The 144,179-nt window shown below is 38.9% G+C and overlaps 1 protein-coding gene and 3 non-coding genes across 4 annotated transcripts; 1 reads left to right on the forward strand and 3 right to left on the reverse strand.

Moving 5' to 3' along the window:
- Nucleotides 1-53,063: 53,063 nt before the first annotated feature.
- On the reverse strand, nt 53,064-53,171 carry LOC112713951 (small nucleolar RNA R71). The gene has a single exon (XR_003158911.1). It is a non-coding gene; the product is annotated as a small nucleolar RNA R71 (small nucleolar RNA).
- An 18,683-nt stretch (nt 53,172-71,854) lies between these two features.
- LOC112709070 (dehydrodolichyl diphosphate synthase 6-like) lies at nt 71,855-113,511 on the reverse strand. Its single transcript, XM_025760972.3, has 2 exons — nt 112,863-113,511; nt 71,855-72,004 (listed from the first exon to the last, which is right to left on the reverse strand). Exons 1-2 carry the CDS (start codon nt 113,274-113,276, stop codon nt 71,855-71,857), a joined length of 564 nt encoding a protein of 187 aa, XP_025616757.2. The 5' UTR covers nt 113,277-113,511.
- Nucleotides 113,512-120,321: 6,810 nt separating this feature from the next.
- On the forward strand, nt 120,322-120,429 carry LOC112714103 (small nucleolar RNA R71). Its single transcript, XR_003159058.1, has one exon. It is a non-coding gene; the product is annotated as a small nucleolar RNA R71 (small nucleolar RNA).
- A 9,741-nt stretch (nt 120,430-130,170) lies between these two features.
- LOC112713323 (small nucleolar RNA R71) lies at nt 130,171-130,278 on the reverse strand. The gene has a single exon (XR_003158297.1). It is a non-coding gene; the product is annotated as a small nucleolar RNA R71 (small nucleolar RNA).
- Nucleotides 130,279-144,179: the final 13,901 nt, after the last annotated feature.

A 144,179-nucleotide genomic window follows, 5' to 3' on the forward strand; every position in this document is an offset into this window, starting at 1 on the left:
CAGTTCAGCCAAAGTATGGAAAGATTAGAGTCTTTGTGGTAGAGGCTAGAACCAAGTGCAGCATTCTCTGATCTGGAAGATTCGACCTTGTCTGTGTCGTCTTGAGTATGATCACCAAGGAGAATGAACTGCAGGAGCTTCATCCTCAATCAGAATGGATCTGCACTAACCCTGGGGTTCAGATCTGGAGGAGTATTAGCGATCTCTTAAAAAAGACGTTAATCACATACAGCCTGCCACAAAAGAAATCATTCACAGTTGAAGAAGACAGTAAGACCGGATTGATCTAGAAGAACAAAGCATCTCCATGCCTTAACCATCTTCATATCATTGCATTCACCATCAACTGAGTAACGTTTTATTTATTTTCTTTTTATGTGAATTAAACAAACAACTAACTCTTCTATCCGCTTGATTAAGATCTACAAGATAACCATAGCTTGCTTTAAATCACAATCCTCGTGTGATCGACCCTGACTCACTCAGTGTTACTTGGACGACCCAGTGCACTTGCTGGCTCAATAGTGCGAAGTGTAATTCCACGCTACCATGTTTTTAGCACCATTGTTGAGGATTTTTCGAGTTTGGACAACTGACGGATTATCTTGTTGCTTAGATTAGGTAAATTTCCTTTTCTTTACAGGTTTAGTTTTATTTTATCTGAGTCTTTTATTTTCTTCTTCTTTTTCGAAAAAAATAAAAAATTCAAAAATCTTTTCTTTTCTTTATTTAATCTTTGATTTTAGTTTGAATCTTTTGTTTGTGTTCTTGTTGAATTTTTGAATTTCTTGAGTCCTTTTCTAAAAAGTTTTCAAAAATAGTGTTTTTTGTTTGAGTCTTGTGTCAATCTTTAAGTTTGGTGTCTTCTTATGTCTTTTCTTTTAAAAATTTTGAAATTGGTGTCTTTAGTTTTCAAAATTTTTAAGTTTGGTGTCTTTTACATGTTATTGTTTTCTTTGAATTCTTTGTGTTTTGTTCTTGGTGTTCTTCTTAATCTTCAAAGTTCTCTTGTTTTTAATTTTGTTTTGATCTTAAAATTTTTAAATTTGGTGTCTCTTTGTGTTTTTCTTTAAAATTTTTGCATAGTAGTGTCTTTTGATCTAAAAATTTTAAGTTTCGTGTCTTTTAGTTGTTTTTCTCTTTCTTCATTAAATTAAAAAATATATCTTTACTAATCTTTAATTGCAATTTTAGAAAATCTTACCCATTTGAATTCAAAATTTTTGAAATTGGTGTTTTCTTATTAGTCAAGTCAAGATTTAAATTTTAAAAAATCATATCTTTTTCAAATTTTTATCTTATCTTTTGATCTTTCTTTAAAATTCAAAAATCTTATCTTATCTTATTTTAAATTCAAATTTTAAATTTCAAATTTCAAAATCAAATCTTTTTCGAAAATTAAATTTCAAATCTTTTTCAAATCCTTTTCAAATCTTTTTAAAATTCTTATCTTATCTTTCCTAATTTCAAATTTTAAAATCAAATCTTTTTAAAATCTTTTCAATTTCTATCTTATCTTTTCTAATTTAAATTTTAAATTCAAATCTTCTCTAATCTTCTATCTTATCTTGTTTTCAAATATTTCTTAATTAGTTACTTGTTTTCTCTTTCTTCTTTTTCAAAACTTTCTAACTAATTCTTCTCTCTTCTAATTTTTGAAAATATCTTCTCTAATTCTCTCTCCTCTTTTTCGAAAATCAACAATAAATTTTCAATTTTTTTAATTAATTAACCTTTATTTTTAAATTAAATAAATAAATAAATAAAATAAAAACAAAAATATTTTAATTCTTGTTCCTCTTCTTGCATTCAAATTTTCGAATTCTTCTTCTTCTTATATCTTCATTCTCCATTCTTCTCTTCTTCTTCACATCTCACTGGAAGTCTTTCTTCTTCTTCACATCTCAGACATAGAAGCTTTCTTTCTTTTTTTCTTGTTTTCTTTTTCTTGTTTATGACCAGGAACAGAGATAAAGAGCTTCTCTTTGAACCTGATCCTGAACCTGAGAAAACTCTAAGGAGGTATTTACAACAAGCTAAAGTACAACACTCCGAAAGAAACCTCTCAAAAAATTTTGAATAAGAAGCTGAAGACATGGCAGACAATGCTAATAATGCAGGAGATGCAAGAAAGGTTCTTGGTGACTTCACCATGCCTACCTCTGACTTCTATGGCAGAAATATCTCTATACCTACCATTGGAACTAACAACTTTAAGCTTAAGCATCAGTTAGTTTCTCTTTTACAACAGAATTGCAAGTTTCATATACTTCTACTGGAAGATCCACATCAGTTCCTAACTGAATTCTTGTAAATCTGTGACACTATTAAGATCAATAGAGTGAATCCTAAGGTCTACAGACTTATGCTCTTTTCCTTTGCTGTAAAGAGACAGAGCTAGGATATGGTTGGACTCTCAACCTAAAGAAAGCCTAGACTCTTGGGAGAAGCTGGTCAATACTTTCTTGGCCAAATTCTTTCCTCATCAAAGGATGAGCAAAATTAGAGTGGAAGTTCAAACCTCTAGACAAAAAGAAGGTGAATCCCTCTATGAAGCTTGGAAAAGATACAAGCAACTGATCAGGAGGTGTCCTCCTGACATTCTCTCAGAATGGTCTATTCTAGGAATTTCCTATGATGGTCTGTCTGAGATGTCTAAAATATCATTGGACAGCTCTGCAAGTGAATCACTCCACTTGAAGAAAATGCCTATAGAAGCAAGAGAACTCATTGAGATGGTTACAAACAACCAATTTATGTACACCTCTGAGAGAAACCTTGTGAACAATGGGGTCCCTCAGAAGAAACGAGTTCTTGAAATAGACACTCTGAATGCCATATTGGCTTAGAACAAAATCTTAACCCAACAGGTCAATATGATCTCTCAGCATTTGATTGTAATGCAAGCTGCAGGTGACAGCACTCAAGAAGCTTCTTCTGAAGTAGAAGCTTATGATCCTGAACAACCCACCATGGAAGAGGTGAATTACATGGGAGAACCCTATGGAAACACCTACAATCCCTCATGGAGGAATCATCCTAATCTTTCATGGAAGGATCAACAGAAGCCTCAGCAAGGCTTCAACAATAATCAAGGTGGAAGGAACCAAAACAGGTTCAACAATAGACCACCATTCCAATCTTCTCAGAAACATATGGAGACCCCTAAGCAGAGCCTATCTGACTTAGTCACGCTAGTCTCCAACCTCTCTAAGACCACTCATAGTTTCAATACTGAAATAAGATCCTCCATTAGAAATTTGGAGATACAAGTTGGTCAACTGAATAAAAGAATCACTGAGACTCCTCCTGACACTCTTCCTAGTAACACTAAAGTAAATCCAGGAGAAGAGTGCAAGGCCATCACCACTGAGGATGAGGCCGAATCTGGAGAGATTGGGATGGCATTAAACGCTAGTGAGGAAGTCCTCACTGGGCGTTCAATCCCCCAACTGGCACTAAAGCTGGCGTTGAACGCCAGGAAGGAGGTCCTTCCTAGGCGTTCAACGCCCAACTTGGCATAGGAATTGGCATTGAACGCCAATAATGGTATACCTATTGAGTGTTCAAAACTCACTAAAGAAATTCCTATCCAAGAATTAAAGGAAGCCAAGGCTCATATAGAGGCCATAGAGGTTCCCTTGCATGCACTCTTGTAGTGCATAAGTTCAGATGAACACTTATCCACTGATGAAGATGAGGGCACTAGGGAAGAGCAAGTTGCTCGGTACCTAGGAGCTCTCATGAAGCTGAGTGCCAAGCTGTTGGTTACAAAACCTTTGGAGGAAAAACCTTCAGTGCTTACCAAAGAAATAAATGCTTTGGAACAGCAGAAGCTACCTCAGAAGCTTCCGAATCTTGGATGCTTCCTAATTCCTTGCACCATAGGCTCCATGACCTTTGAGAAGGCTCTGTGTGACCTAAGGTCAAGCATAAACCTCATGCCACTCTTTGTAATGGAGACGTTAGGCATCTTTGAAGTGCAAGCTGTAAATATCTCAATAGAGATGGCAGACAAATTAATGAAGAAAGCATATGGCTTAGTAGAGGATGTCTTGGTGAAGGTTGAACACTTTTACATCCCTACAAACTTCATTATGTTAGATACTGGGGAAGATGAGGATGAATCCATCATCCTTGGAAGACCTTTCCTAGCCACTGCCAATGCTATCATTGATGTAGTTAAGGGAGAACTGATTCTACAACTAGGGGCGGATCACGTCTTGTTCAAGATGCCTGATGACGGATGGTAAGCCCAAAATGCATAAGTTTAGATTTTCACACTAAAAGAGAGTCAATGTTGCAAGCATAGACCAATCCTAACAATCGGTTACCGATCAAATTTGGAAAATTCACAAGATGTGTCACAATTCAAAACCAATTTAAAACCGAGTATTAGATTCTCAGGTCGTCTCCCTAGGAATCACTTGAAGGCAACGAGTGATACAAATTCCGGTTGTAGTGATCAAGGGGTTGTGAATAAAGAAATGAACATATAAAGCAATAAAAGAACATGCAAAATTGTAATGATTGAACTAATAAAGAAATTAAAGAACCGACTATGTAATATGAACAAGTAAAGTATAAAAGAGATTAGCATGGAAATGTATGAAAGGTTGAAAGCATGAAAAGAATTTTGACTTGGAATGAGCTAAGGGTCCTTTCCTTGTTGGAACCACAACTATGACAATTATGATGAATTAATATCACTTGATCAACCCTCACATCGGAAGGTAAGTTAAATGAGCATAAGTGTTCTTAACCCACAAATCCTAAATTGTTTGCTAATTACCTTAGCAACAAATTAGCGTTAGTGGGAATAAGAACAATTAACAATCCAAGAATTAACACTAAATCTTAGACATTCCAACTCTAGAAACCAAATGCTCACTTTTCTGAAGCCAAGAGAAAAAAATTTAGCCTAAAACCATGTTTGACATTTTGTCAAACACTTGGTGGGCAAAAAGCTTGAACATGAGAAAAATGAGAAAATACTTGAAACTAAGAGTAACAATTGATCTCAATCAATAAGAGTAACATAGGAAAGCATAAAACAAGCATCAAACATCAAATCCATCAACAAGAAATTGAAATTGCAATAAATAAGAGAAATTGAACTATAACTTGAATTAGAAGAAAGTGTAATGACAATGTAACTATAAAGAGTAATAACAAGAGAATACTTACAATGAGATTAGTAAAATTCGAGATCAAAAATGGAAATGACACTTAAATGTAAAACCTAATAGAACCCTAGTAGAGATGACGAAAAACTTAGAGAAAACTAAACTAAAAACTTCCTACTACTACTCCTAAAACTATCCTAATGATATCCTATGTTCTATCCTTCAATTTCCCTTCACTATGAGCTATGAGACTGCAGAATTAGGCCTCCAAAGCACTCCAAAATGTGAGTCACATGCTATTTTAATGAAGTCATGTGTGGACACCTGTGCGGATGCACAGGCGTGTGCGTCTGCACACTTTGCGAAAATTCCTTCCTGTGCGTATGCACAAATAGCTGTGTGCACGCACACTATGCGATGCTTGGCTGGACGCGCAACGCGCTCGAATTGATCCACGTGCTCTGCTTGGGCTTCTGTGCGAAGGCACATGAGGCTGTGCGTGCGCACACATCTCTGAACTCATCTCCTTTGATTCTTCATATTTCCTCCACTTTGCATGCCCTTCTTCCATTTTCTCCAACCCATTCCTACCTTGTACACCTTAAATCACTCACAAACAATATTCAAGGCATCAAATGGAAGGCAAATGGAATAAAATAGATCAAATTAGGCACAAAGAGCATATTTTCATAATCAAGCACAATTTAGGAGGAAAGTTCAAAAGCATGCTATTCAAGGGAATAAGTGCAAGTTTATGTGATGAAATCTATTCAATTCTAACCAAAAATCATCATCAAATATGGTTTCATCAATTCCCCCACACTTAAACACTAGCATGTCCTCATGCTAAACACATTCAAAGGAGATAGATGAAAAGGAAAATGACTTATGCTATAAACTACCTAAATGTATGCAACTATCCTAAGGCTAACTGCCAAAATGTAATATGATAAGAGTTGGTAGAAACAAACCACGAAATTCTAATTCATCACAAGAGACCTTTAGGGCCAATTCAAAGAGTTGAATTTGAAATTATCAAAACTATCCATTTGAACAACTTGCAAGAAGATATAATATGAGGTGCAAGAACATAGAATTGAGCGATCGAACTCCTCATCGGATGTGTATCCACTCAATTCACTCAGTGTTTAGGGTTGAATCACTCAATTCTCCTTTTATCATGCTTTTCAAAGATTTGCATATCATCTAACAATCAACTAGTATTTAATGCATGAATAACAAATATCATGAGGTCTTTAGAGGGATCTAATGGGGCTAAGGTTTAGGTAAGATGAAATATGGCTCAGTAGACTTAAAGAATTAGTTCTTTGATTAGCTTGAGTGTCCACCCAATCCTATATCACCTATGTACACATATAATTACTACCCATCTACCCATTTTCTTTTCTTTTTCTATCTCACCTCACCCATGCATTTTCTTTTCAAACATGGCATATACATCCTTTATTTAACTCTTTATTTCATACTTTGTTATGCACAAAAGGTTTTTTTAATTGAACTATGAATGCATATGTCTTCATTAATGAAGCTAGCTCAGATGAAGCTGTAGGAGGTGGGCCGGGGTCTCTTCCTTCTAGTCTTGCCGCTATCCACTCGAAATGCTTTTGCTCCAAATGCTCCTTGCGGTGGATATCTTGTAAGATGTCTTCGAGTAATTCTGGAAGAGGACAGAGAAAAGGTAAAGCAGTTGATGAAGTTGGTAGGCTTGATGGTGGTGTTGTGGGTGTCTTCCTCTCGGAGGGTCTTGTGGTTGTTGATCTCTCTAAATCTCCCCTCAGAATGAACTTGTTGTCCCTAGGAACCTTGAACATGATGTCTCTCGGACGCCACTCTACCCCTGCTACAGTTGCTAAACGCATCACCATCGATGGAAAAGGGATCCTGATGTTCTTCTTCTCAATCAGTTTCCATATCGATGTGCGTAATAAAGGTACAATGGATATACTCCTTCCTTCCATGATAGCCCAAACTAGCAACGCAGTTTTGCATCTTACATGGGTAGCATGGGTGCTGAAAATGATGTAGTCCGTCACAATTTGATGCCATATACAGGCTTCGGCATTCAAATCAGAGTAAGATATGGTTGTGGAAACATAATTTTTCCTTTGCTATACTCCTATGAAGCACCGGGACGGCCAATTCTCTCAAGTATGGGAGTCAAAGACATCCTCCCCTTGAACACACTGCCTTGATTCTTGAATAGTCATCCGTCTCTGGCGGAATGTGGGGGATCTTTAGAATAGCTTCAAGAGCTTGGTTGGAAGTATCCAACCTCTTTCCCCGGAGGAATACCGACTCCGCTTCCCATCTTTGGTAGTTGGCGTAGAATTCTCGCACCATGGTTTCATTGACTTCAATTGGGTCTTGTTCTAAAAACTCCCAATGAAGTGATGCGATCCGTTCATGGATGACTGTTTTGTACTTGGTCGGAGCCTTCAGCGTCCGTTCCCAATGGATTGACCTTTTCTCAATTTTGTGATATTGGAACTCGGCTCTCCGGTTGACGAAGATATCCGGTTTAACACTTGGACCATCCATGAGATAGGTTCCTGATGCGCGGGTTGTCACTACAAGAAAATAGAACATTTGTAACAAAAAATTTGTATTAAATTTAAAATTGTTACAAATTATGGTTTTTTTGTAATAATAAGAAAAATTGTTACAAAACATTTGAATATTTTGTAACAACGTGATTTCTTTTGTTACAAATTATGTTGGCTTTCGTATCGAATTGTTGTTTTGTTGTAAAATATTATAATGTTTTGTAACAAAAGATTATATTGTTACAAAAGTTCAAAACATTTTGTAACAAAACATCTATTTGTTTCAAAAGCTCTAAATATTTTGTAATAAAAAATTAATTTGTCACAAAATACAATATTTTTGTAACAAGTTATTTATTTGTCACAAAATTCAAAGATTTTTTGTAACTAATAAAAAATTTTATTTCAACATATTAAATGTAAGACTTTAAATTTTTGAAAATTAACATAATGAGTTATTTATGATTTATTATATTTACTTAAGATTTTATATTCAAAAATTTAGTTTACTAAAAATATTTAAGTTAATTTAATGATACTTTGAGTTTAAAATTACTTTAAAAATTAAATAATAAGTTATTTATAATTTATTATATTTATTCAAAATGAATTTTTAGATATTTATATATTAAACGAGTTTTTTCTTATTTATAATTTAAAGTTTTAGTAATTAAAAAATATAAAAATTTTATATAATTTATTTTAAATATTTAAGATTTTTAAATTTAATACTTTAAATTTTATGAATAAAAAAATTAATTTGATTATCTCCAATTTTATCTTAATTAGTATTTATTTAAAAATAATTATAAATTAATAATAAAATATTATTTCAAGAATAATTAATTTAATTACTCTAATTCTTAAAATTAGAATATTTATTTAAAAATAATTTAAGAATTTATAGTTAAATAATATCTTTATATACTTATTATTAAATTAAAATTAATTTGCAATTACTATATTACTCTTATTTTTTATTAAAGATATAAGAATTTTTGTAACTAAAAAAATTTATTTTAAAATATTTAAATCTTTAAGATAATTTTATTTTGTTTTAAAAATTTAATTTTTTAAAATATTATTTGTATTAATTAATTATTTTTTATAAAAAATTTAAGATTAAATGATTAATTTTTAAAAATGGTATATATTATTTTATATTTTTTTATAAAACTAATATATAATTTTTACTAATTATAATCCTCACTTTCACTCTTCATTTTACCGCTTGCTGGGTCACCCAACTCCTTCTCTCTCTCTCTCTCTCTCTCTCTCTCTCTCTCTCATACCAAAGATAGAAAGACTCGAACGCGCGATCTCTTAGATGAGTATGAGAAGACTAAACCATTTGAGTTATAACTCATTGGTGGTCACCTTTCTTCTCTTATTTAAAATAAATTTATAACAAATATTATTTTTTATTTTATTACCATTCTAAAATTTAACATATTTTTTACATTTAAATAAATTTTAAAAAACTTTTTTAAAAACAAAATATAGAGTTTTGATTTTTTCTTTCTCTCTACTAAAATCCTAAACCCATCAAAATCCAACACTCATTATTAATCCTGTAAAATTTTTAATTATTAAAAAATAAATAATAAATTATTTTTGATTAATTATAGTTATTCATGATTTTGTTTTCAAAAAATTATTTATCAAAAAGTAATTAAATCAAAGTGATAAAATTAATTATTTAATTAAAATTACCAAATTTTAATTTATCCAAAAATTTCTAATTTTACATTTTTTTTCAAAAACAATCCCTAATTCTCAAATTAAAAATTATAATTCTAATTTTATCCTAACCTTATCCACACCCACTCACTCACTCACTCACTCACCTTAACCCTAAACCCTTCCAGCCGCCACACCGCCTTTCCCCAAATGCACACACACAACACACAAACACACACAGCAAGTGAAAGGGAAGAACAGAGAGGGAAAGAAAGGAAAAGAAAGGGGGAAGCTGAAATCAGAGAGCAAGAGAAGGAGAGGGTGAAGAGGGAGGACGACGCCGGCGGGCATCACTGCCGCCGCGCCGTCGTGTCGCCGTCAAGAAAGGAGGAGACGTTGAGCGAGAGGAAGAGCTCCGCGAGGAAGGAGCGCCGCTGTGCCTCCATTGCCGCCGTCAATTTGCGTTCTGCTGTCGCCGAGGGAAGCCGCCACCGTCGTCGTCTTCATCGTGAGCGGGTCGTTGCCATCTTCCACCGCCGTCGCATCTCCCATCACGGACGACGCTGAGGACGCACAAGAGAGACAGACGCGTGGAGATTGGAAGAGGGAGGAAAAAGGAGGAGGCGCTGTTCACCCTGCTGCGCCAGTCGCCGTTCGTGAAGTCACCGTCGTCGCCGCTGTTAGGGGTTGTGTCACTGAGCCCCTATCACCGAAAAACAGCGCTGCCTCGCCGGGATTCACTACCGGTAAGGGCGTTCTCCCCTCTGATTTTGATTTCCTTTAATTTTTGGGAATATTGTTGTCATTGATTTCCATCAGGAGTTTTGGATAGGAGGGAAGGGCAAGCTCAAGGGAGTTGAGGAGCAGCTAAGATTGCTTAGGAGCTCTGTTGTCATAACCAAAAAATTTTCAGCCACTAACATAACTTGCTTTATAGAAGTATGTAAATTTGTCTTGTTTTGTTTAGATGGATGCATGTGGTAGTGGAATTGAGGTGAGTGGCTTATGAACTTTAGAATGTGACCCTTAATGAGTTTCCAAGATCTGTTAAAAAAAGGGTAGTCAAATTTCTAAGTGTATATAACTCCCAAATCGCAATTGCTTTTCACTTGGAACCAATTTTAGAACTCATGAATTTCATATGCAGTATTGAAGGAATAAGCAAAATTTTCTGGATCTATTTGTTTGTTATCTATAGATTTATTAAGGAACGAAAAGAAAAGGATCTAGATGTTGAGATTGTAGTTGCTTATTGAGTTCTACTTTCTATTAAGAAATTGACCATAAGGGAGATATTTGTGTTTCTTATTAAGTTCTACTTTCTATTGTTAGTTGCATCTCTAATTTCTTTATTCTCTTTTCTTATGCAGCCATACCCATATTTGCATATCCACAACAAGGAATTTCCATCGGGTATATGTCTCTCATAGAATGCTTTAATCCGTGTGTCTATGTATATATGTTCTCTAAGCAACTTCTGCAAAAATCATTTATTGGAATTTGGAATTGTTTAGTTTTGGCAATTGGACTTTGTTAAGCAATTTCTTTAAACGAGTACCATAGGAGGAGCATTCGATTATTGGATTTTGATAAACGAGTGAGGTATTTGGAGGCAGCAGGCAATAGCGTATTTCTTTTGTTAACACTTTAAGGAAAACACTGATGATGGTACTTCCATATTATTTTATGGAACTGTTATCTACAACTAGCACTTGACTATATGATCTTTCTTATTTAATTCATTTGTTTGGTTTAATTTATTGAAATTGAAACATAACAAAACGGGTACCATACTTTGTACTTTTTCTCTCAATACTTTGTATGCAAATTTGTCTTGTTTTGTTTAGATGGATGCATGTGGTAGAAAATGTTGTGTGATCATAACAAACCGTAATTGCTTTTCACTTGGAACCAATTTGAGTAGTTTAGTCTATGAGCCTAGTTGTTCCCTATGAAGTTTCAAGTCATTTGGTTCAATAGATAAAATTGTATGATTTTTGAAATAAGCTTTTTGGGCAAAAATTATATAAAAATTAATAAATTTGTACATTCTTGTTTTAATTGTAGTATGAAGTTAAAAACCCTAGTATTTCACCATATACTTTTAGTTATATGATAATTTTTATATGAATTTACTAAGTGATTGCACTTTCTGGGCTTTTTATTGTGGCACCCTATTGTAGTAGCAACTTGTGAAATTCCTATAAAGTTTCATGTTAACCTCATTGAGTTGGAACCAAATCTGGTGTAAGAATGTGACCCATAGAGCATCCTCACTAGAGTTTGGAACATAAGAAGCACTCTGTGAATTTTTAAAAATTTTGAGAAGTAGGGTTGTACTTTGAAATATTATTGATTTGATTTGAATTTAAGCTTGTGTTTTTTGGTTGGTGAATTTTTCAGGTATGTGGCACTTGTGTGGTACTTATTTGAAGTTTCTCCATGAGAAAGGAGCTGGATGAATATGATGGAGTTTGTAATTCCTTGTTCATACATGATGAAACTTGTATGAACATGATGGTGTGTGGCACTTGTGTGGCACTTATTACATTTTGGAGATTTATAATTCCTTGTTTTTCTTGTCCTATGTATCTACATTAGGGTTCTTCAATGTGTCTTGTTAGTTTGTATTTTAAAGTTTATATGTTGAAGATTTATAAAACAATCTTAGTTAAATAAAAGATATTTGAACTATTTATGTTATTATATATTATATAAATATTGACTTGCTGAATGAATTAGTTAATATATTAATTAAATAAAAAAATATAATTTGGCAAATTATGTGTATAATTTGTATTAAAAAATTATTACAAAATAAATAGTATTTTGTAACTAAAGAAAAAAATGTTACAAAATCAAGTTATATTTTGTAACAAAATTTTATGATAGGAAAAAATATATTGTCACAAAAAATATTTTGAAGATCAAAATTTGTTATCAGTTTTGTAACAACTTTTGGTTTTTTGCATAAAAAAAATTTGTTACAAAATATTACTTTGAATTGTAACAGTTTCATTTTTTGTTACAAAAACTTTTTGTAACGGGACATACTGCAACGGCTCCTCTTTTTGTTACAAAATTCTTTTGTTTCAAAATTTTGATTTTTTGTAACAATTTTTTTTGTTACAAATATTGCTTTTTCTTGTAGTGTGTAGATTGCACAACCGGTAAAGCGATCGGTTTCTTACCCTTCTTTTGCATCCTAAAAAGAAAATAGAGAATATTAAGGTCATAGGACAACATAATTTTAGAATAATGAGGAAGCACTTAATAGGGTCAAGAAAAATTGAATTCTTAGTTGGAAGCCCAAAAATAGTGTGATTCACAAGAATGGCGATGTGTATATTCCAATGGTGTGCGCGGTTGGAACACACACACCAGCCGCACACAACGGCAATCACACTCTCAAGTCAACTCAAAGTTCATAGCCTCACAACTAAGTGCTCAAGTTGCAAATGTAAAACAAAGAAATGCAAGCAACTTCAAGCAAGCACCAAAAGAAGGATATGTCAATTGTTCATCCTCAACATGTGGTACTCACATATACAATGCTCTTAATTGAAGAGTAAAAGATGTTTAATCAAGACATCACCAAAGGTTGAACATTGTAAAGAGGGTACTCAATTTAAATCCCAAGATGAACAATGAAACTTAGATTCCACCAACACAATTCATTTGCAATTAAAATCACCCATTAACAAGTTACACAATTCTTGGAACATAAAGGAGGTTAAACTTAAAGCATATTAATAAGGAAATGCATTGGAAAACAATTTGATCAACATCAAAAGTCACAATTGAAACTGCACAATTCAAACAATATGCCTTAACAGAAGAAAAATTGAAAGCATATGATGGCCAAGTCATATGAATCAAACAAGATGTTCATTGAGGCATTTTATCGAACATGTGGTATGCAGTGTGCAAGTTTATTACAATTAAGCTCAAAGTTGATTCTAATCAACCCAATAATCAAGCAAAATACTTTACAATACAAAGAAACAACAAAGAAAATAAGGAATTTAATCTAAGCAACATAAAAGAAATGAAACAAAATGTAAATATATGAACATAAAAAGAAAGGAGAAACAAAAAACTTAGGTATAGAGGTTGAGAAAATTAAGAAATAGGGAGGAACAATGGCACTCCTTATAGCCATTGCGAAATCACGGCGGTTGGGTTCACTGGAAAGAACACTGGAAGAGAACTCACCGGTGGTGAATAGAGAGAAAAAAGAAGGAAAGAAAGAAAGAAAGAAAAGAGAGGAGAAGTAAGATAAAGAGAGATAGTGGTCACCGGCAGCGGGTTGACGGTGGCGGTGGCCGGTGAAAGGCTGGATAGAAGAGAGAGAGAGAGAGAGAGAGAGAGAGAGAGAGAGAGAAAGAGAGAGAGGATGGGCAGCTATGGAGAAAGGAAGAAAAGAGAGGGCTGCCTCTCAACAGGGCAGACAGCCCTGTTATTGCCCAGAACGCGACCTATGTGGACGCACAGAAACTAAGAACATGGAAGGGTATGTTAAGGCGTATGCGGACGCACAGATGGCAAAAAACACAGTTTTGTACGCACACACAGGTTGGTGCGTACGCATAGATGCCCTGTTTCAGAAATTTATTTTCTCTTCAAAATTAAGGTTTCCAACCTTAGTACAATAACATACCAACCCCAAATCATTAAAACAAGCACAAAATCATAGTCCACAAGCAATTTAACTTATACAACTCAAAAATCATCAAACAACCCTAAGCTAATCAATATATATCACAAGAAAGCAACTAGTTCAAAAAGCTATAAACAAGAGATAGAATGGAGAAATGTCACCATGGTGGGGTGTCTCCCACCGAACACTTTAGTTTAGAGTCCTAAGTTGGACTTGCATGGCTTCATTGGTTACTTCGGCACTTTCCCAAGGAAAAAAATCTCTAACTCCTTGGCTTGCTTTGATTGAGTACGATAAAGCTTCACTCTATGGCCATTAACCTTGAAGTGAACTCCGTTGGTAGGGTGAATCACCTCCACCACCGCATAAGGCTTTACATCTACCACTCTAAACGGCCCATCTCATCTAGATCTCAGTTTACCGGGCATCAATCGCAACCTTGAATTGTACACAAGCACTTCGTCGCCTACCTTGAAGTTCTTCCTCCTAATGTTTTGGTCATGGAATGCCCTAGCTTTTTCCTTGTAAAACTGAGCATTTTCATATGCTTCCAACCTAAGGCATTCTAACTCATCCAATTGGAGCTTACGTTCCATTCCTGCCCCCTTTAGGTCCGGATTGCAATTCTTGACCACCTAATAGGCTCTATACTGGATCTCAACTGGAAGATGGCATGGTTTTCCAAAAACTATGCGAAAGGGACTCATTCCGATTGGGGTCTTATAAGCGGTCCTATAGGCCCATAATGCATCTCTCAATCTAGAACTCCAATCTTTTCGTTGTGGGTTAACCACTTTCTCTAAAATTCTCTTGATCTCCCTATTGGAGACTTTCGCTTGCCCATTGGTTTGGGGGTGATAGGCGGTGGAAACCTTATGAATGACTTCATACCTTTTCATCAATGCCTCGATTTTCTTGTTACAAAAATGGGTTCCTTGGTCGCTCACGATTGCTCGTGGCGACCCAAATCTACAAATAATGTTATTTTTCAAAAATGAAACAACGGTATTAGCGTCGTCACAATGGGTAGGAATTGCTTCCACCCATTTAGAGACATAATCCAATGCTAACAATATGTACATGAACCTGTTGGAATTCGGAAATGGCCCCATAAAGTTCATGCCCCAAACAACAAAAATTTTGCAAAAAATCATTGCTTGTTGAGGCATCTCATCCCTTTGTGAGGTATTTCCAGATTTCTAGCATTGATGACAAGATTTGCAAAATTGGTTGGTATCTCTGAATAAGGTGGGCCACCAGAATCCGTAGTCTAAAACCTTCCTCGCTGTTCGTTGCGGGCCAAAGTGACCTCCACTCTCTAAGGAGTGGAAAAATTGAAGGATAGACTGGAACTCAGACTCCAGCACACACTTTCTAATTACTTGATCCGCCCCACGTCTTTACAAATGTGGATCATCCCAAAGATAGTATTTATCATCAATTCTCAACTTATCTTTTTTGATGTTTTGAAAATTGTGGGGGAAAGACGCGAGCGACCAAGTAATTAGCTATCGGGGCAAACCAAAGGGTGCTCTGAAATATTGCTTGCAAGATTTCTAACGGAAATGAGTCATTCATAGGAGTGGGGTCCGGAGTTAAATGTTCAAGCCGACTCAAATGGTCTACTACTAAATTTTGGGACCCACTCCTATCTTTGATCTCCAAGTCAAATTCTTGCAAAAGTAATATCCACCTAATGAGCCTAGGCTTTGACTTTTTCTTTTTAGCAAATATTTCAAGGCAGCATGGTCCGAATACACGACCACTTTAGAGCCAAGAAAATAAGGTCAAAACTTGTCTAGAGCAAAAACAATGGCTAAAAGCTCTTTTTCGGTGGTGGTGTAATTCGATTGAGCCAAATCCAAAGTCCTAGATCCATATGCTATAGTGTAAAGAGCGTTACCATCACGCTGTGCTAGTGCGGCACCTATGACATGATTCGAGGCATTGCACATGATTTCAAAAGGTCGATTCCAATTTGGGCCTCGCACAATAGGGGCTGTGGTTAGTGCTTCCTTCAACTTGTAAAAAGCCTTTTTGCAATCTTCATCAAAATAAAATTCCACGTCCTTTTGCAGTAGGCGGGAGAGAGGTAAGGCGACTTTGCTAAAATTCTTGATGAATCGGCGATAAAAGCCTTCCAGGCGATCCAACATTTGGTCAATGAACGGCAACGGGTAATGGTCCTTCTGTGTTGCTTGATTCAACCGGCGGTAATCAATGCACACCCGCTAAGTATTCTGGACTCGGGCGGCCACAAGCTCTCTACTCTCCATCTTCACCATTGTTACCTCGGACTTCTTCGATACTACTTGGACCGGGCTTACTCATTCACTATCTGAAATAGGGTAAATAATGTTCGCTTCCAAGAGGCGAGTCACTTCCTTCTTGACTACGTCAAGGATTGTGGGGTTTAGCCATCTTTGCGGTTGTCGGACCGGCTTGGCGCCTTCTTCCAAGAAAATCTTATGGAGGCACACTTGAGGGCTTATCCCACAATGTCGCTTAGGCTCCATCCAATTGCCTTCTTATGCTTCCGGATAACCTCAAGAAGTTGTTGCTCCTATTGATCGGAGAGGTCAGTTGCCACTATCATCGAAAATCTATGTTTCTCATCAAGGAATGCATATTTAAGATGGGGTGGTAGTGGTTTCAAATCTTCCCTTGCTTCTTGGTTGAGGGAAATTGGAGGGGCACTTTCATCTTCTTCGTCCTCAAGGTCTCCCTCTTGTGAACTTTCTTCATCACCTAGACCTTTTTGGAACCCATGGTTGCTACCTTCCTCAAGTTCCTTCTCTTTCCCATCTTCAACAAAATCCTTGCTCCCATCAATAAATTCCTCCTTCGGATGAGTGAATTGAGAATGATCCTCATCAAGTGGCTTACTTCCTTCTGGATCTATAGCATCAATGCTAGATGTTGGAATTGATGGTTGTGACAAGGGTGGAGAAGCTAGGTTACTAGGGGGTAGAGTGAGCAAGTGCTAGCCGTGACAAAGCCTCAGCAAGAGTTGCCATGCAATTCTCTTGCTTTCTTTGAATTCCCTATGCTCTTGGATGAGAGCTTGAAACGTGGGCTTCTTATAAGGGAAGTTAATAGGGATGGGATGGTGGTGAAAACTAGGGTGTCCCATGCGTGGTGGTGGATAAGTGGGTGGGAAGGAAACTTGTGGCGAGAAGGGTGAAGGGGCTTGAGGGTATAATGGTTGTGTCTCATGTTGAGGGTATGGAGCACGAACATGTGGAGGGACAAAATTATACTGAGGCCATATTCCACTAGGTGTGAGAGGTTGATAGACACTAGGATCATGGAGCCCTCGCATCGGTCCTTGTTGTCAAGAATTGATTGCTTGTGACCTTTCCTCAAGTTGACCTCCCATACCTTGTGGTGAGCCAACATTAAAATTGCTTCCCCCTACAACATGATAACAACTAGACTCTAAGCCAAAAGGGTGATAATTCATTATGAATAGAAAGAATAAAACGCAATGATATGAATAAAAGTAGTAAACCAAGAAGTTTATGTATTCTAACTATATCTATTTACCTAGGACTAGACACAAAAAGAGTTAGTGCTATCAATACTAAGATAGAGGCGCCTCCTACCAAAAAGTAGTATCTACAATCAATACCAAGTAGCAAACCAAATTCACACTATTCACATATTTACACAACCAAAATCATAGCTCTCATTGAACTTAAAGTGAATTCCCCGGCAACAACGACAAAAATTTGATGACGGATGGTAAGCCCAATATGCATAGGTTTGGATTTTCACACTAAAAGAGAGTCAATGTTGCAAGCATAGACCAAACCTAACAATCAGTCACCGATCAAATTTGGAAAATTCACAAGATGTGTCACAATTCAAAACCAATTTAAAACCGAGAGTATTAGACTCCCGGGTCGTCTCCCTAGGAATCACTTGAAGGCAACGAGTGATACAAATTCCGGTTGTAGTGATCAAGAGGTTGTGAATGAAGAAATGAACATATAAAGCAATAAAATAACATGCAAAATTGTAATGATAACTAATAAAGAAATTAAAGAACCGACTATGTAATATGAACAAGTAAAGTATAAAAGAGATTAACATGGAAATGTTTGAAAGGTTAAAAGCATGAAAAGAGTCTTGACTTGGAATGAGCTAAGGGTCCTTTCCTTGTTGGAACCACAACTATGACAATTGTGATGAATTAATCTCACTCGATCAATCCTCATATCGGAAGGTAAGTTAAATGAGCATAAGTGTTCTTAACCTACAAATCCTAAATTGCTTGCTAATTACCTTAGCAACAAATTAGCGTTAGTTGGAACAAGAATAATTAACAATCCAAGAATTGACACTAAATGTTGGACATTCCAACTCTAGGAACCCAATTGCTCACTTTTCCCAAGCTAAGAGACAAAAATTTAGCCTAAAACCATGTTTGACATTTTTTCAAACACTTGTTGGGCAAAAAGCTTGAACATGAGAAAAATGAGAAAATACTTGAAACTAAGAGCAACAATTGATCTCAATCAACAAGAGTAACATAGGAAAGCATAAAACAAGCATCAAACATCAAATCCATCAAGAAGAAATTGAAATTGTAATAGAGAAGAGAAATTGAACTATAACTTGAATTAGAAGAAAGAGTAACGACAATGTAACTATAAAGAGTAATAACAAGAGAATACTTACAATGAGATTAGCAAAATCCAAGACCATAAATAAAAATTGCACTTGAATGTAAAACCCTAATAGAACCCTAGTAGAGATGATGAAAAACTTAGAGAAAACTAAACTAAAAACTTCCTACTACTCCTCCTAAAAACTATCCTAAAGATATCCTATGTTCTATCCTTCAATTTCCCTTCAATATGAGCTATGAGACTGTAGAATTGGGCCTCCAAAGCCTCCAAAACGTGAGTCACATGCTGTTTTAATGAAGTCATGCGCGGACACCTGTGCAGAAGGCGTGTGCGTCCGCACACTTTGCGAAAATTCCTTCCTGTGTGTACGCACAAGTAGCTGTGCGAACGCACACTAGGTGATGCTTGGCTGGACGTGCGATGCGCTCGAATTGATCCACACGCTCTGCTTGGGCTTCTGTGTGGATGCACACAAGGCTGTGCGCGTGCACACGTCTCTGAACTCATCTTTTTTATTCTTCATGTTTCCTCCACTTTGCATGCGCTTCTTCCATTTTCTCCAACCCATTCCTACCTTGTACACCTGAAATCATTTACAAACAACTTCAAGGCATCGAATGGAAGTCAAATGGAATAAAATAGATCAAATTGGGCATAAAAGAGCATGTTTTCATAATCAAGCACAATTTGGGAGGAAAGTTCAAAAGCATTCTATTCAAGGGAATAAGTGCAAATTTATGTGATGAAATCCATTCAATTCTAACCAAAAATCATCATCAAATATGGATTCATCAATGCCTTACCCCAACTCTCCCTCTGAGAAAAGAGAGATAACTTTGCAACACTTAGTGTTCCAACCATCTCTTTCAGTGCAGAGGTACTAGGAAGAAAGTACATAAAGGCAGGAGGGACAAGAAAGTCCCCATTAAAGACCTCTCACCTGGCATGAGAGTTGTCTTCACTAAAAAGCCAGTCATACCACATACAGTGAGTCGTGTCCTGTCTCTAGAGAATGTGGAGCTCATTCATGAGAAGATAAGAAGAAAGTTCACTATAAGGGGATAAATTCTGAGCCCAAATCCATCTTCGTAAGGAGCTAACTGTCAAACTAATGACTTTAAGAAGCGCTTGTTGGGAGGCAACCCAATCCTATATAGTTATTTCTATTTCTTTTAATTCCTTAAATTTATTTTCTTTACTTATTTCTTTAGGTTCATGATCATGTGCAGTAATCATAACAGAGACAGAAAGGTTCAGCTATAAAAACAGAACACTCTAGATGGAGTGTCTTGCTGGCATTGAACGCCAACCAGGGAGCACTGGCTGGGGGTTCAATGCCCAAATTGGCAGTCTTGCTGGCGTTCAAAATCCCAACTGGTAGACTTGCTGGCGTTCAACACCCCAACTAGCAGCAAAGCTGGCGTTGAACTCCAGCCAAGAGCATAGTGCTGGGCGTTCAACGCCCATGAAGAAGGGCAGGGAATCTGAATTCCCTAGCCTCTCAAGACCAGTGGGTCCCACAGCACCTTTACCTATCCCACTTCTTCACTCTTCTTTTCACACTTTCCCATACATTCTTCCTTATAAACCCTGGCCCAATCATATCCATATCACTTTCTCAAAACCATTATAACTCCCACCAACCCCCACCCACTTCAAAATGAAATTTTCCTCCCATTTACCCCACCCATGATCAAAACCAACCCTAGCCCACTCCTATAAATACCCCTCATTCTAGCCCTTCATACACACACCTTCCTTACACATCAAAGTCCCCTTGGCCGAATTGCTTTCTTCCTCCTTCTTCTTCTAGTTTCTTCTTCTTCTACTCCATTCTTCTCTTTTATTTATTTTTGCTCAAGGACGAGCAAAGCTCTTAAGTTTGGTGTGAGAAAAGCGTTGCTTTTTGCTTTCCATTACCACTTATGGCACCCAAAGTTGGAGAATCCTCTAGAAAGAGGAAAGGAAAGGCCATAGCCGCCACCTCCGAATCTTGGGAGATGGAGAGATTCATCACCAAAGCCTGCCAAGACCACTTCTATAAAGTAGTGGCAGAGAAGAAGGTGATCCCTGAGGTCCCTTTCAGGCTTAAGAAAAATAAGTATCTGCAAATCCAAAGAGAGATCCGGAGAAGAGGTTGGGAAGTCCTAACCAATCCCATCCAAGTGGTTGGGATTTTAATGGTACAAGAGTTCTATGCTAATGCATAGGTCACGAAAAACCATGACATTAGTGTGAACCCAAATCCCAAGAATTGCAGCATCATGGTCTGAGGGAGAATCTTGGACTTTAGTTTGGAAAGTGTGAGGTTTGCATTCAACTTGCCTTTAATGCAAGGAGACCCATATCCTTACACTAGAAGTCTGGATCAAGTGCTGTCAAACATCTGTGTGGATGGAGAACATTGGAAAAGGGATTCCCAAGGCAAGCCTACTCAACTAAGAAGGCTTGACCTCAAGCCTGTAGCTAGAGGATGGTTGGAATTCATCCAACGCTCTATCATTCCTACTATAAATCGGTTAGAAGTGACCATTGATAGAGCCATCATTATTCATTGCATCATGATTGGGAGTAAAGTGGAAGTACATGAGGTGATACCTCAAGAATTGTACAAGATAGCTGAAAAGCCTTCCACCAAAGCAAGGTTAGCTTTCCCTCATCTTATTTGTCACCTATACAATTCAGCTGGAATTGTCATAGAAGGAGACATCTTCATTGAGGAGGACAAGCCCATCACTAAGAAGAGGATGGAGCAAACTAGACAGCATGCACATGAGCCTGTGCAGCCACCTTAACATGAGATGCTTGAGATGCCTCAAGGGATGTATTTTCCTCCTCAAAGCTATTAGGATCAATGGCATACTTCCGTGGGAGAATTAAGCTCTAACATGAATCAGTTGAGGATGGAACAGCAAGAGCATTCCACCATCCTCAATGAAATAAGAGAAGATCAAAGGGCTATGAGGGAAGAACAACAGAGACAAGGGTGTGACATTGAAGAGATCAAGCACTACATTGGATCCTCAAGAAGGAGTAGTAGCTGCCATCACTAAGGTGGATTCTTTCTCTTAATTCCCTTTTCTTATGTTATTTTTCTATTTTTTATTATATTTTATTGTCTGTTCTCTTATTCTTGTTGCATGATCATCTATGTCTTAAAGTTATAAAATGTTTCATATATCTCTCACCTTACTTAAAAGAAAATTTATTTGAAAAGAATTGAGAGATACATGAATTTCAAGTTTTATAATAAGAATAGTTCAATTATCTTGATGTTGTGGCATTGCTTTTGTTTTCTGAATGTATGAATGAACAGTGCATATTTGAAATTGAAATTAAGAATGTTGGCTCTTGAAAGAATGATAAAAAAGAAAAAGTATTATTGGTAATCTAAAAAATCCAAATAAATTGATTTTTGAATCAAGAAAACGCAGCAAAAAGAAAAAGGAAAAAGAAAAAAGCATGTTGCAATAAAAGAAAAAAAATTATAATGCATGCGAAAAAAAGAGACAAGCAGAAAAAGCCAATAACTCTTTAAACCAAAAGGCAAGAACAAGGATCCAAAGGTCCAAAGAGGGTGCTTAAGAACTCTGGATACCTCTATCTGGGGATTCTAGCAAAGCTGAATCACAATCCAAAAGGGTTCACCCAGTTAAGTGTCTGTGGCATTTATGTATCCAGTGGTAATACTAAAAAATAAAGTGCTTAGGGTCACGGCCAAGACTCTAAAAAGCTGTGTTCAAGAATAAAAAAGAACTAAACTAGGAGAGTCAATAATATCATCTAGATTCTATGTTCCTAAGGAGGCCAACATTTCTGAGTTTCAATGGATAGTAAGAAGCCAAAACTATTCAGAAGCAAAAAGCTACTAAGTCCCGCTCATCTAATTGAAACTGAGCTTCATTGGAGACTCTGAGATTTATTTTATCTTACTCTTCTGTTTATCCTACTTTGTTTTTAGTTTCTAGAGGACAAGCAACAATTTAAATTTAGTGTTGTGATGAGCGAATATTTTATACGCTTTTGCCATCATTTTCACATAGTTTTCAGCATGTTTTGTTTAACTTTTATTAAGTTTTTATAGGTTTTGGTATAAAATTCACATTTTTGGATTCTACTTTGAGTTTGGGTGTTTTTGTGAAATTTCAGGTATTTTCTGACTGAAATTGAGGAGCTGGAGCAAAAGTCTGAGTCACACTTTTGCAATCTGCACAACTAACCAGCAAGTGCACTGGGTCGTACAAGTAATGCCTTACGTGAGTAAGGGTCGAATCCCACGGAGATTGTTGGTTTGAAGCAAGCTATGTTTATTTTATTATTCTTAGTCAGGAGATCAATTATAATTATCAGTTTGAATTACTAAAAAAATAAAAGAGCGTGAAATAATTACTTGTTGTGCAATAATGGAGAATATGTTGGAGTTTTGGAGATGCTTTGTCTTCTGAATTCCTGTAACATAATATTTCTCTCATGCAAAAGTGCAAAGTTCCTTCCATGGAAAGCTCTATGTAGGGTGTCGCCGTTGTCAATGGCTACTTCCCATCCTCTCAGTGAAAATGGTCCAAATGCTCTGTCACAGCACGACTAATCAGCTGTTGGTTCTCGATCATGTCGGAATAGAATCCATTGATTCTTTTGCGTTTGTCATCACGCCCCACACTCGCAAGTTTGAAGCTCGTTACAGTCGTCCAATCCCAGAATCCTACTCGGAATACCACAGACAAGGTTTAGACTTTCCGGATTCTCATGAATGCCGCCATCAATTCTAGCTTATACCACGAAGATTCTAATTAAGGAATCTAAGAGATACTCATTCAATCTAATGTAGAACAGAGGTGGTTGTCAGACACACATTCATGGATTGAGGAAGGTGATGAGTGTCACAGATCACCACCTTCTCCATAGTTAAGCGCGAATGAACATCTTAGATAGGAACACGCATGTTTGAATGGAAAAACAGAAATAATTGCATTAATTCATCGAGACGCTGCAGAGCTCCTCACCCCCAACAATGGAGTTTAGAGACTCATGCCGTCAAAGAGTATAAAATTCAGATCTAAAAAATGTCATGAGATACAAAATAAGTCTCTAAAAGTTGTTTAAATACTAAACTAGTAACCTAGGTTTACAAAAAATGAGTAAACTAAGATAATTGGTGCAGAAATCCACTTCTGGGGCCCACTTGGTGTGTGCTGGGGCTGAGACTTAATCTTCTCACGTGCCTGGGCTATTTCTGGAGTTGAACGCCAGGTTGTAACCTGTTTCTGGCGTTGAACTCCAACTTGCAACCTATTTCTGGCGTTGAACGCCAGACTGCAACATGGAACTGGCGTTAAACGCCAGTTTACATCATCTATCTTCGCGCAAAGTATAGACTATTATATATTTCTGGAAAGCCCTGGATGTCTACTTTCCAACCCAATTAAGATCGAGCCAATTGGACTCTTGTAGCTCCAAAAAATTCATTACGAGTGCAGGGAGGTCAGAATCCAACAACATCAACAATCCTTTTTCAGCCTTAATCTGATTTTTGCTCAGCTCCCTCAATTTCAGTCAGAAAATACCTGAAATTACAAAAAAACACACAAACTCATTGTAAAGTCCAGAAATATGAATTTTTAATAAAAAATAATAAAATTATACTAAAAACTAACTAAAACATACTAAAATCTACATGAAATTACCCCCAAAAAGCGTATAAAATATCTGCTCATCACAACACCAAACTTGAACTGTTGCTTGTCCCCAAGCAACTAGATAAATAAAAGAGGATAAAAAGAAATCAAGAAGCAATAATATCTCAGAGTTTTAAGTGAAGCTCAGATTCTAATTAGATGAGCGGGGCTGGTAGCTTTTTGCTTCCAAACAGTTTTGGCATCTCACTTTATCCTTTGAAATTCAGAATGATTAGCATCCATAGAAACTCAGAATTCAGATAGTATTATTGATTCTCCTAGTTTAGTATGTTGAATCTTGAACACAGCTACTTTATGAGTCTTGGTCGTTGCCCTAAGCACTTTGTTTTCCAGTATTACCACCGGATACATAAATGCCACAGACACATAACTGGGTGAACCTTTTTAGATTGTGACTTAGCTTTGCTATAGTCCCCAATTAGAGGTGTCCAGAGTTCTTAAGCACACTCTTTTGCTTTGGATCACGACTTTAACCACTCAGTCTCAAGCTTTTCACTTGGACCTGCATGCCATAAGCACATGGTTAGGGACAGCTTGATTTAGCCGCTTAGACCTGGATTTATTTCCTTGGGCCCTACTATCCATTGATGCTCAAAGTCTTGGATCCTTTTCACCCTTGCCTTTTGGTTTAAAGGGCTATTGGCATTTTCTACCTCTTTTGCTTTTTTTTTTCGCAAGCCTGTTTTTCACTGCTTTTTCTTGCTTCAAGAATCAATTTCATGATTTTTCAAATCATCAATAACATTTCTCTTGTTCATCATTCTTTCAGGAGCCAACAATTTTAACATTCATAAAATTCAATATAAAAAATATGCACTGTTCAGGCATTCATTCAGAAGACAAAAAGTATTGCCACCACATATAAATACTTAGAATTTTCCTTATTAAGAACTCTAAAAAAATATTGCCTCTTTATTCTAAAAATCTACTATTTTATTCATGTTTGATGATGATGAGAAAAATAAATTATAGCTTAATTGGAGATAAAATCAAAATAGAGATACTAATTGCTACTACTAATATATAACTTCTAAGGTAAATTCATAATAAGAGCAGTTATTACAGAGTTAAGGCAAAGATTAGGACTCAACAACCTGTATTTTGGGAAGTGGATGTTCCTCTAGTCTGTGGGATGCTTGATCCTTCAAGAGATAATTTCTGACGCTTCAGTTCCTTTAAGTCACATCCTTGCTCTTCCTATTCCCTTAGGTGCCATGATCTTGATGAGTTTTAGCTCAGTGATCATGGCAATTCACACCAAACTTAGAGGTTTGCTTGTCCTCAAGCAAAAGAAAGGAAAGGAGAGGAATAGAGGGAGAGGCAATTTCGAAATTCAAAAGATATGATGAGTTGAAAAAGATTTGAAAAAGAGTTGGATTGGATTGGAAAAAGATTTGTGTTTATGAATTACGATACATTTGATATTTTTGAAAAAGGGATTTTAGAAATTAGGATTAAAATTTTTGGAATTTAAGGATGAGAATTTGTAACATGTTTATGTAAGAAATCATGAATTAGAACATAAAAATTAAAAAAAATTGAAGTAAAAACGAATTTACCTCCTCCCCACCATCCTGGCGTTAAACGCCCAAACACTGCATGTTTTGGGCGTTTAACGCCCATGTGCAGCTTCTCCTGGGCGTTCAACGCCCAGCTGTTGCTTCTTTCTGGCGTTGAACGCCAGGAACTCCTTTATCACTGGGCATTTTTCTGAACGCCCAGGATGCTGCAAATCTGGCGTTGAACGCCCAGAAGGTGCTTCTTTCTGGTGTTCAACGCCCAGAAGATGCTCCTTTCTGGCGTTTAACGCCCAGATGGCTATCCTTACTGGCGTTGAACACCCAGTAGGTGCTTCTTTTGGGCGTTCAACACCCAAAATAGCTTTTACTGGCTTTTTCGCACCAGTGAGCTTCCTTTTTTGCTGTTTTATCCTCTGATTCCTTCTGTAACTCTGTGAACTTAAGCAGTTGCTATTTTACTTTGAAGATACTTGAAATATACCTATAAAAATTAATTAATTTAACAATAAGCTTTGTAAATGGCTGGGTTGCCTCCCAGCAAGCGCTTCTTTATTGTCTTTAGCTAGACTATTACTGAGCTATAGTTAAGTCTCAGTTTTGAGCATTCTTGCTCAAAATTGCTTTCAAGATAATGTTTGAATCTTTGTCCATTAACAATGAACTTTTTGTTAGAATCATTATCCTGGAGCTCTACGTATCCATATGGTGACACATTTGTAATCACATATGGTCCTCTCCACTGGGATTTCAATTTTCTGGGGAATAATCTGAGCCTAGAATTAAATAGCAGAACTTTTTGCCCTGGCTCAAAGACTCTGGATGACAATTTCTTATCATGCTATCTTTTTGCTTTGTCTTTGTAAATTTTTGCATTCTCAAAAGCATTGAGTCTAAATTCCTCTAGCTCATTTAACTGGAGCAATAGTTTTTCTCCAGCTAACTTGGCATCAAGGTTTAGGAATCTGGTTGCCCAGTAGGCCTTATGTTCCAGTTCCACTGGCAAGTGACATGCCTTTCCATACACAAGCTGGAATGGAGAGGTCCCTATAGGGGTCTTGAATGCTGTTCTGTATGCCTACAGAGCATCATCCAGGCTTCTTGCCCAATCCCTTCTACGGTTAATCACAGTCCGTTCCAGGATTCTTTTAAGTTCTCTATTAGAGACTTCAGCTTGCCCATTTGTCTGTGGATGATATGGAGTGGCCACCCTGTGGCTAAATCTGTATCAAACCAAAGCAGAGTAAAGTTGTTTATTACGGAAATGAGTGCCCCCATCACTGATTAATACTCTAGGGGTACCAAATCTGCTGAAGATGTGTTTTTAGAGAAATTTTAGCACTGTCTTAGTGTCATTAGTGGGTGTTACAATAGCTTCCACCCATTTGGATACATAATTCACTGCCACCAGAATATAAGTGTTTGAGTATGATGGTGGAAAAGGCCCCATGAAGTCAATACCCCATTCATCAAACAACTCAATCTCTAAGATCCCTTGTTGAGGCATGGCATAACTGTGAGGCAGATTGCCAGATCTTTGGCAACTGTCACAATTAAGTACAAACACTCGGGAATCTTTATAGAGAGTATGCCAGTAGAAGCCGCATTGGAGGACTCTTGTGGTTGTTCGCTCACTTCCAAAATGTCCTCTATACTGTGATCCATGACAGTGCCAGAGGATCTTCTGTGCTTCTTCTTTAGGCACACATCTACGGATTACTTCGTCTGCACATCTCTTGAAGAGATATGGTTTATCCCAAAGATAGTACTTTGCATCTGTGATCAGCTTCTTTGATTGCTGCCTACTGTACTCTTTGGGTATGAATTTCACTACCTTGTAGTTTGCAATGTCTGCAAACCATGGCACTTCCTGGATGGCAAAGAGTTGCTCATCCAAAAAGTTTTCAGAGATCTGTGTAAGAGGGAGGGACACCGCTTCTACTGGTTCTATTTGGGATAGGTGATCTGCTACTTGATTCTCTGTCCCTTTTCTGTCTCTTATTTCAATATCAAACTCTTGCAGAAGCAACACCCATCTTATGAGTCTGGGTTTTGAATCCTGCTTTGTGAGTAGATATTTAAGAGCAGCATGGTCAGTGTACACAATCACTTTTGATCCTACTAAATAGGATCTGAACTTGTCAATGGCGTAAACCACTGCAAGTAGCTTTTTTTCTGTGGTTGTGTAATTCTTCTGTGCGTCATTTAGAACACGACTGGCATAGTAAATGACGTGCAGAAGCTTGTCATGCCTTTGTCCCAACACTGCACCAATGGCATGGTCACTGGCATCACACATCAGTTCAAAAGGTAATGTCCAGTCTGGTGCAGAGATGACTGGTGCTGTGACCAGCTTAGCTTTCAGAGTCTCAAACGCCTGTAGACACTCCTTATCAAAGATAAATGGCGTGTCAGCAGCTAGCAGATTACTTAGAGGTTTGGCAATTTTTGAAAAATCCTTTATAAACCTCCTATAGAATCCTGTATGCCCCAGAAAGCTTCTGACTGCTTTAACATTGGCAGGTGGTGGTAATTTTTCAATTACCTCTACCTTAGCTTAATCTACCTCTATTCCCTTGTTCGAAATTTTGTGCCCAAGGACAATTCCTTCAGTCACATAAAGTGACATTTTTCCCAATTTAAAACTAGGTTAGTCTCTTGGCACCTCTTTAGAACAAGTGCTAGATGGTCAAGACAGGAGCTGAATGAGTCTCCAAATACTGAAAAGTCATCCATGAAGACTTCCAAAAATTTTTCCACCATATCAGAGAAAATAGAGAGCATGCACCTTTGAAAGGTTGCAGGTGCATTGCACAGGCCAAATGACATCCTTCTGTATGCAAATACTCCGAATGGACATGTGAATGTGGTTTTCTCTTATTCTTGGGAATCTACTGCAATTTGATTATAACCTGAATATCCATCCAGGAAGCAGTAGTATTCATGACATGCTAGTCTTTCTAGCATTTGGTCTATGAATGGTAAAGGAAAATGATCCTTTCTGGTAGCTGTATTGAGCCTTCTGTAATCAATACACACACGCCACCCTGTAACTGTTCTTATAGGAACCAGTTCATTTTTTTCATTATAAACCACTGTCATGCCACCTTTCTTAGGGATGACTTGGACAGGGGTTACCCAGGGGCTGTCAGAAATGGGATAAATAATCCCAACCTCTAGTAATTTAGTGACCTCCTTCTGCACCACCTCCTTCATGGCTGGATTTAGCCGCCTTTGTGGTTGAACCACTGGCTTAGCGTCATCCTCCAATAAAATCTTGTGCATGCATCTGGCTGGGCTAATGCCCTTAAGATCACTGATGGATGGTGCACGAAATTGCAATCACACTTTTGCAACTCCGCACAACTAACCAGCAAGTGCACTGGGTCGTCCAAGTAATACCTTGCGTGAGCAAGGGTCGATCCCACGGAGATTGTCGGCTTGAAGCAAGCTATGGTTATCTTGTAAATCTTAGTCAGGATATCAGAAATTATCAGGATTGATTGTGAAAGACAAAAGAACATGAAATGATTACTTGTTTTGCAGTAACGGAGAATAGGTTGAGGTTTTGGAGATGCTCCATCTTCTGAATCTCTGCTTTCCTACTGTCTTCTTCGTCAAACACGCAAGGCTCCTTCCATGGCAAGCTGTATGTAGGGTTTCACCGTTGTCAATGGCTACCTCCCATCCTCTCAGTGAAAATGTTCCTTTGCTCTGTCACAGCATGGCTAATCATCTGTCGGTTCTCGATCAGGCCGGAATAGAATCCAGTGATTCTTTTGCGTCTGTCACTAACGCCCCGCCTTCAGGAGTTTGAAGATCGTCACAGTCATTCAATCATTGAATCCTACTCAGAATACCACAGACAAGGTTTAGACCTTCCGGATTCTCTTGAATGCCGCCATCAGTTCTAGCTTATACCACGAAGATTCCGATTAAAGAATCCAAGAGATAACTACTTAATCTAAGGTAGAACGGAGGTGGTTGTCAGGCACGCGTTCATAGTTGAGAATGATGATGATTGTCACGGATCATCACATTCATCCGGGTTAAGAACAAGTATTATCTTAGAATGAAAGCAAGCATAATTGAATAAGAAACAGTAGTAATTGCATTAATCCATCAAGACACAGCAGAGCTCCTCACCCCCAACCATGGGGTTTAGCGACTCATGCCGTGGAAAGTACACAAGGAAACGTTGTAAAGTGTCATGAGCTCCAGATACAATGTCAAAAGATCCTATTAATAGTAAACTAGTATCCTAGCGTATACAGAAATGAGTAAATGATGTAAAAATCCACTTCCGGGCCCACTTGGTGTGTGCTTGGGTTGAGCAATGAAGCATTTTCGTGTAGAGACCTTTTCTGGAGTTAAATGCCAGTTTTCATGCCAGTTTGGGCGTTTAACTCCAAGTTTTATGCCAGTTCCAGCGTTAAACGCTGGAATTTCTGAGGCTGATTTGCCACGCCGGTTTGGGCAATCAAATCTTGGGAAAAGTATGGACTATCATATATTGCTGGAAAGCCCAGGATGTCTACTTTCCAACGCCGTTGAGAGAGCGCCAATTGGGCTTCTGTAGCTCCAGAAAATTCACTTCGAGTGCAGGGAGGTCAGAATCCAACAGCATCTGCAGTCCTTTTCAGTCTCTGAATCAGATTTTTGCTCAGAACCCTCAATTTTAGCCAGAAAATACCTGAAATCACAGAAAAACACACAAACTCATAGTAAAGTCCAGAAAAGTGAATTTTAACTAAAAACTAATAAAAATATACTAAAAACTAACTAAATCATACTAAAAACATACTAAAAACAATGCCAAAAAGCGTATAAATTATCCGCTCATCACAACACCAAACTTAAATTGTTGCTTGTCCCCAAGCAAATGAAAATCAAAATAGGATAAAAAGAAGAGAATATACTATAGATTCCAAAATATCAAGGAAACATAGCTCCAATTAGATGAGCGGGACTAGTAGCTTTTTGCCTCCGAACAGTTTTGGCATCTCACTCTATCCCTTGAAGTTCAGAATGATTGGCATCTATAAGAACTCAGAACTCAGATAGTGTTATTGATTCTCCTAGTTAAATACAATGATTCTTGAACATAGCCAGTGTATGAGTCTTGGCTGTGGCCCAAAGCACTCTGTCTTCCAGTATTACCACCGGATACATACATGCCACAGACACATAATTGGGTGAACCTTTTCAGATTGTGACCCAGCTTTGCTAGAGTCCCCAATTGGAGGTGTCCAGGGTTCTTAAGCACACTCTTCTTGCCTTGGATCACAACTTTTTTTTCTTTCTTTCTCTCTTTTTTTTTCGAAATTTTTTTTGTATCCACTGCTTTTTCTTGCTTCAATAATCAATCTAATGATTTTTAGATCCTCAATAACAGTTCTCTTTTTCCTCATTCTTTCAAGAGCCAACAATTTTAACATTCTCAAAACAACAAATTCAAAAGACATATGCACTGTTCAAGCATTCATTCAGAAAACAAAAAGTATTGTCACCACATCAAGCTAATTCAACTAGTTTCAAGGATAAATTTCGAAATCCTGTACTTCTTGTTCTTTTGTGATTAAAGCATTTTTCATTTAAGAGAGGTGATGGATTCATAGGACATTCATATCTTTAAGGCATAAAATTTCAATTTCATTAACTATGAATTAAGAACAAGACTCAAAGATAAATATAACATGAGACTAGAAAAAATAAAAATAGAAAACAAAACAAAAGAAAAAGAAAACGCAAAAACATAGGCTCCTAATGATAGAGGTTTTCACAGAGTTAGGACTCAACAACCTTGATTTTGAGAAGTGGATGCTCCCTCAGCTTGAGAGGAGAGCTTTTGGCGTTTCAACTCTTGGAGTTCACGCCCCTGCTTCTCTTGTTCCTTCAGCAATTTGCAGAGCATGCAGTTCTGATTCTGTTGTTCTTCCTTCAGTTGCTCCATAGTCTCTTGCAACTTGGTGATAGATGCTTCTAGGCTGGTCTAGTAGTCAATTCTTGGGAATTCAGGGAGGAATTCCTGCGCCCTCCTCTTGATAGAGTTGTCTTGCATTTGTCCTTCCATTGACTTCTTGGTGATTGGGTGTTCAATGGGTATGAACTCATCTACTCCCATCTTCACCCCAGCCTCTTTACAGAGCAAGGAGATCAAGCTTGGGTAAGCCAATTTGGCTTCAGTGGAATTCTTATTTGCAATTGTGTAGATCTCACAAGCAATCACACTGCTCTCTTGATGGTGACCTCAGAACGGTTGCTAGTGGGCAATATGGAACGCCCAATAAAGTCTAGCCAACCTCTTGCAATTGGTTTGAGGTCTCCCCTCTTGAGTTGGTTTGGGACACCCTTTGAATTGGTTATCCACTTAGTTCCAGGGAGGCATATGTCCTCTAGAACTTGATCCAACCCTTTATCTGCTCTCACCATCCTCCTATTAAAGGATTCAGGATCATCTTGCAGTTGAGGTAGTTTGAAGATTTCTCTTATTTTGTCCAGATGGAAGTACATAACTTTCCCTCTGACCATGGTTCTGTAGGTATGGTAAGCAGTTCCAGTCATTCTCTGCTTATCTGTTAGCCACAAATTAGAGTAGAATTCCTGAACCATGTTCCTTCCAACCTTTATTTCAGGATTGGTCAGAACTTCCCATCCTCTGTTTTGAATTTGCTCTTGGATCCCCGGATATTCATCTTCTTTCAGATCAAATTTAACTTCCGGGATCACTGACCTCAGACCCATTATTTTGTGATAATGGTCTTCATGTTCTTTGGTTAAGAACTTCTCTTGATTCCAAAGATTCTTTGGATTATTCTCTTTCTTTCCTCTTAAATTGGTTTGTTTTCCCTTAGGAGCCATGATCTTGATGAATCTTGGCTTAGTGATCACGGAAAAGCACACCAAACTTAGAGGTTTGCTTGTCCTCAAGCAAAAGAAAGGAAAGAAGAGAGAGAGAGGAAGAGGAAATTCGAATGGTGTGGTGGGAAGAGGGAGCCAAACGTGTATTTATAAGGTGGGGAGGGGAGTTTTCGAAAAAAAAGAAATTTGAAAAGAGATTTGAGAAGATATGGAAAGAAATTGAGAGAAAGGTGAGTTTTTTGAACAAAATTTGGGAATGATTTGAAAGATTTGAAGAATGATTTTAGATAATTGAAAATTTGAAAGTGAATGATGAGAGATTGAAATGTATTTTTGTAGAAAAATATGGGTGAGAAAAGGAAAGTTTGAAAAAATCTGATTTGAAAACAAAATTGTGGTCCCCCCCACCTTACTGGCATTAAACGCCCAGAATGGCACCCATTCTGGCGTTTAACGCCCATTGGATGCCCCTTTTGGGCGTTTAACGCCCAGCTAGGTGCCCTGGCTGGCGTTAAACGCCAGAAATCCTTTATCACTGGGCGTTTTTCTGAACGCCCAGGATGCTGCACACCTGGCGTTAAACGCCCAAAATGGTGCCCATTCTGGCGTTTAACGCCCAAAATGGCACCATTCCTGGCGTTAAACGCCCAGAATAGTACCCATTCTGGCGTTTAACGCCCAAAATGCCCCTTACTGGCGTTTTTTCGCCAGTAAGCTCTTTTTCTCTGCTTTTTGAGCTGAATCCTTCTGTAACTCTGTGAATTCCTTCATTTTTGATACTTGCCTTTGTAAAAACAAAACATATAACCTCCTAATGACTGGGTTGCCTCCCAGCAAGCGCTTCTTTACTGTCTTTAGCTGGACCTTCACTGAGAATCATTCAAGTCTCAGTTTTGAGCATTCCTGCTCAAAATTGCCTTCAAGATAATGCTTGATTCTCTGTCCATTAACAATGAACTTTTTGTCAGAATCAATATCCTGAAGCTCAACATATCCATATGGTGATACTCCTGTAATCACATACGGACCCCTCCACCGGGATTTAAGATTTCTTGGAAACAGTCTGAGCCTAGAGTTGAAGAGCAGGACTTTTTGTCCTGGCTCAAAGACTCTGGTTGACAACTTCTTGTCATGCCATTTCTTTGCCTTTTCCTTATAAATTTTTGCATTTTCAAAGGCATTGAGTCTGAACTCCTCTAGCTCATTTAGCTGGAGCAGTCTTTTTTCACCAGCTAACTGTGCATCCATGTTTAGGAATCTGGTTGCCCAGTAGGCTTTATGTTCCAGTTCCACGGGCAGATGACAGGCCTTCCCATACACCAGTTGATATGGAGAGGTTCCTATAGGAGTCTTGAATGCTGTTCTGTATGTCCACAGAGCATCATCCAAGCTCTTTGCCCAATCCTTTCTTCGGGCCATTACAGTCCGTTCCAGGATTCTTTTTAGTTCTCTGTTAGAGACCTCAGCTTGCCCATTTGTCTGTGGATGATACGGAGTTGCCACTTTGTGGCTAATTCCATATCTAACCATAGTAGAGTATAGCTGTCTATTGCAGAAATGAGTGCCTCCGTCACTGATTAGTACTCTGGGGACACCAAATATGCTGAAGATATGTTTCTGGAGGAATTTCAGCACGGTCTTGGTATCATTAGTGGGTGTAGCAATTGCTTCTACCCACTTAGATACATAGTCCACTGCTACCAGAATGTAAGTGTTTGAGTATGATGGTGGGAATGGCCCCATGAAGTCAATGCCCCATACATCAAACAACTCTATCTCTAATATCCCTTGTTGAGGCATGGCATATCCGTGAGGCAAGTTACCAGCTCTTTGGCAACTGTCACAGTTACGCACAAACTCTCGGGAATCTTTATAGAGAGTAGGCCAGTAGAAGCCACATTAGAGGACTTTAGTGGCTGTTCGCTCACTTCCAAAATGTCCTCCATATTGTGATCCATGGCAATGCCATAGGATCCTTTGTGCTTCTTCTCTGGGTACACATCTGCGGATCACTCCGTCAGCACATCTCTTAAAGAGATATGGTTCATCCCAGAGGTAGTACTTGGCATCTGAAATTAATTTCTTTCTTTGCACGCTACTGTACTCCTTGGGTATGAACCTCACAGCTTTATAATTTGCAATATCTGCAAACCATGGAGCTTCCTGAATGGCAAAGAGTTGCTCATCTGGGAAAGTCTCAGAGATCTCAGTAGAAGGGAGGGACGCCCCAGCTACTGGTTCTATTCGGGACAGATGGTCAGCTACTTGGTTCTCTGTCCCTTTTCTGTCTCTTATTTCTATATCAAACTCTTGCAGAAGCAACACCCATCTTATAAGTCTGGGCTTTGAATCCTGCTTTGTGAGTAAGTATTTAAGAGCAGCATGGTCAGTGTACACAACCACTTTGGATCCCACTAGATAGGATCTAAACTTGTCAATGGCATAGACCACTGCAAGTAACTCTTTTTCTGTGGTTGTGTAATTCTTCTGTGCGTCATTTAGAACACGGCTGGCATAATAAATGACGTGCAGAAGCTTGTTATGCCTCTGTCCCAACACTGCACCAATGGCATGGTCACTGGCATCACACATTAGTTCAAATGGCAATGTCCAATCTGGTGCAGAGATGACTGGTGCTGTGACCAGCTTAGCTTTTAGGGTCTTAAATGCCTGCAGACACTGTGTGTCAAACACAAATGGTGTGTCAGCAGCTAACAGGTTACTCAAAGGTTTTGCAATTTTCGAAAAATCCTTTATAAACCTTCTGTAGAATCCTGCATGCCCTAGAAAGCTTCTGATTGCCTTAACATTGGCAGGTGGTGGTAATTTTTCAATTACCTCTACCTTTGCCTTATCCACCTCTATTCCCCTGCTTGAAATTTTGTGCCCAAGGACAATTCCTTCAGTCACCATAAAGTGACATTTCTCCCAGTTTAAAACCAGGTTAGTCTCTTGGCACCTTTTCAGGACAAGTGCTAGGTGATTAAGACAGGAGCTGAATGAGTCTCCATATACTGAAAAGTCATCCATGAAGACTTCCAGAAATTTCTCTACCATATCTGAGAAGATAGAGAGCATGCACCTTTGAAAGGTTGCAGGTGCATTGCACAGACCAAAAGGCATTCTTCTGTAGGCAAATACGCCAGAAGGGCAAGTAAATGCTGTTTTCTCTTGGTCCTGAGGGTCTACTGCAATCTGGTTGTAGCCTGAATAGCTATCCAAAAAGTAGTAATAATCATGACCAGCTAGTCTTTCTAGCATTTGGTCTATGAATGGTAAAGGAAAATGATCCTTTCTGGTGGCTGTATTGAGCCTTCTATAGTCAATACACATACGCCACCCTGTGACTGTTCTTGTAGGAACCAGTTCATTTTTTTCATTATGAACCACTGTCATGCCTCCCTTTTTGGGGACAACTTGGACAGGGCTCACCCAAGGGCTATCAGAAATAGGATAAATAATCCCAGCCTCTAGTAGTTTAGTGACCTCTTTCTGCACCACTTCCTTCATGGCTGGATTTAGCCTCCTCTGTGGTTGGACCACTGGTTTGGCATTATCCTCCAATAGGATCTTGTGCATGCATCTAGCTGGGCTAATGCCCTTAAGATCACTTATGGACCACCCAAGAGCTGTCTTGTGTGTCCTTAGCACTTGAATCAGTGCTTCCTCTTCCTGTGGATTTAAAGCAGAGCTTATAATCACTGGAAAAGTGTCACCCTCTCCTAGAAATACATACTTCAGGGATGGTGGTAGTGGTTTGAGTTCAGGCTTGGGAGGTTTATCCTCCTCCTGAGGAATTTTCGAAAATTCCTTTGTTTCCTCTGGTTCTTCTTGATCAGGTTGAGCATCTTTGAAGATATCTTCAAGCTCTGATTCTAGACTTTCAGTCATATTGATCTCTTCTACCAGAGAGTCAATAATGTCAGCGCCCATGCAGTCATTTGGTGTGTCTGGATGCTGCATAGCTTTTACAGCATTCAACTTGAACTCATCCTCATTGACTCTTAGGGTTACTTCCCCTTTTTGTACATCAATGAGAGTTCGTCCAGTTGCTAGGAAAGGTCTTCCTAGAATGAGAGTTGCACTCTTGTGCTCCTCCATTTCCAACACCACAAAGTCAGTTGGAAAGGCGAATGGCCCAACCTTGACAATCATATCCTCTATTATGCATGATGGATATTTAATGGAGCCATCAGCAAGTTGGAGGCATATCCGGGTTGGTTTGACCTCTCCAGTCAACCCAAGCTTTCTGATAGTGGATGCAGGTATTAGATTGATGCTTGCTCCAAGATCACATAGGGCTGTCTTGGTGCAAGCACCTTCTAATGTGCATGGTATCATAAAGCTTCCTGGATCTTGAAGCTTTTCTGGTAAGCTCTTTAATATGACTGCACTGCATTCTTCAGTGAGAAAAACTTTTTCAGTTTCCCTCCAATCCTTCTTATGGCTTAAGATCTCTTTCATGAACTTAGCATAAGAAGGTATTTGCTCAAGTGCCTCTGCAAACGGAATCTTTATTTCAAGAGTCCTTAGATAGTTTGCAAAGCGGGCAAATTGCTTATCCTGTTCCGCTTGGCGGAGTTTTTGAGGATAAGGCATCTTGGCTTTATATTCTTCAACCTTAGATGCTGCAAGTTTATTCCTTACAGAAGTGGTTGAAGAAGCCTTTTTAGAGGGATCACTGTCAGCACTCTCATGTGTCTGATCCTCCCTTGGCGTCTGAACGCCAGGATTGGGTGGAAAATGGGCGTTTAACGCCAACTTTTCCCCCTTTTCTGGCGTTTGAACGCCAGAACTGGGCAAGGAATGGGCGTTTAACGCCAGCTTTCCTTCCCTCTCTGGCGTTTGAACGCCAATAACATTCCTCTCTGGGCTCTTACTGTCCTCAGAGGGATTTTGAACAGTGGTTTGGTTATCCCCTGTCAATCGTTCATTGTTTGGCTTTTTGCTACTTTGAGCAGTGTTATTCAGTGTCTTCCCACTCCTTAGTTGAACTGCTTGACATTCCTCTGTTATCTGTTTAGATATTTGCTATTTTGCTTGATTCAACTGCAGTTCTATGTTCTTGTTAGCAACTTTAGTTTCATAGAGCATCTCTTTAAATTCTGCTAACTGTTCTGTCATCCGGAGCAATTGTTGATTAAGCTCAATCATCTGTTCTTGAGGATTAGGATCAGTGACTACTGTCATGACTTCCTCTTTTGGAGAGAACTCATTGCTAGAGTACAAATATTGATTTCTAGCAACAGTGTCTATAAGCTCTTGAGCTTCTTCAATTGTCTTCCTCATGTGGATAGATCCACCAGCTGAGTGGTCTAAAGACATCTGAGCTTTTTCTGTAAGCCCATAGTAGAAGATGTCTAACTGTACCCACTCTGAAAACATTTCAGAGGGGCATTTTCTTAGCATACCTCTATACCTCTCCCAGGCATTATAAAGGGATTCATTATCCTCTTGTTTAAAGCCTTGGATGTCCAGCCTTAGCTGTGTCATCCTCTTTGGAGGGTAAAAGTGATTCAGGAATTTGTCTGATAACTGTTTCCATGTCTTTATGCTTGCTGTAGGTTGGTTATTCAACCACCTTTTAGCTTGATCTTTTATAGCAAATGGAAATAGTAATAATCCGTAGACATCCTGATCCACCTCTTTATCATATACTGTGTCAGCAATCTGTAAGAACTGTGCCAGAAACTCAGTAGGCTCTTCCTGTGGAAGACCGAAATACTGGCAATTTTGCTGCACTATGATAATGAGTTGAGGATTTAACTCAAAGCTGCTTGCTTTGATGGGAGGTGTACAGATGCTACTCCCATATGCAGCTGTAATGGGGTTAGCATATGACCCCAGAGTCCTTCTGGACTGATCAATTCCACTTAGGTCCATAATGGATAAAGGGAAATGATATGGATTGCAAATAGATAAAATATTTTATTTTTTTTTTGAATTAAACGAAAAAAAATAAAATAAAATAAAAGGAAATTAAGATAAAAATTCGAAAATTAAAAAGAAAATAAGATCAAAGCAAATTGAGAACTGAATCAATTAGTTAATTAAAAAGATTTTGAAAAGAGCAATTAAAAAGATATGATTGAAAAATTTTTATGAAAAAGATTTGATTTTTGAAATGAGGAAAGAGAAAAACAACAAAATGACACCAAACTTAAAATTTTTAGAAAATCAAACACTAATTTTCGAAAATTTGTAAGGGAAAAACACAAAATGACACCAAACTTAGAATTTTTAAAGATCAAAAAGAGACTAAGGACATGCAAAATCGAAAAACTAAAAGAAAAGCAAAAGCATGCAATTGACACCAAACTTAAAATATGAAACTAGACTCAACTAAAAGACTCTAAACCAACAAAAACAAAACAGTCCTAATCTAAGCAACAAGATAAGTCGTCAGTTGTCCAAACTCAACAGTCCCCGGCAACGGCGCCAAAAACTTGGTGCACGAAATTGCAATCACACTTTTGCAACTCCGCACAACTAACCAGCAAGTGCACTGGGTCGTCCAAGTAATACCTTGCGTGAGCAAGGGTCGATCCCACGGAGATTGTCGGCTTGAAGCAAGCTATGGTTATCTTGTAAATCTTAGTCAGGATATCAGAAATTATCAGGATTGATTGTGAAAGACAAAAGAACATGAAATGATTACTTGTTTTGCAGTAATGGAGAATAGGTTGAGGTTTTGGAGATGCTCCATCTTCTGAATCTCTGCTTTCCTACTGTCTTCTTCATCAAACACGCAAGGCTCCTTCCATGGCAAGCTGTATGTAGGGTTTCACCGTTGTCAATGGCTACCTCCCATCCTCTCAGTGAAAATGTTCCTATGCTCTATCACAGCATGGCTAATCATCTGTCGGTTCTCGATCAGGCCGGAATAGAATCCAGTGATTCTTTTGCGTCTGTCACTAACGCCCCGCCTTCAGGAGTTTGAAGATCGTCACAGTCATTCAATCATTGAATCCTACTCAGAATACCACAGACAAGGTTTAGACCTTCCGGATTCTCTTGAATGCCGCCATCAGTTCTAGCTTATACCACGAAGATTCCGATTAAAGAATCCAAGAGATAACTACTTAATCTAAGGTAGAACGGAGGTGGTTGTCAGGCACGCGTTCATAGTTAAGAATGATGATGATTGTCACGGATCATCACATTCATCCGGGTTAAGAACAAGTATTATCTTAGAATGAAAGCAAGCATAATTGAATAAGAAACAGTAGTAATTGCATTAATCCATCAAGACACAGCAGAGCTCCTCACCCCCAACCATGGGGTTTAGCGACTCATGCCGTGGAAAGTACACAAGGAAACGTTGTAAAGTGTCATGAGCTCCAGATACAATGTCAAAAGATCCTATTAATAGTAAACTAGTATCCTAGGGTATACAGAAATGAGTAAATGATGTAAAAATCCACTTCCGGGCCCACTTGGTGTGTGCTTGGGTTGAGCAATGAAGCATTTTCGTGTAGAGACCTTTTCTGGAGTTAAACGCCAGTTTTCATGCCAGTTTGGGCGTTTAACTCCAAGTTTTATGCCAGCTCCAGCGTTAAACGCTGGAATTTCTGAGGCTGATTTGCCATGCCGGTTTGGGCCATCAAATCTTGAGCAAAGTATGGACTATCATATATTGCTGGAAAGCCCAGGATGTTTACTTTCCAACGCCGTTGAGAGCGCGCCAATTGGGCTTCTGTAGCTCCAGAAAATCCACTTCGAGTGCAGGGAGGTCAGAATCCAACAGCATCTGCAGTCCTTTTCAGTCTCTGAATCAGATTTTTGCTCAGAACCTTCAATTTCAGCCAGAAAATACCTGAAATCACAGAAAAACACACAAACTCATAGTAAAGTCCAGAAAAGTGAATTTTAACTAAAAACTAATAAAAATATACTAAAAACTAACTAAATCATACTAAAAACATACTAAAAACAATGCCAAAAAGCGTATAAATTATCCGCTCATCAATGGACCACCCAAGAACTGTCTTGTGTGTCTTTAGCACTTGAATTAGTGCTTCCTCTTCCTGTGGCTCTAAGGTAGAGCTTATGATTACAGGAAAGGTATCACCTTCTCCCAGAAATGCATATTTCAGGGATGGTGGTAATGGTTTGAGCTCGGGTTTGGGAGGTTTCTCCTCTTCCTGAGGGATTTACAGAGGTTCTATTATTCTCTCTGATTCCTCCAGATCGGGCTGAACATCTTTAAAGATATCCTCTAGCTCTGATTCGAGACTCTCAGCCATATTGACTTCTTTTACCAGAGAGTCAATAATATCAACACTCATGCAGTCATTTTGGGTGTCTAGATGCTGCATGGCTTTGACAACATTCAACTTGAACTCATCCTCACTGATTCTCAGGGTTACTTCCCCTTTTTGAACATCAATAAGGGTTCGGCCAGTTGCTAGAAAAGGTCTTCCCAGAATGAGAGTTGCACTCTTATGCTCCTTCATTTCCAGCACCACAAAGTCTGTAGGAAAGGCAAATGGCCCAACCTTGACAATCATGTCTTCAATCACGCCTGATGGGTATTTATTGGAGCCATCAGCAAGTTGGAGACATATCCGGGTTGGTTTAACTTCATCAGTCAACCCAAGCTTTTTGATAGTGGCTGCAGGTATTAGGTTAATACTTGCCCCAAGATCACATAGAGCTTGCTTGATACAAGTACCTTCTAATGTGCATGGTATCATAAAGCTTCCCGGATCTTTAAGCTTCTCAGGTAAGCTTTTGAGAATGACTACACTGCATTCTTCAGTGAGGTAAACTTTTTCAGTTTTCCTCCAATCCTTCTTATGACTTAAGATCTCTTTCATGAACTTAGCATAAGAGGGTATTTGCTCAAGTGCCTCTGCAAACGGAATCTTTATTTCAATAATCCTGAGATAGTCTGCAAAGCGGGCAAATTGCTTATCCTGTTTTGCTTGGCGGAGTTTCCGAGGATAAGGCATTTTTGCTTTGTATTCCCCAACCTTAGTTGCTGCAGGTTTATTGCCTACAGATGTAGGTTGGGAAGCCTTTTTAGAAGGGTTATTATCAGTACTAGTATGTGTCTGATCCCCCACTGGCATTTAAATGCCAGGGATGGAAGCTGGAGTGGCGTTAGACGCCATCTCCTTATCTGCTTCTGGCGTCTGAACACCAGAACTGTGCTCCCTTTGGGCGTTCAACGCCAACTCCCTGCTTGTTTCTGGCATTGAACACCAGGACTGAGCATGGTTTGGGCGTTCAACGCCAGCTTTCCACCCATTTTCCGGCGTTTGAGCGCTAGAATTATTCCTCTCTGGGCTCTTACTGTCCTCAGATGGATTTTGGGTAGTTTGCTCATTCCTTGGCTTCCTGCTACCTTGAAGTGAGGTATTTAATGTTTTCCCACTTCTTAATTGAACTGCTTGGCATTCTCTTGTTATTTGTTTTGATAACTGCTGTTCTGTTTGCTTCAATTGCACTTCCATATTCATATTAGCCATTCTTGTTTCTTGTAATATCTCTTTGAATTCGGCTAACTATTTTGTTAGAAAATCCAATTGCTGATTGAGTTCTGTAACTTGATCTGTAGGACTGAGTTCAGCAGTTACTGTTTTAGCCTCTTCGTTGATGGAAGATTCACTGTTTAGGTATAGATGCTGATTTCTGGCAACTGTATCAATAAGCTCTTGAGCTTCTTCTATTGTCTTTCTCATGTTTATAGATCCACCAGCTGAGTGGTCTAGAGAAATCTGAGCTCTTTCTGTAAGCCCATAGTAGAAGATGTCTAGCTGCACCCACCCTGAAAACATTTCAGAGGGGCATTTTCTTAGCATCTCTCTGTATCTCTCCCAAGCATCATAAAGAGATTCATCATCTCCTTGTTTGAAGCCTTGGATGCTCAGCCTTAGCTGTGTCATCCATTTTGGAGGAAAATAGTGATTCAAGAATTTTTCTGACAGCTGTTTTCATGTCTTTATGCTGTCCTTAGGTTGGTTATTTAACCACCTCTTAGCTTGATCTTTTACAGCAAATGGAAATAGTAATAATCTGTAGACATCCTGATCTACTTCCTTATCATGTACTGTGTCAGCAATTTGTAAAAATTGTGCCAGAAACTCTGTAGGTTCTTCCTGTGGAAGACTGGAATCCTGACAACTTTGCTACACCATGATAATGAGCTGAGGATTCAACTCAAAACTACTAACTCCAATGGAGGGTATACATATACTACTCCCATATGAAGCAGTAGTGGGGTTAGCATATGACCCCAAAGTCCTTCTGGATTGTTCATGTCCACTTAGGTCCATGATGGAGAAAGCGAGATGACGTGGATTTATTTTATAAATAAATAAAAAAAATGATTTTCGAAATAAAATAAAATAAAATAAAAACCGAAATAAAAATAAGATAAAATAAGAAAATTAAAATTAAAAAATTAATAAAAATTTGAAAATATTTTATGAAGATTTTCAAAAAAGTGAGGAGAGAGAAAATGGTTAGGATATTTTCGAAAAAGATATAATATATATATATATTTTTTTAAAACTTAAAAGGACAAGATTTGAAAAATTTTGAAATTGAAATCTAAATTTTTCTAAAAAAATTCGAAATAATTGCTAAAAAATAGTTAGAAAAGATATTTTTTAATTTTGAATTTTATAATGAAAGAGAAAAACACACAAAAGACACAAGACTTAAAATTTTTAGATCTAATTATCCTTGTTTTCAAAAATTTTGGAGGGAAAACACCAAGGAACACCAAACTTAAAAATTTTAAGATCAAAACACAAAGAAGACTCAAGAACACTTTGAAGATTCACAAGAACAACAAGAACAAAAGAAAGAACACCAAACTTAAAATTTTTTAGAAAACCTCAATAAAATTTTTGAAAATTATAAAAAGATTAACAAGAAAACACCAAACTTAAAGTTTGGCACAAGAATTAATCAAAGAAAAATTATTTTTGAAAAAGTTTTAAAAAGAAGATACCCAATTGCCAAGAACATAAGCCAACGCTCTAGCCAACCGAGCTATAAATGTAACGTGTTTTAAAGATGTATTATTTTTATAGATAAAAATAAATTTTTTGAAAACTAATGTTTTGAAAAAGCACAAAAAAACAAGAAAAGACACAGAACAAGACAAACCAGAGATCAAACAAGAAAAATTGACAAGAATAATTTGAAGATCAAGGAAAAACAAAGAACACTAATTCAAAAATTTAAAGGAAAATACAAGATATGCAATTGACACCAAACTTAGAACAAGACACTGAACTCACGAAAAAAATTAAAAATTGATAAAGAAAAATAATATTTTTTTTAAAAAAATTTGAAGAGAAAATAAAGGACTCAGATTTGATGACTCTATAGCAACAAAAATAAATTATTCCTAATCTAAGCAACAAAATAAACCTTTAGTTGTTCAAACTCGAACAATCCCCGCCAACGGCGCCAAAAACTTGGTGCACAAAATTGCAATCACACTTTTGCAATCCGCACAACTAACCAGAAAGTGCATTGGGTCGTCCAAGTAATACCTTACGTGAGTAAGGGTCGAATCCCAAGAAGATTGTTGGTTTGAAACAAGCTATGTTTATTTTATTATTCTTAGTCAGGAGATCAATTATAATTATCAGCTTGAATTACTAAAAAAAATAAAAGAGCGTGAAATAATTACTTGTTGTGCAATAATGGAGAATATGTTGGAGTTTTGGAGATGCTTTGTCTTCTGAATTCCTGTAACATAATATTCCTCTCATGCAAAAGTGCAAAGTTCCTTCCATGGCAAGCTCTATGTAAGGTGTCGCCATTGTCAATGGCTACTTCCCATCCTCTCAGTGAAAATGGTCCAAATGCTCTATCACAGCACGGCTAATCAGCTGTTGGTTCTCGATCATGTCGGAATAGAATCCATTGATTCTTTTGCGTTTGTCATCACGCCCCACACTCGCGAATTTGAAGCTCATCACAGTCATCCAATCCCAGAATCCTACTCGGAATACCACAGACAAGGTTTAAACTTTCTGGATTCTCATGAATGCCGCCATCAATTCTAGCTTATACCACGAAGATTCTGATTAAGGAATCTAAGAGATACTCATTCAATCTGATGTAGAATGGAGGTGGTTATCAGACACACATTCATGGATTGAGGAAGGTGATGAGTGTCACAGATCACCACCTTCTCCATAGTTAAGCGCGAATGAACATCTTAGATAGCTACACACATGTTTGAATGGAAAAACAAAAATAATTGCATTAATTCATCGAGACGCTGCAGAGCTCCTCACCCCCAACAATAGAGTTTAGAGACTCATGCCGTCAAAGAGTATAAAATTCAGATCTAAAAATGTCATGAGATACAAAATAAGTCTCTAAAAGTTGTTTAAATACTAAACTAGTAACCTAAGTTTACAAAAAAATGAGTAAACTAAGATAATTGGTGCAGAAATCCACTTCTGGGGCCTACTTGGTGTGTGCTGGGCCTGAGACTTAAGCTTCTCACGTGCCTGGGCTGTTTCTGGAGTTGAACGCCAGGTTGTAACTTGTTTCTGGCATTGAACTCCAACTTGCAACCTGTTTCTGGCGCTGAACGCCAGACTGCAACATGGAACTGGCGTTGAATGCCAGTTTACATCATCTATCTTCGCGCAAAGTATGGACTATTATATATTTCTGGAAAGCCCTAGATGTCTACTTTCCAACCCAATTGCGAGCGCGCCAATTGGACTTTTATAGCTCCAAGAAATCCATTCCGAGTGCAGGGAGGTCAGAATCCAACAGCATCAGCAGTCCTTTTTCAGCCTAAATCGGATTTTTGCTCAGCTCCCTCAATTTCAGTCAGAAAATACCTGAAATTATAGAAAAACACACAAACTCATAGTGAAGTCCAGAAATATGAATTTTGCCTAAAAACGAATAAAATTATACTAAAAACTAACTAAAACATACTAAAATCTACATGAAATTACCCCCCAAAAGCGTATAAAATATCTGCTCATCAGCCAGCCTCCTGCCTATTCTGCGTCCAGCGCCCATAAGAGAAGAGACCAGTGTCCAACGCCCAAGAAGGACCTCTTAGCCAGCATTCAATGCCCTAGAGGCCTCCTAACACATGGATCTCAATCATGCTCGGCGCAAATACTCACCAAGTGTGCCCCAGAAGTGAATTTTAGCCCTGAAAGATTGTTTTACCCTTCTTATGTAATCCTTAGTCATTAGATTAGTATATATAGAACAAGGTTCACACTTGTTCAGGACTTTTATGCCATTTTTTGAATTCCACATTGTATTTTCTATCAGTATGAGTTTCTAAACCTCGTAGGTTGAGGGGAGGAGCTCTGCTGAGTTTTATGGATAAATAAAGTACTACTGTTCTATCTTAACACGTGTTTGATTCTCTATTTTAAGATGTATATCCATCCTTCATAATTATGAATGCATTGAACCGGCACAAGAATATCTCATTCTATAGGGGTTTAGAGTGAGTCTTTCATTGGACAATGATGAACCACCAGCTTCATCATACATCTCCTAGACGGCTAATCCACAACTTCGATGGGGACTTCTCGAGACACCAGTTCAGCCAAAGTATGGAAAGATTAGAGTCTTTATGGTAGAGGCTAGAGCCAGGTGCAGCATTTTCTGATCCAGAAGATTCGACCTTGTCTGTAGTGTCTTGAGTAGGATCACCAAGGAGAATGAACTGCAGGAGCTTCACCCTCAATCAGAATGGATCCGCACTAACCCTGGGGTTCAGATCTGGAGGAGTATTAGTGATGTCTTAAAAAAGGCATTAATCACATACAGCCTACCATAGAAGAAATGATTCGCAATTGAAGAACACAGTAAGACCGGATTGATCCAGAAGAACAAAGCATTTTCAAGCCTTAACCATCTTCATATCATTGCATTCACCATCAACTGAGTAACATTTTATTTATTTTCTTTTTATGCGAATTAAACAAACAACCAACTCTTTTATCTGCCTGATTAAGATCTACAAGATAACCATAGCTTGCTTTAAATCATAATCCTCGTGAGATCGACCCTCACTCACTCAAGTATTACTTGGACGACCCAGTGCACTTGTTGGCTCAATAGTGCGAAGTGTAATTCTGCGCTACCACAATCCTAAGTCGCCGTCTTCTAAACTCATTAACAGAAAATGTCTAATTAAGTTACTTAACACATCCTCACTAGTTTCAAAGCCTAGTCACTATCTAAGAGTCTGAAATAGTAAATAAAGAAGTTTAGAAAGCTAGAGGAACAGTTAAACTTTCAGAAAAACAAGTTTTCAGCAAAATAGGGGTCATGCATACGCATGCCCTCTGTCTACGTACGCATGGGTTGATAAAAATCAGAGTCGCGTATGCAAAACCCTACCCGTGTACACGAGAGTCTCAAAACAGAAAGAAACCTCTGTGTCACATATTACAATTCGCGTATGTATGCCAAAAAAATGCCATTCTCGCGTACGCATGCCAGTGTCTTGTACACGAGAGTACTTGGCAGTGGCCAGTCCTCACGTCGTGTGCACTGTCCACATACGTGCTTCCAAAAATCCTTAAAAATATTATTTGCTGCAGAATTCAAATTTTGGTACCAAACTTCATACGTGCATAACTTTTTTGTCTTAAATCATTTTTCATCCATTCTTTGAACGTCTTATTCCTCTTGGATCCAACTTTCACTTAAATCAAATCTCATCAAAATGAGGGTTCGGAGTACAAGTTATAGCTCATTGAAGTTGGTGTTGTGATGAGCAGATAATTTATACGCTTTTTGGCATTGTTTTTAGGTAGTTTTTAGTATGATTTATTTAGTTTTTAGTATATAATTATTAGTTTTTATGCAAAAATCACATTTCTGGACTTTACTATGAGTTTGTGTGTTTTTCTTTGATTTCAAATATTTTCTACCTAAAATTGAGGGACTTGAGCAAAAATATGATTCAAAGGCTGAAAAAGGACTACAGATGCTGTTGGATTCTGACCTCCCTGCACTCGAAATGTATTTTCTGGAGCTACAGAAGCCCAATTGGCGCGCTCTCAAATGCGTTGGAAAGTAGACATCTTGGGCTTTCCAACAATGTATAATAATAGTCTATGCTTTTCCCGAGATTTGATGGCCCAAACTGGCGTTCCAAGTTAGCATAAAAATTCTGGCATAAAACGCCCAAACTGGCATAAAAGCTGGAGTTAAATGCCCAAACTGGCACCAGAGATGGCGTTTAACTCCAAGAGAAGCCTATGCATGTGAAAGCTTCAATACTCAGCCCAAGCACACACCAAGGGGGCCCCGGAAGTGGATTTCTGCATTATTTACTTATTTTTGTAAACCCTAGGTTACTAGTTCTCTATAAATAGGACCTTTTACTACTGTATTTTCATCTTTTTGATCATCTGTGATCTTTTGATCATCTTTGATCTTGGGATCAGGTCTTTGAACCCTTTTTTGATTATTTCATATTATTTGGGAGGCATGGCCTTGTTCTTATATATTTTCAACGGTGGAGTTTCTACTGTTCCTCATGAATTAATGCAAAGTACTATTGTTCTTCTATTCAATTCAAGCTTATTCTTGTTCTAAGATATTCACTCGTACTTCAACTTGATGGATGTGATGATCCGTGACACTCATCATCATCCTCCATTATGAACGCATGCCTGACAACCACTTCCGTTCTATCTGCGAGAGCTTGAGTGTGTATCTCTTGGCCTCCTGGTTCACGACCCATGGTTGCCTCTCCTAACAATAGAGCTTCCATTCCGTGCAATCAGAGTTTTCGTGGTATAAGCTAGAATCAAATGGGCGGCATTCTTGAGATCTGAAAAGTCTAAACCTAGTCTGTGGTATTCCGAGTAGGATCCGAGATGGGATGACTGTGATGAGTTTCAAACTCACGACTGTGGGGCGCAGTGACAGTGCGTAAAAGGATCAATGGATCTTATTCTGACACGATCGAGAACCGACAGCTGATTAGCCATACGGGAAACCGTAGAGGACCTTTATCACTGAGAGGATGGATGGTAGCCATTGACAACGGTGATCCACCTACATACAGATTGCCATGGAATGGAGTATGAATGATTGGATGAAGGCAATAGGAAAGCAGAGGCTCAGAGGGAACAAAGCATCTTCATACGCTTATCTGAAATTCCCACCAATGAATTGCATAAGTATTTCTATCCTATTTTATGTTTTATTTCATTCTTTTAATTATCAAAACCCCATAACCATTTGAATCCGCCTGATTGAGATTTACAAGATGACCATAGCTTGCTTCAAGCCGACAATCTCCGTGGGATTGACCCTTACTCACGTAAGGTATTACTTGGACGACCCAGTGCACTTGCTGGTCAGCTGCACGAAGTTGTGTATCACGATTTTGTGTACCAAATTTTTGGTGCTGTTGCCGGGGATTGTTCGAGTTTGGACAACTGACGGTTCATCTTGTTGCTTTGATTAGGTATTTTTTCTTTTTATTTTGTTCTTCATAATTTTTAAGAACAAATTCTAGAGTTTCAGATGATGCTTTTGTCATCACAGGAGCTAGTTGATTCCTGATGAGCGGATAATTTGTACGCTTTTTGGCATTGTTTTTAGTATATTTTTAGTATGATCTAGTTAGTTTTTAGTATATTTTCATTAGTTTTTAGTTAAAATTCACTTTTCTGGACTTTACTATGAGTTTGTGTGTTTTTCTGTGATTTCAGGTATTTTCTGGCTGAAATTGAGGGACCTGAGCAAAAATCTGATTCAGAGACTAAAAAGGACTGCAGATGCTGTTGGATTCTGACCTCCCTACACTCGAAGTGAATTTTCTGGAGCTACAGAAACCAATTGGCGCGCTCTCAACGGCGTTGGAAAGTAGACATCCTGGGCTTTCCAGCAATGTATGATAGTCCATACTTTGCCCAAGATTTGATGGCCCAAACCGGCGTTCAAAGTCACCTTCAAGATTTCCAGCGTTAAACGCCGGAACTGGCACCCAAATGGGAGTTAAACGCCCAAACTGGCAGTAAAGCTGGCGTTTAACTCCAAGAAGAGTCTCTACACGAAAATGCTTCATTGCTCAGCCCAAGCACACACCAAGTGGGCCCAGAAGTGGATTTTTATGTCATTTACTCATTTCTGTAAACCTTAGGCTACTAGTTTTCTATAAGTAGGACCTTTTACTATTGTATTAAAAATCTTTTGATCACTTTAGATCTCTAGATCATCTTTGGACGTCTAGTTCTTAGATCATTGGTAGGCTGGCCTCACGGCCATGCCTAGACCTTTTTCTTATGTATTTTCAACGGTGGAGTTTCTACACACCATAGATTAAGGTGTGGAGCTCTGCTGTACCTCGAGTATTAATGCAATTACTATTGTTCTTCTATTCAATTCCACTTGTTCTTGTTCTAAGATATCACTTGTTCTTCAACTTGATGAATGTGATGATCCGTGACACTCATCATCATTCTCACTTATGAACGTGTGACTGACAACCACCTCCGTTCTACCTTCGATTGGGTGAATATCTCTTGGATTCCTGATTGCACGATGCAATCAGGAATCCAAGAGATATTCAGTGCTCGCCTGACAACCGAGCCAACCATTCCGTGAGATCAGAGTCTTCGTGGTATAGGCTAGAACTGATGGCGGCATTCAAGAGAATCCGGAAGGTCTAACCTTGTCTGTGGCATTCTGAGTAGGATTCAATGATTGAATGACTGTGACGTGCTTCAAACTCCTAGCAGGCGGGGCGTTAGTGACAGACGCAAAAGAATCGCTGGATTCTATTCCGGCCTGACCGAGAACCGACAGATGATTAGCCATGCTGTGACAGAGCATAGGAACATTTTCACTGAGAGGATGGGAGGTAGCCACTGACAACGGTGAAACCCTACATAAGCTTGCCATGGAAAGGAGTAAGAAGGATTGGATGAAGACAGTAGGAAAGCAGAGAGACGGAAGGGAAGGCATCTTCATGCGCTTATCTGAAGTTCCTACCAATGAATTACATAAGTATCTCTATCTTTATCTTTATGTTTTTATGCGTTCATCACCATATCCAATTGAGTTTGCCTGACTAAGATTTACAAGATGACCATAGCTTGCTTCATACCAACAATCTCTGTGGGATCGACCCTTACTCGCGTAAGGTTTATTACTTGGACGACCCAGTACACTTGCTGGTTAGTTGTGCGAAGTTGTGTTTATGCCATGGTATTGAACACCAAGTTTTTGGATTCATTACCGGGGATTATTTGAGTTGTGAAAAGTATTGATCACAATTTCGCGCTACCAAGTTTTTGGCGCCGTTGCCGGGGATTGTTGAGTTTGGACAACTGACGGTTCATCTTGTTGCTTAGATTAGGTATTTTTTCTTCAAAGTTCTTAAGAATGAATTCTAGTGTTTCAAGGTGATGTTCTTATCATCACCAAAGCTGATTGATCTTCATCAATTTAGCTCTTGAATGCAATGTTCTGCTGAAGCTTGGCTGACCATGTCTAATTCCTTTAGACTGAAGCTTTAGACTAACATTGCATGATTCCTGGGATTCTCATTAAGAATTTTGATATATTTTTCCACTTAATTTTCGAAAAACACAAAAAAATCAAAAAAATCATAAAATCCAAAAATTTCTTGTTTGAGTCTAGTGTCTCATGTTAAGTTTGGTGTTAACTGCATGCATCCATTCATGTGTTCTTAAGGATCTTCAAATAATTCTTGATGATTTCTTACTCTGATCTTTGAATTCTCTTGACTTGAGTGTTTTTTGTGTCTCATATGCATTCTCATTAGTGTCAGTAGTATACAAACTGCTAAGTTTGGTGTCTTGCATGCATTGTTATTTGATTCTTGTTGCATTTTGATTTATCCTTATTATTAAAAATCCAAAAATATTTGTAATTTGTGTCTTTTCAAGTCAATAATACAGAGAATTGAAGACTCAGAACATTCAGCAGAGGAATTGCACAGAAAAAGCTGGGCGTTCAAAACGCCCAGTGAAGAAGGACAGACTGGCGTTCAAACGCCAGCCAGGGTACCTGGTTGGGCGTTTAACGCCCAAAAGGGTATAGTTTTGGGCGTTAAACGCCAGAATGTCCACCATTCTGGGCATTTAACGCCAGGATGGCTAAAGGGGGAAGATTTTGTTTTCAAATCAAATTTTTTCAAGTTTTCAAAGTTTTTCAAAATCAAATCTTTTTTTTCAAATCAATTTTTCAATCAAATCTTTTTCAAAATCAATTTCTTTCTATTTTCAAAGATACTTACTATCAATTAATGATTTGATTCAACATTTCAAGTATGTTGCCTTTTCTGTTGAGAAAGGTTTAATGTTTGAATCATATCTTTTCTTGTTAGTCAAGTTTTTAATTTTCAAAATCAAATCTTTTTTTTAAATGTTTTTCAAATCATATCTTCTCAATCACATCTTTTTAAAACTAATCATATTTTCTTAACCACATCTTTTTCAAAATAGTTTTCAATCAAATCTTTTTGATTTCTAATTTTAAAATCTTTTTCAAAAATCACTTGATTTCTTTTCCACTTTCATTTTCGAAAATCAAGTATTGTTTTCAAAAATGTTTTCAAAATCTTTTACTTAATTTTCAAAAATTACTTCCCTCCTTCTCACATCCTTCTATTCATGGACTAACACTATCCCTTAATGCAAAATTCGAACTCCATCTTCTTTGATAAGTTCGAATTTTCTACTTCTGTCTTCTACTCTTCTTTTCCTCTGACACTTTAAGGAATCTCTATACTGTGACATAGAGGATTCCACATTTTCTTGTTCTCTTCTCTTTCTTATGAGCAGGAGCAAAGACAAAGGCATTCTTGTTGATGCTGATCCTGAACCTGAAAGGACCTTGAAGAGAAAGCTAAGAGAAGCCAAAGCACAACTCTCTTTAGAGGACCTGACCGAATTCTTCAAAGAAGAAGAACACATGGCAGCTGAAAACAACAATGCCAACAATGCAAGGAAGGTGCTGGGTGACTTTAATGCACCTACTCCCGATTTCTATGGGAGGAGCATCTCTATCCCTGCCATTGGAGCAAACAACTTTGAGCTTAAGCCTCAATTAGTTTCTCTAATGCAACAGAATTGCAAGTTCCATGGACTTCCATTGGAAGATCCTCATCAGTTCTTAACTGAGTTCTTGCAAATCTGTGACACTGTCAAGACTAATGGGGTTGACCCTGAGGTCTACAAACTTATGCTATTCCCTTTTGCTGTAAGAGACAGAGCTAGAACATGGTTGGACTCTCAACCTAAAGAAAGCCTGGACTCTTGGGAAAAGCTAGTCAATGCCTTCTTGGCAAAGTTCTTTCCACCTCAAAAATTGAGTAAGCTTAGAGTGGAAGTCCAAACCTTCAGACAGAAGGAAGGAGAATCCCTCTATGAAGCTTGGGAAAGATACAAACAATTAATCAGAAAGTGTCCTTCTGATATGCTTTCTGAATGGAGCATCATAGGTATTTTCTATGATGGTCTCTCTGAACTATCCAAGATGTCTTTGGATAGCTCTGCAGGAGGATCTCTTCATCTGAAGAAGACGCCTACTGAAGCTCAAGAACTGATTGAAATGGTTGCAAATAACCAATTCATGTACACTTCTGAAAGAAATCCTGTGAACAATGGGACTAGTCAGAAGAAAGAAATTCTTGAGATTGACACTCTGAATGCCATATTGGCTCAGAATAAAATATTGACTCAACAAGTCAATATGATTTCTCAAAGTCTGTTTGGAATGCAAAATGCACCAAGCAGTACTAAGGAGGCTTCATCTGAGGAAGAAGCTTATGATCCTGAGAACCCTTCAATGGAAGAGGTGAATTACATGGGAGAACCCTATGGAAACACCTATAATTCTTCATGGAGAAATCATCCAAATTTTTCATGGAAGGATCAACAGAGACCCCAACAAGGTTTCAACAACAATAATGGTGGAAGAAACAGGTTTAGCAATAGCAAGCCTTTTCCATCATCTTCTCAGCAACAGACAGAGAGTTCTAAGCAGAATAACTCTGACTTAGCAACCATGGTCTCTGATCTGATCAAAACCACTCAAAGTTTCATGACTGAAACAAGATCCTCCATTAGAAATTTGGAGGCACAAGTGGGTCAGCTGAGCAAGAAAATTACTGAACTCCCTCCTAGTACTCTCCCAAGCAATACAGAAGAAAATCCAAAAGGAGAGTGCAAGGCCATCAACATGGCCGAATTTTGGGAGGAAGGAGAGGCAGTGAACGCCACTGAGGAAGGCCTCAATGGGCGTCCACTAGCCTCCAATGAGTTCCCCAATGAGGAATCATGGGAATCTGAGGCTCAAATTGAGACCATAGAGATTCCATTGGACTTACTTCTGCCATTCATGAGCTCTGATGAGTATTCTTCCTCTGAAGAGGATGAGTATGTCACTGAAGAGCAAGTTGCTAAATACCTTGGAGCAATCATGAAGCTGAATGACAAGTTATTTGGAAATGAGACTTGGGAGGATAAATCCCCTTTGCTCACCAAAGAACTGGATGACTTGTCTAGGTAGAAACTGCCTCAAAAGAGACAGGATCCTGAGAAGTTTTCAATACCTTGTACCGTAGGCACCATGACCTTCAAGAAGGCCTTGTGTGACTTAGGGTCAAGTGTAAACCTCATGCCTCTCTCTGTAATAGAGAAGTTAGGAATCTCTGAGGTGCAAGCTGCAAAAATCTCACTAGAGATGGCAGACAATTCAAGAAAACAAGCCCATGGACTTGTAGAGGATGTTCTGATTAAAGTTGAAGACCATTACATCCCTACTGATTTCATAGTCCTAGAGACTGGGAAGTGCATGGATGAATCCATCATCCTTGGCAGACCCTTCCTAGCCACAGCAAAGGCTGTGATTGATGTTGATAGAGGAGAGTTGATCATTCAAGTGAATGAAGAATCCTTGGTGTTTAAGGCCCAAGGATATCCCTCTGTCACCATGGAGAGGAAGCATGAAGAGCTTCTCTCAAATCAGAGCCAAACAGAGCCCCCACAGTCAAACTCTAAGTTTGGTGTTGGGAGGCCACAACCAAACTCTAAGTTTGGTGTTGAACCCCCACATTCAAACTCTAAGTTTGGTGTTGGGAGGTTCCAACATGGCTCTGAGCATTCCTGAGGCTCCATGAGAGTCCTCTGTCAAGCTACTGACATTAAAGAAGCGCTTGTTGGGAGGCAACCCAATGTTTTATAATTAACTATTTTCTTTTGTTATTTTATATTTTTTGTAGGTTGATGATCATGAGAAGTCACAAAATCAATGAAAAAAGCAAAAACAGAATGAAAAACAGGAAGAAAAACAGCACACCCTGGAGGACGCACCTACTGGCGTTTAAACGCCAGTGAGGCTAGCTGTTGGGCGTTTAACGCCCAGTCTGGCACCATTCTGGGCGTTTAACGCCAGAAAGGGGCACCAGACTGGCGTTAAACGCCAGAAAAGGGCAAGAAGCTGGCGTTAAACGCCAGAAATGGGCACCAGCCCGGCGTTTAACGCCAGAATTGGCACAAAACGAGATTTTGCTTGCCATTTGGTGCAGGGATGACTTTTTCTTGACACCTCAGGATCTGTGGACCCCACAGGATCCCCACCTCTTCCCCAAAAACCCTTCACCTATCAAATCCCATCTTTCTCTTCACCACTCACATCCATCCTTCATAAAACCCCACCTACCTCACCATTCAAATTCAAACCACTTTCCCACCCAAACCCACCCTCAAGTGACCGAAACCTACCCTTTTGCCTCTCCTATATAAACCCTCCTTCACTCCTTCATTTTCACACAACATACACACCACTTCTCCCCTTCTTGGCCGAAAACAAAAGCCATTCCCTTTCCCCTCATTTCTTCTTCTTCTACTCTCTTCTTTCTTCTTTTGCTCGAGGACGAGCAAACGTTTTAAGTTTGGTGTGGGAAAAGCATTGCTTTTTGTTTTTCCATAACCATTTATGGCATCCAAGGCCGGAGAAACCTCTAGTAAGAGGAAAGGGAAGGCAAAAGCTTCTACCTCCGAGTCATGGGAGATGGAGAGATTCATCTCAAGGGTGCATCAAGACCACTTCTATGAAGTTGTGGCCTTGAAGAAGGTGATCCCTGAGGTCCCTTTTTCACTCAAAAAGGGTGAATATCCAGAAATCCGACATGAGATCCGAAGAAGAGGTTGGGAAGTTCTTACCAACCCCATTCAACAAGTCGGAATCTTGATGGTTCAAGAGTTCTATGCCAATGCATGGATCACCAAGAACCATGATCAAAGTGTGAACCCGAATCCAAAGAATTATCTTACTATGGTTCGGGGGAAATACTTGGATTTTAGTCCGGAAAGTGTGAGGGTGGCGTTCAACTTGCCTATGATGCAAGGAGATGAACATCCGTACACTAGAAGGGTCAACTTTGAGCAAAGGTTGGACCAAGTCCTCACAATCATATGTGAAGAGGGCGCCCAATGGAAGAGAGATTCAAGAGGGAAGCCGGTTCAATTGAGAAGGCATGACCTCAAACCCGTGGCTAGAGGATGGTTGGAGTTTATCCAACGCTCAATCATTCCCACTAGCAACCGGTCCGAAGTTACCATAGACCGGGCTATCATGATTCATAGCATCATGATTGGAGAAGGAATAGAAGTTCATGAGGTTATAGCCCAAGAACTCTATAAGGTGGCGGACAAGTCCTCTACCTTGGCAAGGTTAGCCTTCCCTCATCTCATTTGTCACCTCTGTTATTCAGTTGGAGTTGACATAGAGGGAGACACCCCTATTGATGAGGACAAGCCCATCACTAAGAAGAGGATGGAGCACACAAGAGACCCCACTCATCATGAGATCCCTGAGATACCTCAAGGGATGCACTTTCCTCCACAAAACTATTGGGAGCAACTAAACACCTCCCTAGGAGAATTGAGTTCCAACATGGGACAACTAAGGGTGGAGCATCAAGAACACTCCATCATCCTCCATGAAATTAGAGAAGATCAAAGAATCATGAGAGAGGAGCAACAAAGACAAGGAAGAGACATTGAGGAGCTCAAGCACTCCATAGGATCTTCAAGAGGAAGAAAGAGCCGCCATCACTAAGGTGGACCCGTTCTTTGATTTCCTTGTTCTTCATTCTTCTGTTTTTCGAATTTTATGCTTATGTTTATCTATGTTTGTGTCTTGTGATCATTAGTGTCTTAGTGTCTATGCCTTAAAGTTATGAATGTCCTATGAATCCATCACCTCTCTTAATAAAAACGTGCTTAATTGAAAAAGAAAAAGAATTGCATGAATTTTGAATTTTATAACAGTTTAATTATTTTGATGTGGTGGCAATATTTTTGTTTTCTGAATGTATGCTTAAACAGTGCATATGTATCTTGAATTTGTGGTTCATGAATGTTGGCTCTTGAAAGAATGATGAAAAAGGAGACATGTTACTGAGGATCTGAAAAATCATTACAATGATTCTTGAAGCAAGAAAAAACAAAAAAAAATCGAAAAAAAAGGGAGAAAAAGAAAAGAAAACGAAAAAAAGAGAGAAAAGAAAGAAATAAAGTTGTGATCCAAGGCAAAAAGAGTGTGCTTAAGAACCCTGGACATCTCTAATTGGGGACTCTAGCAAAGCTGAGTCACAATTTGAAAAGGTTCACCCAATTATGTGTCTGTGGCATGTATGTATCCGGTGGTAATACTGGAAGACAGAGTGCTTTGGGCCACAGCCAAGACTCAATAAGTAGCTATGTTCAAGAATCATCATACTTAACTAGGAGAATCAATAACACTATCTTGATTCTGAGTTCCTAAAGAAGCCAATCATTCTGAATTTCAAAGGATAGAGTGAGATGCCAAAACTATTCAGAGGCAAAAAGCTAAAAGCCCCGCTCATCTAATTAATACTGATCTTCATAGATGTTTTTGGAATTCATTGCATATTCTCTTCTTTTTATCTTATTTGATTTTCAGTTGCTTGAGGACAAGCAACAATTTAAGTTTGGTGTTGTGATGAGCGGATAATTTGTACGCTTTTTGGCATTGTTTTTAGTATGTTTTTAGTATGATCTAGTTAGTTTTTAGTATATTTTCATTAGTTTTTAGTTAAAATTCACTTTTCTGGACTTTACTATGAGTTTGTGTGTTTTTCTGTGATTTCAGGTATTTTCTGTCTGAAATTGAGGGACCTGAGCAAAAATCTGATTCAGAGACTAAAAAGGACTGCAGATGCTGTTGGATTCTGACCTCCCTGCACTCGAAGTGGATTTTCTGGAGCTACAGAAGCCCAATTGGCGCGCTCACAACGGCGTTGGAAAGTAGACATCCTGGGCTTTCCAGCAATATATGATAGTCCATACTTTACCCAAGATTTGATGGCCCAAACCGGCGTTCAAAGTCACCTTCAAGATTTCCAGCGTTAAACGCCGGAACTGGCACCCAAATGGGAGTTAAACGCCCAAACTGGCACTAAAGCTGGCGTTTAACTCCAAGAAGAGTCTCTACACGAAAATGCTTCATTGCTCAGCCCAAGCACACACCAAGTGGGCCCAGAAGTGGATTTTTATGTCATTTACTCATTTCTGTAAACCTTAGGCTACTAGTTTTCTATAAGTAGGACCTTTTACTATTGTATTAAAAATCTTTTGATCACTTTAGATCTCTAGATCATCTTTGGACGTCTAGTTCTTAGATCATTGGGAGGCTGGCCTCACAGCCATGCCTAGACCTTGTTCTTATGTATTTTCAACGGTGGAGTTTCTACACACCATAGATTAAGGTGTGGAGCTCTGCTGTACCTCGAGTATTAATGCAATTACTATTGTTCTTCTATTCAATTCCACTTGTTCTTGTTCTAAGATATCACTTGTTCTTCAACTTGATGAATGTGATGATCTGTGACACTCATCATCATTCTCACTTATGAACGTGTGACTGACAACCACCTCCGTTCTACCTTCGATTGGGTGAATATCTCTTGGATTCCTGATTGCACGATGCATGGTTGATCGCCTGACAACCGAGTGCTCGCCTGACAACCGAGCCAACCATTCCGTGAGATCAGAGTCTTCGTGGTATAGGCTAGAACTGATGGCGGCATTCAAGAGAATCCAGAAGGTCTAACCTTGTCTGTGGTATTCTGAGTAGGATTCAATGATTGAATGACTGTGACGTGCTTCAAACTCCTAGCAGGCGGGGCGTTAGTGACAGACGCAAAAGAATCGCTGGATTCTATTCCGGCCTGACCGAGAACCGACAGATGATTAGCCATGCTGTGACAGAGCATAGGAACATTTTCACTGAGAGGATGGGAGGTAGCCACTGACAACGGTGAAACCCTACATAAGCTTGCCATGGAAAGGAGTAAGAAGGATTGGATGAAGACAGTAGGAAAGCAGAGAGACGGAAGGGAAGGCATCTTCATGCGCTTATCTGAAGTTCCTACCAATGAATTACATAAGTATCTCTATCTTTATCTTTATGTTTTTATGCGTTCATCACCATATCCAATTGAGTTTGCCTGACTAAGATTTACAAGATGACCATAGCTTGCTTCATACCAACAATCTCTGTGGGATCGACCCTTACTCGCGTAAGGTTTATTACTTGGACGACCCAGTACACTTGCTGGTTAGTTGTGCGAAGTTGTGTTTATGCCATGGTATTGAACACCAAGTTTTTGGATTCATTACCGGGGATTATTTGAGTTGTGAAAAGTATTGATCACAATTTCGCGCTACCAATTCCCATCAATTTGGCTATTGTATGTAATGTCCTGCTGAAGCTTGGTTGACCATGTCTAATCTTTTTTTAGACTGAAGCTTTAGACTAACATTGCATGATTCCTGGAATTCTTATTAAAAATAATTTTGAGTTTTTTATTTTCTTTTTCAAAAAAATTTTCGAAAAATTATAAAAAAAAAATTTTGTGTTTCTTGTTTGAGTCTAGAGTCAAATTTTAAGTTTGATGTCAATTACATGTTTTTTTATCTTTCTTGCATTGTTTGAAAACACATGCATGGTGTTCTTCATGATCTTCGAGTTGTTCTTGATGATTTTCTTTGTCTGATCTTTAAATTCTCTTGTTTTGTGTCTTTTGTTGTTTCTCATGTGCATTCTCAATTTGTTAGTGTCTCTAGTATGAAAATTTTTAAGTTTGGTGTCTTGCATATCTTTCTTTTCTTAAAAATTTTTTAAAAATATGTTCTTGATGTTCATCATGATCTTCAAAGTGTTCTTGGTGTTCATCTTGACATTCAAAGTATTCTTGCATGCATTATCTGTTTGATTCTAATTTTTCATGGTTAGTTTCATTTTGTTGTTTTTCTTTCTCCTCATTAAAAATTCAAAAAAATTTTCAAAATTATGTCTTTTCAAGTTAATAATACAGAGAATTGAAGATTCAGAACATACAGCAGAGGAATCACAGAGAAAAAGCTGGGCGTTCAAAACGCCCAGTGAAGAAGGAATTCTGGCGTTTAAACGCCAGCCAGGGTACCTGGCTGGGCGTTTAACGCCCAAAAAGGTAGACAAGTGGGCGTTAAACGCCAGAATGGATACCATTCTGGGCGTTTAACGCCAGAATAGCACCAAGGAGGAAATTTTGTTTTCAAATCATATCTTTTTCAATTTTTCAAGTTTTAAAACTGATTTTCGAAATCTTATCTTTTTCATATCTTCTCATATCAATCATATATCTTTCAAAATCAAATCTTTTTCATTTTTCTTTTATTTTTTTTCAAAAATCCTTGCTAACAATTAATGTTGTGATTCAAAAATTTCAAGTTTGTTACTTTCTTGTTAAGAAAGGTTCAATATTTGAATTTTAGAATCAAATCTTTTAATTTCTTGTTAGTCAAGTCATCAATTTTAAAATCAAATTTTTTTCAAAAATTTGTTTTTCAATCATATCTTTTCAAACATATCTTTTTCAATCAAATCTTTTTCAAATCATATCTTTTTCAACTTTTGATTTCAAAAATCTTTTCTAACTTCTTATCTTTTCAAAATTTGATTTTTCAAATCTTTTCACTAATTCTCATCTTTTTCAAAACCACCTAAATATGTTTCTCTCTCTAATTTTTGAAAATCACTAACCACTTTTTTAAAAATCTAACCAATTATTTTAATTTTTATATTCGAATTTCTTCTCTCTCCTATCTCTTTCTATTTAATCACTAACATTCCTCCTCTCTTAATAATTCAGACCCCCTCCCTCTCTATAAGTTTGATTCTTCTCTCTACCTCATCCTTTTATTCTCCTTTTCCTCTGACACATGAAGGAATCTCTATACTATGACATAGAGGATTCCATACTTTTTTTTTGTTTTCTTCTCTTTCATATGAGTAGGAACAAAGATAAAGGCATTCTTGTTGAAGTTGATCCTGAACCTGAAAGGACTCTTAAGAGGAAGCTAAGAGAAGCTAAAGCATAACTCTCTGGAGAGGACCTGACAGAAATTTTCAAAAAAGAAGAAGACATGGCAGCCAAAAATAACAACAATGCCAACAATGTAAGGAAGGTGCTTGGTGACTTTACTGCACCTACTCCCGACTTCTATGGGAGAAGCATCTCTATTCCTGCCATTGGAGCAAACAACTTTGAGCTTAAGCCTCAATTAGTTTCTATGATGCAACAGAATTGCAAGTTTTATGGACTTCTATTGGAAGATCCTCATCAATTCTTGGCTAAATTTTTGCAAATCTGTGACACTGTTAAGCCCAATGGAGTTGATCCCGAGGTCTACAGACTTATATGCTTTTCGCTTTTGCTGTAAGAGACAGAGCTAGTATATGGTTGAACTCACAACCTAGAGACAGCCTGAACTCTTGGGAAAGGCTAGTCAATGCCTTCTTAGCTAAATTCTTTCCACCTCAAAAGATGAGTAAGCTTAGACTGGAAGTTCAAACCTTCAAATAGAAGGAAGGTGAATCCCTCTATGATGCTTGGGAAAGATACAAGCAGTTGATCAGAAGGTGTCCCTCTGACATGCTTTTAGAATGGAGCATCATAGGTATCTTCTATGATGGTCTGTCTGAGTTATCCAAGATGTCATTGGACCATTCTGCAGGCAGATCTATTCATCTAAAGAAAACTCCTGCAGAAGCTCAGGAACTCATTGAAATGGTTGCAAATAACCAGTTCATGTACACTTCTGAAAGAAATCCTGTGAAGAATGGGACAACTCAGAAGAAAGGAGTTCTTGAGATTGATACTCTGAATGCCATATTGGCTCAGAACAAATTATTGACTCAGCAAGTCAATATAATTTCTCAGAATCTGACCGGATTGCAAGCTGCATCTGGCAGTGCTAAAGAAGCCTCCTTTGAAGGAGAAGCTTATGACCCTGAAAATCCTGCAATGGAAGAGGTGAATTACATGGGAAAACCCTATGGAAACACCTACAATTCTTCATGGAGGAATCACCCAAATTTATCATGGAAGGATCAACAGAAGCCTCAACAAGGCTTCAATAACAATAATGGTGGGAGAAACAGGTTTGGCAATAACAAACATTTCCCATCATCTTCTTAGCAACAGACAGAGAACTCTGAGTAGAATTATTCTGGCTTAGCAACCATAGTCTCTGATCTATCTAAGATCATACTAAGTTTTATGAATGAAACAAGATCCTCCATTAGAAATTTGGAGGCACAAGTGGGTCACTTGAGTAAAAAGGTTACTGAAACTCCTCTTAGCACTCTCCCAAGCAATACAGAAGAAAATCCTAAGAGAGAGTGCAAGGCCATAATAATGACCAACATGGCTGAACCTAGAGAGAGTAAGGAGGATGTGATTCCCAGTAAAAAAAATGTCATGGGATGTCCTCTGAATGAAAAGAAGTTCCCCTTTGAGGAACCAAAGGAATCTGAGGCTCATACAGAAACCATAGAGATTCCATTGAACCTACTTCTACCATTCATGAGCTCTGATGAGTATTCTTCCTCTGAAGAAGATGAAGACATTATTGAAGAGCAAGTTGCTAAGTACCTTGGAGCAATCATGAAGCTGACTGCCAAGTTATTTGGTAATGAGACTTGGGAGGATGAACCTCTATTACTCATTAATGAACTAAACACCTTGGCTCAACTAAAGATACCTCAAAAGAAACCAGACCCTGGAAGGTTTTTAATACCTTGCACCATTGGCACCATGACCTTTGAGAAGGCTTTGTGTGACCTGGGGTCAAGTGTAAATCTCATGCCACTCTCTGTAATGGAGAAACTAGGGATCTTTGAGGTACAAGCTGCAAGAATCTCATTAGAGATGGTAGACAATTCAAGGAAATAGGCTTATGGACTTGTAGAGGATGTCTTAGTAAAGGTTGAAGGCCTTTACATCCCTACTGACTTCATAATCCTGGATACTGGGAAGAATAAGGATGAATCTATCATCCTTGGCAGACCCTTCCAAGCCACAGCAAAAGCTGTGATTGATGTTGACAGAGGAGAGTTGGTCCTTCAAGTGAATGAGGACTACCTTGTGTTTAAGGCTTAAGGATCTCCTTCTGTACACATGGAGAAGAAGCATGAAAAGCTTCTCTCAATACAGATTCAAACAGAACCCCAGCATTCAAACTCTAAGTTTGGTGTTGGGAGGCCCCAACCATGCTCTGAATATCTGTAAAGCTCCATGAGAGCTCACTGTCAAGCTATTGACATTAAAGAAGCACTTATTGGGAGGCAACCCAATTTTTATTTTCCAATTTCCATTGTTATTTTATGTTTTATTTATGTTGGTGATCATGTGGAGTCACAAAAACAACTACAAAAATCAAAGCAAACTCAAAAATAGCATTAAAAATAGCACACCCTGGAGGAGGAGCTTACTGGAGTTTAAACGCCAGTAAGGGTAGCAGAATGGGTGTTAAACGGCTAGTCTGGCACCATTATGGGCGTTTAACGCCAGAAAAGGGCACCAAGTTGGCGTTCAATGCCAGAAAGGGAAGAAAAGCTAGTGTTAAACGCCAGAAATGGGCAGCAACCAGGCGTTTAACACCAGGATTGGCACTAGGAGGGCGTTTACACGCCAAAATGGTGCAAGGATGAGAAATTCTTGACACCTCAGGATCTGTGGACCCCACAGGATCCCCACCTACCTCAACTCACTCTCTTTCTTCTTCACACCTCCCCATACCACACTTCCCCAAATACCCCTCACCAATCACCTCCATCTCTCTTCCCCATCACCTTTTCACCACTCATATCCACCCACTCTTCCCCAAAAACCCCACCTACCCCGCCTTTCAAAATTCAAAAACTTTCCCTCCCAAATCCAACCCTCACACACGAACCCTACCACTCTCTCCACTCCTATATAAACCCTTCATCCCTCCTTTATTTTCACACATCATAAACACTTCTTTCCCCTCTTGGCCGAATCACTCACACCTCTCCATCTCCTCCATTTCTTCTTTTTCTCCGTCCCTTCTCTCTTCTTTTGCTCGAGGACGTGCAAACATTTTAAGTTTAGTGTGGAAAAATTGTTGCTTTTTGTTTTTCCATAACCATTTATGGCACCTAAGGTTGGAGAAACCTCTAGAAAGAGGAAAGGGAAGGCAAAAGCTTCCACCTCTGAGTCATGGAAGATGGAGAGATTCATCTCAAAGGTCCATCAAGACCACTTCTATGAAGTTGTGGCCAAGAAGAATGTGATCCCTGAGGTCACTTTCATGCTCAAAAGGAATGAGTATCCGGAGATCCAACATGAGATCCGAAGAAGAGTTTGGAAAGTTCTCACCAACCCCATTCAACAAGTCAGAATCTTAATGGTTCAAGAATTCTATGCTAACGCATGGATCACCAAGAACCATGATCAAAGTGTGAACCCGAACCCAAAGAATTGGCTCATAATGGTTCGGGGAAAATACTTAGATTTCAGTCTAGAAAATGTAAGGTTGGCATTCAACTTGCCTATGATGCAAGGAGATGCACGCCCCTACACTAGAAGGGTCAACATTGGTCAAAGGTTAGACCAGGTCCTCATGGACATATGTGTGGAAGGAGCTTAGTGGAAAAGAGACTCCAAAGGCAAGTCGGTTCAATTGAGAAGGCATGACCTTAAACCCGTGGCTAGAGGATAGCTAGAGTTCATCCAACGCTCTATTATTCCTACTAGCAACCGGTCTGAAGTAACTATGGATCGGGCTATCATGATACATAGTATCATGATTGGAGAGGAAGTGGAAGTTCATGAGATCATACCTCTAGAACTATACAAGGTTGCTGACAAACCTTCCACTTTGGCAAGGTTAGCCTTCCCTCATCTCATTTGTCACCTATGCAGTTTAGCTGGAATTATCATAGAGGAAGACATCCTCATTGAAGAGGACAAGCCCATAACTAAAAAGAGGATGGAGCAAATAAGAGAGCCCACTCATGGACCTCAACAAGAGCATGAGGAAGTTCCTCATCAAGAAATCCCTGAGATACCTCAAGGGATGCATTTTTCTCCACACAACTATTGGGAGTAACTCAACACCTCTTTGGGAGATTTGAGTTCCAACATGGAGCAACTAAGGATGGAGCACCAAGAGCACTCCATTATTCTCCATGAAATTAGAGAGGATCAAATAGCCATGAGGGAAGAGCAATAAAGGAAAGGAAGAGACATAGAGGATCTCAGGTGTTCCATTGGATCTTCAAGAGGAAGAACTAGCCGCCATCACTGAGGTGGACCCGTTCTTTGATTTCCTTGTTCTTAACTTTCTGTTTTTCGATTTTTATGCTTTATGTGTTATCTATGTTTGTGTCTTCATTACATGATCATTAGTGTCTAGTATCTATGTCTTAAAGCTATGAATAATTCCATGAATTCTTCACCTTTCTTAAATGAAAAATGTGCCTAATTACAAAAGAACAAGAAGTACTTAAATTTCAAATTTTATCTTGAAATTAGTTTAATTATTTTGATGTGGTGGCAATACTTTTTGTTTTCTGAATGAATGCTTGAACAGTGTATATTTTTTATAGTGAAGTTTATGAATGTTAAAATTGTTGGCTCTTAAAAGAATGATGAACAAAAAGAAATGTTATTGATAATCTGAAAAATCATGAAATTGATTCTTGAAGCAAGAAAAAGTAGTGAGTAACAAAGCTTGCAAAAAAATAAAGAAAAAGAAAGAAAAAAAGAAAAAGCAAGCAGAAAAAACCAATAGCCCTTTAAACCAAAAGGCAAGGGTAAAAAGGATCCAAGGCTTTGAGCATCAATGGATAGGAGGGCCCAAAGGAATAAAATCCTGGCCTAAGCGACTAAACCAAGATGTCCCTAACCATGTGCTTGTGTCATGAAGGTCCAAGTGAAAAACTTGAAACTAAGTGGTTAAAGTCGTGATCCAGTTATGTTTCTGGACACCTCTAACTGGGGACTTTAGCAAAGCTGAGTCACAATCTGAAAAGGTTCACCCAGTTATGTGTCTGTGGCATTTATGTATCCGGTGGTAATACTGGAAAACAAAGTGCTTAGGGTCACGGCCAAGACTCATAAAGTAGCTGTGTTAAAGAATCAACGTACTGAACTAGGAGAATCAATAACACTATCTAAAGTTCTGAGTTCCTATAGATGCCAATCATTCTGAATTTCAAAGGATAAAGTGAGATGCCAAAATTGTTCAGAAGCAAAAATCTACTAGCCCCGCTCATCTAATTGGGACTAAGTTTCATTGATATTGTGAGATTCATTGTATATTCTCTTCTTTTTATTCTATTTTGTTTTTAGTTGCTTAGGGACAAGCAACAATTTAAGTTTGATGTTGTGATGAGCGGATAATTTATACGCTTTTTGGCATTGTTTTTAAGTAGTTTTTAGTATGATTTAGTTAGTTTTTAGTATATAATTATTAGTTTTTATGCAAAAATCATATTTCTGGACTTTACTATGAGTTTGTGTGTTTTTCTGTGATTTTAGATATTTTCTGGCTGAAATTGAGGGACCTAAGCAAAAATCTAATTCAGAGGCTGAAAAAGGACTACAAATTCTATTGGATTTTGACCTCCCTGCACTCGAAATGGCTTTTCTGGAGCTACAGAAGCCCAATTGGCGCGCTCTCAATTGCGTTGAAAAGTAGACATCTTGGGCTTTCCATCAATGTACTATTTTTTTCCCGAGATTTGATGGCTCAAACTGGCATTCCAAGTCAGCATAAAAATTCGGGCGTAAAATGCCCAAACTGGCATAAAAGTAGGAGTTAAACGCCCAAACTGGCACCAGAGCTGGCGTTTAACTCCAAGAGAAGCCTATGCACGTGAAAGCTTCAATGCTCAGTCCAAGCACACACCAAGTGGGCCCCAGAATTGGATTTCTGCATCATTTACTTATTTCTGTAAACCCTAGGTTACTACTTCTCTATAAATAGGACCTTTTACTATTGTATTTTCATCTTTTTGATCATTTGTGATCTTTTGATCATCTTTGATTTTGGGATCAGGTCTTTGAACCCTTTTTCAATTGTTTCATGTTATTTGGGAGTTATAGCCGAGCCTAGACCTTATCCTTATGTATTTTCAACGGTGGAGTTTCTACACATCATAAATTAAGGTGTGGAACTCTATGGTTCCTCATGAATTAATGCAAAATACTATTGTTCTTCTATTCAATTCAAGCTTATTCTTGTTCTAAGATATTCACTTGTACTTCAACTTGATGGATGTGATGATCCGTGACACTCATCATCATCCTCCCTTATGAATGTGTGTCTGACAACCACTTCCGTTCTATTTGCGAGAGCTTGAGTGTGTATCTCTTGACCTCCTGGTTCACAACGCATGGTTGCCTCTCCTGACAATAGAGCTTCCATTCTATGCAATCAGAGTCTTCGTGGTATAAGCTAGAATCAAATAGGCGGCATTCTTGAGATCCGAAAAGTCTAAACCTTGTCTGTGGTATTCTGAGTAGGATCTGGGATGGGATGACTGTGACGAGCTTCAAACTCATGACTATGGGGCACAGTGATAGTGCGCAAAAGGATCAATGGATCTTATTCCGACACGATCGAGAACCGACAACTGCTTAGCCATGCGGGAAACCGTAGAGGACCTTTTTCACTGAGAGGATGGATGGTAGCCATTGACAACGGTGATCCACCTACATACAGCTTGCCATGGAAGGGAGTATGAATGATTGGATGAAGGCAATAGGAAAGCAGAGGCTCAGAGGGAACAAAGCATCTTCATACGCTTATTTAAAATTCCCACCAATGAATTGCATAAGTATTTCTATCCTATTTTATGTTTTATTTCATTCTTTTAATTATCAAAACCCTATAACAATTTGAATCCGCTTGACTGAGATTTACAAGATGGCCATAGCTTACTTCAAGCCGACAATCTCCGTGGGATCGACCCTTACTCACGTAAGGTATGACTTGGACGACTCAGTGCACTTGCTGGTCAGCTGCACAAAGTTGTGTATCACGATTTCGTGTACCAGTTAAAAATTGGTTTTTACTAAAAATTGTAAAACTTCTAACTTTCAAAACTCATAATGCCAAAACAAATCAACCATATCCAAAAACACCCCAAAGGCTCATACCAAACATTCCTCATTCATTCAACTACCTAGACCATTTCCTATTCAATAAATTTCTTAGATCCTCACCAACCCCATTATGACCAAAATCATCAACAAGCACTATCAACCATTAAAAATATCTATCATAATCATTATTCCTCCATTCAACATCATCAAAACTAAAAATCAACATCAATTATCATCAACATTAATAACGATCAATACTCATCATAATCATTCTCCAACACATACAATTCATTTAACCTTCATCATAATTCATATATCCCACATTCCAAAACTCCATATCATCATCATCATCACCATCATCATACAACTCATCCTCAAACATAAAATTCACATACAATTAATTGTACACCCAATTATTCAATCCTATCTTAAAGTCTACTAGCCTAAGTTTCACGAAATATTACATATTAACTAAAAAAACTGAAACTATACCTTGGCCAATTTCCACACAAGCACAAAATCACCAAATGAACTCTAAGTAAGTTCCACAAAGCTTCAGCCCCAAAATCTTAATTCCAAGTGCACTAATTCTTCAATTCAACTCCAATCAACAATAATTCAAACTATATCCATACAATATACCAAAATCAATCCTAGAGTTCACAAATATGACAAACCACAAGGGTTAAGAGCATTCTTACCTTATCCACTATAGATTGGGACAAAACCCAATAATAACTCAAGGTTAATTACCACCTAAATAACCAAAATCACAAAAGTCACACAAAATTAAACCCAAAATGCAAAAATGTATAGGGCAGAAAATTGGAGCACGGCTTTCAAGTTGCTATCAACTTTGTTTAGCTAAAATTGATGGACTTGGCAAGAGCTTCGCGTGGCCGTAAATGACACGCAAATCGAAGTACTGTAGCTCAAGATATGATCGAAACAAGATGATGATGAATAGTGCTTGTGTGCTCAAATGCTGAATGAAATGAGCTGAATGCTCATTAATGGTTATATATATATATATATATATATATATATATATATATATATATATATATATATATATATATATATATGTTGGACCAAAACTTTTAGAATTAGCGCCTGATTCTCAATTCTAAATATTTTTCTAAGAATTTTTACAGTTTTATTTTCTCTCATGCAGTATCGGACAGACTTGAGACGGTACTACTAACTAACTTACCGATACGTATAAAAGAAGTATTTTCAATTTTTCAAAGAAAAGTCGATACGGTTTTCAGGTAGAGGCACCTATTATGTATGTATATGTATATATATATATATATATATATATATATATATATATATATATATATATATATATATATTTAAGTGGTCATAATTTCCTTGCTATCAGAAAGGCGCAACCGGAAGCGTGGCATTCTGGTAGCAAGGGTGTTAAACTTTGTGAGACTAATTGATGAAGTTGGATTGTTTCTAGTTATAAACTGTGATTAGTTTCCTTATTATTTGAAAATGATTGATTGTTGGAATTCTTGATTATGTTGATTTTTTTGAGTTGGTGTTATCGTGGTAGTGGTTTAATAAAAGTTTGATGGAAATTATGATTTCTTTTGATTGATGATGTGGTACTAGTTGTTAAACGGAATTGAGTATCAAGAATCTTGTGTTTTAAAAAGTTGTTGATAGGGGATTGGTTAATGGTAGAAATTTAGGAAACCCTTAAGGGTGGTTAAGTCCATTTTTAAGGAGAGATTATGTCCAAATTTTTATAAGAACCCTGCTACCTGCTATTTACTCAAAATTTATTAGAACAGTGGCATAAATTTAAAAATCTATATAAAATAAAATTGTAATTCAAATGTAGTGAAACTTTATTTGAATCAAATTTTAGGATCTCTAGCATAACTATACCAAAATGAAGAGGTTTTTTATTAGAAATTATTTTTTCATGATTTTTTAAAGTCTATTACTACTTGCTGTTTTTTTTAAGAAGTTACCAAACAGAATAGCGAAACTTTGAAAATTTATAAAAAATTTAATTCTTAATACGGATACCCAAAACTAAAACTAAATTGACTCTTAAAATCCCTAGAAAATCTCCATTAAAGAGTTGAGTCGTTACGCTAGTGTTTTGCAACATATATCCACCCCATAAGAAATAAAACAATGTGTCAGATAGTCAACAAGAAGGGTGCGATTTTTCTTGCACTGTACCAGTTCAAGGAATCAAAAAATATAATTTTTTATTTTGTCATGAACCTTAGTTCATCATGGTCTCATGGACATGAAGTTTGCGCGATTCGGTGATCGATTGATATTTTTAGTATAAGAAAGAAATTGGAACATCGGGGACATATTAGAGTAAAAGATGAGGAAAAAGTATACTTAAAATATTAAAAGTAGTTATCCCTTATAGAAAAAAGAGATACAAAGTTAAATGATTCATCTGAGATAAGAGCTAGTCCCAAGATGACTTATGTCCCCAGTCAAAGAAACATATTGGCAGGAGAGAGAAACACCGTCCAAGAAAATGTACGGACTAGACAAAGACCCGAGCTAGTGAAAATGTACTAGCTAGGTAAAGTTGCTAGGTGAGGATACCCACTTTAAAGAAGAGTAGCATTTGACTGATATGAATTTGCCCATATGGTATATCATTTCTCACTAAATGCACATTTGCTATAGCAATATTCTGATTAAAATTTTAGTCTAACTGACACAAAAAAATCTGTGTGGCTTTAGTATCTGACTGACATGGAGGCACCCATGTGATACATGTGCTGACTGATTCAGTGGAGAAATCATATTCGGGATTCGTCCTAAGTAACGTCAGGCTGTGGATAGTTAACCGACGCGTGAGCTCATTGTCTGCACTAGGGACAGCCATGCATCATATTATTTGCACATTTGTATTTGATTGTATGTGTTTATTTTATTTCTTTGTAATTGTGTTTTTGGTCTCATTGCAACATGTTTGTGTGTTGATTTGGGTTTTTTACTTGTATTGTTGGTTTGTGAATGTATTGAGATGATTACGGATTGATGTTGTGATTGAGAATCGACTATGTGGCTGAGAGATGGTTAACATGACTAATTTTGTGGTTAAGATATGTTTAAGTTTATAATTTAAAGAAAGGGGTTAAATTGTTTTTAAGAAAATTTTTAAGGGATTAACAAATTTATTTTTGGAATATAAGATAACTATTTGCATTTATTTTGTATTTTTGTGGCATTCGCATTCTCTACTGAGAATGTGTGGTTTTGTTCTCAACCTAAATTTTCTAAAACATTTTTAGAGATATAGAAGGATAACTGATTAGGGAGCTACAGACAAGTAGAAAATTGGTTTGAATAGTTAATTTTGGGTTTATTGCACTTGCCCCTGATGTTTTCGAATGTATTTAACAGAAGGGTAGGTTTTATTTTTGAGTTCTATTTGAATAATTTTTGTGTATTATTCAAGGTTCGGAAAACCGGACCGGTCATCAAACCGTTCTAACTACTGGTTCACGGGTTTACTGGTCTAACCGGTCTAACCGATGGTTCAACCGAAAAAACTGTTTTAAAATGAAATAATAAATAAATTATAAATAAACATCCTAAAATATAATTATAGTATAATATAAATATTAAATAGTTTTCAAATTTAAAAAAATACATTAAATGTCATCAATCAAATTCATATAATCTTATTAATATACAAACTCAAGTTAAATAGTATAAAAGGAATGGCACCAAAAAATGAGGTAGTTAAGGCTACACAAACTAACAATACTCTCTGTTTGTTGTGGGCAGTGACCTTCATTGCCTTTTTTATGACTTGCATCATCTATCCTTCTTTCTTGCATAAAGAAGACCATAAAAGAGCACAAATCTCATTTGATCAGTACAATTCATGCATTATTTGGTGAATATTATGGTACACTACTTTGAGATGAGTTGTGCTGAATTTCAGGAGAAAAAGGCATCAAGAATGGGAAGAAGACAAACAAGAAGTTGGACGTGTGAAACTGGCGTGCCACTTGGGGGCAAATGCCATAAAAATGCACTGGTGTGGCACGCCAGGAGCTAAGCGTGGCACGCCAGTACTAAATTCCAGAAGGGAGATCTAAGCATGCATATGGGCATGGCACGCTAGTACAAAATTTCAGAGAGAAAGATGGAGGACACAAAAGGGGCATGGCACGCTAGGTTGGGCGTGGCACGCCTGACCCATCAACTACTATGGGCATACCACTTGAGCAAAGGGGCGTGGCATGCCAACTCACTATCTCAAGAAGAACCTCCACTACGGCGTGCCACTTGGTGTCGAAGGTGTGGCATGCCAGCTCCAAAAAGCCACTTGGGCGTGCCACTTGAAGACCCAGGCATGGCACGCCAAGCTTGAAGAGTGCACAAATACATGGGCATGCCACTTGAGCAGCATGGCGTGGCACGCTGGTACAATAATCCAGAGAAGGGACTGAAGGCAATTGAAGACTAGGCGTGCCACTTGAAGTCGAAGGCGTCGCACGCCAACCCCTTAACCTCACTTCGGCGTGCAACTTGAGCAACCAGGTGTGGCACGCCAATGCACAAGATAATACGAGCAAGGACTGGGCGTGCCACTTGGTGTCGAATGTGTGGCACGCCAATCTGAGCATGTCACTTAGGCGTGCCACTTGAAGGTCAAGACGTGGCATGCCAATTACTGGAGCGAGACAAGATCATGGGCGTGGCACGCCAACCTTTAGGCGTGGCACGCTGGTATAAGTTTCTAGAAAGGGTGGAAGATGCCAATTACATGGGGCGTGCCACTTGGTATCGAAGGCGTGGCACGCCATTCACTATTCTGTACTTAGGCGTGCCACTTGAGCAACCAGGCGTGGCACGCCAGTTCATTCAGAGGCCAGAGAAGCATTGGGGCGTGCCACTTGAGTTCATGGCGTGGCACACCAAACAGAGGAACCACTCACTCATAAAGGGGCATGGCGTGCCACGCTAGCGCAGCTTTCCAGAGAAGCTTAGCCAAGCACACAACAAGGGCGTGGCACACCAGACCTTGGGCATGCCACGCTAGTTCAAGTCTCCAGAAGCAAAGGAAAGTGGAAAAAGCAAAGGGCATGCCACTTGAGCTCGAAGGCGTGGCACGCCAACACAAGAATTCCACTATGGCATGCCACTTGAGTTCAAAGGCGTGGCATGCCAAGGTTGACAAAGGGACAAGCGTGCCACTTGAAGGATTGAGCGTGGCACGCCAAGCTATTCTGAAGGGCACGTGACACGCCGGTGAAGCGCCAGCCACACGCCAGTGGTGGACGAAATTGTGATCATCAATGTTGTACTCTTTATTGTTGTATGGAATAATTATAATGGCTCTTTGCTATGTGTGGACACAACTCCGTTTAACTAACCAGCAAGTGTACTGGGTCGTCCAAGTAATAAATCTTACGTGAGTAAGGGTCGATTCCACAGAGATTGTTGGTATGAAGCAAGCTATGGTCATCTTGTAAATCTCAGTCAGGCGGATAGTAATTGATTATGGATTTTTGAAAATTAATAAATAATAAACATAAAATAAAGATAAAGTTACTCATGTAATCCAATGTTGGGGATTTCAGATAGGCGTATGGAGATGCTGTGCTCCTCCTGAATCTCTGCTTTCCTACTGCTTTTATCCAATTTTATCACTCTCTTCTATGGCAAGCTGTATGTAGGGCATCACCGTTGTTAATGGATACATCCCATCCTCTCAGTAAAAAAGGTCCAAATGCTCTGTCACAGCACGGCTAATCATCTGTCGGTTCTCAATCAGGTTGGAGTAGAATCCTTTGATTCTTTTGCGTCTGTCAATAACGCCCAGCCTTCAGAAGTTTGAAGCTCGTCACAGTCATTCAATTCCAGAATCCTACTCAGAATACCACAGACAAGGTTAGACCTTCCGGATTCCCATGAATGCCGCCATCAATTCTAGCTTATACCACGAAGATTCTGTTTAAGGAATCCAAGAGATATGCGCCCAGTCTAGGGTAGAACGGAAGTGGTTGTCAATCACGCGCGTTCATAGGTGAGAATGATGATGAGTGTCACGGATCATCACATTCATCAAGTTGAAGTGCAAAGAATATCTTAGAATAGGAATAATTCGAATTGGATAGAAAATAATAGTAATTGCATTGAAACTTGAGGTACAGCAGAGCTCCAAACCCTTAATCTATGGTGTGTAGAAACTCCACCGTTGAAAATACATAAGTGAAAGGTTTAGGCATGGCCGAATGGCCAGCCCCCCAAAACGTGATCAATAGTCTCCTCAGATGAAGAATAAAATAAAACTGAGACCAAAGATGTCTAATACAATAGTAAATTATCCTATTTATACTAGACTAGCTACTAGGGTTTACATGAGTAAGTAATTGATGCATAAATCCACTTCCGGGGGCCCACTTGGTGTGTGTTTGGGCTGAGCTTGATCTATCCACGAGCTGAGGCTTCTTTTGGAGTTGAACGCCAAGTTGTAACGTGTTTTGGGCGTTCAACTCCGGGTCGTGACGTGTTTCTGGCGTTTTACTCCAGACAGCAACATGGAACTGGTGTTGAGCGCCAGTTTGCGTCATCAATTCCCGAATAAAGTATGGACTATTATATATTGTTGGAAAGCTCTAGATGTCTACTTTCCAACGCCGTTAAGAACGCGCCATTTGGAGTTCTGTAGCTCCAGAAAATCTATTTCAAGTGCAGGGAGGTCAGATTCCAACAGCATCAGCAGTCCTTTGTCAGCCTCCTATCAGAGTTTTGCTCAAGTCCCTCAATTTCAGCCAGAAATTACCTGAAATCATAGAAAAATACACAAACTCATAGTAAAGTCCAGAAATATGAATTTAACATAAAAACTATTGAAAACATCCCTAAAAGTAGCTTGAACTTACTAAAAGCTACCTAAAAACAATGGCAAAAAGCGTATAAATTATCCGCTCATCACAACACCAAACTTAAAATGTTGCTTGTCCCCAAGCAACTGAAAATCAAATAGGATAAAAAAAAGAGAATATACTATAAATTCCAAAATATCAATGAATATTAATTCTAATTAGATGAGCGGGACTTGTAGCTTTTTGCTTCTAAACAGTTTTGGCATCTCACTTTTTCCTTTGAAGTTCAGAATGATTGGCTTCTCTAGGAACTTAGAATTTCGGATGGTGTTATTGATTCACCTAGTTATGTATGTTGATTCTTGAATACAGCTACTTATGAGTCTTGGACGTGGCCCTAAGCACTTTGTTTTCCAGTATTACCACCAGATACATAAATGCCACAGACACATGACTGGGTGAACCTTTTCAGATTGTGACTCAGCTTTGCTAGAGTCCCCAGTTAGAGGTGTCCAGGGCTCTTAAGCACACTCTTTTGCTTTGGATCACGACTTTAACCACTCGGTCTCAAGCTTTTCACTTGGGCCTTCATGACACAAGCACATGGTTAGGGACAGCTTGGTTTAGCCGCTTAGGCCTGGATTTTATTTTCTTGGGCCCTCCTATCCATTGATGCTCAAAGCCTTGGATCCTTTTTACCCTTGCCTTTTGGTTTTAAGGGCTATTGGCTTTTTCTGCTTGCTTTTTCTTTTTCTTTCTATTTTTTTTCGCAAGCTTTTGTTTTTCACTGCTTTTTCTTGCTTCAAGAATCAATTTCATGATATTTCAGATTATCAATAACATTTCTCTTTGTTCATCATTCTTTCAAGAGCCAACAGTTTTAACATTCATAAACAACAAGATCAAAAATATGCACTGTTTAAGCATTCATTCAGAAAATAAAAAGTATTGTCACCACATCAATATACAACAACAACAAAGCCTTGTCCCACTAAGTGGGGTCGGCTACATGAATCAAACGACGCCATTGTGCTCTGTCATGTATCATGTCTACAGAGAGACCGTTTACATGTAGATCTCGTTTGACCACCTCATGGATGGTCTTCTTAGGTCTTCCTCTGCCTTTCGCCCTTTGTCCATCTTCCATCTCATCCACCCTCCTGACTGGATGTTCTATCGGTCTTCTTCTCACATGTCCAAACCACCTGAGACGCGATTCAACCATCTTTTCCACAATAGGTGCTACTCCAATTCTCTCCCTTATATCTTCATTCCTTATTTTATCCAATCGCGTATGACCACTCATCCATCTCAACATCTTCATCTCTGCCACACTCAGCTTATGTTCGTGCTCCCCTTTAGCCGCCCAACACTCCGTACCATACAGCATAGCCGGTCTTATAGCGATGCGATAGAATTTACCTTTAAGTTTTAAAGGCACTTTTTTGTCGCATATAAAACCAGATGCACTCCGCCATTTTGACCAACCTGCTTGGATCCTATGATTTACATCATGTTCAATCTCTCCATTATCCTGTATGATGCACCCAAGATACTTAAAACTTTTAACTTTTCGTAGGGTGTTCTCTCCAATTTTCACCTCTATATTGGAGTTTTCCCTTCTCAGACTGAACTTACATTCCATATATTCCGTCTTGCTACGGCTTATGCGCAGACCATACACTTCTAGAGCTTCTCTCCATAACTCCAACTTCTTATTTAGGTCTTCCCTTGACTCTCCCATAAGGACGATATCATCGGCAAAAAGCATGCACCATGGCACAGGCTCTTGGATGTGCTCTGTGAGTACTTCTAAGACTAATGTGAAAAGGTATGGACTTAAGGATGATCCCTGGTGTAATCCTATACCAATAGGGAATTCCTCTGTCACACCACCTTGAGTCTTCACACTAGTTGTGGCCCCATCATACATGTCTTTAATTGCCCGAATATATGCGATCCTTACTCTCCTCTTTTCTAAAACCTTCCATAAGACCTCCCTTGGTACCCTATCATACGCTTTTTCCAAATCAATAAACACCATGTGTAGATCCCTTTTATTACTACGATACCTCTCCATCATCCTTCTTAATAGGTATATCACTTCAGTGGTAAATCTGCCTGGCATAAATCCAAATTGGTTCTCTGTTACTTGTGTCTCTTTTCTCAACCTCCGTTCTATCACCCTTTCCCATAACTTCATAGTATGACTCATAAGCTTAATCCCTCTATAATTTCCGCAACTTTGTATATCCCCCTTATTCTTGTAGATAGGTACCAAGGTGCTCTTTCTCCACTCATCAAGCATCTTCTTTGACCTTAAAATCTCATTAAAAAGCTTGGTTAACCAGTTGATGCCTTTTCCTCCAAGACCCTTCCAAACCTCAATCGGGATATTATCAGGTCCTACTGCCCTGCCATTTTTCATCTGCTTTAGAGCCTCTTTTACCTCAAAGTCTCGAATCCTTCGATAGTAGTCAAAGTTTTGATCTTCTTCCCTTGTGCATAATCGACCAAGGCTCGGAAGAGTCTTCTGTCCCTCATTAAATAACTCGTAGAAGTAGCTCTTCCACCTTTCATTAATCTTCTCCTTTTGAGCCAACACCTCTCCATCCTTATCCTTTATGCACTTAACCTGATCCAAATCTCTCGTTCTTCTTTCCCGGCTCTTTGCAATTCTATATATACCTTTTTCTCCTTCTTTCGTGCCCAAAGACTGGTAGAGACCTTCATATGCTCTTGTTCTTGCTTCACTTACAGCCACTTTTGTCTCTTTCTTAGCCGCCTTATATTTTTCCCAGTTACCTGCATTGCGGCATAAAGACCACTCTTTAAAGCATTCTCTTTTTATCTTTATCTTTTCTTGTATACTCGCATTCCACCACCAGGACTCCTTGTCTCTTGGTCCTATTCCTTTAGATTCACCAAAACTTTCTTTTGCTGTTCTTCTAATAACTTCTGCCATCTCCCTCCACATCTCTTCCGCGCTTCCATTCCCATCCCACTTTGCCTCTTCTCCTACCCGTCTTAGGAAGCTTCTTTGTTCCTCACCTTTCATCCGCCACCACCTCATCCTTGGGTTCTTCGTATGATGTCTTTTCCTCAACTTTTGCTCAACGCGAAAATCCATGACGAGCACCCTATGTTGTGTTGTCAAACTCTCTCCCGGGATAATTTTACAGTTAATGCAAAATTTCCGGTCGACTCTCCTCAACAAGAAGAAGTCGATTTGAGAGCTTGTCATGCCACTCTTATAGGTTATAAGATGTTCGTCTCTCTTTTTAAAACATGTATTTGCGATGAGAAGATCAAAAGTTGAGGAAAAGTCCAAAATAGTTTTACCCTCGGCATTGATCACCCCGAAACCATGGCCTCCGTGAATACTCCCATATCCAGTCACTTCTCTCCCAACATGGCCATTTAAATCTCCTCCTAAGAAAATCTTATCTCCCAAAGGTATGCCTTGAACCAAACTCTCTAGATCCTCCCAAAACCTTATCTTGTGTTGTTCGTCCGAACCCACTTGCGGTGCATAGGCGCTAATCACATGGAAAGCACCTCCCTCCACTACAAGTTTGATAGAGATGATCCGATCTCCCACCCTCTTGACATCAACTACGTCCTTCTTCCACTGCTTATCCACAATTATTCCAACTCCATTCCTATTCTTCACCTTTCCTGTATACCAAAGTCTGAAACCAGAAGAATCCAACTCCCTAGCCTTTGCACCAACCCATTTCGTTTCTTGTAGGCACATAATGTTAATCTTCCTCCTTGTCATGGTGTCCACCACCTCCATGGACTTTCCTGTTAGAGTGCCTATGTTCCATGTCCCAAATCTCAACCTTTTTTCGCTTCGACCTTTACCTTTTCCTTTGTGAACTAGCTTATTTACCCTTGTCCGTTCACGAAAACGCGAGAACCCTTGCTCATTTAACACTACATCCGGGCACCGATGCAGCGGCTCTTGCTTTGACACCGTACTCGAGCCATACGGCGCGTTACTTCCGGGTAACGACCTAGCTTTAGCGCAATAATGTCTTTGATTCATGTCATGGGGGGTTCGGCTATATTTTTACGTTGGTTGCCGAAGACCTAACACAACCCTCCTCCTTTATCCGGGCTTGGGACCGGCTATGTACCGCAAGTGTAACATAGGCGGAGTTCACCACATCAATATAATTAAACTAAATTCACGGATAAATTCGGAATTCATGTACTTCTTTGTTCTTTTGAATTAAAAATATTTTTCATTTAAGAGAGGTGAAGGATTAATGGAATTATTCATAACTTTAAGACATAGTTACTAAACACTAATGATCATGAAGTAGAGACTCAAACATAGATAAACATATAATATAAAAACCGAAGAGCAGAAAAGTAAGAACAAGGAATGAATCCACCTTAGTGGCATCTTCTTCTTGAAGGACCAACAATGTCCTTAAGCTCTTCTATGTCCCTTCCTCGCCTTTGTTGCTCCTCCCTTATTGCTCTTTGATCTTCTCTTATTTCATGGAGAATGATGGAGTGCTCATGATGTTCCACCCTTAATTGTTCCACATTGTAGCTCAAATCTTCTAGGAAAGTGTTGAGTTGTTCCCAATAGTTGTTGGGAGGAAAGTGCATCCCTTGAGGCATCTCAGGGATTTCTTGATGATGAGCTTCCTCATGCATCTCTTGAGATCCGTGGAGGGTCTCTCTTGCTTGCTCCATCCTCTTCTTGGTGATGGGCTTATCCTCTTCAATGAGGATGTCTCCTTCTATGATAACTCCAGCTGAGTAACATAGATGGCAAATAAGATGAGGAAAAGCTAGCCTTGCCATGGTGGAGGACTTTTCGGCTATTTTGTAGAATTCATGGGAGATGACTTCATGAACTTCTACTTCCTCTCCAATCATGATGCTATGAATCATGATGGCCCGATCCACAGTAACTTCAGATCGGTTGCTAGTGGGGATGATGGAGCGTTGAATGAACTCTAACCACCCTCTAGCCACAGGCTTGAGGTCCAGTCTTCTTAGTTGAACCGGCTTGCCTTTGGAGTCTCTTTTCCATTGAGCTCCTTCCACACATATGTCCATAAGGACTTGGTCCAACCTTTGATTAAAGTTGACCCTTCTAGTGTAGGGGCGTTCATCTCCTTGCATCATGGGAAAATAGAATGCCAACCTCACATTTTCCGGCCTAAAATCTAAGTATTTCCCCCGAACCATTGTGAGATAATTCTTTGGACTTGGATTCACACTTTGATCATGGTTCCTAGTGATCCATGCATTGGCATAGAACTCTTGAACCATTAAGATTCTGACTTGTTGCATGGGGTTGGTTAGGACTTCCCAACCTCTTCTTCGGATTTCATGTCGGATCTCCAGATACTCATTTTTCTTGAGTTTGAAAGGGACCTCAGGGATCACCTTCTTCTTTGCTACAACATCATAGAAGTGGTCTTGATGGCTTTTGGAGATGAATCTTTCCATCTCCCATGACTCGGAGGTGGAAGCTTTTGTCTTCCCTTTTCCTTTTCTAGAGGATTCTCCGGCCTTAGGTGCCATTGATGGTAATGGAAAAACAAAAAGATTATGCTTTGACCACACCAAACTTAAAATATTGCTCGCCCTCGAGCAAGAGAAGAAAGAAGAGAAGAAGAAGAAGAAGAAAATATGTAGGAGAGTGAGGGAAGGTGTTTCGGTCAAGGTGTAGAAGAGGGGGTTTGTGTTGTGTGAAAATGAAGTAGAATGGAAGGGTATATATAGAGAGGGGAGTGGGTGTAGTTTCGGTCATTTAGGGTGGGTTTGGGTGGGAAAGATTTTTGAATTTTGAAGGTGGGTGGGGTTTATGGGGAAGAGTGGATGGATGTGAGTGGTGAAGGGGGTAATTGGGAAGAGAGGTTTGAGGTGATTGGTGAAGGGTTTTTGGGGAAGTGTGTTTATTGGAAACAGAGAATGAATGTTGAGAAGAGGGGAGAATATGTTAGGTAGGGATCTTGTGGGGTCCACAGATCCTGAGATGATCCTGTGGGGTCCACAGATCCTGAGGTGTCAAAGATTTACATCCCTGCACCAATTAGGCATGTAAAATGCCTTTGCACACCATTTTGGCGTTTAAACGCCGAAGTGATGCACACTCTGGGCGTTCAACGCCCATGTGTAGCATGTTTCTGGCGTTGAACGCCAGTTCCATGCTTGTTACTGGCGTTCAGCGCCACCTTTCCTCAAGGCATATTCCTAGCGTTCAAACGCCAGGATGTTGCTTGTTTCTGGCGTTCAGCACCAGAAACATGCTCTGTTCTGGCGTTGAACGCCAGCCGATGCACCTTACTGGCGTTTAAACGCCAGTAAGTCCTTCCTCCAGGGTGTGATTTTTCTTCTACTATTTTTGATTCTGTTTTTAATTTTAGTATTTTTTTTTCACGACTCCACATGATCATGAACCTAATAAAACACAAAATAACAATAAAATAAAATTAAAATTAGATATATAAAAATTGGGTTGCCTCCCAACAAGCGCTTCTTTAGTGTCATTAGCTTGACAGTGGGCTCTCATGGAGCCTCATAGATATTCAGAGCATGATGAGGGCCTCCCAACACCAAACTTAGAGTTTGAATGAGGGGGCTTCTCAACACCAAACTTAGAGTTTGGTTGTGGCCTCCCAACACCAAACTTAGAGTTTGACTGTGGGGGCTCTTTTTGACTCTGTACTGAGAGAAGCTTTTCATGCTTCCTCTCCATGGTTGCAGAGGAAGGTCCTTGAGCTTTAAACACAAGGTAGTTCCCATTCAATTGAAGGACTAATTCTCCTCTGCTAACATCAATCACAGCTTCTGTTGTGGCTAGGAAGGGTCTTCCAAGGATGATGCATTCATCTTCTTCCTTCCTAGTGTCTAAGATTATGAAATCAACAGGGATGTAAAGGCCTTCAACCTTTACTAACACGTCCTCTACTAATCCATAAGCTTGTCTTACTGACTTGTCTGCCAATTGAAGTGATAATAAGACAGGCTGTACCTCAATGATCCCCAGTTTCTCCATTACAGAGAGTGGCATAAGATTTATGCCTGACCCCAGGTCACACAAAGCCTTGTTAAAGGTCATGGTGCCTATGGTACAGGGTATTAAGAATTTACCAGGATCTTGTCTCTTTTGAGGTAGAGTTTTCTGAATCCATATATCTAGTTCACTAATGAGCAAGGGGGATTCACCTTCCCAAGTCTCATTACCAAACAACTTGGCATTCAGCTTCATGATAGCTCCTAGATATTGAGCAACTTGCTCTCCAATTACATCTTCATCCTCTTCTGAGGAGGAATAGTTTTCAGAGCTCATGAATGGCAGAAGGAGATTTAGTGGAATCTCTATGGTCTCTATATGAGCCTCAGATTCCTTTAGGTCCTCAATGGGGAACTTCTTCTTGTTTGAGAGACGTCCCAGGAGGTCTTTCTCACTAGGATTTTCATCCTTCTCCTCCCTTGTGCATTCGGCCATATTGATTACTTCAATGGCCTTGCAATCTCCTTTTGGATTCTCTTCTGTATTGCGTGGGAGAATACTGGGAGGAGTTTCAATGACTTTATTACTCAGCTTGCCCACTTGTGCCTCCAGATTTCTAATAGATGACCTTGTTTCACTCATGAAACTTAAAGTGGCTTTTGACAGATCAGAGACTAAGTTTGCTAAATTAGAGGGGCTCTGTTCAGAATTTTCTGTCTGTTGCTGAAAAGTTGATGGAAAAGGCTTGTTATTACTGAGCCTATTTCTTCCACCATTGTTAAAGCCTTGTTGAGGCTTTTGTTGATCCTTCCATGAGAAATTTGGATGATTTCTCCATGATGAGTTATAGGTGTTTCCATAAGGTTCACCCATGTAATTAACCTCTGCTATTGCAGGGTTCTCAAGATCATAAGCTTCTTCAAAAGCTGCCTCTTTAGTACTGTTGGATGCATTTTGCCATCCATTCAGACTTTGAGAGATCATGTTGACTTGCTGAGTCAACACTTTGTTCTGAGCCAATATGGCATTCAGAGTATCAATTTCAAGAACTCCCTTCCTTTGAGGCGTCCTACTATTCACGAAATTCCTCTCAGAAGAGTACATGAATTGGTTATTTGCAACCATGTCAATAAGTTCTTGAGCCTCTTCAGGCGTTTTCTTTAGGTGAATAGATCCACCTGCAAAATGGTCCAATGACATCTTGGAAAATTCAGATAGACCATAATAGAATATATCTAATATGGTCCATTCTAAAAACATGTCAGAAGGATACTTTTTGGTCATCTGCTTGTATCTTTCCCAAGCTTTATAGAGGGATTCACCATCTTTTTGTTTGAAGGTCTGAACATCCACTCTAAGCTTGCTCAGCTTTTGAGGAGGAAAGAGTTTATCCAAGAAGGCTGTGACCAGCTTATCCCAGGAATCCAGGCTATCTTTAGGTTGTGAGTCCAACCATGTTCTAGCTCTGTCTCTTACAGCAAAATGGAAAAGCATGAGCCTGTAGACTTCAGGATCTACTCCATTTGTCTTAACGGTCTCACAAATCTGCAAGAACTCAGTTAAAAACTGGTAAGGATCTTCAGATGGAAGTCCATAAAACTTGCAGTTCTGTTGCATTAAAGCAACTAGTTGAGGCTTAAGCTCAAAATTGTTGGCTCCAATGGCAGGAATGGAGATGCTTCTTCCATCAAACTTGGACGTTGGTTTAGTGAAGTCACCAAGCATCCTCCTTGCATTATTGTTGTTGGGTTCGGCTGCCATCTCCTTCTCTTGTTCGAAAATTTCAGAAAGGTTGCCTCTGAATTGTTGTAATTTAGCTTCTCTTAGTTTCCTCTTCAGAGTCCTTTCAGGTTCTGGATCAGCTTCAACAAGAGTGTCTTTTTTCCTTGTTCCTGCTCATATAGGGAAGAAGAGAACAAGAAAAGAAAGAGGAATCCTCTATGTCACAGTAAAGAGGATCCTTTGTTGTTAGTAGAAGAAGGAATGGAAGAAGAATGAAGAAGAATGGTTAAGGATAAAGGTAGTGATTTGAGATAAAGAGAGGTGAAGATAAGTGTTAGAAAATAAATAAATAAATAGATAGAAGGAGAGATAGAGAATTTCGAAAATAATTTTGAAAAAGTGGTTAGTGATTTTCGAAAATTAAAGATAAGATATAATTAAAATTAAAATTTAAACAATTAAAAAGAATTTTTTTGAAAAAGAGGGAGGTATTTTCGAAAATTAGAGGGGAAAAGTAGTTAAGTGGTTTTGAAAAAGATAAGAAACAAACAAAAGTCAAATAGTTAGTTGAAAAAGATATTAAAATCAAATTTGAAAAGATCAGAAGATTTAGATAAGATATTTTGAAATCAAATTTTTGAAAAAGATAAAATTTTGAAAAAGATATGATAAAAAGATATGATAAAAAGATAAGATTTTTAAGAAAAAGATATTTTGAAAAAGATTTAATTTTTAAAATTAAAATTGATTAAAAGATAAGATTCTAGAATTTAAAGATTGAACCTTTCTTAACAAGAAAGTAACAAACTTCAAATTTTTGAATCAAAACATTAATTATTGATTATATTTTTGAAAATATGATGTAAAAGATAAGAAAAAGATTTTGAAAAATTTTGAAAAATATATTTTTTTTTGAAAATTTTTGAAAAACAAAGATAAAGTTGAAAAGATATGATTTTTGAAAAAGATTTTGAAAAGATAAGATTTTTAAAATTGAAAATTTGACTTGACTTGTAAGAAACAACTAATTTTAAAAATTTTTGACCAAGTCAACCCAAAATTTCGAAAATTTGGAGAGAAAAAAGAAAAGATATTTTTTTTTATTTTTGAATTTTTAAAGATGAGAGAGAAAAATCAAAAACGTCATTTTTGTGTTTTTCTCTTTTCTTTATGGATCAAAACAAAGAATGCATGCAAGAACACTATGAATGTCAAGATGAACACCAAGAACACTATGAAGATCATGATGAACATCAAGAACATAATTTTGAAAGATTTTTGATGCAAAGAAAACATGCAAGACACCAAACTTAGAAAAATTTAATGCATGGACTCTAACAAACAAAAAAATGCATATGAAAAACAAGAAAAGATACAAAACAAGAAAACATCAAGATCAAACAAGAAGACTTACCAAGAACAACTTGAAGATTATGAAGAACACTATGAATGCATGAATTTTCGAAAAATGCATAATAATTTTTTTAAAAACATGCAATTGACACCAAACTTAAAAGTTGACTCAAGACTTGAACAAGAAACACAAAATATTTTTTATTTTTATGATTTTATGATTTTTTTTTGTATTTTTATTATTTTTTTTCGAAAATTATATTTTAGAAAAACAAAAATAAAGAAAAAATTTTTGAAAGATTTTTGAAAAATTTTTTTGAAAAGAAAATAAAAAGAAAATTACCTAATCTGAGCAACAAGATGAACCGTCAGTTGTCCATACTCGAACAATCCCCGGCAACGGCGCCAAAAACTTGGTGGACGAAAGTGTGATCATCAATGTTGTACTCTTTATTGTTGTATGGAATAATTATAATGGCTCTTTGCTATGTGTGGACACAACTCCGTTCAACTAACCAGCAAGTGTACTGGGTCGTCCAAGTAATAAACCTTACGTGAATAAGGGTCGATTCCACAGAGATTGTTGGTATGAAGCAAGCTATGGTCATCTTGTAAATCTCAGTCAGGCGGATAGTAATTGATTATGGATTTTTGAAAATTAATAAATAATAAACATAAAATAAAGATAAAGTTACTCATGTAATCCAATGTTGGGGATTTCAGATAGGCGTATGGAGATGCTGTGCTCCTCCTGAATCTCTGCTTTCCTACTGCTTTTATCCAATTTTATCACTCCCATCTATGGCAAGCTGTATGTAGGGTATCACCGTTGTCAATGGCTACATCCCATCCTCTCAGTGAAAAAGGTCCAAATGATCTGTCACAGCACGACTAATCATCTGTCGGTTCTCAATCAGGTTGGAGTAGAATCCCTTGATTCTTTTGCATCTGTCACTAACGCCCAGCCTTCAGGAGTTTGAAGCTCGTCACAGTCATTCAATTCCAGAATCCTACTCGGAATACCACAGACAAGGTTAGACCTTCCAGATTCCCATGAATGCCACCATCAATTCTAGCTTATACCACGAAGATTTTGTTTAAGGAATCCAAGAGATATGCGCCCGGTCTAGGGTAGAACGGAAGTGGTTGTCAATCACGCGCGTTCATAGGTGAGAATGATGATGAGTGTCACGGATCATCACATTCATCAAGTTGAAGTGCAACGAATATCTTAGAATAGGAATAATTCGAATTGGATAGAAAATAATAGTAATTGCATTGAAACTTGAGGTACAGCAGAGCTCCACACCCTTAATCTATGGTGTGTAGAAACTCCACCGTTGAAAATACATAAGTGAAAGGTTCAGGCATGGCTGAATGACCAGCCCCCCAAAACGTGATCAATAGTCTCCTCAGATGAAGAATAAAATAAAACTGAGATCAAAGATGTCTAATACAATAGTAAATTATCCTATTTATACTAGACTAGCTACTAGGGTTTACATGAGTAAGTAATTGATGCATAAATCCACTTTCGGGGGCCCACTTGGTGTGTGTTTGGGCTGAGCTTGATCTATCCATGAGCTGAGACTTCTTTTGGAGTTGAACGCCAAATTGTAACGTGTTTTGGGCGTTCAACTCCGGGTCGTGACGTGTTTCTGGCGTTTTACTCCAGACAGCAACATGGAACTGGCGTTGAGCACCAGTTTACATCGTCAATTCCCGAATAAAGTATGAACTATTATATATTCTTGAAAAGCTCTGGATGTCTACTTTCTAACGCTGTTGAGAGCACGACATTTGGAGTTATTTAGCTCCAGAAAATTCATTTCGAGTGCAAGGAGGTTAGATTCCAACAGCATCAGCAGTCCTTTGTCAGCCTCCTATCAGAGTTTTGCTCAAGTCCCTCAATTTCAGCCAGAAATTACCTGAAATCACAGAAAAATACACAAACTCATAGTAAAGTCCAGAAATGTGAATTTAACATAAAAACTAATGAAAACATCCCTAAAAGTAGCTTGAACTTACTAAAAACTACCTAAAAACAATGCCAAAAAGCGTATAAATTGTCTGCACATCAGCCAGCTAAGAAGTCACGCCTATTGAGTGTTTTCTTTCCCTCCAAAATGTAATTTTCCCTTTTTTCACTTTTGTAATTCTTTTAATTTTACTAGGAGTCGTATAAATACCCCCAAGGAATTCTAGATCCACTTTTACAGTCCACTTTTGAGTACTTTTCAAGCTATGAGTAGCTAACTTCCCTCTCATTGAGAGAGGGAGCTCTGTTGTACTTGATGAATTGATAATAGTGAAATTCTTCTTCTCTTCATCTTCTATTTGATTTACTAAAAGGAATTTTGTTCTTAATGCTTAGTGTTCAATTATCTTGGGAAAGAGATTGAATGCAATTAGGTTTCATGGGAACCTTGGGAAAGGAAACATGAAACCATGCTTGAAATCCCTTCTCACACTTGAGTAGAATCTGGGTTTTAGGGATGGGATACGTGACATATAATCCCCCTTCTACCTAGACCTATGAGGGTGTATGGTATAATCATGGACCAAGTATATCTCTCTTCATGAGCAATTAGACCAAGGAATTGGCTATTGATCAAGATCTGAGAGATTGAGTCACCAAGGGATTGGGGCTCCATCAATAATGATTGCCAAGAGGTCAATGAGCTGCATGATTGAAAAGGATATAAGCTAGATTTGATCCAAAGAGGCAACATCTCCCAATCTCAATGAATTTCCCCATTCTTATCTATTCGTTTCCTTACAGCTTAATTTTACATTCAGCAATTCCCTACTCCCATTTACATTCAAGTCATTTATGATTCAGCACTTTACATTCTACAATTTCCATTTCTGCACTTTATTGCTTTTCTTTACATTCTAGTCATTTACATTTGTGCCATTTAAAATTCTGCACTTCACAATCTTATTGATCCCCTTAACTAATTCATCAATCAATTAAAACTACTTGAATTTGCCAATCTCTATGGATACGATCCCATTCCACTATGGGTTATTACTAGGCAATAATTTTGGTGCGCTTGCTGATGAGCGGATATTTTATACGCTTTTTGGGGGTAATTTCATATAGATTTTAGCATATTTTAATTAGTTTTTAATAGAACTTTATTAGTTTTTAAGCAAAAATCATATTTCTAGACTTTACTATGAGTTTGTGTGTTTTTCTGTGATTTCAGGTATTTTCTGGTTGAAATTGAGGGAACTAAGCAAAAATCTGATTTAGGCTAAAAAAGGACTGCTGATGTTGTTGGATTCTGACCTCCCTGCACTCGGAATGGATTTTTTCGAGCTACAGGAGTCCAATTGGCTCGTTCTCAACTGAGTTGAAAATTAGATATCTAGGGCTTTCCAGCAATATATAATAGTCCATACTTTGCGCGAAGATAGATGACGTAAACTGGCGTTCAATGCCAGTTCCATGTTGCAGTCTGGCGTCCAGCGCCAGAAACAGGTTACAAGTTGGAGTTCAACGCCAAAAACATGTTACAACCTGGCGTTCAACTCCAAAAATAGCCCAGGCACGTGAGAAGCTTAAGTCTCAGCCCCAGCACACACCAAGTGGGCCCCAGAAGTGGATTTCTCCACCAATTATCTTAGTTTACTCATTTTCTGTAAACCTAGGTTACTAGTTTAGTATTTAAACAACTTTTAGAGACTTATTTTGCATCTCATGACATTTTTAGATCTGAATTTTATACTCTTTGATGGCATGAGTCTCTAAACTCCATTGTTGGGCGTGAGGAGCTCTGCAGCGTCTCGATGAATTAATGCAATTATTTCTGCTTTCCTTTCAAACATGCGTGTTCCTATCTAAGATGTTCATTCGCGCTTAATTATGAAGAAGGTGATGATCCGTGACACTCATCACCTTCCTCAATCCATGAACGTGTGTCTGACAACCACCTCCGTTCTACATCAAATTGAATGAGTATCTCTTAGATTCCTTAATCAGAATCTTCGTGGTATTAGCTAGATTGATGGCGGCATTCATGAGAATCCGGAAAGTCTAAACCTTGTCTGTGGTATTCTGAGTAAGATTCTGTGATTGGATGACTGTGACAAGCTTCAAACTCGCGAGTGTTGGGCGTGATGACGAACGCAAAAGAATCAATGGATTCTATTCCGACATGATCGAGAACCAACAGATGATTAGCCGTGCTGTGACAGAGCATTTGGACCATTTTCACTAAGAGGATAGGAAGTAGCCATTGACAACGGTGACACCCTACATAGAGCTTGCCATGGAAGGAACTTTGCACTTTTGCATTGAGTTGAATATTACATTACAGGAATTCAGAAGACAAAGCATCTCCAAAACCCCAACATATTCTCCATTTCTGCACAACAAGTAATTATTTCACGCTCTTTTATTTTTTCTAATAATTCAAACTGATAATTATAATTAATATCCTGACTAAGAATAATAAAATAAACATAGCTTGCTTCAAACCAATAATCTCCGTGGGATCGACCCTTACTCACGGAAGGTATTACTTGGACGACCCAGTGCACTTGCTAGTTAGTGGTACGAAGTCATAAGAAATCTTGATTTTGATATTGGGATTACAATTTCGTGCACCAAGTTTTTGACGCCATTTCCGGGGATTATTCGAGTTTGAACAACTAAAGTTTTATTTTGTTGCTTAGATTAGGAATAATTTATTTTTGTTGCTATAGAGTCATTAAATTCTGAGTCCTTTATTTCCTTTTCAAAAATTTTTCAAAAAAATATTATTTTTATTTATCAATTTCTAATTTTTTTCGTGAGTTCAGTGTCTTGTTCTAAGTTTGGTGTCAATTGCATATCTTGTATTTTCCTTTAAATTTTCGAATTAGTGTTCTTTGTTTTTCCTTAATCTTCAAATTGTTCTTGTCAATTTTTCTTGTTTGATCTTTGGTTTGTCTTGTTCTGTGTCTTTTCTTGTTTTTCTTGTGCTTTTTCAAAACATTAGTTTTCAAAAATTTATTTTTATCTATAAAAATAATACATCTTTAAAACACGTTACATTTACTGCCCAATTGGCTTGAGCATTGGTTTATGTTCTTAATGATTGGGCACCGGTTCTTTTAAAAATCTTTTTCAAAATAATTTTTCTTGATTTAATCTTGTGCCAAACCTTAAGTTTGGTGTTTTATTGTTAATCTTTTTATAATTTTCAAAAATTTTAGTGTGGTTTTCTAAAAATTTTAAGTTTGGTGTTCCTTCTCTTGTTCTTGTTGTTCTTGTGAATCTTCAAAGTGTTCTTGAGTCTTTTTTGTGTTTTGATCTTAAAATTTTTAAGTTTGGTGTTTCTTGGTGTTTTTCCTCTAAAATTTTCGAAAACAAGGAGCATTAGATCTAAAAATTTCAAGTCTTGTGTCTTTTGTGTGTTTTTCTCTTTCATCATAAAATTCAAAATTCAAAAAAAAATATCTTTTATAACTATTTTTAAGCCATATTTTCGAATTTTTTTTTATAAAAATTTAGAGTTCAATTTCAAAATTTTTCAAATCTTATCCTTTTAAGATTTAAAAAAATTATTATATCTTTTTCAAAACAAATCTATATCTTTTCCTTCTTAAAATCTTTTCAACCCATAAATATCTTTTTTAAATCTTCACAATATCTTTTTCAAAATAAATTTATCTTTTTCAAATATCTTTTATCTTTTCAATTTTCAATTACATCCTTTTTCTATCATATTTATCTTTTACAAATCATATCTTCTATCTTATCTTTTCTCAAAATTTTCGAAAATATCCTAACCAATTTCTCTCTCCTCAATTTTTTTGAAAATCTTCACAAAACATTTTCAAATTTTTATTTTTATTTCGTTTTTTTATTTTATTTCATTTTATTTTATTTTATTTTATTATTTCGAAAATATTTTTAAAAAAATTAAATAAAATAAATCCACGTCATCTTCTTTACTCCAACATGGACCTAAGTGGAAATGAACAGTCCAGAAGGACTCTGGGGTCATATGCTAACCCCACTACTGCTTCATATGGGAGTGGTATCTGTATACCCTCCATCGGAGTCAGTAGCTTTGAGTTGAATCCTCAGCTCATTATCATGGTGCAGCAAAGTTGCCAGTATTTCGATCTTCCACAAGAAGAACCTACAGAGTTTCTGGCACAATTTTTACAAATTGCTGACACAGTACATGATAAGGAAGTAGATCAGGATGTCTACATATTATTACTGTTTCCATTTGCTGTAAAGGACTAAGCTAAGAGGTGGTTAAATAACCAACCTAAGAACAGCATAAAGACATGGAAACAGCTGTCAGAAAAATTTCTGAATCACTATTTTTCTCCAAAATGGATGACACAGCTAAGGCTAAGCATCCAAGGCTTCAAATAAGGAGATAATGAATCCCTTTATGATGCCTAGGAGAGATACAGAGAGATGCTAAGAAAATGCCCCTTTGAAATGTTTTCAGAGTGGGTGCAATTAAACATCTTCTATTATGGGCTTACAGAGAAAGCTCAGATTTCTCTAGACCACTCAGCTAGTGGATCTATCCACATGAGAAAGACAATTGAAGAAGCTCAAGAGCTCATTGATGCAATTGCCAGGAATCAGCATCTGTACCTAAGCAGTGGACCTTCCATCAACGAAGAGCCTAAAACAGTAACTGCTGAACTCAGTCCTGCAGATTAAGCTGCTAAATTCAATCAGCAATTAGATTTTCTAACAAAACAGTTAGCCGAATTCAAGGAGATACTACAAGAAACAAGAATGGCTAATATGAATATAGAAGCACAGTTGAAGCAAACAGAACAGCAGTTATCAAAACAAATAACAGAAGAATGCCAAGCAGTTCAATTAAGAAGTGGGAAAATATTAAAAACATCACTTCAAGATAGCAGGAAGCCAAAAAATGAGCAAACTACCCAAAATCCCTCTGAGGACATTAAGAGCCCATAGAGGAATAATTCTGGCATTCAAACGCCAGAAATGGGTGGGAAGCTGGCACTGAACGCCAAAACCATGTTCAGTCCTGGCGTTCAACGCCAGAAGCAAGCAAGGAATTGACGTTGAACACCCAAAGGAAGCATAGTTCTGGTGTTCAGATGCCAGAAACAGGTGAGGAGTTGGCGTCTAACGTCACTCTAGCTTCCACCCCTGGCATTCAAATGCCAGTGGGGGATCAGACACATACAAGTGCTGATAATAACCCTTCTAAAAAGGCTTCTCAACCTACATCTGTAGGCAATAAACCTACAGCAACTAAGGTTGAGGAATACAAAGCCAAAATGCCTTATCCTCAGAAACTCCACCAAGCGGAACAAAATAAGCAATTTGCCTACTTTGCAGACTATCTCAGGACTCTTGAAATAAAGATTCCGTTTGCAGAGGCACTTGAGCAAATACCCTCTTATGCTAAGTTCATGAAAGAGATCTTAAGTCATAAGATGGATTAGAGGGAAACCGAAAAAGTTTACCTCACTGAAGAATGCAGTGCAGTCATTCTGAAAAGCTTACCTGAAAAGCTTAAAGATCCCGGAAGCTTTACGATACCATGCACATTAGAGGGTACTTGTACCAAGCAAGCTCCATGTGATCTTAGGGCAAGTATCAACCTAATACCTGCATCTATTATCACAAAGCTTGGTTTGACTGAAGAAGTCAAACCAACCCGGATATGTCTCCAACTTGCTGATGGCTCCATTAAATACCCATCAGGCATGATTGAAGACATGATTGTCAAGGTTGGACCATTTGCCTTTCCTACTGACTTTGTGGTGCTGGAAATGGAGGAGCACAAGAGTGCAACTCTCATTCTAGGAAGACCTTTCCTAGCAACTGGTCGAACCTTTATTGATGTCCAAAAAGGGGAAGTAACCCTGAGAGTCAATGAGGAGGAGTTCAAGTTGAATGTTGTCAAAGCTATGCAGCATCCAGACATCCCAAATGACTGCATGAGTGTTGATATTATTGACTCTCTGGTAAAAGAGGTCAATATGACTGAGAGTCTCGAATCAGAGCTAGAGGATATCTTTAAAGATGTTTAGCGTGATCTGGAGGAATCAGAGAGAATGATAGAACCTCTGAAAATCCCTCAGGAAGAGGAGAAACCTCCTAAACCCGAGCTCAAACCATTACCACCATCCCTGAAATATGCATTTCTGGGAGAAGGTGATACCTTTCCTGTAATCATAAGCTCTACCTTAGAGCCACAGGAAGAGGAAGCACTAATTCAAGTTCTAAGGACACACAAGACAGCTCTTGGGTGGTCCATTAGTGATCTTAAGGGCATTAGCCCAGCCAGATGCATGCACAAGATCCTATTAGAGGGTGACGCCAAGCCAGTGGTTCAACCACAAAGGCGGCTGAATCCAGCCATGAAGGAGGTGGTGCAAAAAGAGGTCACTAACTTACTAGAGGCTGGGATTATTTATCCTATTTCTGATAGTCCCTGGGTAAGCCCTGTCCAAGTCGTCCCTAAGAAAGGTGGCATGACAGTGGTCCATAATGAAAAAAATGAACCAATTCCTACAAGAACAGTTACAGGGTGGCATGTGTGTATTGATTATAGAAGGCTCAATACAGCCACCAGAAAGGATCATTTTCCTTTACCATTCATAGACCAGATGCTAGAAAGACTGGCAGGTCATGACTACTACTGCTTCCTGGATGGATATTCAGGTTATAATCAAATTGCAGTAGATCCACAGGATCAAGAGAAAACAACATTTACATGTCCATCCGGAGTATTTGCATACAGAAGGATGCCATTTGGTTTGTGCAATGCACCTGCAACCTTTCAAAGGTGCATGCTCTCTATTTTGTCTGATATGGTGGAAAATTTTCTGGAAGTCCTCATGGATGACTTTTCAGTATTTGGAGACTCATTCAGCTCCTTTCTTGACCATCTAGCACTTGTTCTAAAGAGGTGCCAAGAGACTAACCTGGTTTTAAACTGGAAAAATGTCACTTTATGGTGACTGAAGGAATTGTCCTTGGGCACAAAATTTCGAACAAGGGAATAGAGGTGGATCAAGCTAAGGTAGAGGTAATTGAAAAATTACCACCACCTGCCAATGTTAAGGCAATCAGAAGCTTTTTGGGGCATGCAGGATTCTATAGGAGGTTTATAAAAGATTTTTCAAAAATTGCCAAACCGCTGAGTAATCTGCTAGCTACTGACATGCCATTTATCTTTGATAATGAGTGTCTGCAAGCATTTGAGACCCTGAAAGCCAAACTGGTCACGGCACCAGTCATCTCTGCACCAGACTGGACATTACCATTTGAATTAATGTGTGATGCCAGTGACCATGCCATTGGTGCAGTGTTGGGACAAAGGCATGACAAGCTTCTACACGTCATTTACTATGCCAGTCGTGTTTTAAATGACGCACAGAAGAACTACACAGCCACAGAAAAAGAATTACTTGCAGTGGTTTACGCCATTGACAAGTTCAGATCCTATTTAGTGGGATCAAAAGTGATTGTGTACACTGATCATGCTGCTCTTAAATATCTACTCACAAAGCAGGATTCAAAACCCAGACTCATCAGATGGGTGTTGCTTCTGCAAGAGTTTGATATAGAAATAAGAGACAGAAAAGGGACAGAAAACCAAGTAGCAGATCACCTGTCCCGAATAGAACCAATAAAAGGGGCATCCCTCCCTCTTACTGAGATCTCTGAAACCTTTCCGGATGAGCAACTCTTTGCCATCCAGGAAGTGCAATGGTTTGCAGATATTGCAAACTACAAGGCAATGAGATTCATACCCAAAGAGTACAGTAAGCAGCAAACAAAGAAATTGATCACGGATGCAAAGTACTATCTTTGGGATGAACCATATCTCTTCAAGAGATGCGCAGATAGAGTAATCCGTAGATATGTGCCTAAAGAAGAAGCACAGAAGATCCTCTGGCACTGCCATGGCTCACAGTATGGAGGACATTTTGGAAGTGAGCGAACAGCCACAAGAGTCCTCCAATGCGGCTTCTACTGGCCTACTCTCTATAAAGATTCCCGAGTGTTTGTACTTAATTGTGACAGTTGCCAAAGATCTGGCAATCTGCCTCACAGTTATGCCATGCCTCAACAAGGGATCTTGGAGATTGAGTTGTTTGATGTATGGGGTATTGACTTCATGGGGCCTTTCCCACCATCATACTCAAACACTTATATTCTGGTGGCAGTGGATTATGTATCCAAATGGGTGGAAGCTATTGCAACACCCACTAATGACACTAAGACAGTGCTAAAATTCTTCCAAAAACACATCTTCAGCAGATTTGGTACCCCTAGAGTATTAATCAGTGATGGGGGCACTCATTTTTGCAATAAACAGTTTTACTCTGCTTTGGTTTGATACGAAGTTAGCCATAGGGTGGCCACTCCATATCATCCACAGACAAATGGGCAAGCTGAAGTCTCTAATAGAGAACCTAAAAGAATCCTGGAACGGACTGTGATTAACCGTAGAAGGGATTGGGCAAGAAGCTTGGATGATGCTCTGTGGGCATACAGAACAGCATTCAAGACCCCTATAGGGACCTCTCTATACCAGCTTGTGTATGGAAATGCATGTCACTTGCCAGTGGAACTGGAACATAAGGCCTATTGGGCAACCAGATTTCTAAACCTTGATGCCAAGTTAGCTGGAGAAAAACGATTGCTCTAGTTAAATGAGTTAGAGGAATTTAGACTCAATGCTTTCGAGAATGCAAAAATTTACAAAGAGAAAGCAAAAAGATGGCATGATAAGAAATTGTCATCCAAAGTCTTTGAGCCAGGGCAGAAAGTTCTGCTATTTAATTCTAGGATCAAATTATTCCCCGGGAAATTGAAGTCCCGGTGGAGAGGACCATATGTGATTACAAGTGTGTCACCATATGGATACGTAGAGCTCCAGGATAATGATTATAACAAAAAGTTCATGGTTAATGGACAAAGAGTCAAACATTATATTGACAGCAATTTTGAGCAAGAATGCTCAAAACTGAGACTTAACTAAAGCTCAGTAATAGTCTAGCTAAAGACAATAAAGAAGCGCTTCCTGGGAGGCAACCCAGCCATTTACAAAGCTTATTTGTTAATTAATTGATTTTTACAGGTATATGTCAAGTATCTTCAAGGTAAAATAGCAACTGCTTAAGTTCACAGAGTTACAGGAGTTAGAGGATAAAACAGCAAAAAAGGAAGCTCACTGGTGCGAAAAAGCCAGTAAAAGCTATTTTGGGCGTTGAACGCCCAAAAGAAGCACCTACTGGGCGTTCAACGCCAGTAAGGATAGCCATCTGGGCGTTAAATGCCAGAAAGGAGCATCTTATGGGCGTTGAACACCAGAAAGAAGCACCTTCTGGGCGTTCAACGCCAGATTTGCAGCGTCCTGGGCGTTCAGAAAAACGCCCAGTGATAAAGGAGTTCCTGGCGTTCAACACCAGAAAGAAGCAACAGCTGGGCGTTGAATGCCCAGGAGAAGCTGCACATGGGCGTTAAATGCCCAAAACATGCAGCGTTTGGGCGTTTAACGCCAGGATGGTGGGGAGGAGGTAAATTCATTTTTACTTCAATTTTTTTTTAATTTTTATGTTCCAATTCATGATTTCTTACATAAACATGTTACAAATTCTCATCCTTAAATTCCAAAAATTTTAATCCTAATTTCTAAAAACTTTTTTTCAAAAATATCAAATGTATCTTAATCCATAAACACAAATCTTTTTCCAATCCAATCCAACTCTTTTTCAAATCTTTTTCAAAACTCATCTATCTTTTTGAATTCGTTTCAAATCCTTTTTAATTTATTCTCATATCTTTTTTTCAACTCATCATATCTTTTGAATTTTGAAATTGCCTCTCCCTCTATTCCTCTCCTTTCCTTTCTTTTGCTTGAGGACAAGCAAACCTCTAAGTTTGGTGTGATTTGCCATGATCACTGAGCTAAAACTCATCAAGATCATGGCACCTAAGGGAACAGGAAGAGCAAGGATGTGACTTGATGGAACTGAAGCGTCAGAAATTATCTCTTGAAGGATCAAGCACCCCACAGACTAGAGGAACACACACTTCCCAAAATAAAGGTTGTTGAGTCCTAATCTTTGCCTTAACTCTGTGATAACTGTTCTTATTATGAATTTACCTTAGAAGTTATATATTAGTAGTAGTAATTAGTATCTCTATTTTGATTTTATCTCCAATTAAGCTATAATTTATTTTTCTCATCATCATCAAACATGAATAAAATAGTAGATTTTTAGAATAAAGAGGCAATATTTTTTCGAGTTCTTAATAAGGAAAATTCTAATTATTTATATGTGGTGGCAATACTTTTTGTCTTCTGAATGAATGCCTGAACAGTGCATATTTTTTATATTGAATTTTATGAATGTTAAAATTGTTGGCTCCTGAAAGAATGATGAACAAGAGAAATGTTATTGATGATCTGAAAAATCATGAAATTGATTCTTGAAGCAAGAAAAAGCAGTGAAAAACAAGCTTGCGAAAGAAAAAAATGAAAAGTCGGTAATTTGAAAAAAAAAAGCAAAAGAGGTAGAAAAAGCCAATAGCCCTTTAAACCAAAAGGCAAGGGTGAAAAGGATCCAAGGCTTTGAGAATCAATGGATAGAAGGGCCCAAGGAAATAAATCCAGGCCTAAGCGGCTAAATCAAGCTGTCCCTAACCATGTGCTTGTGGCATGCAGGTCCAAGTGAAAAGCTTGAGACTGAGTGGTTAAAGTCGTGATCCAAAGTAAAAGAGTGTGCTTAAGAACTCTGGACACCTCTAATTGGGGACTCTAGCAAAGCTAAGTCACAATCTAAAAAGGTTCACCCAGTTATGTGTCTGTGGCATTTATGTATCTTGTGGTAATACTGGAAAACAAAGTGCTTAGGGCCACGACCAAGACTCATAAAGTAGCTGTGTTCAAGAGTCAACATACTAAACTAGGAGAATCAATAATACTATCTGAATTCAGAGTTCCTATGGATGCCAATCATTCTGAATTTCAAAGGATAAAGTGAGATGCCAAAACTGTTTGGAGGCAAAAAGCTACTAGCCCCGCTAATCTAATTAGAATCTGAGCTTCACTTAAAACTCTGAGATATTATTGCTTCTTGATTTCTTTTTATCATATTTTATTTATCTAGTTTCTTGGGGACAAGCAACAGTTTAAGTTTGGTGTTGTGATGAGCGGATATTTTATACGCTTTTTGGGGGTAATTTCATATAGATTTTAGCATGTTTTAATTAGTTTTTAATAGAATTTTATTAGTTTTTAAGCAAAAATCATATTTTCGGACTTTACTATGAGTTTGTATGTCTTTCTGTGATTTCAGGTATTTTCTGGCTGAAATTGAGGGAGTTGAGCAAAAATCTGATTTAGGCTGAAAAAGGACTGCTGATGCTGTTGGATTTTGACCTCCCTGCACTCGGAATGGATTTTTTGGAGCTACAGGAGTCCAATTGGTGCGTTCTTAATTGGGTTGGAAAGTAGACATCCAGGGATTTCCAGCAATATATAATAGTTCATACTTTGCACGAATATAGATGACGTAAATTGGCGTTCAATGCCAGTTCCATGTTGTAGTCTGGCGTCCAGCACCAGAAACAGGTTACAAGTTGGAGTTCAACGCCAAAAACACGTTACAACCTGGCGTTCAACTCCAAAAACAGCCCAGGCACGTGAGAAGCTTAAGTCTCAGCCCCAGCACACACCAAGTGGGCCCCAGAAGTGGATTTCTGCACCAATTATCTTAGTTTACTCATTTTATGTAAACCTATGTTACTAGTTTAGTATTTAAACAACTTTTAGAGACTTATTTTGCATCTCATGACATTTTTAGATCTGAATTTTATACTCTTTGACGGCATGAGTCTCTAAACCCCATTGTTAGGGGTGAGGAGCTCTGCAGCGTCTCGATGAATTAATGCAATTATTTCTGCTTTCCTTTCAAACATGCGTGTTCCTATCTAAGATGTTCATTCGCGCTTAATTATGAAGAAGGTGATGATCCGTGACACTCATCACCTTCCTCAATCCATGAACGTGTGTCTGACAACCACCTCCGTTCTACATCAGATTGAATGAGTATCTCTTAGATTCCTTAATCAGAATCTTCGTGGTATAAGCTAGATTGATGGCGGCATTCATGAGAATCCAGAAAGTCTAAACCTTGTTTGTAGTATTCCGAGTAGGATTCTGTGATTGGATGACTGTGACAAGCTTCAAACTCGCGAGTGTTGGGCGTGATGACAAACGCAAAAGAATCAATGGATTCTATTCCAACATGATCGAGAACCAACAGATGATTAGTCGTGCTGTGACAGAGCATTTGGACCATTTTCACTGAGAGGATGGGAAGTAGCCATTGACAACGGTGACACCCTACATAGAGCTTGCCATGGAAGGAACTTTGCACTTTTGCATTGAGTTGAATATTACATTACAGGAATTCAGAAGACAAAGCATCTCCAAAACCCTAACATATTCTCCATTACTGCACAACAAGTAATTATTTCACGCTCTTTTATTTTTTCTAATAATTCAAACTGATAATTATAATTGATATCCTGACTAAGAATAATAAAATAAACATAGCTTGCTTCAAACCAATAATCTCCATGGGATCGACCCTTACTCACGTAAGGTATTACTTGAACGATCCAATGCACTTGCTGGTTGGTGGTACGAAGTCATAATAAATCTTGATTTTGATATTGGGATTACAATTTCGTGCACCACTTGCGAAAAGAACTAATTCAATAATTTTTGAAAGGGGTAGTGAATTTCGGTCATCAAGTTTTATGGCGCCGTTGCCAGGGATTGGCTTAAATTTGACAGTGATTAAATTGATTGGAGAGTTAGATTAAGCAATTCAATTTCCTTGTTTTTTAATTTCTTTTATTTAGCAATTTTTTTTTATTTTGAGCTCTAGATTCTACCCTCCACAAAGAATCAATAAGCTGAGAGCTGAGGTGCAAACTTTCAGAAAACAAGATGGAGAAACACTCTATGAAGCCTGGAAGAGATTCAAAGATCTGACAAGAAGATGCCCACCAGAAATATTCAATGAGTGGGTACAACTACATATCTTTTATGAGAGACTATCCTATGAAGCAAAGAAGGCAGTGGATCATTCTTCAGGAAGCTCACTCAACAAAAAGAAAACAATTGAAGAGGCTATAGATGTCATTGAGACTGTAGCTGAAAATGAGTATTTCTATGCCTCAGAAAGAACTCAGAAGAAGGGAGTGCTAGAACTCAACTCTGTATATGCTTTGTTAGCTCAGAACAAAGCAATTGCAGCTCAAATAGCAGCCTTAACCAAGAGGATGGAGGCTAACCAAGCCTCAGTCATTCAAGACCAAACTCTTCAATAAGAAGGTAATGCATCAGAATCTGAAGGTGAAGGGAACAAGCTAATTATATGCACAATTCATCCAGAACACCATATGACCCACACTCTAAGACATACAACCCAGGTTGGAAGAACCACCCAAACTTTGGATGGGAAAATCAACAAAACCACAACCAGGACCACAACAAGCCTTATCCATCAAATCAGCATCCCAACCACAACCCCAACCATCAAAAAGGGAACCATAGACCCTACCATAACTCACAAAACATATCATACCATAACAGCCAACCCATACACCACAACCTTAATCAAGATGCACCATCCTCGACTATACAACCATGCAAAATCAAGAGCAATTTTGAGAGGATGGAGGTTGCAATAGCACAACTGTCATCCCAGATTTCAGGGGCAGTCTCCTCCCTCATGGACAGACAAGCACAAACTGACAGAAGGATAGATGCTAATCAAGAGGAATACAGGTCAAATCTGAAAAATTAAGGTGAAGCAATCTCAAAGTTGGAAGCACAAGTGGGGATTTTGTCCAAGCAAATTCCACTTTTCATACACACATTTCCCAACGATACCATGGCTAACCCAAGAGGGGAATGCAAAGCCATAACTCTAAAAAGTGGGAAGGTTGCAGAGGAAGGAACCCCAAGCAAGGATAATCATGAAGAGGTTGTACCAAAACATGGGAATGATGATGAAGGGGAGACTCCAGCTTCACCTCCACCAAAACCAGTTTTGAAGCCTTATGTGCCAAAGGCACCATACCCGCAAAGACTAAGAAAAGATGGGAAGGATGGCCAGTTCTCCAAGTTCCTAGAGATCTTTAAGAGCTCCAAATCAACATACCATTTGCTGAGGCATTAGAACAAATGCCACTCTATGCCAAGTTCTTGAAGGAGCTTATAACCAAAAAGAGGAACTGGGAGGCAAAAGAAACCATAGTATTGATTGAGGAGTGCAGCGCCATCATACAGAAGAAGTTGCCTCAAAAGTTGAAGGACCCAGGGAGTTTTCAAATCCCCTGCATCATAGGGGATATCACTATTGAGAAAGCTTTTTATGATTTGGGAGCTAGTATAAATCTTATGTCCCTGACTATAATGAGAAGGATGAAGATTGAGGAAGCCAAGCCAACAAGAATGGCACTCCAATTGGCTGACAGAACATTTAAGTTTCCACATGGGGTGGTGGAAGACTTGCTAGTGAAAGTGGGAGAGTTTATTTTCCCTACTGATTTTGTTGTGCTGGACATGGAAGAAGAGGCCAACACGTCAATTATCCTAGCAAGACCATTTCTAGCTACTGCTGGAGCCATCATTGATGTGCAGAAAGGGGAACTAGTCTTGAGATTGCATGAAGAGAAAATGGTCTTCAACATCTAAAGCAATGAGTTACCCCAAGGAACCCATAGGAGAATACATGCTGGTAGACACCATGGAGTTCAAGAAGTCATGGGAGAAGAACAATGTGAAGACAACATTGAGCTGCAAGCACCAGATGGAAAACTACCACAAGCAACCATGAGGAACTCAATCATGCCAACTACCACAGACAACAAAGATGTAGAGTCACCAAAACTAGAGCTGAAAGCTTTACCACCCAGCTTGAAATATGCATATCTGAGTGCTAACAACACTTATCCAGTAATCACAAATTCAAGTCTGAGTAAGGAACAAGAAGATGAACTTATCCAAGTGCTGAGACAACACAAGGATGCCATAGAATGGACACTTTCAGATTTAAAGGGGATCAGTCCTCCAATGTGCATGCATAAAATCTTACTTGAAGAGGATGCCAAACCCTCAAGACAGCAACAAAGGAGGCTGAACCCAACTATAAATGAAGTGGTTCAGAAAGAAGTGTTGAAATTGTGGCAAGCAGGGGGTGATCTACCCCATCTCAGACAGCCCTTGGGTAAGCCTGGTGCAAGTAGTTCCTAAGAAGGGAGGGATCACTGTTGTGGAAAATGAGAAGAATGAAATGATACCCACAAGGATGGTGACCGGATGTCGTATGTGCATTGACTACCGAAAACTTAATGAAGCCACCCGGAAGGATCACTTTCCCCTGCCCTTCATGGATCAAATGCTTGAAAGATTGGCAGGACATGAGTATTATTGTTTCCTAGATGGATACTCGGGCTACAACCAAATTGTTGTAGACCTCAAGGATCAGTAAAAAACTTCATTTACTTGTCCATATGGTGTATTTGCTTATAGGAGAATGCCCTTTGGATTGTGCAATGCACCTACAACATTCCAAAGGTGCATGTTCTCCATTTTTTTAGATATGATTGAGAAGTTCATAGAAGTATTTATGGACGACTTTTCTGTGTTTGGGGACTCAAATTCTGATTGCCTATACCATCATTCTCTTGTGCTAAAAAGGTGTCAAGAAACCAACCTTGTTTTAAATTGGGAGAAGTGCCATTTTATGGTAACTGAAGGGGTGGTTCTTGGTCACAAGATTTCAAAAGATGGCATAGAAGTAGACAGAGCAAAAGTGGAAGTAATTGAAAAATTACCTCCACCTTGCAATGTCAAAGCAATCAGAAGCTTTTTGGGACACGCTGGGTTCTATAAGAGGTTTATTAAAGATTTTTCAAAGATTGCAAAACCCCTTAGCAACCTACTTGTCTCAAATACTCCTTTTGTTTTTGATAGAGATTGCATGGTAGCCTTTGATGAACTCAAAAATAGACTCTCCTCTGCACCTATCATAGCACCACCAAGCTGGGATCTTCCCTTTGAGCTAATGTGTGATGCATCTGATTTTACTATTGGTGCTGTCCTAGGATAGAGGAAAGACAAGCTAGTACATGTTATTTACTGTGCTAGCAAGGTCCTTAATGAAAATCAAAGGAACTATACCACCACAGAGAAAGAACTTTTAGCCATAGTTTTTGCTTTTGATAAGTTTAAATCATATCTCATTGGCTCAAAAGTAATTGTGTTCACGGATCATGCAGCACTCAAATACTTGCTTACCAAACAAGAATCCAAGCCTAGACTAATAAGGTGGATCTTGCTGCTCCAAGAATTTGATATTGAGATTAAGGATAGGAGCGGAGCAGAGAACAAGGTAGCTGACCACCTCTCAAGGATCCCACAAGAAAAAGAAATGCAGCAAGTAGCAGTAAATGAAAGCTTTCCTGATGAACAATTGATGATGATTCAAGTAGCTCCTTGGTTCACAGACATAGCTAATTTCAAGGCCATTGGGGAGATACCAACTAACATCAATAAGCACATGAGGAGGAAGCTAATCAAGGATGCCAAACACTACATCTGGGATGACCCGTATTTGTTCAAAAAGTGTACTGATGGTGTCCTAAGAAGGTGTATATCCCATGAAGAAGGGCAGGAAGTATTATGGAAGTGCCATGGATCAGCATATGGAGGTCACTTCAGTGGAGAAAGGACAGCAGCAAAAGTGCTTCAATCCGGATTTTACTGGCCAACAGTGTTCAAGGATGCAAAGAAAATGGTGTCAAGGTGTGATAAATGTCAAAGAGCTGGTAATCTAACCAAGAGGAATGAGATGCCACAACAATACATACTAGAGCTGGAACTATTTGACGTATGGGGAATAGATTTCATGGGACCCTTCCCAATCTCCTACTCAAATAGCTACATATTAGTGGTTGTTGATTATGTTTCAAGATGGGTAGAGGCCATAGCTACCGCAACAAAGGACAACAAGGTTGTGATAAGCTTCTTGAGAAGGAACATCGTCAGCAGATTTGGAGTTCCTAGAGCTCTCATTAGTGATGGAGGGTCACACTTTTGCAACAAACAACTGGAAGCACTCCTTCTCAGATATGGAGTCAAACATAAAGTGGCAACTCCATACTACCCACAGACCAACAGGCAAGCCGAGATCTCCAACAGGGAGCTAAAATAAATCCTTGAAAAAACTATTAGAAGCTCAGCAAAGGACTGGTCTAGGAAGCTAGACGATGCTCTATGGGCCTACAGGACAGCCTTCAAGACCCCCATTGGGATGTCACCATACCAACTAGTATTTGGCAAGGCTTGCCAGTTGCCAGTTAAACTAGAGCACAGAGCCTTCTGGGCTATAAAACTACTGAATTTTGATGAGCAGGCTGCTGGAGAGAAGAGACTGATGCAACTCAATGAATTGGAAGAGTTTAGAAACCAAGCATATGAGAATGCAAAAATCTACAAAGAAAACACAAAAAGGTGGCATGACCAAAAGATAGCAAGAAGGGAGTTCACTGAAGGATAGAAGGTGTTACTCTACAACTCAAGACTCAAGTTCTTCCCTGGAAAAAGTCTCGATGGTCAGGACCTTTCACCATACTCAAAGTGTTTCCCTATGGTCATATGGAGCTCATGGAAGACAAGACTTAGAGAACTTTTCTGTCAATGGTCATAGACTCAAACACTACTTGGGAGGCTCCATGGAGGAGCAGAGAGTGAGCTACAAGCTCAGCTAAAGATGAAGGAATGTCAAGCTAATGATAATAAAGAAGCGCTAGTTGGGAGGCACCCTAACACTTTATCCTTTTTGATTTAATTGCTTTTCCTTGAAGTAGTTTGAATTCTGTTGATAGTTTAATTTTCAGTAATTAGGATTAGTTGCAATTGTAGATTAGGAAGTTTGATGTTAGCTTTGATAGTTAGATTTTCTTTACACTCTCTTATTTCTTTCTATTTAGGAATTGCAACTTGATGAATGCAGAACTAATGATGAGTGAATGGGTTGAGAACTAGTTAAAGTGCTAAGTTTGGTGTGGCCTCCTACCCACTTAATCTAGGCTTACAAACAATTAATAGTTTAAGTTTGAAGAGTAAGCCCAGAGATTAAGTTTTGTGTGGCCACCACCAATGATCACATAGCAGCCTAAGTCACCCAATTTGAAAGCACTTAATGCTTTGGGTAAGAACATGAACGTGATTTAATGAGTTCAGAGGAGTTGGAATCAAAAGAAAATGAAAAGATTAATGTTATTCCACTTTTATGAACACATTAAATACACAATGATGAAACCAATTTATTAAGATACTAAAGAATTAAGTTTGGTGTCCCAAGGGACACCCATCAGTTGCAACCCAGTTTATTCTTGATGAGAAGGAATGTGAAGGGGTAATTTTATCATCACTAATGGGTTCAGTTTCAATTTCAGGAGAGAAGATGGGGCCCACATGGTAAAAACTCACAAAACAAGGAAGTCAAAGTGTACTTGCACTTTGGAACTCAACACATGCAGAAGATACTGTGAGAAAAGAGTTGGCGCCTTTCCCCACGCTAGGCGCCACTTCCCAAAGTGGGAAAACATTTAATCTCTTTTATTTCCCACCTTCGAACCATATCACTCACCTATTATAAAAGCTTCACTCTCCATCTCCCCTCCCACTTCAACAACCCCTACACCACTCACCTTCGCTTCTCTTTTCAACTTCTATCCCTTACTTTCTTCTTTTTCTTGATTGGGTCAATCAAGTCTTAAGTTTGGTGTTGGAGCAAAACCTTGTTTTGCCTTCTCTTTCTTTCAACCCCCTCCCCAATTTTTTTCACACTCTCCCAACCTAATGGCACCACCAAAAAGCTCAGCCTCAAAGAAAAGAAAAACCAAAGAACCAACCTCTAGATCCTCAAGCTCTTTTAATACCTACAAGTTCCTCTCCGCATTCAACCAAAATCAATTTTATGGTTAGGTGAGTGAAAGGGAAATCATTCCAGAAGTTGGGTTTCAACTAGAGAGGAATGAGCACATTGAAATCAACATTGAGATTGAACAAAGGGGTTGGTCACTTCTATGCAACCCACCAAGGAAAATGGTAGAGAGCATGGTGAAGGAGTCCTATGCCAACGCAGTACCTCAACCAGGGCAACAATATGGCTACATTAGCTATGTGAGGTGGAAATTCATTGACTACAGCCCCTCTAGCATAGAAAGAATGCTAATGGTGAAGAGGACAAGCTCCACTCGAAGATATGAAGAGAGAATGAAGCAACAAGACCCTGGGTTTGAGGAAATTCTGAGTGAAATCTGTGTGATGAATGTACAGTGGATAAATGACAAGGATGGGATACCCAACCAATTGAGGAGAAGAGATTTGAGCCCCCAAGCTAGAGGGTGGCTAGAATTTGTGAGGAGGTCCCTAATCCTCACATCCAACACTTCAGAGGTGACCAAGGAGAGAGCTGTGCTCATCTACAACATCATGAAAGGAGAAAACATCAACATAGGGGAGATGATTACCAACAACATCAACAAAGTGCTGAAGAGAACCAGTGACAACACAAGGTTGGCTTTCCCCAGCATTATACAGAGGCTATGTGATGATGCTGGAGTTGAAAAGATCATTGACGAGGTGCTTGTGAAGCAAGATAAGTTCATAACTGCCAAAAAGATGGCCAAAGTGGTGGCTATCCACCCGCTCAACAAGGGTAGAGAATGAAGAGCTCATGCTCATGAACCACAACAACAAGAAGAAGAGGGAGAGGCAGAAGAGCAACCTCACTTCCTAGCACTTCAACCACCACCACACTACCAATATCAACAGTTTCAAGAGGGATTCAATTGGAAGCAATTGTAAGGAGTTGTACACCAAATGAAGGGAGATCTACACCACTTGAGGGAAGATGTCAACCAATTCAAGGAGGCTCAGCAACAACAATGGAGCCAAGTCAACCGAAACATTCAACAACTCCAAGAGAATTGGGAGCACATGAGGAAGGAGCAGCAAGAACAATTTGACTGGGGAGAAGTGCGAAGCGCACTGGATAAAATAGGAGAGAAAAGCAAGTGATAATAGAGGAACTTGGCTGAATTCAGACATCTCTATTATGCCAGGACCATATCCAGGAGGTAGTATGACATCAACACATAAGCGAAGCTGAATCACTTGTGTAACGCTGTAGCCGCTCTAAACCCAGGATACCCAACCTTCATGCAAGGGATGGAAGAGTTAAGTGCAAGACAAGAGGAAATCCTAGCCAAACATAAGGAAGATGAGAGGAATTACATAAGGAGGTTAGGATTTTAGAAGCCCAAGGATACCAAAGCTCAAGAAGGTTCCTCCAAGCCTGATGAAGGTGGCTCATCCCCTCCCAAGAAGAAGGACAAGGGGAAGAGGCCAATGAACAAAAGATGAAGCTGCTCAAGGTTGTTGAGTCTCATGGTTGACACTTTCCAATTTCTGAATTCTATTTAAGCTTTTGCTTTATTTACTTCTTGAATAATCATGCTAGGATAGTTTATGTTTGATGCTTAGTTTCAAGTCCTATTTGAAGTCTTTATGAGTTTTTTTTACAAGAAAGAAAATGCCATGTATTTCAAGTCTTCATTACAACTTAAATAAAAGTAGAGATTGTTTCCATAAGAGTTACTATGAGTTGTGCAAAAACAATGAGAGAGACCAAGGCCAAGAAGGATCATCAAACAAAATAAGAAACAAGAAACTAAGTGTAGGACCTTGGATGAACTAAAAAGAAAATGAGTCATGGAGAGTGATGAGCGGATAATTTATACGCTTTTTGGCATTGTTTTCATATAGTTTTTAGTAAGTTTAAGCTACTTTTAGGGATGTTTTCATTAGTTTTTATGTTAAATTCACATTTCTGGACTTTACTATGAGTTTGTGTGTTTTTCTGTGATTTCAGGTAAATTCTGACTGAAATTGAGGGATTTGAGCTAAACTCTGAAGAAGGCTGACAAAAGGACTGCTGATGCTGTTGGATTCTGACCTCCCTGCACTCGAAATGGATTTTCTGGAGCTACAGAACTCCAATTGGCGCGCTCTCAACGGCGTTGGAAAGTAGACATCCAGGGCTTTCCAGCAATATATAATAGTCCATACTTTATTCGAAGAATGACGACGTAACTTGGCGTTGAACGCCAAGTACACGCTGCTGTCTGGAGTTAAACGCCAGAAAAACGTCATGATCCGGAGTTGAACGCCCAAAACACGTCATAACCTGGAGTTTGACGCCAAGAAATGCCTTAGCTCGTGAATTCATCAAGCTCAGCCCAAGCATACACCAAGTGGGCCCCGGAAGTGGATTTATACATCAATTACTTACTCATGTAAACCCTAGTAGCTAGTCTAGTATATATAGGACATTTATCTATTGTATTAGACATCTTTGATCTCAGTTTTGTTTTATTCTTCATCTTAGGGGATCATTGATCACGTTAGAGAGGGCTGGCCATTTGGCCATGCCTGAACTCTTTGCTTATGTATTTTCAACGGTGGAGTTTCTGCACACCATAGATTAAGGGTGTGGAGCTCTGCTGTACCTCAAGTATTAATGAAATTCTATCTTCTTTTATTCAAATCTCTCTTATTCTTATTCCAAGATATTCATTCGTACCCAAGAACATGATGAATGTGATAAGTCAAATTACCCTTATCATTATTCTCACTTATGAACGCGCGTGATTGACAACCACTTACGTTCTACATGCAACAGAGCTTGAATGCGTATCTCTTAGATTCCCCAACAGAATCTTCGTGGTATAAGCTAGATAGTTGGCGGCATTTATGAGGATCCGGAAAGTCTCACCTTGTCTGTGGTATTCCGAGTAGGATCCTGGGAATCCGGAAAGTCCAACCTTGTCTGTGGTGTTCCGAGTAGGATTCCGGTAATGAATGATCGTGACGTGCTTCAAACTTTAACCTGCTGGGCGTTAGTGACAGACGCAAAAGAGGGATTCTATTCCAGTAGGAGCGGGAACCAACCGGTGATTAGCCGTACTGTGACAGAGTGCGTTAGCATAGTTTTCACTGCGAGGATGGGATGTAGCCATCAGCCATGGGTGATGCCTCCAGACTGGTTAGCTGTGCGAGTGACAGCCGCACAGGATATTTCCCCGTGAGGAATGAAAGTAGCCACAGTTGATGGTGAACCCCTATACAAAGCTTGCCATGGAAAGGAGTAAGAAGGATTGAGTAGAAGGAGTAGGAGAGCAGGCGTCCGAGAGCTCTACAGCATCTCCATCCGCTTATCTGAAATTCCCACCAATGAATCTGCATAAGTGTTCTATCCCTTTTATTGTTTATTTCTTTTTATTATTCCTATCCTCGAACCTATAAATAATGTTTAATCTGCCTAACTGAGATTTGCAAGGTGACCATAGCTTGCTTCATACCAACAATCTCTGTGGATTCGACCCTTACTCACGTAAGGTTTATTACTTGGACGACCCAGTACACTTGCTGGTTAGTTGAACGGAGTTGTGAAAATAAACAGTGCCATAAGAGTAAAGATATGCTAAAGCTCAAAAGATAGTAATCACAATTTCGTCCACCAGAGAGCAATTAGGCCTAGAAGGTATAACAAAGGGAAGACTAAGGGGTATTCCTTGAATATCCATAGAACTAAGATGTAGTAAGTAATAAAGACCCAAGGCTCTGAGCATCAACTACTGGGATGGAAAAGAAAAAGAAACAATAAAAAGCTCAAAAAGAATCAATGATCCTAGTAGATGCTTGTAGTGAAGATGTGTCAAGAAGAGACCTGGGCAAGTAAATTCTTAGGGGTGTCTCAACACCCAGTACCTTAAGACCAACTGGTTTGGGAGTGCTAGTTGAAAGCCTAATTAAAAGGTTGTCTTGAGACAAAACACTTAAAGTCGTGGTCAAGAAAGCAAAACAACCTTTACTACCTCAAGGTGACAATCAATAGAAAGGACCTCTAAAGCCTATACCTGAGGGAACCCTCAAGGATCCAAGAGCTTTCCATGACAATTAAAACATTCATACATGTGTTAGACACTTAGCTTTACTCTTAGTTTTATTGCAATCATTCAAAGCCAAGGCCTCAATATATAAAAGCTACTCACATTAATTTGCTTGGGACAAGCAAAGCTTAAGTTTGGTGTTGTAATGACTTGCATTATCTACCCTTCTTTCTTGCGTAAAGAAGACCATAAAAGAGCACAAATCTCATTTGATCAATACAATTCATGCATTATTTGGTGAATATTATGGTATACTACTTTGAGATGAGTTGTGCTGAATTTTAGGTGAAAAAGGCATCAAGAATGGGAAGAAGACAAACAAGAAGTTGGACGTGTGAAACTGGCGTGCCACTTGGGGGCAAACGCCACAAAAATGCACTGGCGTGGCACGCCAGGAGCTAAGCGTGGCACGCCAGTACTAAATTCCAGAAGGGAGATCCAAGCATGCGTGTGGGCATGGCACGCTAGTACAAAATTTTAGAGAGCAAGATGGAGGACACAAAAGGGGCGTGGCACGCTAGGTTGGGCGTGGCACGCCTGACCCATCAACTACTATGGGCGTGCCACTTGTTCAAAGGGGCGTGACATGCCAACTCACTATATCAAGAAGAACCTCCACTACGGCGTGCCACTTGGTGTCGAAGGCGTGGCACGCCAGCTCCAAAAAGCCACTTGGGCGTGCCACTTGAAGACCCAGGCGTGGCACGCCAAGCTTGAAGAGTGCAAAAATACATGGGCGTGCCACTTGAGCAGCATAGCGTGGCACGCTGGTACACTAATTCAAAGAAGGGGCTGAAGGCAGTTGAAGACTGGGCATGCCACTTGAAGTCGAAGGCGTGGCACGCCAACCCCTTAACCTCACTTCGGCGTGCCACTTGAGCAACCAGGCGTGGCACGCCAATGCACAAGATAATACGAGCAAGGACTAGGCGTGCCACTTGGTGTCGAAGGCGTGGCACGCCAATCCGAGCATGTCACTTAGGCGTGCCACTTGAAGGTCGAGGCGTGGCATGCCAATTACTGGAGCGAGACAAGATCATGGGCGTGGCACGCCAACCTATAGGCGTTGCACGCTGGTATAAGTTTCCAGAAAGGGTGGAAGAGGCCAATTACATGGGGCGTGCCACTTGGTATCGAAGGCGTGGCACGCCATTCACTATTCTTCACTTAGGCGTGCCACTTGAGCAACCAGACGTGGCACGCCAGTTCTTTCAGAGGCCAAAGAAGCATTGGGGTATGCCACTTGAGTTCGTGGCGTGGCACGCCAAACAGAGGAACCACTCACTCACAAAGGGGCGTGGCACGCCAGACCCTGGGTGTGCCACACTAGTGCAACTTTCCAGAAAAGCTTATCCAAGCACACAACAAGGGCGTGGCACGCCAGACCCTGGGCGTGCCACGCTAGTTCAAGTCTCCAGAAGCAAAGGAAAGTGGAAAAAGCAAAGGGCGTGCCACTTGAGCTCGAAGGCGTGGCATGCCAGCACAAGAATTCCACTATGGTGTGCCACTTGAGTTCGAAGGCGTGGCACACCAAGGTTGACAAAGGGACTAGCGTGCCACTTGAAGGATTGAGCGTGGCACGCCAAGCTATTTTGAAGGGCATGTGACACGCCGGTGAAGCGCCAGCCACACGCCAGCTAAGAAGTCACGCCTATTGAATGTTTTCTTTCCCTCCAAAATGTAATTTTCCCTTTTCACTTTTGTAATTCTTTTAATTTTACTATGAGTAGTATAAATACCCCCAAGGAGTACTGAAGAGGGGTTAAGCAGTTAGTTCTAGATCCACTTTTACATTCCACTTTTGAGTACTTTTCAAGCTATGAGTAGCTAACTTCCCTCTCATTGAGAGAGGGAGCTCTGTTGTACTTGATGGATTGATAATAGTAAAATTCTTCTTCTCTTCATCTTCTCTTTGATTTTCTAGAAGGAATTTCGTTCTTAATGCTTAGTGTTCAATTATCTTGGGAATGAGATTGAATGCAATTGGGTTTCATGGGAACCTTGGGAAAGGAAACATGAAACCATGCTTGAAATCCCTTCTCACACTTGAGTAGAATCTGGGTTTTGGTGATGGGATACGTGACATATAATCCCACCTCTACCTGGACCTATGAGAATATGTGGTATAATCAGGGACCAAGCATATCTCTCTTCATGAGCAATTAGACCAAGGAATTGGCTATTGATCAAGATCTGAGAGATTAAGTCACCAAGAGATTAGGACTCAATCAATCATGATTGCCAAGAGGTCAATGAGTTGCATGATTGAAGAGGATATAAGCTAGATTTGATCCAAAGAGACAACATCTCCCAATCTCAATGAATTTCCCCATTCTATCTATCCATTTCTTTACAGCTTAATTTTACATTCAGCAATTCCCTACTCCCATTTACATTCAAGTCATTTATAATTCAGCACTTTACATTCTGCAATTTCCATTTCTGCACTTTATTGCTTTCCTTTACATTCTAGTCATTTACATTTGTGCCATTTACAATTCTGCACTTCACAATCTTATTGATTCGCTTAACTAATTCATCAATCAATTAAAACTGCTTGAATTTGCCAATCTCTGTGGATACAATCCCACTCCACTGTGGGTTATTACTTGGCGATAATTTTGGTGCGCTTGCCAAAAGAAATAATTCACTAATTTTTGAAAGGGGTAGTGAATTTCGGTTATCACTTTTCCATTGAAATCCTCACAGGTTCAGCCAATAACTGCAAGTTTCCAATAAAACATAGTTTAACACCGTATTCATTGATAATGCTTTCATTTTGAAGCAACTCCTCAATCTTTTCTCGCATCAATTCCATCAATGATTGCACCTCTTTGGGCTTTCTTTTGAAGTTATTGATGCTGAATGCATAGACAGTTACATACTTCACTCCTAATTCATAACAATACCTAAGCATGGAAATGAGAGATAAAAATCCAGCCTTATGACCAATCCCTTCAGCCAAGTTACTCTTCTTTGCAAACCTTCGATTCCTATCCATGATAAAAGCAATATGATGTGGCACAGGACCCATAGATAATATGCCAAATATGCATCTCCTAAGATAGCTGGATAAACCTCCAAGTAGGTTGCTTGTAATACCTCCAGTATCTTTGTGCATGGATGTGTTCCGCAATGCAACTCAAAGTGTCTAAGATAAACCTGCCAGAAGAAAACGTTGTTATAAGTTAGCATTAGAAAGAGTTAAAGCAACAGAAGCACATTATCAAGATACAAGCTCAACAGCTAAAGCAATAACAATGTCAAACATAAATGCAATACAGAAAATCAGTAAGAAACAAAAGAAGAAAGAAAAAATAAGCAACAACAAAAGTTAAATACCACCAACAAATAATCACTCTAAACCCTCAAATCAACAATTATTCAACAAAAATTAAGAAACATCATACTTAAAAATTAAAAAATGGCAACAGCAGCATAACAAATCCATTTTAATCAACAATTTTAACAACACAAAATCAATAATTTAATTAATTTTAGATTTAGAAATCACAAATTAGAGTATCAGACATTCAAAACACTGAAACAGATTCAACAGTGATGACACTAAATTTAGCAGAGCATTAGCAAGGAAGAAGAAGAAGAACATTAGCAACATTATTTGAACAAAAAATTCAGAAATTAAAAGTAAGAAGAAGAACCGAGCATTCAGAAACTAAACAAAGCCATCAGTAACCAGAGAAAAATTAAAAGAACCATCAGAGTAACAAAACTTCAAACATTCACAGCAAACTTCAAAGCATCAGAGTAATAGATCCAGAACCAAATTTTCAGAGTAACAAAATTTCAAACATTCACAGCAATTAGAAAACAGAGTACCAAAACATTTAGAACCAAACTTCAAGGACCATTAAAACTTCAACAAATTGAAGAAGACTTGAACCAAGACCGAAGCAGACTTAAACAAAAATTGAAGCAGAGTTGAACAAAAATTAAAGCAGACTTGAAGAAAAATCAGAAATAGAGCAAAAATTGAAGAAGACGACCAAAGTAAAGATGAAGAAGAGAAGCCACTAACCTGGGTCCATGCCGAGAAGCTAGCGAAGATGAAGAGCCGAAGAGGAGCTGGGTTAGATGGTGACTGGTGCACGAAATTGTGATCATCAATGGCGCCATCAACATGGTAAGCTCAATTGCAATCTCAACTCTTTATCACAACTTCGCACAACTAACCAGCAAGTGCACTGGGTCGTCCAAGTAATAAACCTTACGCGAGTAAGGGTCGATCCCACGGAGATTGTTGGTATAAAAAAAGCTATGGTCATCTTGTAAATCTCAGTCAAGCAGATTCAAATAGTTATAGGTGATTTATGCATAAAGCATAAAATAAAGATAGAGATATTTATGTAATTCATTGGTGAGAATTTCAGATAAGCGTATGGAGATGCTTTGTCCCTTCCGTCTCTCTGCTTTCCTACTGTCTTCATCCAATCCTTCTTACTCCTTTCCATGGTAAGCTGTATGTTGGGCATCACCGTTGTCAATGGCTACAGTCCCGTCCTCTCAGTGAAAATGTTCAACGCACTCTGTCACAGCACGACTATTCAGCTGTCGGTTCTCGATCATGTCAGAATAGAATCCAGTGATTCTTTTGCATCTGTCACTAACGCCCCACAATCGCGAGTTTGAAGCTCGTCACAGTCATTCAATCCTTGAATCCTACTCAGAATACCACAGACAAGGTTTAGACCTTCTAGATTCTCTTGAATGCCGCCATCAATTCTACCTTATACCACGAAGATTCCGATTAAGGGATCCAAGAGATATCCACTCAATCTAAGGTAGAACGGAGGTGGTTGTCAGGCACACGTTCATAGGTGAGAATGATGCTGAGTGTCACGGATCATCACATTCATCAAGTTGAGGAACAAGTGATATCTTAGAACAAGAATAAGCCGAATTGAATAGAAGAACAATAGTAATTGCATTAATACTCGAGGTACAGCAGAGCTCCACACCTTAATCTATGGTGTGTAGAAACTCCACCGTTGAAAATACATAAGAACAAGGTCTAGGCATGGCTGAGAGGCCAGCCCCCATGATCTAAGATAGCATAAGACTACTCAAAGATAGCTACCAAAATGAGAATACAATAGTAAAAGGTCCTATTTGTAGAGAACTAGTAGCCTAGGGTTTACAAAGATGAGTAAATTACATAAAAATCCACTTCCAGGCCCACTTGGTGTGTGCTTGGGCTGAGCATTGAAGCACTTTCGTGTAGAGACTCTTCTTGGAGTTAAACGCCAGCTTTTGTGCCAGTTTGGGCGTTTAACTCCCATTCTTGTGCCAGTTCCGGCGTTTTACGCCAGAATTCTTGAGCTGATTTGGAACGCCTGTTTGGGCCATCAAATCTCGAGAAAAGTATGGACTATTATATATTGCTGGAAAGCCCAGGATGTCTACTTTCCAAAGCAGTTAAGAGCGCGCCAATTGGGCTTCTGTAGCTCCAGAAAATCCACTTCGAGTGCAGGGAGGTCAGAATCCAACAGCATCTGCAGTCCTTTTCAGCCTCTGAATCAGATTTTTGCTCAGGTCCCTCAATTTCAGCCAGAAAATACCTGAAATCACAGAAAAACACACAAACTCATAGTAAAGTCCAGAAAAGTGAATTTTAACTAAAGACTAATAAAAATATAATAAAAACTAACTAAAACATACTAAAAACATACTAAAAACAATGCCAAAAAGCGTATAAATTATCCGCTCATCACAACACCAAACTTAAATTGTTGCTTGTCCTCAAGCAACTGAAGATCAAATAAGATAAAAAGAAGAGAATATGCAATAAATTCCAAAAACATCTATGAAGATCAGTATTAATTAGATGAGCGGGGCTTTTAGCTTTTTGCCTCTGAACAGTTTTGGCATCTCACTTTATCCTTTGAAATTCAGAATGATGGGCTTCTATAGGAACTCAGAATCCAGATAGTGTTATTGATTCTCCTAGTTAAGTATGATGATTCTTGAACATAGCTACTTTATGAGTCTTGGCTGTGGCCCAAAGCACTCTGTCCTCCAGTATTACCACCGGATACATACATGCCACAGACACATAACTGGGTGAACCATTTCAGATTGTGACTCAGATTTACTAGAGTCCCAATTAGAGGTGTCCAGGGTTCTTAAGCACACTCTTTTTGCCTTGGATCACAACTTTATTTTTTTTCTTTTTCCTTTCCCCTTTTTTCGTTTTTTTTTTTTTTGAATTCAATGCTTTTTCTTGCTTCAAGAATCATTTTTATAGTTTTTCAGATCCTCAGTAACATGTCTCCTTTTTCATCATTCTTTCAAGAGCCCACATTCATGAACAACAAATTCAAAAGACATATGCACTGTTCAAGCATACATTCAGAAGTTAAAGTATTGCCACTACATCAAAATAATTAATCTGTTATAAAATTCAAAATTCATGCAATTCTTCTCTTTTCCAATTAAGAACGTTTTTCATTTAAGAAAGGTGATGGATTCATAGGACATTCATAACTTTAAGGCACAGACACTAAGACACTAATGATCACAGGACACAAACATAGATGATGAACATAAGCATAAAAATTCGAAAAACAGGAAAATAAAGAACAAGGAGATTAAAGAACGGGTCCACCTTAGTGATGGCGGCTTGTTCTTCCTCTTGAAGATCTTATGGAGTGCTTGAACTCCTCAATGTCTCTTCCTTCTCTTTGTTGCTCCTCTCTCATGATTCTTTGATCTTCTCTAATTTCATGGAGGAGAATGGAATGTTCTTGGTGCTCCACCCTTAGTTGTCCCATGTTGGAACTTAACTCTCCTAGGGAGGTGTTGATTTGCTCCCAATAGTTTTGTGGAGAAAAGTGCATCCCTTGATGCATCTCAGGAATTTCATGGTGAGTGGGATCTCTTGTTTGCTCCATCCTCTTCTTAGTGATGGGCTTGTCTTCATCAATGAGGATGTCTCCCTCTATGTCAATTCCGACTGAATAACAGAGGTGACAAATGAGATGAGGGAAGGCTAACCTTGCCAAGGTAGAGGACTTGTCCGCCACCTTATAAAGTTCTTGGGATATAACCTCATGAACTTCTACTTCCTTTCCAATCATGATGCTATGAATCATGATAGCCCGGTCTATAGTAACTTCAGACCGGTTGCTAGTGGGAATGATTTAGTGTTGGATAAACTCCAACCATCCTCTAGCCACGGGCTTGAGGTCACGCCTTCTCAGTTGAACCAACTTCCCTCTTGAATCTCTCTTCTATTGAGCGTCCTCTTCACAAATGTCTATGAGGACTTGGTCCAACCTTTGATCAAAGTTGACCCTTCTAGTGTAAGGGTGTTCATCTCCTTGCATCATGGGCAAGTTGAATGCCAACCTTACATTTTCCGGACTAAAATCCAAGCATTTCCCCCGAACCATTGTAAGCCAATTCTTTAGGTCCGGGTTCACACTTTGATCATGGTTCTTGGTGATCCATGCATTGGCATAGAACTCTTGAACCATTAAGATTCTGACTTGTTGAATGGGTTTGGTAAGAACTTCCCAATCTCTTCTACGGATCTCATGTCGGATCTCCGGATATTCACTCTTTTTGAGTTTGAAAGGGACCTCGGGGATCACCTTCTTCATGGCCACAACTTCATAGAAGTGGTCTTGATGCACCCTTGAGATGAATCTCTCCATCTCCCATGACTCGGAGGTGGAAGCTTTTACCTTCCCTTTCCTCTTTCTAGAGGTTTCTCCGGCCTTAGATGCCATAAATGGTTATGGAAAAACAAAAAGCAATGATTTTACCACACCAAACTTAGAAGGTTTGCTCGTCCTCGAGCAAAAGAGGAAAGAAGAGAGTAGAAGAAATAGAGGAGATGGAGGTGGCTTTGTGGTTCGGCCAAGGGGGAGAAGTAGTGTTTAGGTTGTGTGAAAATGAAGGAGTGAAGATGGGTTTATATAAGAGTGGAGAGGGGGTGTTGAGGTGATTGGTGAATGGGTGAAGAAGAGAGATAGTGGTGGGGTAGGTGGGGATCCTGTGGGGTCCACAGATCCTGAGGTGTCAAGGAAAATTCATCCCTGCACCAAGTGGCGAGCAAAAATGCTCTTCATGCCAATTCTAGCGTTAAACGCCGGGCTAGTGCCCATTTCTGGCGTTTAACACCAGCTTCTTGCCTTTTCCTGGCGTTTAACGCCAGTCTGGTGCCCCTTTCTGGCGTTAAACACCCAGAATGGTGCCAGACTGGGCGTTAAACGCCCATTTGCTACCCTTACTGGCGTTTAAACGCCAGCAGGATTTTCCTCCAGGGTGTGCTGTTTTTCTTTCTATTTTTCATTCTGTTTTTGCTTTTTCAATTGATTTTGTGACTTCCCATGATCATCAACCTACAGAAAACATAAAATAACAAAGGAAAAATAGATAAATATAACATTGGGTTGCCTCCCAACAAGCGCTTCTTTAATGTCAGTAGCTTGACAATGGGCTCTCATGGAGCCTCACAGATACTCAGAGCAATGTTGGAACTCTCCAACACTAAACTTAGAGTTTGAATGTCGGGGTTCAACACCAAACTTAGGATTTGGTTGTGGCCTCCCAACATCAAACTTAGAGTTTGACTGTGGGGGCTCTGTTTGACTCTGTTTTGAGAGAAGCTCTTCATGCTTCCTCTCCATGGTTGCAGAGGGATATCCTTGAGCCTTAAACACAAGGGATTCTTCATTCACTTGAATGATCAATTCTCCTCTATCAACATCAATCATAGCCTTTGCTGTGGCTAGGAAGGGTCTGCCAAGGATGATGGATTCATCCATGCACTTTCCAGTCTCTAGGACTATAAAATCAGTAGGGATGTAATGGTCTTCAACTTTTACCAGAACATCCTCTACAAGTTCATAAGCTTGTTTTCTTGAATTGTCTGCCATCTCTAGTGAGATTCTTGTAGCTTGTACCTCAAAGATCCTTAGCTTCTCCATTACAGAGAGAGGCATGAGGTTTATGCTTGACCCTAGGTCACACAGAGCCTTCTTGAAGGTCATGGTGCCTATTGTACAAGGTATTGAGAACTTTCCAGGGTCCTGTCTCTTTTGAGGTAATTTCTGCCTAGACAAGTCAGCCAGTTCTTTGGTGAGCAAAGGGGGTTCATCCTCCCAAGTCTCATTACCAAATAACTTGTCATTTAGCTTCATGATTGCTCCAAGGTACTTAGCAACTTGCGCTTCAGTGACATATTTGTCCTCTTCAGATGAAGAATACTCATCAGAGCTCATGAATGGCAGAAGTAAATTCAATGGAATCTCTATGGTCTCAGTGTGAGCCTCAGATTATCATGGTTCCTTATTAGGGAACTCATTGGAGGCCAGTGGATGTCCATTGAGGTCTTCCTCAGTGGCGATCACTGCCTCTTTCTCCTCTCCAAGTTTGGCCATGTTGATGGCCTTACACTCTCCTTTCAAATTCTCTTTTGTATTGTTTGGAAGAGTACTAGGAGGGAGTTCAGTAACTTTCTTACTCAGCTGACCCACTTGTGCCTCCAAGTTTCTAATGGAGGATCTTGTTTCAGTCATGAAACTTTGAGTGGTTTTGATTAGATCAGAGACCATGGTTGCTAAGTCAGAGGAGTTCTGCTTAGAATTCTCTATCTGTTGTTGAGAAGATGATGGAAAAGGCTTGCCATTGCTAAACCTATTTCTTCCACCATTATTATTGTTGAAACCTTGTTGAGGTCTCTGTTGATCCTTTCATGAGAGATTTGGATGATTTCTCCATGAAGGATTATAGGTGTTTCCATAGGGTTCTCCCATGTAATTCACCTCTTCCATTGAAGGGTTCTCAGGATCATAAGCTTCTTCTTCAGATGAAGCATCCTTAGTACTGCCTGGTGCAGCTTGCATTCCAGACAGACTTTGAGAAATCATATTGACTTGCTGAGTCAATATTTTGTTTTGAGCCAATATGGCATTCAGAGTATCAATCTCAAGAACTCCTTTCTTCTTATTTGTCCCATTGTTCATAGGATTCCTTTCAGAAGTGTATATGAATTGGTTATTTGCAACCATTTCAATGAGTTCTTGAGCTTCTGCAGGCGTCTTCTTCAGATGAAGAGATCCTCCAGTAGAGCTATCCAATGACATCTTGGACAGTTTAGACAGACCATCATAGAAGATACCTATGATGCTCCACCCAGAAAGCATGTCAGAAGGACACTTTCTGATCAATTATTTGTATCTTTCCCAAGCTTCATAGAGGGATTCACCTTCCTTCTGTCTGAAGGTTTGGACTTCCACTCTAAGCTTACTCAATTTTTGAGATGGAAAGAACTTTGTCAAGAAGGTATTGACTAGATTTTCCCAAGAGTTCAGGCTTTCTTTAGGTTGTGAGTCCAACCATATCCTAGCTCTGTCTCTTACAGCAAAAGGGAATAGCATAAGTCTGTAGACCTCAGGGTCAACCCCGTTGGTCTTGACAGTGTCACAGATTTGCAAGAATTCAGCTAAAAACTGATGAGGATCTTCCAATGGAAGTCCATGGAACTTGCAATTATGTTGTATTAGAGAAACTATTGAGGCTTAAGCTCAAAGTTGTTTGCTCCAATGGTAGGGATAGAGATGCTTCTCTCATAGAAGTCAGGAGTAGGTGCAGTAAAGTCACCCAGCACCTTCCTTGCATTGTTGGCATTATTGTTGTTTTTGGCTTTCATGTCTTCTTCTTTGAAGAATTCTGCTAGGTCCTCTACAGAGAGTTGTGCTTTAGCTTCTCTTAGCTTTCGCTTCAAGGTCCTTTCAGGTTCAGGGTCAGCCTCAACAAGAATGCTTTTGTCTTTGCTCCTGCTCATATGAAAGAGAAGAAAACAAGAAAATATGGAATCCTCTATGTCACAGTATAGAGATTCCTTGAGGTGTCAAAGGAAAAGAAAAGTAGAAGGAAGAGGTAGAAGAATTCGAACTTAGAAAGATAGAGTTCGAATAGTACATGTTAGTCCATAAATAGAAGGATGTGAGAAGAGGGGAAGAAATTTTCGAAAATAAATTTAAAAAGATTTTAAAACATTTTGAAAAATTGATTGATGATTTTTGAAAAATATGATTGGGAAAGAGATGAAGTAATTTTTGAAAAAGATTTTGAAATTAGAAATCAAAAAGATTTGATTTGAAAACTATTTTGAAAAAGATGTGATTAAAAAGATATGATTTGAAAAACAATTTAAAAAGATTTGATTTTGAAAATCAATGACTTGGCTAACAAGAAAAGATATGATTCAAACATTAAACCTTTCTCAACAGAAAAGGCAACATACTTGAAATGTTGAATTAAATCATTAATTTTTAGCAAGTATTTTTAAAAAATGGAAAGAAATTGATTTTGAACATATATGATTGAAAAGATATGATTTGAAAAAGATTTGATTTTGAAAAATTTTGAAAACTTGAAAAAAATTTGCATTAAAAACAAAATCTTCCCTCTTGTGCCATCCTGGCGTTAAACGCCCAGAATGGTATCCATTCTGGCGTTTAACGCCCAAAATGCTACCCTTTTGGGCGTTAAACGCCCAGCCAGGTATCCTGGCTGGCGTTTAAACGCCAGTTTTCCTTCCTCACTGGGCGTTTTGAATGCCCAGCTTTTTCTGTGTAATTCCTCTGCTGCATGTACTGAATCTTTAGTTCTCTGTATTATTGACTTGAAAATGGAACTAAGATCAAATAAACCATGCATGCAAGACACCAAATTTAAAATGAGACACTAGAACTCAAACAAGAAACATAAAAATATTTTTGGTTTTTATGATTTTGTAATTTTTTTGTACTTTTTCGAAAATTATATGGAAAAAGGAAAATAAAGGTTTCAGAATTCTTAATGAGAATTCCAGGAATCATTGCAATGTTAGTCTAAGACTCCGGTCCAGGAATTAGACATGGCTTCACAGCCAGCCAAGCTTTCAAAGAAAACTCCGGTCCAAAACACTAGACATGGCTAATGGCCAGCCAAGCCTCAGCAGATCATTGCTCTCAACAGCAAAATTGATAAAAATCAACAAGCTGTTGTGATGATAAGTTGAAACCTCGGTCCAATAAGATTAGACATGGCTTTACAGCAAGCCAAACTTCAACAGATCATCATAAAATTCTAGAATTCATTCAAAAAAATTCTGAAGAAAAATACCTAATCTAAGCAACAAGATGAGCCGTCAGTTGTCGAAACTCAAACAATCCCCGGCAACGGCGCCAAAAACTTGGTGCACGAAACTATGATCATCAATGGCACCATCAACATGGTACGCTCAATTGCAATCTCAACTCTTTATCACAACTTCGAACAACTAACCAGCAAGTGCACTGGGTCGTCCAAATAATAAACCTTATGCGAGTAAGGGTCGATCCCACGGAGATTGTTGGTATGAAGCAAGCTATGGTCATCTTGTAAATCTCAGTCAGGTAGATTCAAATGGTTATAGGTGATTTATGAATAAAGCATAAAATAAAGATAGAGATACTTATGTAATTCATTGGTGAGAATTTCAGATAAGCGTATGGAGATGCTTTGTCCCTTCCGTCTCTCTGCTTTCCTACTGTCTTCATCCAATCCTTCTCACCATTGTCAATGGCTACAGTCCCGTCCTCTCAGTGAAAATGTTCAACGCGCTCTGTCACAGCACGGCTATTCAGCTGTCGGTTCTCGATCATGTCGGAATAGAATCCAGTGATTCTTTTGCGTCTGCCACTAACGCCCCACAATTGCGAGTTTGAAGCTCGTCACAGTCATTCAATCCTTGAATCCTACTCAGAATATCACAGATAAGGTTTAGACCTTCCGGATTCTCTTGAATGCCGCCATCAATTCTAGCTTATACCACAAAGATTCCGATTAAGGGATCCAAGAGATATCCACTCAATCTAAGGTAGAACGGAGGTGGTTGTCAGGCACACGTTCATAGGTGAGAATGATGATGAGTGTCACGGATCATCACATTCGTCAAGTTGAGGAACAAGTGATATCTTAGAACAAGAATAATCCGAATTGAATAGAAGAACAATAGTAATTGCATTAATACTCGAGGTACAGCAGAGCTCCACACCTTAATCTATCGTGTGTAAAACCTCCACCGTTGAAAATACATAAGAACAAGGTCTAGGCATGGCCGAGAGGCCAGCCCCCATGATCTAAGATAGCATAAGACTACTCAAAGATAGCTGCCAAGATGAGAATACAATAGTAAAAGGTCCTATTTAGAGAACTAGTAGCCTAGGGTTTACAAAGATGAGTAAATTCATAAAAATCCACTTTTGGGCCCACTTGGTGTGTGCTTGGGCTGAGCATTGAAGCATTTTCGTGTAGAGACTCTTCTTGGAGTTAAACGCCAGCTTTTGTGCCAGTTTGGGCGTTTAACTCCCATTCTTGTGCCAGTTCCGGCGTTTTACGCCAGAATTCTTGAGCTGACTTGGAATGCCTGTTTGGGCCATCAAATCTCAGGCAAAGTATAAACCATTATACATTGCTGAAAAGCCCAGGATGTCTACTTTCCAAAGCAGTTGAGAGCGCGCCAATTGGGCTTCTATAGCTCGGGAAAATCCACTTCGAGTGTAGGGAGGTCAGAATCCAACAGCATCTGCAGTCCTTTTCAGCCTCTGAATCAGATTTTTGCTCAGGTCCCTCAATTTCAGCCAGAAAATACCTAAAATCACAGAAAAATACAAAACTCATAGTAAAGTCCAGAAAAGTGAATTTTAACTAAAAACTAATAAAAATATAATAAAAACTAACTAAAACATACTAAAAACATACTAAAAACAATGCCAAAAAGCGTATAAATTATCCGCTCATCAGCGACGCTGAGGAGCTGGGTTAGGCAGAGGGTAACATGGCTAGGGTTTCTTTCATTCAGAGTTCTCCAGAACATGGAGGAATGAATGATTGGGGGAAGAGGGGGGGGTTGGGTCATGAGGGATCACTGGATCGGTGGATCCATTTTTTTAACAAGTTTAAAAACGGCGTCATTTTATCCGAACCGGCCGGTTACCGATCCGGCCCAACCGACCGGTTCTCGGCCGGTTCACCGGTTTTCCACTGATTTTCTTTCGAACGGTTATAAAGGGAGGACCGGACCACTTGCACCGCCGGTTCTCAGTTAAATCGGTTCGACCGGCCGGTCCGGTCTGGTTTTCAGAACCTTGGTATTATTAATATTAATTATGTGAATATGGCTCAATATTAAATAGATAGTAATAGAAAAGTCTGTGTGACGTCCTTCTAGTAGAAGTACTAGTTGGAAGGGTTGTTACAAATGGTATTAGAGTAGTCCTTCTTGTAGATCCTTGGAAATGGACTTACTACGCTTCACTATATACTCTGAGTGTCTGTCATGCAATAGAAATTGTCTTAATAACAAGAGTTTGAGTTTGTATGCATGATTGTCTATGGTCGTTAGTCTACTGTTACATGTCTCATGGTATTAGGTTTGGCCAACTTAATTCTGATGATTTGTGTATACGGAAACATTAATGGATTATCATAGACAAAATAGGAGTAATAGGTAATGCAAATAATAGGGTTTGGGAATGTTAGAAGTTAAGTGTTAGCGGTTAGTTCCATTTCGACGTATAACCTTTATCCGTGCCAATGTGACTTGGTGTATTCCCTTCATTGATTACTTGCAGTAGAACTCTTTGTTTCAAACTTCCTTATTGGAATGTGTTTTAAATACTTTTCAACCATACTTTATCGTTCATGCATATCCTTGCTTGATTATGTTCCTATGCGTTGCTTGAATCTTTTGAAACATTCCTCTAGATCACTGTTTACACTCTTCTTCATAAATTATATATTTCTTGATTTCATCTTGAATTTATTTTGGCACAACAAATGATCTCTGACTCTTTGGAAACTTTACCATTTACTTTGATTAACTATATTTGTGAATCTTGTATTTCTTTAATTCAGCCTAAATTTGTTTCAACTTATTATGCTACATTTTCTTTTATTGTTTCTATCCAAGTTCCTTGCCTCATATTTCTTTCTTAAGCTATGATTTAACTCTCCTTCTGGTACACTTTACCACATCTGTATATCCTTGTTTGACTGCAGTTCTACTCAGCCTTCCAAATTCTTACGCACATGGTCCGTGATGTTTGTTATTCTCTTCCTAAGTCTTGTATTCCTTTGAATAAACTCGAGCTTGTTTCGGTGTCACGTGCGATTTTCAGATGTAGCAAGCAATAGATTAGTTCTTTGGCACTTAACTTATTGATGTAGAAGGTGAAATCAGTAAGCGTGCAACGCCACAAGAAGTTGTGAAGTTTTGAGTTTGGCGGAAGAGTTTTGTTAATGTTAGATTCATGGTTGCCAGAAAAAGGCTTGTGAGATGGTTGTTGATCAAGAAGGTGTTACGTTTTGGGATAGCATTGGACATAAGGAAAGGCAATGTGTAAACCGCAGGTAATTAGTAAATAATTAACTAATAAATTAATAATTATTTAAAGAAATTAGGATATTAAAATTTGATAAGTTAGAAGAGTATGAATGATGCAAGTGGAAACTGTCTCTCAACAAATTTCCTTCGGCAAGTGTACCAAATTTGTCGTCAAGTAAAAACTCACAATAGAGTGAGGTCGAATTCCCACAGGGATTGATTGATCAAGCAACTTTAATTAGAAGAATGTTCTAGTTGAGCGAATTCAAAATTTGGGTTGAGATTTGCAGAAAATAAAATGGCGGGAATGTAAATAACAGAAAAAGTAAATGCTAGAATTAAAGGGCTGAAAGTAAATGACTAAAAGTAAATTGCAGAATTGTAACTGGGAATGGGGTGTTTGCTCATGAAAGTAAACGCAGAAATTAAAGAGAATGGGTGAGATCAGAATTGGGGAGTTCATTGGGCGCAGGAGATGTTGCAATTCTCCAGATCAAGTTCATTTTCATCTCTTCCTCAATCAATGCACTCATTGATCTCCTTGGCAATCTTAATTGATTGAATTACAATTTCTTGCAATTCAATCTCTCAAATCTTGATCAATAGCCAATTCCTTGGTCAATTGCTCAAGAGAAGAGATGAAGTGTGGTCACTGATTATACCACATGCATTTCCCAAATCAAGTATTGAGAGGATTATAGTCACATATCCATCCAAACCCAATTTGGTCCAGCATGAGAAAGCATTTCTAGCTTGATCTCTTCATTCCTCTTTCAAGGCTTAGAAGAGATCCAAGTTTGAATAGCTTCTTTTCCAAGATAACTACCCAATGGGATGAAGATCGAAAGCTTTCAAGTAAAATCAAGAGAAAAGATAGAAGAAGAATAATGAAAACTAGTATTGATCCATCAACTTACAACAGAGCTCCCTAACCCAATGAAAGAGGTTTAGTTGTTCATAGCTCTAGAAAATGAAAACAAAGATGGAGAATACATCATGGAACTAGAAGAGTAGAGTAGTGCTATTTTCCCAACTTCCAGAACTCCCTAAATAATTCAAAGCTACTCCTATATATACTACTCTTCTCAGCTTCTAGTTGGCTCTTCAAGTCTTGGGCCTTTGGATCTTGAGTTTGAAGCCGTTCTCTTCTTCATTTGGTCTTGGTTTTACTTGCAGAGAGAAAGTGTGAAGTGGGCAGAGACTTTAGCTCAGGACGTTAGGGGTGTTAACGTTTTAGTGAAAGTATGAGTTCGAGAATGTTAGTGACACTCAACATTGTCACTAACGTTCCAATGTACCCCTTTGCCTCACGTTAGAGCCCACGTTAACTAGGTTAACGTGGCCTTGCCAACCTTCGAGAACGTTAGTGACACTTAACATTGTCACTAACGTTCCAATGTGCCCCTATGTCTCACGTTAGAGTCCACGTTAACTAGGTTAACGTGGCTTCTAACGTGGCCATTCTTAGCCATCCCCAACGTTAGTGACAATGTTGAGTGTCACTAACGTTGGCTCATCTTTCACTCATCAACGTTAGCTTTCCACGTTAACTAAGTTAACGTGGAAGTTAACGTGGCTCCTTGGGGTTTTGTGGTTGCTTCCAACGTTAGTGACAATGTTGGGTGTCACTAACGTTGTCGACCACCCTTGCCTCTTACGTTAGCTCCCACGTTAACCAAGTTAACGTGGGAGTTAACGTGGTACATTGCACCTTAGGCCAACGTTAGTGACAATGTTGAGTGTCACTAACGTTGGCTTCCTTCCCCCTTTTAACGTTAGAGGCCACGTTAACTAAGTTAGCGTGGACTCTAACGTGGCCACTTATGATCATTGGCCAACGTTAGTGATAATGTTAAGTGTCACTAACGTTGGCTCAAAGTCAATGAACGTGTGCCTGACAACCACCTCCGTTCTACCTTAGATTGGGTGGATATCTCTTGGATTCCTTAACCGGAATCTTCGTGGTATAAGCTAGAATTGATGGCGGCATTCAAGAGAATCCGGAAAGTCTAAACCTTGTCTGTGGTATTTTGAGTAGGATTCAATGATTGAATAATTGTGACGAGCTTCAAACTCGCGATTGTGGGGCGTTAGTGACAGACGCAAAAGAATCACTGGATTCTATTCCGACATGATCGAGAACCGACAGCTGAATAGCCGTGCCGTGACAGGGTGCATTGAACATTTTCACTGAGAGGATGGGAGGTAGCCACTGACAACGGTGAAACCCTACATACAGCTTGCCATGGAAAGGAGTAAGAAGGATTGGATGCAGACAGTAGGAAAGCAGAGAGACGGAAGGGACCAAGCATCTTCATACGCTTATCTGAAATTCCCACCAATGAATTACATAAGTATCTCTATCTTTATCTTTATGTTTTATTCATCATTCATGACCATTTTAGTTTGCCTGACTAAGATTTACAAGGTGACCATAGCTTGCTTCATACCAACAATCTCTGTGGGATCGACCCTTACTCGCGTAAGGTTTATTACTTGGACGACCCAGTACGCTTGCTGGTTAGTTGTGCGAAGTTGTGTTTATGCCATGGTATTGAACACCAAGTTTTTGGATTCATTACCGGGGATTATTGGAGTTGTAGTGATCACAATTTCGTCCACCAAGTTTTTGGCGCCGTTGCCGGGGATTGTTGAGTTTGGACAACTGACGGTTCATCTTGTTGCTTAGATTAGGTATTTTTCAGAATTCTTAAGAATGAATTCTAGAGTTTCATGATGATCTGTTGAAGTCTGGTTGGCTGTGAAGCCATGTCTAATTTTATTGGACCGAGATTTCAACTTATCATCACAAGAGCTTGTTGATTTCTATCAATCTTGCTGTTGGAGCAGTGATCTGCTAAGGCTTGGCTGGCCATTGGCCATGTCTAGTGTTTTGGACCGGAGCTTTCTTTGAATGCTTGGCTGGCTATGAAGCCATGTCTAATTCCTAGACCGGAGTCTTAGACTAACATTGCATGATTCCTGGAATTCTCATTAAGAATTTTGATATCTTTATTTTCTTCTCCACTTAATTTTTGAAAAAAAAATCAAAAAAATTACAAAATCATAAAATCCAAAAATATTTCTTGTTTGAGTCTAGTGTTTCATTTTAAGTTTGGTGTCAATTGCATGTTTTTGTTCTTCTTGCATTCATTCATGTGTCTTAAGTGATCTTCAAGATGTTCTTGATGATTTCATTGCTCTGATCTTTAAATTCTCTTGACTTGAGTGTTTTGTGTTTCGCATGTGTATTCTCATTTTGTTAGTGTCAGTAGTATACAAACTGCTAAGTTTGGTGTCTTGCATGCATTGTTATTTGATTTTAGTTGCATTTTGATTATTCCTTATTATTAAAAATCCAAAAATATTTTTAATTTGTGTCTTTTCAAGTCAATAATACAAAGAATTGAAGATTCAGAACATACTGCAGAGGAATTACACAGAAAAAGCTGGGCGTTCAAAATGCCCAGTGAGGAAGGCAAACTGGCGTTTAAACGCCAGCCAAGGTGCCTGGTTGGGCGTTTAACGCCCAAAAGGGTAGTGGTTTGGGCGTTAAACGCCAGAATGTGCACCATTCTGGGCGTTTAACGCCAGGATGGCACAAGAGGGAAGATTCTGTTTTTAATTCAAAATTTTTTCAGGTTTTCAAAATTTTTCAAAATCAAATCTTTTTAAATTGTTTTTCAAATCATATCTTCTCAATCACACCTTTTTAAAACCAATCATATCTTCTTAACCACATCTTTTTCAAAATATTTTTCAAATCAAATCTTTTTTATTCCTAATTTCAAAATCTTTTTCAAAAATCACTTGATTTCTTTTCTATTCTTGGTTTTCGAAAATCAATTAGTGTTTTTCAAAATGTTTTTTAAATTATTTTACTTAATTTTCGAAAATTACTTCCCCTCTTCTCACATCTTTCTATTTATGGACTAACACTATTCCTTAATGCACAATTCGAACTCCATCTTTCTTGATAAGTTCGAATTTTCTACCTCTTCCTTCCATTTTTCTTTTCCTCTGACACTTCAAGGAATCTCTATACTGTGACATAGAGGATTCCATATTTTCTTGTTTTCTTCTCTTGCATATGAGCAGGAGCAAAGACAAAAGCATTCTTCTTGAGGCTGATCCTGAACCTGAAAGGACCTTGAAGCGAAAGCTAAGAGAAGCTAAGGCACAATTCTCTGTAGAGGACCTAACAGAAATCTTCAAAGAAGAAGAACCCATGGCAGCCGAAAACAACAACAATGCTAACAATGCAAGGAAGGTGCTGGGTGACTTTACTGCACCTACTCCCGACTTCTATGGGAGAAGCATCTCTATCCCTGCCATTGGAGCAAACAACTTTGAGCTTAAGCCTCAATTAGTTTCTCTAATGCAACAGAATTGCAAGTTTCATGGACTTCCATTGGAAGATCCTCATCAGTTTTTAGCTGAATTCTTGCAAATCTGTGACACTGTCAAGACCAATGGGGTTGACCCTGAGGTCTACAGACTTATACTATTCCCTTTTGTTGTAAGAGACAGAGCTAGGGTATGGTTGGACTCACAACCTAAAGAAAGCCTGAACTCTTGGGAAAAGCTAGTCAATGCCTTCTTGGCAAAGTTCTTTCCACCTCAAAAATTGAGTAAGCTTAGAGTGGAAGTCCAAACCTTCAGACAGAAGGAAGGAGAATCCCTCTATGAAGCTTGGGAAAGATACAAACAATTAATCAGAAAGTGTCCCTCTGATATGCTTTCTGAATGAAGCATCATAGGTATTTTCTATGATGGTCTGTCTGAACTGTCCAAGATGTCTTTGGATAGCTCTGCTGGAGGATCTCTTCATCTGAAGAAGACGCCTACAGAAGCTCAAGAACTAATTGAAATGGTTGCAAATAACCAATTCATGTACACTTCTGAAAGGAATCCTGTGAACAATGGGACTAATCAGAAGAAATGAGTTCTTGAGATTGATACTCTGAATGCCATATTGGCTCAGAACAAGATATTGACTCAGCAAGTCAATTTGATTTCTCAAAGTCTGTCTGGAATGCAAAATGCACCAGGCAGTACTAAGGAAGCTTCATCTGAAGAAGAAGCTTATGATCCTGAGAACCCTTCAATGGAAGAGGTGAATTACATAGGAGAACCCTATGGAAACACCTATAATCCTTCATGGAGAAATCATCCAAATCTCTCATGGAAGGATCAACAGAGACCTCAACAAGGTTTCAACAACAATAATGGTGGAAGAAATAGGTTTAGCAATAGCAAGCCTTTTCCATCATCTTCTCAGCAACAGACAGAGAGTTCTAAGCAGAACACAACCATGGTCTCTGATCTAATCAAAACCACTCAAAGTTTCATGATTGAAACAAGGTCCTCCATTAGAAACTTGGAGGCATAAGTGGGTCAGCTGAGCAAGAAAATTACTGAACTCCCTCCTAGTACTCTTCCAAGCAATACAGAAGAAAATCCAAAAGGAGAGTGCAAGGCCATCAACATGGCCGAATTTGGAGAGGAGGGAGAGGTAGTGAACGCCACTGAGGAAGACCTCAATGGACGTCCACTGGCCTCCAATGAGTTCCCTAATAAGGAACCATGGGAATCTGAGGCTCCCACTGAGACCATAGAGATTCCATTGGATTTACTTCTGCCATTCATGAGCTCTGATGAGTATTCTTCCTCTGAAGAGGATGAGTATGTCACTGAAGAGCAAGTTGCTAAATACCTTGGAGCAATCATGAAGCTAAATAACAGGTTATTTGGTAATGAGACTTGGGAGGATGAACCCCCTTTGCTCACCAAAGAATTGGATGACTTGTCTAGGCAGAAACTGCCTCAAAAGAGACAGGATCCTGGGAAGTTTTCAATACCTTGTACCATAGGCACCATGACCTTCAAGAAGGCCTTGTGTGACCTAGGGTCAAGTGTAAACCTCATGCCTCTCTCTGTAATGGAGAAGCTAGGGATCTTTGAGGTGCAAGCTGCAAAAATCTCACTAGAGATGGCAGACAATTCAAGAAAACAAGCTTATGGACTTGTAGAGGATGTTCTGGTAAAAGTTGAAGACCATTACATCCCTGCTGATTTCATAGTCCTAGAGACTGGGAAGTGCATGGATGAATCCATCATCCTTGGCAGACCCTTCCTAGCCACAGCAAAGGCTGTGATTGATGTTGATAGAGGAGAATTGATCATTCAAGTGAATGAAGAGTCCTTTGTGTTTAAGACTCAAAGATATCCCTCTGTCACCATGGAGAGGAAGCATGAAGAGCTCCTCTCAAAACAGAGTCAAACAGAGCCCCCACAGTCAAACTCTAAGTTTGGTGTTGGGAGGCCACAATCAAACTCTAAGTTTGGTGTTGAACCCCCACATTCAAACTCCAAGTTTGGTGTTGGGAGGTTCTAACATTGCTCTGAGCATCTGTGAGGCTCCATGAGAGCCCTCTGTCAAGCTACTGACATTAAAGAAGCGCTTGTTGGGAGGCAACCCAATGTTATATTCCTTTGTTATTTTATGTTTTCTGTAGGTTGATGATCATGAGAAGTCACAAAATCAATTGAAAAAGCAAAAATAGAATGAAAAACAGAAAGAAAAACAGCACACCCTGGAGGAAGATCTTGCTGGCGTTTAAACGCCAGTAAGGCTAGCAGATGGGCGTTTAACGCCCAGTCTGGCACCATTCTAGGCGTTTAACGCCAAAAAAGAGCACCAAACTGGCGTTAAACACCAGGAAAGGGCAAGAAGCTGGCGTTAAATGCCAGAAATGGGCACCAGCCCGGCGTTTAACGCCAGAATTGGCACAGGGAGCAATTTTGCTCGCCACTTGGTGCAGGGATGACTTTTCCTTGACACCTCAGGATCTGTGGACCCCACAGGATCCCCACCTACCCCACCACTCTCTCTCTTCTTCTTCACCCATTCACCAATCACCTCAACACCTCTTCCCCAAAAACCCCTCACCTATCGAATCCCATCTTTCTCTTCACCACTCACATCCATCCTTCATAACACCCCACATACCTCACCATTCAAATTCAAAACTTTCCCTCCCAAACCCACCCTCCCATAACCGAACCCTACCCCTCTCTCCACTCTTATATAAACCCATCTTCACTCCTTCATTTTCACACACCCTAAACACTACTTCTCCCCCTTTGGCCGAACCACAAAGCCATCTCCATCTCCTTCATTTCTTCTTCTTCTACTCTCTTCTCTCTTCTTTTGCTCGAGGACGAGCAACCTTTTAAGTTTGGTGTGGTAAAAGCATTGCTTTTTGTTTTTCCATAACCATTTATGGCATCCAAGGCCGGAGAAACCTCTAGAAAGAGGAAAGGGAAGGCAAAAGCTTCCACCTCCGAGTCATGAGAGATGGAGAGATTCATCTCAAGGGTGCATCAAGACCACCTCTATGAAGTTGTGGCCTTGAAGAAGGTGATCCCCGAGGTCCCTTTCAAACTCAAAAAGAGTGAATATCCGGAGATCCGACATGAGATCCGAAGAAGAGGTTGGGAAGTTCTTACCAACCCCATTTAACAAGTCGGAATCTTAATGGTTCATGAATTCTATGCCAATGCATGGATCACCAAGAACCATGATCAAAGTGTGAACCCGGACCCAAAGAATTGGCTTACTATGGTTCGGGGGAAATACTTGGATTTTAGTCCGAAAAATGTAAGGTTGGCATTCAACTTGCCCATGATGCAAGGAGATGAACACCCTTACACTAGAAGGGTCAACTTTGATCAAAGGTTGGACCAAGTCCTCACAGTCATTTGTGAAGAGGGTGCCCAATGGAAGAGAGATTCAAGAGGAAATCCGGTTCAACTGAGAAGGCTTGACCTCAAGCCTGTGGCTAGGGGATGGTTGGAGTTTATCCAACGCTCAATCATTCCCACTAGCAACCGGTCCGAAGTTACTATAGACCGGGCTATCATGATTCATAGCATCATGATTGGAGAAGAAATAGAAGTTCATGAGGTGATATCCCAAGAACTTTATAAGGTGGCAGACAAGTCCTCTACCTTGGCAAGGTTAGCCTTTCCTCATCTCATTTGTCACCTCTGTTATTCAGTTGGAGTTGACATAGAGGGAGACATCCCTATTGATGAGGACAAGCCCATCACTAAGAAGAGGATGGAGCAAACAAGGGACCCCTCTCATCATCAAATCCCTGAGATGCCTCAAGGGATGCACTTTCCTCCACAAAACTATTGGACCTGTTCTTTAATTTCCTTGTTCTTTATTTTCCTATTTTTCAAATTTTATGCTTATGTTTATCTATGTTTGTGTCTTGTGATCATTAGTGTCTTAGTGTCTATGCCTTAAAGTTATGAATGTCCTATGAATCCATCACCTCTCTTAAATGAAAAATGTTCTTAATTGAAAAAGAGAAGAATTGCATGAATTTTGAATTTTATAATAGATTAATTATTTTGATGTGGTGGCAATATTTTTGTTTTCTGAATGTATGCTTAAACAGTGCATATGTCTTTTCAATTTGTTGTTCATGAATGTTGGCTCTTGAAAGAATGATGAAAAAGGAGACATGTTACTGAGGATCTGAAAAATCATAAAAATGATTCTTGAAGCAAGAAAAAGCAGTGAATACAAAAAAAGGAGAAAAAGAAGAAAAGAAAACGAAAAAAATAAAAAAAGAAGAAAAAAAAAGGAGAAAAACGAAAAAAAAGAGAGAAAAAGAAAGAAATAAAGTTGTGATCCAAGGCAAAAAGAGTGTGCTTAAGAACCCTGGACACCTCTAATTGGGGACTCTAGCAAAGCTGAGTCACAATCTGAAAAGGTTCACCCAATTATGTGTCTGTGGCATGTATGTATCCGGTGGTAATATTGGAAGACAGAGTGCTTTGGGCCACGGCCAAGACTCAATAAGTAGCTGTGTTCAAGAATCATCATACTCAACTAGGAGAATCAATAACACTATCTGGATTCTGAGTTCCTAAAGAAGCCAATCATTCTGAATTTCAAAGGATAGAGTGAGATGCCAAAACTGTTCAGAGGCAAAAAGCTAATAGCCCCGCTCATCTAATTAATACTGATCTTCATAGATGTTTTTGGAATTCATTGTATATTCTCTTCTTTTATCTTATTTGATTTTCAGTTGCTTGAGGACAAGCAACAATTTAAGTTTGGTGTTGTGATGAGCGGATAATTTATACGCTTTTTGGCATTGTTTTTACTATGTTTTTAGTATGTTCTAGTTAGTTTTTAGTTAAAATTCACTTTTCTGGACTTTACTATGAGTTTGTGTGTTTTTTTGTGATTTCAGGTATTTTCTGGCTGAAATTGAGGGACTTGAGCAAAAATCTGATTCAGAGACTAAAAAGGACTGCAGATGCTGTTGGATTCTGACCTCCCTGCACTCGAAGTGGATTTTCTGGAACTACAGAAGCCCAATTGGCGCGCTCTCAACGGCGTTGGAAAGTAAACATACTGGGCTTTCCAGCAATATATAATAGCCCATACTTTGCTCAAGATTTGATGGCCCAAACTGGCGTTCCAATTTAGCTCAAAACTGCCCGGCGTTAAACGCCGGTACTGGCACAAGAATGGAAGTTAAACGCCCAAACTGGCACAAAAGCTGGCGTTTAACTCCAAGAGAAGTCTCTACACGAAAATGCTTCAATGCTCAGCCCAAGCACACACCAAGTGGGCCCGGAAGTGGATTTTTATGTCATTTACTCATCTCTGTAAACCCTAGGCTACTAGTTCTTTATAAATAAGACCTTTTACTATTGTACTTTAATCTTTTGATCATGTTTTTATGATTGAACCTTCTTTGGGAGGCTGGCCATTCGGCCATACCTAGACCTTGTTCTTATGTATTTTCAACGGTGGAGTTTCTACACACCATAGATTAAGGTGTGGAGCTCTGCTGTACCTCGAGTATTAATGCAATTACTATTGTTCTTCTATTCAATTCCGCTTGTTCTTGTTCTAAGATATCACTTGTTCTTCAACTTGATGAATGTGATGATCCGTGACACTCATCATCATTCTCACCTATGAACGTGTGCCTGACAACCACCTCCGTTCTACCTTAGATTGGGTGGATATCTCTTGGATTCCTTAACCAGAATCTTCGTGGTATAAGCTAGAATTGATGGTGGCATTCAAGAGAATCCGGAAGGTCTAAACCTTGTCTGTGGTATTCTGAGTAGGATTCAATGATTGAATGACTGTGACGAGCTTCAAACTCGCGATTGTGGGGCGTTAGTGACAGACGCAAAAGAATCACTTGATTCTATTCCGACATGATCGAGAACCGACAGCTGAATAGCCGTGCCGTGACAGGGTGCGTTGAACATTTTCACTGAGAGGATGGGAGGTAGCCACTGACAACAGTGAAACCCTACATACAGCTTGCCATGGAAAGGAGTCAGAAGGATTGGATGCAGACAGTAGGAAAGCAGAGAGACGGAAGGGACCAAGCATCTTCATACGCTTATCTGAAATTCCCACCAATGAATTACATAAGTATCTCTATCTTTATCTTTATGTTTTATTCATCATTCATGACCATTTGAGTTTGCCAGACTAAGATTTACAAGGTGACCATAGCTTGCTTCATACCAACAATTTCTGTGGGATCGACCCTTACTTGCGTAAGGTTTATTACTTGGACGACCCAGTACACTTGCTGGTTAGTTGTGCGAAGTTGTGTTTATGCCATGGTATTGAACGCCAAGTTTTTGGATTCATTACCGGGGATTATTAGAGTTGTAGTGATCACAATTTCGTCCACCACAAGCTTTTAAGCTTTAGAACAAGGGTGAATAGGTTAAATGAGTTAAAGAAATATTGAAGAAGATTTGCAAAGTGATGACTAAGTAATGAGATGTGGGTAATCTTGAGTAAGAAGTAATTGATAAAGATAATGATAGTAATAATGAAATGTGACTGAATTGAGATATGATTAATGATGTTATTGACTATAAAGGAATTGGAGTGAGGTAGAGGATGAACTTAACCATGGAATTGAATTTGATTGAGATATATATGATCCGGTAAAAGGCAGTGTCATTGTCCACTTGCTCTGGGTATGCGATGAGGAAGAAGAATGATGAAAACTGAGTTTAATTATAAATTTTGAATGAATATAAAAGAATTAAAATGATAATAAAAATGATAATAAATTTTTGAATGTGATACTTGGGTAGTAGCAGCAGTAGTGGCTCATCCCACTTGCTCCGAGTTAGTAGTTGAGATACTTGGGCAGTTGCAAGGGATATGGTTCATCCCACTTGCTCTCGATCAGTGATTGTGACGTTTTGGTAGTAGCAGCAGTAGTGAATTATTCCACTTGCTCCAGGATGAATTTATAAACACCCGCCTGGGTAGTAGCAGCAGTAGTGGTTTATTCCACTTACTCTAGGTTAAGCAAGTAGTAGCAACGGGGTTGTGGCTCAGGCCCACTTAGCTTGCTCCGCAATGGAGTGTTTCTGTCCAAGGTTAGCTACCAGAACATGTTGGGTTTGGCTATATAATCGACAAATGATATCATCAACCATAGGACAGACATACATTATGTGCATTTGTATGATTTATTTGAGTATGCTTTGTTTTGTCTTGCCAAATTATTTAACTGTAATTAATTGCTACTTGTCCTATCTGTTGTAACTACTATCTATACTTGTGTTTTTCTTGTCTATTTTGTTTGTGTTTGCAACTGAGGGATCCTTCATGCTGGCGGAGGTGACAGTGAGGGTAGTTCTACCAGTGATTCGGAAGGTTGGAAGAAATGGAAAGTGAAATGTTAGGTTCAAGATTGACTAGAATTGGAACACCTTAGAGAGTTTTACCTAATTTCTAGTTTAGTTGGATCTTAAGTTTAAATTTGAGTATCAAAGTTCTAGGATTACCTCTAGTTTTCTCGGGACCTTTTATATTAACTACGCGGGCACCTTTACCATACTGAGAACCCCCGGTTCTCATTCCATACATATTTTGTTATTTTTCAAATGCAGGTCGAGAGGCACTTCACTGAGCATTCTGAAGACTCTTTGGAAGCAAAGATATGCATTTTGTGATTCTTATATTATGTATTTAGTTATCTATATGTGTAATTTCTTCGATTTTGTATAAATACATGTTTTGTCCCTCTTAGAGGTTGACTATAAAGAACTAGGATTTGTATTTTGACTTTTGGCCCATTGTTAGGTTGTATATATATATATATATATATATATATAGTCGGCTGATGCATGAAAATTTGTCTCTCAATAAATTTCCCTTCGGCAAGTATACCGAATTTGTCGTCAAGTAAAAACTCACAATAGAGTGAGGTCGAATCCACAGGGATTAACGGATTAAACAATCAATGGTTAATTGATTATCATAGTTAGACGAATCATTAAGGAGTGATAAGTAACAAGAAAATGTAAATGACATAAAAGTAAAGAAAGCAATAAAGTGTAGAAAAGTAAAATGGCAAGAAAAGTAAATGTAAGAACTAAAAATAAAATGAACATTGGGATCAAGAGATATTGAAATCCTCCGGATCAAGTTCATTCTCATCTCTTCCTCAATCAATGCATTCATTGATCTCCTTGGCAATCTTAAGTGATTGGATCCCAATTTCTTGGCAATCCAATCTCTCTAAGCTTGAACAATTGCCCAATTCCTTGATTTAATTGCTCATGGGAAGAGATGAAGTTTGGTCACTGATTATACCACATGTATTTCCAAATCAAACTATTTGGAGGATTACATGTCACTATATCTGCCCAAACCCCAATTTGATCCATCATGAGAAAGCATTTCTAGCATGATCTCCTCATCCCTTTTCCAAGGCTAAGAGGAGATCCAATTATGGAGAGTTTCTTTTCCAAGACAACTAACCAATTGGATGAAGATCGAAAGCTTTCTAGTAAAATCAAGAAGAAAGAAAGAGGAAGAAGAATAAGAACTACAATTGATCCATTCCATCACAATAGAGCTCTCTAACCCAATGAAAAGAGTTAGTTGATCATTGCTCTACCAAAATAGAAAGGAAAGAAAGTTCAGAAAAGTGAAGATGAAGATTAAAACTAAAATTGAAACTTCAAAATTCATAAATGAAAAGTACAAAGAAAAGAAAGAGAAGGAAAAGTGTGTGAGGGGAGGGAGTCCGAAGACCCCTCTTCAATCCCCAATTTCCAGCCTTCTTTGAATGTACAAACTAAGGCCTTTATACAGGCTCTCCTAAATTACAAAATGAAATTAAAAGCAAATTATAATTAAATGAAAAATTCATATTCTAGATGCTTCTTGTGGCCTTGATTGGTTGACACTTATAGGCTTGCTTCCTTGAGGTTGGGTGGTCCTTGAAAGAGAAGTGAATCAAATTGAGGTTCAGGGTGACTTGGCTTTATTGCTTCCGTTAGCCACACTAACGCTACAAGTGTGGCGTTAGTGCTAAAGTTATTGTGGCTAACGTTGCACTTGCTACCCATTTGGTGTTTTTGGGGCTTAAAAGATGCCTCTTGTTTGTACTCCAATTTCATGTCCACTATAAAATATTATATATCTTTAGAAATCTCTGAATGTCAGCTTTCTAACGCAACTGAAATCACCTCAATTGGACTTCTGTAACTCAAGTTATGCTCCTTTGAAGTGGACAAGGTTGCTGACACAGTCGCTAGCGTTACTGGAAAGCGTGAGTCACGATAACGCTAGCGATCAGGGTCTTAATGTTGCCAGGTTTTGGAGCTCAAACTTAATGTCCACCCCATACTATTATATATTTTTGAAACGCTCTGGATGTCTACTTTCCAACGCTATTGGAAGCGCATCAGTTGGAGCTCTACAGCTTGAGTTACACTTCTTGGAAGGTGAAGAGGTCAGTTGGCCTTACTACAGGTTGATACCATGTTCATCTTTGCACTTTAGGGGCAGGTTTTCTTCCTCAAATTTTATGTCCACCATGTAGTGCCAAATATTCTTGGAAAGCTCTGGAATCCTACTTTCCAATGCCTTTGGAATCACCTCATTTAGAGTTTTGTGGCTCAAGTTATTCTTGTTTGAAAAAGGCATGGTCAAACTGCCAGGTGAGACTTTTGCCCACGTTAATGTCCACGTTAGTGTAACTAACGTGGCCATTAACGTGGGTCTTCCTTTGCTTCACTAGCATTAGTGGCGTTCACCTTTTTCACTAACTTTGGCGTCTCCCTTTCCTTCCACGTTAGTTCCCACGTTAATGTAACTAACGTGGAAGCTAATGTGGGTCTTCTTGCTTCACAAACGTTAGTGGCAGTCACTTTTTCCACTAACGTTGGCCTTTCCCTTTCCTTCCATGTTAGTTCCCACGTTAATATAACTAATGTGGAAGCTAACGTGGGTCTTCTTGTCCTTCGCTAACGTTAGTGGTGCTTACTTTGACCACTAACGTTCCATGCTCTTCTTCTTCAAAGTTAATGCCATTAACTTTTTCACTAACATTGGGGCTTCTCTTTTCCTCCATGTTAATGGCCATGTTAATAGCACTAACGTAGACACTAACGTGGCTCTTCTCTGCTTCTTGTTACCTGAAATCAATTAAACAAAGTGCATCAAAGTCTTGCTCTTAATCATGGGATCATGCATCATCCAATTTATCATTCAACTCATGCATAATTCTCTTGAAATCATTCAAAATTCACAATGTTTGCTTTAATCATGGTATGATTATATTTTCAACTAAATACTTGCTTATTTCCTAAGAAAATGCATGAAACCAACCTAAAGCATACAAAAAATGGCTAGTAAAACTAGCCAAGATGCCCTGGCATCACAATACCAAACTTAAATCTTGCTTGTCCCCAAGCAAGAAAAGAACTATGTACAAAGAATTCTCTTAATTAGAATGTATTGAAGAATTGCTTATGATGCCTTAGTGGGTGAAGTGAATAAGTGACAGTGGGGTGAACTCTAGTTTGTATGCTTATGCAAGGATTCTAGTGCTCATTAGTCCTCACATTTTGGAAGTCTTAGATCTTAGGACTTTCATTCAAATAATATTATGGAAGTCTCTTTATAGATTGTCACCTTGAAGCAGCACTTATTTTCTAGCATTTTTCTTTCTTTTGGGATTTGGCCTCGACTCTAGGTGTCATGTATCAAGGCGGCTTTCAATCAAACTTCCAAACCAGTTGGTCTAAGGTATTAGGTATTGCAGCACCCCTTAGGATTTACTTGCTCAAGCCTCTTTCTTTGATACAAATCTACCACAAGCATTTAACTAGGACAATAACTCTTTGAGTTCTTGTTTCTTTCTTTTTCTTCCTAGTAATTGATGCTCAGAGCCTTGGGCTTGTTCTTTGTTTTTCTTTTTCTTTTGTTTTCTTTTGTTACTGCTTCTTGGATCAATAGATGTTTGAGAAATTCCATAATACTTCTCTAAACTTTATTTCCTGTCTATGAGCTCCCATGCAAGTTTTCACAAATATGCAACCTCAATACACAATCATACAATCAGAACCTCCACTCCTCTTAATCTTTTGCTTGCCCCATGATTTATAAAATTCTTCAACATTTTCCTTTCAAAAGAATGATTTCTTTGTTGCATTCTTAAAGATATTGGGTGCAAGTAAAACTCAAGATGATAATCATGATATCATAGCAACATGTTACAAATCAAATATCAAATTATGCTTATTCACAAGGAGTAATCACACATGCATACAAAGGAAATATAAGACAATCATGCAATTTAAAGTGCTGGAAATAAGTAAGAGGAAAAAGGAACTTTACCACCTTGTAGTTCATCTTTATTGTTGTTGCCCTTTTTCTCCTATTCTTCCCCTTCACACACCAAACTTAGAATGCTTGTTTATACTCAAGCAACAATTAAATTAGTGGTGATGGGGTCTATGATGGATCATGAATGTCTTAGAATGATGTGTGAGTATATATGTGTTTCAGCAAGCAAGATTAAGGATACAATAAAGGCACAAGAGATACAAACAGAGACATTTAATTGCATTAATAAGTGGTGTGCTTGGGAAAGATAAGTAGCAACACCAAACTTAGTGTGACACTCTCAATTTAGAATGTTGCAAGTGCCCAGTGAAGATTGAAAATCAAATTGTTGCATGGCAACACCAAACTTAGAATGCAATCATATGTCAAATTATTGAAAATAGACTAACCAAGGAAAGGAAATGTTACCTACGGTTGGGTTGCCTCCCAACAAGCACTCTTTTAATGTCATTAGCTTGACATGTTGTTCATGACTTTCTTTCTCTTCTTCCAGTTTGTTAAGAGGAATGACCTCAAGAGGAAAGAGGAGCCAGTTAATGCCCCTTGTTTAGAGTGCCTCTCCCCAGCAAGCTTTATTTTGTTGTTAGGTTGAGTAAACTTGCTTGTTGGGGTAAGGGTGGGATGGCTTTCGGTTAACATTTTCTTCTTTATTGATATTATCCTTCTTTTCTTGGTCACCATCCTCTTTTTGGTACTTTTGTTGATTGCCTTCACCACCTTAATTTCAGTACTTGGGTGTTGTAGGATGGTTAGAGTGTCTTCTTCATCAAGAGCTTCTTTTATTGGTGATTCAATGAGCTCACCCTTTATGCAACTCTCTGTGTCATTAGAGTAATGTGGACTCCCTTGATTGACTTCCTCTGTTTCTTCTACATGATGTTGCATTGAGTCTTTTGGGAGTGAGTTTGCATGTTCCTTTGTCACCACTAGTAACCTCTGTGGGTATGGAGCCTTAGGCTTATATACTCTCATAACCTCCTCCTTATTCATAGAAATCTCACTTGGTATGGGTGCCTCTTTTTCTTGTTCTTCTGATTCCTCCCTTGGGTTTGCCATGGTACCACTGAGAGAATTGTGGGTAGTGATTTACTTTGATAGATATCCAACTTGTGCCCCAAGCTTATTAATGGCAACACCCCGGTTCTGCATAATGGATTTTACTTCCTCTTGGAAAGTCTTCGTGTCCTTAGATTCTTCCAAGAGTATTGCCAGTAGGTTCTCTATCCTTGATAGCTTATCTTTGAGGGGAGGGTGTGCAACTGGGTTGGAATTTAGAGGTTAAGGGTGGCTATTTTATGAATAAAATTGGTTGTTTTGTGGTTGTATGTTCTGAGAGTTGTATGACTCTTGTGGGTAATGATATGGATTTTGTGGATTGTGAGATTGTGTGTAATGCAATGAATTGTGTGAGTGGTGAGATGAATTATATGGATGTGGGAAGGAATTTTGTGTTGAGGCATATCCAAGTGGTGAAGGGTTTTGATACGGAAAGCTAGGAGGTGAGGTTGTATAATTGAGAGGTAATGGCTCTTGATGAATGGGGTAGGAATGAGTGAAATCTCTTTGATTTTGATCTTCCCAGCCACAACTTGAGTAGTGATCAATTTCACCAAAATATGGACCATTTTGTGGCTCTGAAAAATACCCCATTTCATGTTCTTGATACTCCCACCCACCATGATCATAGTAAAGTGGATCATTCTGTGGTGGTGGAGAGTTTCCCATGAAATTTGATTGACTACCATATGATGGATGCTCCTTTCTTTCCTGCAAAAAGCTCTGTCTCAAACAATAATCACCAAAAGAAATTGGAATCTCCATTGTCACAGATTAGGAAATTCCAAGTAAGGTAATATCACAAATAGTTAGTTAGCAAAAGAAAATAAAGAAACAAAAGAAAACAAAAACAAAAGCAAAGTGTCTAATCTACTAAATCAATCACCCGGTAGTTTGTTAATCACAATTAATCTCCGGCAATGGCGCCATAAACTTGATGCATGAAAACTTGTCTATCAACAAATTTTCCTTCGGCAAGTATACCGAATTTGTCGTCAAGTAAAAACTCACAATAGAGTGAGGTCGAATCCACAGGGATTAACGGATTAAACAATCAATGGTTAATTGATTATCATAGTTAGACGAATCATTAAGGAGTGATAAGTAACAAGAAAATGTAAATGACATAAAAGTAAAGAAAGCAATAAAGTGTAGAAAAGTAAAATGGCAAGAAAAGTAAATGTAAGAACTAAAAATAAAATGAACATTGGGATCAAGAGATATTGAAATCCTCCGGATCAAGTTCATTCTCATCTCTTCCTCAATCAATGCATTCATTGATCTCCTTGGCAATCTTAAGTGATTGGATCCCAATTCCTTGGCAATCCAATCTCACTAAGCTGAACAATTGCCCAATTCCTTGATTTAATTGCTCACGGGAAGAGATGAAGTTTGGTCACTAATTATACCACATGTATTTCCAAATCAAACTGTTGGGAGGATTACATGTCACTATATCCGCCCAAACCCCAATTTGGTCCAACATGAGAAAGCATTTCTAGCATGATCTCCTCATCCCTTTTCCAAGGCTCAGAGGAGATCCAATTATGGAGTTTCTTTTCCAAGACAACTAACCAATTGGATGAAGATCGAAAGCTTTCTAGTAAATTCAAGAAGAAAGAAAGAGGAAGAAGAATAAGAACTACAATTGATCCATTGAATCACAATAGAGCTCTCTAACCCAATGAAAAGAGTTAGTTGATCATTGAAAAGAAAGAAAGTGCAGAAAAGTTAAGATGAAGATTAAAACTAAAATTGAAACTTCAAAATTCATAAATGAAAAGTACAAAGAAAAGAAAGAGAAGGAAAAGTGTGTGAGGGGAGGGAGTCCGAAGACCCCTCTTCAATACCCAATTTCCAGC

Source organism: Arachis hypogaea, chromosome 9, assembly GCF_003086295.3.
Source record: "Arachis hypogaea cultivar Tifrunner chromosome 9, arahy.Tifrunner.gnm2.J5K5, whole genome shotgun sequence".
NCBI classification, from domain to species: domain Eukaryota; kingdom Viridiplantae; phylum Streptophyta; class Magnoliopsida; order Fabales; family Fabaceae; genus Arachis; species Arachis hypogaea.

What these genes read in the sequence shown, in the direction of transcription:
- LOC112709070 (XM_025760972.3), bottom strand. Translation starts at nt 113,276, where the DNA reads ATGCACAAAGATACTGGAGGTATTACAAGCAACCTACTTGGAGGTTTA. An exon ending in TGCAGTTATTGGCTGAACCT is followed by an intron (nt 72,005 to 112,862) that starts GTGAGGATTTCA and finishes AAAGAAGGATAG; the next exon opens with ATGATGCAAGTCATAAAAAA.